The sequence below is a fragment of the Entelurus aequoreus genome, linkage group LG27 (assembly GCF_033978785.1).
Source record: "Entelurus aequoreus isolate RoL-2023_Sb linkage group LG27, RoL_Eaeq_v1.1, whole genome shotgun sequence".
Lineage (NCBI taxonomy): Eukaryota > Metazoa > Chordata > Actinopteri > Syngnathiformes > Syngnathidae > Entelurus > Entelurus aequoreus.
The window spans coordinates 22,453,201-22,597,379 of record NC_084757.1 but is presented as its reverse complement, the minus strand read 5'-3'; the positions used below and the strand labels follow the sequence as shown (position 1 = coordinate 22,597,379).

The 144,179-nt window shown below is 40.0% G+C and overlaps 6 protein-coding genes across 10 annotated transcripts in view; 4 read left to right on the top strand and 2 right to left on the bottom strand.

Annotated features, from left to right (window-relative positions):
- Positions 1 to 6,574: 6,574 nt before the first annotated feature.
- foxq2 (forkhead box Q2) lies at positions 6,575 to 8,254 on the bottom strand. Its single transcript, XM_062038698.1, has 2 exons — positions 7,760 to 8,254; positions 6,575 to 7,294 (listed from the first exon to the last, which is right to left on the bottom strand). Exons 1-2 carry the CDS (start codon positions 8,195 to 8,197, stop codon positions 6,926 to 6,928), a joined length of 807 nt encoding a protein of 268 aa, XP_061894682.1. The 5' UTR covers positions 8,198 to 8,254; the 3' UTR covers positions 6,575 to 6,925.
- A 19,719-nt stretch (positions 8,255 to 27,973) lies between these two features.
- pias4a (protein inhibitor of activated STAT, 4a) lies at positions 27,974 to 59,517 on the top strand. Its single transcript, XM_062039487.1, has 11 exons — positions 27,974 to 28,122; positions 36,473 to 36,854; positions 36,973 to 37,057; positions 37,140 to 37,181; positions 37,657 to 37,747; positions 44,913 to 45,041; positions 45,125 to 45,230; positions 45,304 to 45,377; positions 45,447 to 45,607; positions 50,218 to 50,366; positions 57,615 to 59,517. Exons 1-11 carry the CDS (start codon positions 28,096 to 28,098, stop codon positions 57,857 to 57,859), a joined length of 1,491 nt encoding a protein of 496 aa, XP_061895471.1. The 5' UTR covers positions 27,974 to 28,095; the 3' UTR covers positions 57,860 to 59,517.
- Positions 59,518 to 64,497: 4,980 nt separating this feature from the next.
- On the bottom strand, positions 64,498 to 69,126 carry LOC133644361 (uncharacterized). The gene is made up of 15 exons (XM_062038775.1): positions 68,879 to 69,126; positions 68,260 to 68,400; positions 68,019 to 68,115; positions 67,781 to 67,911; positions 67,370 to 67,473; positions 67,183 to 67,277; positions 67,024 to 67,104; positions 66,771 to 66,890; positions 66,635 to 66,682; positions 66,438 to 66,518; positions 66,279 to 66,356; positions 65,677 to 65,737; positions 65,539 to 65,589; positions 65,243 to 65,287; positions 64,498 to 65,158 (listed from the first exon to the last, which is right to left on the bottom strand). The coding sequence occupies exons 5-12, from the start codon at positions 67,467 to 67,469 to the stop codon at positions 65,699 to 65,701; spliced, it is 642 nt and encodes a 213-aa protein (XP_061894759.1). The 5' UTR covers positions 67,470 to 67,473; positions 67,781 to 67,911; positions 68,019 to 68,115; positions 68,260 to 68,400; positions 68,879 to 69,126; the 3' UTR covers positions 64,498 to 65,158; positions 65,243 to 65,287; positions 65,539 to 65,589; positions 65,677 to 65,698.
- A 304-nt stretch (positions 69,127 to 69,430) lies between these two features.
- map2k2a (mitogen-activated protein kinase kinase 2a) lies at positions 69,431 to 100,505 on the top strand. Its single transcript, XM_062038774.1, has 12 exons — positions 69,431 to 69,764; positions 70,163 to 70,251; positions 75,430 to 75,640; positions 80,632 to 80,778; positions 80,864 to 80,941; positions 81,032 to 81,083; positions 86,842 to 86,966; positions 91,753 to 91,966; positions 92,063 to 92,127; positions 92,223 to 92,284; positions 98,747 to 98,792; positions 98,874 to 100,505. Exons 2-12 carry the CDS (start codon positions 70,163 to 70,165, stop codon positions 98,982 to 98,984), a joined length of 1,200 nt encoding a protein of 399 aa, XP_061894758.1. The 5' UTR covers positions 69,431 to 69,764; the 3' UTR covers positions 98,985 to 100,505.
- A 6,499-nt stretch (positions 100,506 to 107,004) lies between these two features.
- On the top strand, positions 107,005 to 133,815 carry zbtb7a (zinc finger and BTB domain containing 7a). Its single transcript, XM_062038425.1, has 5 exons — positions 107,005 to 107,032; positions 107,081 to 107,250; positions 122,816 to 123,379; positions 127,337 to 128,214; positions 131,421 to 133,815. Exons 1-5 carry the CDS (start codon positions 107,005 to 107,007, stop codon positions 131,839 to 131,841), a joined length of 2,061 nt encoding a protein of 686 aa, XP_061894409.1. The 3' UTR covers positions 131,842 to 133,815.
- Positions 133,816 to 143,701: 9,886 nt separating this feature from the next.
- The window catches only part of tcf3b (transcription factor 3b), a 142,602-nt gene continuing 142,124 nt past the window's right edge, over positions 143,702 to 144,179 (top strand). For 4 of the 5 annotated variants that reach the window (XM_062038713.1, XM_062038706.1, XM_062038714.1 and 1 more), the window contains exon 1: positions 143,809 to 143,968. The gene's annotated coding sequence lies outside the window, so the exon portion shown is untranslated. Of the gene's footprint in view, positions 143,969 to 144,179 lie in introns of all 5 variants that reach the window. The other variant, XM_062038708.1, reaches the window with a different exon arrangement.

The following is a 144,179-nucleotide window of genomic DNA, read 5'->3' as shown; positions in this document are numbered from 1 at the left end:
CGACAACCCCCATTCTGCTCATATGAAGTGGATTAAACCAAACCGAGTAGTGAGGGTGCAGGCCTCAACCCTAATTAGAAAGTAGAAAAGATCAATTACAACAGAAATGTTTCTAAATTAAAACAAAGTAGTTCTTGATATTGTGATATAGTGAATGTACCGCAGATAACAAGACTCCAACATGTTAGTTTTTATAGGTAAAAGATGATGATTAGGCTTCAACAACACATCCCGGAAAAGAGAAAGTCAAAGTCATCAGGTGTACAGTTTGGAAAAAGGAGTAAAGAAGGGGTGGAGAAACAGGTTAAAGGCTATGTCATCACTTTATGAACATCATATTATGCAGACCTGGGCAAAATAAGGCCCGTCAAGCTTTTCAATCTGGCCCGCTGGACATTCCCAAATAATTTTTAAGATGGAAACTGTGGCTGCCATTATGATGTGCAGTGATGTTTTCAAATGACCGTAAGTCTTGAACTATGCAAAGTATTTCAATGGTTGGAATCTGCACTTTTGCATGATATACTAGTTACTATGGTAATCTAAGTCACAGCAGCTCAGATGAGGCACCAAGCAGTGTGGGTGGGGAGCGTTTCCACAGAGTGTTTCCAGAGCAGCCAGCCTGAAATGCGGGTGTCAGGGACAGATGCGGAAGGAGATTTTTACAACAAAGTTCTAAAGCAGTGGTTCTTAACCTTGCTGGAGGTACCGAACCCCACCAGCTTTATATGCGCATTCACCGAACTCTTCTTTAGTGAAAAATAAAATGTTATTTTTTTTCAAATTCAAGACAAAGTTATATGTTTTTGGTAACACTTTAGTACGGGGAACATATTCTAAGTAACAAAGACTTAATTTACTGTTATTTGGACACTAGGGGAACATACGGTATTCTAAGTAATAAAGACTTAATTTAGAGTTATTTGTTAGGTTCAGGGTTAGAGGGCTAGGGTTATAATAAGGCCATGCCGAATAAGGCATTAATAAGTACTTAATACGGACTAGTTAAGAGCCAATATGTTACTAATTTGCATGTTAATAAGCAACTAATTAATGGTGAATATGTTCCCCATATTAAAGTGTTACCATGTTTTTTTACTAGTGCATAAAATGAACCGTGCATGAACATCACATCTCTCGTTTATGTTTTACTTGGTAAACACTTGAACACACCATCCTTACTTTTGATGTACTTAATAGACATATGAACGCAACACTCCCACTATTATTTTACATGGTAAACACTTGAACACAACATTCTTACTATTGATGTACTTAATAGACATTTGAACGCAACACTCCTGTTTATGTTTTACTTGGTAAACACTTGAACACAACATTCTTACTATTGATGTACTTAATAGACATTTGAACGCAACACTCCTGTTTATGTTTTACTTGGTAAACACTTGAACACAACATTCTTACTATTGATGTACTTAATAGACATTTGAAGGCAACAATCTCGTTAATGTTTTACTTGGTAAACACTTGAACGCAACATTCTTACTATTGATCTACTTAGTAGACATTTGAATTCAACATTCTCGTTTATGTTTTACTTGGTAAACATTTGAACACAACATTCTTACTTTTAATGTACTTAGTAGACATTTGAATGCAACACTATTATTTTACTTGGTAAACACTTAAACACACCATCCTTACTATTGATGTACTTAGTAGACATTTGAACGCAACACTCCCACTATTATTTTACTTGGTAAACACTTGAACACAACATTCTTACTATTGATGTACTTAGTAGACATTTGAACGCAACACTCCTGTTTATGTTTTACTTGGTAAACACTTGAACGCAACATTTTTACTATTGATGTACTTAATAGACATTTGAACGCAACAATCTCGTTAATGTTTTACTGTTCAAACAATAAAACCAACACAGTGCATAAACTCACAACAAATTACACACCTGCAAACCAGTCAGCTGTTGCCGTATCCGTAATACGCCGATAGGGAGAAGTTTGTATTTACACGATGAGTCTGGTGTGTTTTGTTATCGGCCGAACCCTTGTGGCTGACTCACCGAACCCCTAGGGTTCGATCGAACCCAGGTTAAGAACCACTGTTCTAAAGCTTAGTGATACATCAGATAAATCAGATCCTCTGTGTTTGTTTTTTTTATCTTTGCGTTCATATTTCGGTGTGTTTGTTGCATTTTTGTTGCGTTTCGCTTGATTGTAAAATATGTTGATAGAGAGGGGGTGTGACGTTCATATGTTGTCAATATTCAGTGTTTTATCGTTCATAGTTAATATTGTAAATCTGTAATTAGTAACAGCAATAATTATTTTTAGTGCATGTAAACACTAAGTATGCATGTAAACTAAGTGGAATGGGGGGCCCTTTAGTAGTCTTGCATATGGGGGCCCAGAATTTGGTGCTATGCCCCTGCAGCTAGGTAACAGTCCTCAACGTCGACATTGTTCTGGTTGATCTGAGCAAAACTTTTCAACAAGCTGTATTCAGTAAACTGAATAGTCTGTCACTATTTTCACACAATACATTTAATCGGTCGACTGTTCCATCTTTTTTGCACTCAAATTTCCCATCGAGACAGTCAAGGCACTATTAAGTGTCTACCGTATTGACCTTCGTGGTTTTGCAGCCTATCACTGCCTGCCTGTCAATGCTCATCTGCGCATACACAAATGCCACATGACAGCCTAAAATACACCATATTGCTAAAAGTATTTGGCCACCCATCCAAATGATCAGAATCAGGTGTCCTAATGACTTGGCCCGGCCACAGGTGTATAAAATCAAGCACTTGGGCATGGAGACTGTTTCTACAAACATTTGTGAAAATATGGGCCGCTCTCAGAGCTCAGTGATTTCCAGCGTGGAACTGTCATAGGATGCCACCTGTGCAACAAATCCGGTCATGAAATTTCCTCGCTCCTAAATATTCCAAAGTCAACTGTCGGCTTTATTACAAGAAAATGGAAGAGTTTGGGAACAACAGCAACTAAGTGGTAGGCCACATAAACTGACAGAGAGGGGTCAGCGGATGCTGAAGCGCATAGTGCAAAGAGGTCGCCGACTTTCTGCAAAGTCAGTTGCTACAGAGCTCCAAACTTCATGTGACCTTCCAATTAGCCCATGTACAGTACGCAGACAGCTTCATGGAATGGGTTTCCATGGCCGAGCAGCTGCATCTAAGCCATACATCACCAAGTCCAATGCAAAGAGTGGGATGCAGTGGTGTAAAGCACGTCGCCACTGGACTCTAGAGCAGTGGAGACGCCTTCTCTGGAGTGATGAATCACGCTTTTCCATCTGGCAATCAGATGGACGAGTCTGGGTTTGGAGGTTGCCAGGAGAACGCTACATTTCGGACTGCATTGTGCCGAGTGTGAAATTTGGTGGAGGAGGAATTATGGTGTGGGGTTGTTTTTCAGGAGTTGTGCTTGGCCCCTTAGTTCCAGTGAAATGAATTTTGAATGCTCCAGGATACCAAAACATTTTGGACAATTCCATGCTCCCAACCTTGTGGGAACAGTTTGGAGTGGGCCCCTTCCTCTTCCAACATGACTGTGCACCAGTGCACAAAGCAAGGTCCATAAAGACATGGATGACAGAGTCTGGTGTGGATAAACTTGACTGGCCTGTACAGAGTCTTGACCTGAACCCGATAGGACACCTTTGGGATGAATTAGAACAGAGACTGAGAGCCAGACCTCCTCGACCAACATCAGTGTGTGAACTCACCAATGCGCTTTTGTAAGAATGGTCGAAAATTCCTATAAACACACTCCGCAACCTTGTGGACAGCCTTCCCAGAAGAGTTGAAGCTGTAATAGTTGCAAAAGGTGGACCGACATCATATTGAACCCTATGGGTTAGGAATGGGATGGCACTTCAAGTTCATATGTGAGTCAAGGCAGGTGGCCAAATACTTTTGGCAATATAGTGTATGTTGCCAGAAACGTTTTGGCAAATTTCCCTCATCATGTGCTTCAGATGGGTTAATTGCGTTAAATTTTTCAATTAAAATAATCTGCATTAATTTTGACAGCCTATTTACATTACGTCATATGGGTAAAATTCCTTTAAAAATGGAATAGGCTTCACTGAATACTATAACTGTCAACTAATGATCAAGAACACATCAATATATCATCAACATTAATCAAAAAGCCTTTTTGTGTGTCTGCTTGCTAATCAAAAAAAACTTACAGCATTTTAACCAAAAAAAAAAAACCTTTTGGGGAGCTCAGGAAACCACATTTGAGGGTATACACCAGGGATATTGAACAAAATTGTTCAGAGGGCCACATTTCCAGAAAGCTAAGGACCAGGTGCCAGATTTCTCCCTTCACTATTAGTTTTATTCTGTATATTCTGGAAAAACAGTAGACATTTGATTTTGGTCTATTTAGTTTGTCAGAGTTACAAACCTGTTTAAGGACCTTGTGCAAAAAAGCTAGTCAAATATACTCTTTAATGACACCACTCTAGTGTTTTTAAGAATATTCTGCAAAAATCTCATAAATTCATTCAACTAAAACTCACTGGCCACCAGTTGAATAGCCCAAATGATGAAAAAGAGAGGATCTAAAATGAAACCTTGAGGACCCTAAGCGTATAACAAAAGAAGTTGAACAAGTGACTACTGACTGTATCTGAAGTAAACAAGCAACACCTTAGTTCCATAAATCACATTTATTATTCAAAATTGGAGCTGGAGAGGACTTAAAGTGGTGTCTTGATGAACACCTCAGTTATGAAAATCACAAGTTTGGAACCCAGTGTTCTATGTTTGCTGGCAAGGTTAAAATGTCAAGGATCTGTAAACGTGTTTACAGTGGCCCAAGTTCCTCAACAGGAGCATGCTGCAGTTTTTAGGAATTTGCTGCAAAAAATGTTTGTCTTCCAAGTTTTTAACTGAACTATATGGTGTCATTCCCTGGCCGCCAGTTGAGTAGCCCTAGTAGTGTTGTCCCCATACCAATATTTTGGTACCGGTACCAAAATTATTTCGATACTTGTCGATACTTTTCTAAGTAAAGGGGACCACAAAAAATTGCATTATTGGCGTTATTTTAAGAAAAAAATCTTAGGGTACATTAAACATGTGTTTTTTATTGCAAGTTTGTCCTTAAATAAAATAGTGAACATACAAGACAACTTGTCTTTTATTAGTAAGTAAACAAACAAAGGCTCCTTATTTAGTCTGCTGACATATGCAGTAACATATTGTGTCATTTTCCATTCTCTTATTTTGTCAACATTATTAAGGACAAGTGGTAGAAAATGAATTATTAATCTACTTGTTCATTTACTGTTAATATCTGCTTACTTTCTCTTTTAACATGTTCTATCTACACTTCTGTTAAAATGTAATAATCACTTATTCTTCTGTTGTTTGATGCTTTACATTAGTTTTGGATGATACCACAAATTTGGATATCAATCCGATACCAAGGATCATACATTGGTCATATTCAAAGTCCTCATGTGTCCAGGGACGTATTTCCTGACTTTATAAACATAATATACATTTTTTTTAAATGAAAGAAGATTTTGTGATGCCAAAAAAATATTGACGTAATCATAGAAGTATCAACGAGATACGCTCCTGTTCTTGGTATCATTACAGTGGATGTTAGGTGTAGATCCACCAATAGCATTTGTTTACATTTTCACACCGGTGAGCTACAGTGTGTAGTGAAGCATGTTTAGCTATTCCTCGTCCTGCAGGGATGATACGATACGATATGATAGCTAGCCATGTCTTAAAGCACCTCTTCCGGTGGGCGTTTCAGTGTTATAACTTCGCCTTTATTGTTAGTTTTTTAAGCCAAAATGCGTCCGTTCTCCCTTTTCTGTCTACGCACTGTGTCTGCTTGTAAGTACTCCGCGATTGTGCGCTGCCGAACATGTTCGTCTGGTCGTAAACCAGCAATAACACGACGTGACGATGACAGGGGTGCGGGGGGTGGGGGACCGGTACTTTTCAGAGGCGGTATAGTACCGAATATGATTCATTAGTATCGCGGTACTCTACTAATACCGGTATACCGTACAACCCTAAGCCCTAGTATACTGTACACCCTTACCTTACTTCTCTTCATTATCTTTCAATTCCATCATAATTTTTTTTGCTTCTATCCTCTCTCCTCCCTCCATCCTTCCCTTTCCTCTGCCTCACCCCTTAACCCCCTCCTCTTACTGCAGCAGTGGTTACGGATTACATTGTGTGATAAGCTTCCTATTTCTTGAAACTGCTTGGGATTGGCTGGGATTATCTGGCCTCGTACACTTGAGGAGTTGGCTTTGGAAAGCCTGATTTTAGTCTCTTAGGCAGCAGATTTTTGCATCCCGACAGCTTTGACTAATTAGCATGTGACGCCGGGTGGTATTTTAGCAGCGGGCTCACTTTTAGTACAATCACGCACACACACACACACACACACACACACGGAATGACAGCAATGTGACAGTTTAATTTGATGATGACAAAACATTTGCTTTATTCCACAAACAGGCAATAAGTACAAACAAGAAGTGCAATTCATTTCGTAGAATAAAGGTATATCAATGCAAGTTTTACTTTGGTCTTTCACTATAATACTGCAATACTGTGCAAAAGTCTGTTAGCTGGCTACATCGTGGTTCATGAGGGACAATGGACAGATGGGCAGCACCATTTTGACGATTCTGGGTAATGCACCTTTTCATGTATAAATAATGAAATACTCCTATGTGATGACTGTTGTGTGACATTGTAGTGTCCTAGAATTTTTTGCACAGTACTCTATCATGCATTTTTGGTTTACCCTAAACCAGGGAAGACATGGTGACCATGACATAACCATAGACGAATATTAATACAAGTATCTACAATGACTGGACGTTGAACCACTGCCAAACTGCTCATGGATGTAGTTGTCAGTCCTTAGGGTGCAGCGACATGCAGACTGGGTGGACAGCCAACAAGCCCCTGCACACGTGACCAGGGCCAGTAGAGTCTGGGGGCCAAGCAGGGCAGGGGGAGCGAGTGGACCGGTGGACAGCACCAGCAGGCTGTCCTGTGTTGACGGGTAAAGTGATAGGGTAAGCTGAGAGGCGAGAGCTGGAGCTGTCCGGCCACCCTTCGGACCCGCCGTCGGGTCCTCCGGCAGTGATAGTCCTCGTTGGAAAAGTCCTGGTAGTTTGACGGGTGAATGGCCCAGAAGTGGCCTTTACCGTTGTCGCTGCGGCCGGCTTTGACAAAGCAGTCGTTCAGAGACAGGTTGTGTCGAACGCTGTTCCTCCAGTTTTTGTCCTGGAATGACACAGTAAGACGAAACAGCGGGAGTTAAAACAAAGGGTAAACTGACATAAGCGGGTGTTAGCTTGATCCTCCTTTCGGAATATGTCACCTTGGCAGCATGGCGTGTCAAGGCACGAGTACGATCTCGACACCCTGCGTTACTTTTTTAGCACGTCAAACAGGCGATCAAGCGTAATCCAATAGCCTATGTTCAATCTGCCACCGCACCTGCTAAAGACGGAGGTGGTTTGCAACCTAGCAACAGGATTAGTTCATTTGTGAATTTGCCAACAACGGGATCATGCGGAGTCCTTGATTGTCTCGAACTGCTCAGACAGATTACCTGTGCCAAGTAAGTTGCTTTGTTTGCGGAAAAAATGGCCAACAATGAACGTTTACCGAAATAAAAATATTGCGGACTGACCTGCTGACCGGGATAAGTAGTAGAAAATGGATAGAGGGATAATGGGAAAGTACCTTGCTCTTGAAGTAGGGGAAGTGGTCCATGATCCACTGGTAGATGTCACACAGAAGCAGCTTCTTCTGCTCAGATGCCAGGATGGCCTTAGAAATGAGCGCGATATAAGACTGGTTGGGTTTGTCCTCAGACTTGTCCAAATCCCCGCCATACGATGTGGTTGTGGTGGTACTGGTCGCCTCCTCCTCCCCCTTTTCTTGTTGCTCTTCATCCCCCTCCTGTTCGAGGACTTTCCTTTCTTCGGTCTCTGCTGACCTCTCTAGCGATTTCTGTATGGCGACCACATTGTTCGCAGTCTGCTCTTCTGCTCCTGGCACTCCTTTGACTCCTTTGTTGAAGAGAAGGTAGTCGATAGTGAAGCTCAGTCCGAGTCGCTCCCGTCCGCGTCTGTCCTCCGTCTGTGTCGTCATTTCTTCTGTTGGATATCTGGCACTCATTACAGAAATGGTACAGGTAATTAAGAGAACGGTCTTCGAAGAATCAGGTCCTGAAAAGGTAGCGTCGCAATGCCCCCGGGATCTTTCGCCGAAGTCTTACTGTTGACAAGATCACAGATAAAGATGAGCCTCTCAACTGTTGTTAACCTTGATGCGCTCATCAGCGACACAATCTCACCGCATGGAAATGACGTCAGCCCGTCAGGTTAAACGCGGTGAATTTCGGGAGCCTCGTCAGTAATGAGTAAACTTGAAATCAAAGTTGGGCTCGCGAAGGTGACTATTTATATGACTGTGAATTTAACCCTCACAGAAAGGGGCAAAGGAGGCACAGGGGAGGTCGAGGTAGGGGGTCTCAATTTAGGCGGATTATTTTTATTAACCTAAAGCAAATCTGTGTAATTACGGGAGATTAAACACTCGAGATTTAGCAAGACATGGAGCGCCCAGGGTGCATGCTGTAGAGTCAAAGGCCTTTTAAATGCCAGTGTTATCCTGTTAAAGTTGTTTTGTCAATGCAGGATGCTGTCCAAAGAATTACCTCAATTACAAAGGAGCAGTAATTAAAGGGCCACGGGTTAATATTTTTTCAAAAATCTACGTATGTGAAAAAAGATTGATTTTAATACTGCTGTTGTTGCAACTATTGGGTTCGTCCCAACGATGCATCAGCCATTTAGTCAGTGCATAGTGTATAATAAATCGGATTCAAACTGAACATTTTATTTTTCATTGACATACTTTTTCAAATGTTCTTGTAATCAGACCATATTTTCAGTATATTAGATGGAATTTTTACCTGACATGTCATCTACAGTCTGATTCCATCTAATATACCAAAAATATGGTCTGTGTCATGATCCATGGTCTGGATCATGTTTTGTTTAGTTATGCTGTTAGTTTTGGACTTCCTTAGTTCCTGGTTTCACTTCCTGGTTTTGTTTTGTTTCCATGGTTACTCATTAGTTTCACCTGTTCCACATTTGGACTCACACACACCTGTCTCACGTTTTCACATTTTGAGTCACGCACCTGCTGTCACTATTATTTAAGCTCCCAGTTGCCAGGCTGTCTTCCTGGCAACATCACCTTCTCCGCACATTTATGCTCTGCCCACTTTCTGATCACGCGTCTTCATGCCATGTTCTATGCCAAGTAAGTTTTTGTTTATTGTTCATAGTTTTGTGCCCACGTGCATTTTGTCTTTTGTTTCATAGTCTAGTTTTGTACTTCCGCCTTTGTGCGCGCCTTTTGTTTATTCCTTTTTATTGTCATTATATTAAATTATGTACTCACCTCTAAGCCAAGTCCACATCATTTGCACCACGGGAGAACAAATCACGCCATAGACCAAGTCTTGACAGTCTGATTACAAGAACATTTGAAAAAGTATGTGAATAAGAAGACATAATGAACCTTTTTGAGCAATTTCATTGACACTGATCAGGAATTATCATAGAGTAAAATCAATGGCAAAACTCCACAAACTCAAAAAAAAATGTTTCACAAACGCAAAAAAAATGTTTCACAAACTCAAAAAAAAATGTTTCACAAACTTAAAAAAAAATGTTTCACAAACTCAAAAAAAATATTTCACAAACTAAAAAAACATGTTTCACAAACAAAAAAAAACATGTTTCACAAACACATTAAAATATTCGCAAGTAGAAAAACTATTTACTTTAAGTTATTACTTTTGGCATGTTTAACCTTGCCAAACATATTAACTTGAAGAAAATTGAAGTTATTTTTGAGTTTGTGAAACATTTTCTTGAGTTTGTGGAGTTTTGGCAGTCATTTCACTCCACACAATATACTGTATTTAACACCAATTTTTGCTTATTGATATTTTTCATCACCTTCCTTTATTTTCCCATAGGAAGTGAACAAACTCAAAATGTAATGACAAAAGGTAAGCAAACCAAATATTGTACACATGTATGGTGTATACAATATAAAAAATATTAGAAATAGATATGGAGAAGGGGTAAGATTGAATTAGTTTAAATCAACAGTGTTTAAATATATACTTTTTTTTTTTTAAATCCCTTTATCTTGCTGTTTTTGCGTCTGACTAGGGGAGTTTGGGCGGCATTTGAATTTGGACGATTCCGGGTTTCGATACCGGTTTCTTTGAACTTGAATATAAATGTTATGGAGTATATTTCCATTATACTTTCTCAGAGAGTCACTTTATTTCTGAAAACCTCAGTAAAAAATTGGGTAGGTCAAATGGGGACCCCAAATATCAGGAAATGTGTATTCCTCCCTTACCTCAATTATCAGATGCATTACACCAACAAGTCACACTAAAAAGACAGGCGCCCTGTAAACTATTCATTTTCAAATGTGAATAGTAGCTCAGTGGGGTGTACCCCATGTTCAGAGGCCAATGCTTAGTCACTGCAGTGATGTGGGTTCATGTCCAGCCTAACGCGTGTTTCTTTTCTATACATCATATCTATGGTCTGCTTTTTGTCTTAAAAATCAGAGACCTACTGTATCAATCAATCAAAGTTTATTTATATAGCCCTTAATCACAAGTGTCTCAAAGGGCTGCACAAGCCACAACCAAACACTGTACCTTTGTTTGGTCCTGATCACCTATCAGGTTCTGCAGGTGTCCCCCAGAGATTGTTATGTCTGTGTGTGGGAGGTTCAACATAAAGCATGCAATTTAAACAAGGAAAGACCCATAAATGCATTATTTAAAATGTTTTTATGTCAATACGGACACACTGTCTCAATGGCTTTAGCTTACGCAACACATGCTATCATGAAAAAAAAAATGTCAGCATAAAATGTGTCATGAACATTAACATAATGTATTTTATGAACTTACCTGGGTTTACTGGAACATAATATTGAATTAAAAATGCCATGCATGTATAATCAAGTGAGCCTTTGAAGACAAATTTAACAATAAAAGTGCTTATTATTTAAAACCAGGTTTCTAACATGGGCCCTTCATGTACTTACTTTCTATTGATTGTGTCTTGATCCATGTTCCTCTGCCATGTGCTTCTGCGTCATGCTGAGGTTTCCTCCGAAGTGAACCGTGTGCAAATCAAGGTGCAGGTTAGGGGATGGGAATACGCGCAAAGGGGACCGCGAATGTCAGAAAGTGTGTATTCCTCCTTGACTCTTTGTTAGCTTGAAAGGAACCATGTCTACACACGACACTTGGAGTTATAGAGCCACCCAATTGTAGCATGTTCATCCCAGGTAGGCTTCCACAACAGCTGTGCAAAATTTGGGTTAGTTGGGGTCACACTGGGCTTCAGAATGTCTAAAAAGCAGGATTTTCTAATAAAACAAGCTTTTTTGTCACATGTCGGGCATACTTTGATCAAGCTAGCTGTTTTTTTATGTGTTTTGGGGAGTGGTCCCCTATACGTGTACTACTTTTGAATCATCTGTGTCAAACGGGGACCTTTCTATTCCTGAGAACGCTACTTTCAGGAGGCCGAAAACACATATTCTTATTTAATATCTCAACAGTTCTTTGAACTACAAGTACAATTTGCAGGCCTTAATTGGGATGTGATCATGTATATACTGTACATGTGTACCAAGTGCAAAGTTTCCACGTCAAAATAGGGCTTTAGTAGGCCTGAAAACACTGAAAATACATGATGATCTTTGAACCCAACAGGATTTACCCCTTATTAGTTAAAGTTAACTTATTTTCTGGCATAACTCAACAGTGTCGCGTTTGTGACGTGTAAGACGACAAAAGTTGTTGTGATTTCTTAATATGTAACAATGGAGGCAATGTGCATATAAAAGTATTCAATGATTAAATCAACAAACAAAAGACGAGTGCCGCTAAGAAGGGCACGGAAGCATAGAGATGGCTCTGCAAGACTAAACTAAACTAAACAGGCTACAAAGTAAACAAAAACAGAATGCTGGGCAACAGCAAAACCTCAGTGTTGTGGAGCAGACGGCGTCCACAAAGTATATTCATACATAACATCACCATGGAAAGAATACTCAAAATTTTCCTGACCAAGAAATGGTGTCTCAAGCTCAACTTAAATAGTCCTAATTATCGACCGAAAACAGGTGCAGGGAAAAGTGCTCAGGGGATAGTCGTGAAGCAGTTACAGAGAAGCACCAAAATAACAAGCTGTAAAAGAATGCCCCCCAACAAAACCGATACCAGACATTCTAGAAAAACACAAACAAAAAAAGTCCAAAGTCACGGGAGGGCAGAGGGAGGACTACGTGGTGGGTCGCCTGGCCATGTGTCCTCGCAGCCAGCTGGCGAGGTGGACAACTATGCAACGGCCACATTCATGGCCGACGGGGGGGCGTCTTGTGGGCGCCTGTCTAGCAGGCAAGCTGGAGGTTGCGGCGACTGCAGCACTGGATGCGACGACACTGGAGGCGTCTGCAGGCCCACTGGAGTTGCTGGCGGCGTCTGCAGGCCCACTGGAGTTGCTGGTGGTGTCTGCATAGCTGGAGCAGCAGGCTGCTGGGCTAGATGTAGGACAGGCAGCGGAGGCCTTGCAGGAGGATGCGGCCTTGCTGGATGGGTAGCTAGCAGCGGAGGTCTCACTGGACGAAGGACAGGAAGTGGCGATCTTGGTGCCCCCACCCTCCTCAGGAAGCAGATACCAGATGCTGTCAAAGGAGGACTCTCTAAGTACCATTGGGATCTGCGTATTTTCAATGTGTATGTGCATATGTATGTAGTATGTATGTATGTTTATATATACATCTATATGTATGCATATATTTATTTTTTGTCTCTTTCTCTACCTTCTTCCCTTCCTCTCTCGCTTAGTCTTCCTTCCTTTTTTCCTACATCACCCTGTACCTTTTTTCTGTCTGCTCTCCTCCCCTTTCCTTCTTTTCTATCATTCTCTCTGTCTACCTTCATTCCTACACTAGCTCTCCCTCTCTCCTTCTCTCACTTTATTCTGCCGTTCATCCCTCCTTCCTCCCTTCCGCTCTTTCAGTCTCTCTCTCTCTCCCTTCCATCCTTGTTTCTTTCCCACCTTCCTTCCTTTCAGTAAAAGTCACAACACTTTACTTTGACAAAGCAGACCGTGCAGATAAGTTCACTGACGTGAAATATCTATCTATACTTTCCCATTTTGCATGCGCTAAATTCAAAGATGTGAAATTGGTGTTTCTACAAAAAACCTATTTCGCTTGAATATCGACAAGTTTATGTAAATGTGTGTTCGACAGCACTTTTTTTTTGCGGAAATAATTAATCCACTTCACAAGTGTTTTATATCAAGATGCAGATTAGACAGCATAATTACGGCACAAGTGTGTGTCTAGGCTGGCCACAAAAGGCCACGCCAAAATGTGCAGTTTGACTATAAGTATGTGGGGGATTCTGTGGGGTAAGTGAACCAGTCACTCGGTATTTGGTGTGACCACCATTTGCCTCATACTGTGCATCACACCTCCTTGACATAGAGTTGATCAGGTTGTTGGTTGTGTAATGTTGGAGCAAATTCTTAAATGGTTGTGTACAGTTGCTGGTTATTAGCAGGAAGTGAAACATGCTATCAATGCGCCAATCCAGAGCATCCCAAACATGCTTGATGGGTTACATGTCCAATGTGTATGTTGGCCATGCAAGAACTGGGATGTCTTCATCTTCAAAGAATTGTGTAGCGATCCTTGCAACATGGGGTCGCGCAATATCATGCTGCAACATGAGGTGACGGTCGTGGATGAACTGCACCACAAAGGAACTCAGGATCTCATCACAGTATCTCTTTGAATTCAAAACACCATCAATAGAATGTGTTCATTGGCCAGAACCTACGTCTGTCCATACCATAGCCCCCCATTCCCTACCACCACCACCATGGACCACTTAAACCACAGCGATGACATCAGCAATCTGCTCACCAACACGACGCCATACATGCTGTATGCAATCTTTCCTGAACAGTGAAAACTAGGATTCCTCTGTAAAGAAATCACCTCTCCAAAGTTCCAGAGCCATTAACTGTGAGCATTTGTCCACTCAAGTCGAATACAATAAACTGCAGTTAGGTGGAGACCCTGATCAGAATGACAAGCATGCAGCCAATCTTCCCTGAAATGCTTTTTGACAGTTTGTGCAGAAATAATTTCTCACCCACTTCACCATTTGGCCTATCAGTTAAAAGTCTCTTGGTGAATGCCTTCCACTTTGTTCTGTCTTGAGCCATAGACTTGACTTTTTCAAAGTATTTTCTCCTCTGTTTGAGTGATTTCTTTAATTTGGTCCTCCCAACATTTCCAAGGGTGGCCAGTTGGTCTCTTTGTCTTTGGCTTCCAGTTGTGCATTCTTTTAGTGTCCATTGTGTCTGGAATTTTTCGAACATGCCCGTACCATCTTAGTTTGTCCTTTTCAATGATGGCAATTACAGACTTTACAGCTAGTGTTTTTCTGTATTTTGTCATTCTTGATCCGGTCCCTGTTGGTCACACCATAGATCAGCCACAGTACTTTCATTTCTGTGGCTTGGATTTTGATTTTGAGTTTCTGTGTCAGGGTCCAGGTTTCACTGTCATAAACAAGCTTTGGTCTCAGTATGGTTGTGTATATGCACACTCTGACATCTTTTAGATTTGTATTTTCCTTGAGAGTTGGGTATAAAGTGTTTAAATTCTTTGTAAATTTGGCAATTCTGTTTTTCACTTCCTCTTCCAATAAATTTCTGGATGAGAGCTTGCTGCCCAGATAGGTAAAACTGGTCGACCGTTTGAGGATATGTCCATTTACAGTGATGTCACTTTCTTCTGGATGTCTTCCTACTTTCATATACTCTTTTTTTCTGTGACTTAAGTTAAGGGCCGCCTCGGTAAGTTTGTTGTCCCATTGATTCATTATGGTTTGGAGCCTTGGAATACTTTCCCCTGTCAGTGCAATGTCGTCAGCATAGCCAAACCGTTCTGCCTTGTAATCTACATTTAGTATTACATGGTTAAGGTAGATGATGAAAAGAAGGGGTGAAAGGATACTTCCCTGTCTTATACGGGTGTCTATGGCACAATACTTTTTATGCCCCTTAAGACAGTCCCACTTTGACTTCTGTATGTGGTTTAGCAGTGCCTACATTGCCAACTTCATTGCCAACGTGGCCGTTCAAGTTACCCATTTGGGATGGTGTTTAAGATGTCTCGAAATAGTTCTTAGAACTGTTCTTTTTTCTCTCTTGGGTCTGCTTTGTTGGGGGCTGTAGGCTTGGATGAAAGTGCTTCTGTATCCATTCATGTTTAGTGTTGTTCCTATAGTGCTGTATTTAACAAACTATTTTTCCAACATATTTAGCAAATTTACGATAAAAAAAAATTATACTCCATGTCTGGTGTTTGCATCATTTCCTCAGTATGAAATTCATAGTCATCCTGTACCATATTTTCCGGACTATGAGGCGCACTTAAAATCCTTTTTTTTCTCAAAACTCGACAGTGCACCTTTAAACCCGGTGCGCCTCATGTACGGAATAATTCTGGTTTTGCTTAGCGACCTCGAAACAATATAATTTGGTACATGGTGTAATGATAAGTGGGGCCAGTAGATGGCAGTCAAACATAAGAGATACATGTAGACTGCACTATGATGGCAATATGACTCAAGTAAACAACACCGACATTTTTATATGTTCGATTGAAAATATAGAACATTACACACGGCGCTCAAAAATCTATCAAAATCTTTTAGTACGACTTTGGTAAGCTATGAAGCTGCACTGCTTGATGTGATTCAACATACGAGTATTATTACAGTGTATGTATAAGGTAAGACATATTATCTGGCGTTTTGTTTTGCAATATTATATAAAAGCAACTTTTCTTACCTTCTGGTACCTGCTGATCTGTATTTGGGATCTGCATAAAGCCTGAAAAATTGCGCTCGTCCGCCTTTACTGTAGTCGATAAGCTTCTTCTTTTTCTCTATCTTCTTGTTAGGTGATATTCATCCTCCGCTGTTGCCATTTCTAATATAAAGTAGTGTAAAGTTCTTACTTATATCTGTCTGTAAACTCGCCATGAAAGCGCTAAAACATACCGGTATAGTGAGTTTACATTATTCACCCAAGGAACTTTAGTTATTAAAGTTCCGGTCGGACGGTTTTTCACGGGACACATTTCCGGCCTTGTTGTTGTTTCCGGATGAGGAGATGTTGCTCCGTTATTGATTTAAGTGAAGTCTGAATGTCATTGAAACAGTTAGCTCCATCTTTTGACACTTCCACTCCGTCCTTGCACGCTACACCGCTACAACAAAGATGAGGTGGAGAAGACGCTGCCGAAGGTGAGCCACATGAATAATACCGCCCACAAAACGGCGCATCCGGAAGCGACTGTCAGAAAGCGGCTTGAAGATGATCTATAAAACATAATCTATGCAACATTTTGACCAAAGAACCACCATTAGATGTTATGTAGACCACAAGGAAGTGTTTTCAATTTAGAAAAAATAATAATAATATGACTCCTTTATGTGCCCTATAATCCGGTGCGCCTTACATATGAAAAAAGATACAAAATTTACCATTCATCGGCGGTGCGCTGTATAATCGGTTGCGTCCTATGGTCCGGAAAATACGATACTGTTTTTGTCCTATTACCTTGTAATCTTGTTTCAGCTACCCCCAGAACTTTAGAAGTTTAGTAATGTCTTCAGTTTTTCATTACATTGTTCCTACTTTTGTTTTGCGAGATGGATGGATTATCAGAGTAAATAAAAAGTGCTGACTAACAATGATTCAGATACATTTGTCAACAATTTAAAAAAAATAGGCCTATTGTATACATAAAAAGTTTTAGATCTTTGTATTCAGACAATTAAAAATGGGAGCAATACAAAAGTATTGTGTTAATATTTGTTAAGTTTATTTATCAATTTATTTCCTGACAAATCACACACTTTGTCAGAAAAAGGTCTCCATCAGGTTGTTTTCACACACTGCAATAGTGTCAGTGACCACTTAGGCATTTGTTCAGTATTGAGTCAAAACCCACACACTTTGTCAGGGAAAGGTCCCCACGAGTCCAAATTCACACTCTGCAATACTGTGTATGACAGCTAGAGAAAACACAAAAACTGCACTACACCCATCAGGAAGTCATCCTCTATTGATTGTAATGCGTGTGCCCGTGGGTACCAGGCCCCCACAGGAAAAATTGGATCCCTTGGGGTGAGTGTCATCTCAGGTCGTGGATTCCTTCAGGATATAAAAACATACGCACGCACACACAAACACACACACTTCAACCAAGTCCAAGGCTCTAAAGATTTGAAGTTTTGAAATGCGCTAATAACGCCTGACATACAAGGCAAAATGGCTTGCCATTACGTTCAACAAAAAATATAAACTCTCACACTCTGTCAAAAATGTCTTGTGTTCATTTTCATATTTTGGATTATATTCAGATTATGCTGATGAATTGTCTATTTTTGATCTTTTTTCATATATAAGGCGCACCAGATAATAGGGCACATTAAAGGGGTCATATTATGTTTGGTTTTTTTTAATTGAAAACACTTCCTTGTGATCTACATAACATGTAATGGTGGTTCTTTGGTCAAAATGTTGCATAGATTATGTTTTACAGATCATCTTCAAGCCGCTTTCTGACAGTCGCTTCTGGATGCGCCGTTTTGTGGGCGGTCTTATTTACGTGGCTCACCTTCGGCTGCCTATTCTCCCCGTCATCTTTGTTGTAGCGGTGTAGCATGCAAGGACGGGAGTGGAAGAAGTGTCAAAAGATGGAGCTAACTGTTTTAATCACATTCAGACTTTACTTCAATCAATAACAGAGCAGCATCTCCTCATCCAGAAAAAACAACAACGCCGGAAATGAGTCCTGTGAAAAACCGTCTAATAGCTAAAAGTTCCTTGGGTGAATAATGTAAACTCACTACACCGGTATGTTTTAGCGCTTTCATGGCGAGTTTACTGACAGATATAAGTTAGAACTTTACTCTACTTTATATTAGAAATGGCAACAGCGGAGGATGAATATCACATAACAATAAGCTACAGAAAAAGAAGAAGCTTATCGACTACGGTGTCGGCACTGACTACAAAGGCGGACCAGCGCAATTTTTCAGGATTCATGCAGATCCCAAATACAGATCAGCAGGTACCAGAAGGTAAGAAAAGTTGCTTTTGCATAACATCGCAAAACAAAATGCCAGCGCAATTTTTCAGGATTCATGCAGATCCCAAATACAGATCAGCAGGTACCAGAAGGTAAGAAAAGTTGCTTTTGCATAATATCGCAAAACAAAATGCCAGCTAATATGTCTTACCTTAAAAACACACCATAATAATACTCGTACATTGACGCACAGTACAATTTGGACATTTTCGGGAGGATCGGAATGTAAGACCAAGTTCGTATCGATATCCAACCCTACATTTGATTACGGCCTATGTATTAGTCAAAAATATGCATATTTAAGCACATTTTAAGTATGTTTGGCTTAAATTAAGCATCAAATGTCTGTATTAATTTAAAATAACAAAGCTAAGGTACTGTATTGCACAGCAGGTCATCATCATTGAACAAATTGCAGTATTTTCACGGGATAGTGCGCACATGCTTGTTTGTGTGTGCGAGTGTCAGTGTGGCGCATTGCGATTGGTGGCGTGACCCCAGGATGCAAAGAGAGCTAGCGACGTGCATGTGAGATGGTCCCTTTACAGGTTAAGCAGAATGTAATGTTAACTCTTATAGCCAGACCTGTGTGTTGATTTCGTACCAGGCGATTTCGTCTACAACTGTGGCCTTCCTCAGAGGCTGTCACGTAATGTTGATGTGACGTGTCTGGTCGGCTAATTTAAGCAATTTTTGGCGCCGTTTTCCTGCTCGTACTGAAAGAAAGTCCTGGATAAATTTGTGTCGAAGAGTTCCGACTCATTGAGCAGCTAGAACCGAAAGCGGGCGCGCTTACGGAATCACCCGAGAGCCAACCTACATTGCCGGGATGAAAGCATGACACCACCAAGGCTGCATCTAAAGAACCTGATCCCAACACAGAACGCAGGAAGGATCACCCGGAATGCTCGTAAATTACCGCTAGAAGAAATTATTGTTTCATGCCAAAAACTTTTTTAATCAGCCGACCAGACATGCCACATCAACATCACGTGAGAGCCTCTGAGCAAGGCAACAGTTGTAGCCGAAACCATCAGGTACAAAATCAACAAACAGGTCTGGCTATAGGAAAAATAATTACATAATTCTTAGAAGATCTAATGAACCTATTTGGACGAGGTTAAGCAGAAACTCAGGTATACAATGCATTCACTGAGGAATACAAGAAACAATGAACCAGCTACGTCAGAAGGACCCTGCTGGCCACAAAAGGCCTTCTAATTAGTCTTACCGTCAGGTGGGTCCAATCACCAAGCCGGGACAGGTGTAAATAATCAGTACTCTAACAGGAAGTTAGAAACAAGGGAAGAAAGAGCGCTGACACAGAAACAAACACAGAAAGAATATAACAAAACCAAAACAGTCATAAGGATCGTGACATTGAATACAATGATTAGCAAATCCTTTTCAACTTATATTCAATTGAATAAACTGCAAAGACAAGATATTTAATGTTCAAACTGAGAAACTTAATTTTTTTTTTTTGCAAATAATGATTAACTTTGAATTTAATTTAATTTAAGTGTGAATGAATGATGGGTTCTCACTTCTCTGTGAAGCGCTTTGAGTGTCTAGAAAAGCGCTATATAAATCTAATCCATTATTATTCCATTATTAATGGCAGCAACACATTGCAAAAAAGGTGGCACAGGGGCATTTTTACCACTGTGTTACATGGCCTTTCCTTTTAACAACACTCAGTAAACGTTTGGGAACTGAGGAGACCAATTTTTGAAGCTTTTCAGGTGGAATTCTTTCCCATTCTTGCTTGATGTACAGCTTAATTTGTTCAACAGTCCAGCGTCTCCGTTGTGGTATTTTAGGCTTCATAATGCGCCACACATTTTCAATGGGAGACAGGTCTGGACTACAGGCAGGCCTGTCTAGTACCCACACTATTTTACTACGAAGCCACACTGTTGTAACATGTGCATATTGCGGCTTGGCATTGTCTTGCTGAAATAAGCAGGGGCGTCCGTGAAAAAGACGTTGCTTGGATGGCAACATATATTGCTCTAAAACCTGTATGTACCTTTCAGCATTAATGGTGCCTTCACAGATGTGTAAGTTACCCATGCCTTGTGCAGTTATACACCTCCATACCATCACAGATGCTGGCTTTTGAACTTTGCGCCTATAACAATCCGGAGGGTTCTTTTTCTCGTTGGTCCGGAGGACACGACATCCAGTTTCCAAAAACAATTTAAAATGTGGACTCGTCAGACCACAGAACACTTTTCCACTTTGCATCAGTCCATCTTAGATGAGCTCGGGCCCAGCAAAGCCGGTGACGTTTCTGGGTGTTGTTGATAAATGGCTTTCGCTTTGCATAGTACAGTTGTAACTTGCACTTACAGATGTAGCGACGAACTGTAGTTAATGACAGAGGTGAAGCGTTCCTGAGCCCATGTGGTGATATCCTTCACATACTGATGTTGGTTTTTGATGCAGTACCGCCTGAGGGATTGAAGGTCACGGGCATTCAATGTTGGTTTTTGGCTTTGCCGCTTACTTGCAGTGATTTCTCCAGATTCTCTGAACCTTTTGATGATATTACGGATCGTAGATGGTGAAATCCCTAAATTCCTTGCAATAGCTTGTTGAGAAATGTTGTTCTTTAAAATGTCCGTCAATTTGCTCACGCATTTGTTCACAAAGTGGTGACCTTCGCCCAATTCTTGTTTGTGAGTGACTGAGCATTTCATGGAAGCAGGTTATATACCCAATCATGGGACCCACCTGTTCCCAATTAGCCTGTTCACCTGTGGGATGTTCCAAATACATGTTTAATGAGCATTCCTCAACTTTCTCAGTCTTTTTTGCCACTTGTGTCAGCTTTTATGAAATCTGTTGCTGGCATCAAATTCCAAATGAGCTAATATTTGCAAAAAATAACAACGTTTACCAGTTCGAATGTTGAATATCTTGTCTTTGCAGTCTATTCAATTGAATATAGGTTGAAAAGGATTTGCAAATCATTGTATTCTGTTTTTATTTACGATTTACACAACGTGATAACTTCACTGGTTTTGGGTTTTGTATTTTTAAGGTATTTTATGCCATACAGTATATACATCAATCGACAAATCGTCTTCATTAAATGTCTATCAAATGACCGTGTGAACAAATTACTGTTAGCTTTTGCGCCTATCCTTGCCTCTAAAAACAGTTTATCGAACAATTCTTATGCAAGTTAAACGCAAATTGACAAGTTTATGGACTACATTGTTGCGATTTGATTCGGTTGCCCCACTAACACAAACAACGAGCAACGACTGTAAACATAGATGACAAAATTGAACAGAAAAAAAATGTGTTCTACCCTTTTGTTGGAAAATCACCGGGCCTTGTAAGAGTCTTAAAAGCTACAGAAAGGCCCTTTTGTAGAGCCATAGTCACCTATGTGATTGAAAAAACAAGCACACATTTCTCTTCAACACTGTAGCCAGGTTGACAAAGTGCCATATAGTGTTGTCGGTCCATCTATGCCGGTGGTAATGTTTTCATGGCATTTATTTTTTTGTTACAATTAAACTGTCACTGTTAGAAACAAAATCAAATCTCCTTCTGTCAGTTGGCGTAATTTGTCCATCGAGTGCAGTGGCCCTGGGATGAAGTTGTAATGTCTGATGCATACTTGGATAGTCCCATCAGTTTTTTCTAATTTGGTCTCCTTTAACTCCTTCGCTTGTCTATATTAAATCTAATGGGGTCTACCACTGAGTGGCACAGCTGTACAACATGATCATTAGGCCCTCAATAACAGGCTATGTACTGCAGTCATTAAAAATGGCTCTGATCAAACATGTCCTGAAAAAAAATTATCTTATCGAGATGTTTTAGCTAACTACAAACCTATATCCAACCTTCATTTTCTGTCAAACTTCTTGTAAAAGCAATTGCCAAACTGACTACAAAACAATGATTTATTAGAGGACTTCCGATCAGGATTTAGACTGCATCAGAGCACAAGAAACAGTACTCATCAAAGTTACTAACAACCTTTTAGGTCCGTACTGGTCCTGTAAGAAGTTAGTTTGGTATTCGAGACAATTCATCATGCACCATATATTAAAGAATTCTATGGGCATTAAAGGAACTGCATTAAACTGCACTACATCGGTTTGAATCTTTGTGTTATACTTAGTCATGGTGTCCCGCAGGGATTAGTGCTTAAACCAGTACTATTCAATCTTTTCATGCATCCTTTGGGCAGTATTATTACAGAAAACACTCTATGCAGACAACACAACTTTATTAATGAATGAAACCCAATTAAACTAGTCAGCTATCCAAATATCCATACTACAGGTTCAAAGACATCAACTGTAAGACTTCTAGCATTTTACTACTAAACTCAGATCAAACTGAAATGTCAGTCCTTGGCTCCCAGCTTCTCATAGGAAATGTCCCAAATGATATAACTACTCTATGGATTGTATTCACCTGATGTCCTCATGTCCGGCTCATTAAATGTGCAAGGCGAAGCGGTGGTCTAGCGAGCGTCTGTTGTCAAAGCGTGCTGGGGGAACTTCCTTGAAATAAAATGCCCTATGCTTGCAATGTTTTAGGCTGTTGTAACCGTTCCAATCGCGAAAAGGATATACGTTTCTTCAGAGACCTCGAGAGATCATCAAGAAGAGCAAAAGAGTGTAAGATTTTACAAAAGACGACAAGAAAAGGGAGCAGAGTAAAAGAACATACAAGTTGCAGTGATCACTCAAATTTATATACTTTTAACGTTTGGTATTTCCCATTTAAGTATTATCTTGATGCTATTTGTATTTTATCTTGTTTGGGAGTTCTTAAAACGCATTTTTGCTACGAGTGTTTTGCAAAGCACCAACTCCGCGAGTCTAAATAAAAGAAAGCAAATGTGAGCAAAACAGAAAAGAGTTAAGCTTTTACCCAAGGCAGCAATCATAGTTATATTTTGATAGAGACGAAGAAAAACACATAACGGCGCGTGCAACAACCACAGGGCAACAGACATGGCTGTCGACGCAAAGTTAAATCATGAAATGCAACCTTACACGAGCAAAAACGATTCATGATTTATCCGGAAGAGTTTTAATAAAAAAATTCCTTGACCCAGCCACAAAAAGAAGTTGTAGACCTCCATGCCTTTCCAAATTTGCATCTATTTTGTCGTGGAAAATGATGTCTGGCGCACCAGATAGTTCGAGATGTCTGGGAATGCCACTGAAAGTTAATCCTTGAGATCACTCGACAATTTTTTTTGATAACATATAGGGATAGATTCCATTGCATGGCTAGATTGTTTGCTCATACATGCTTTTAGTGGTAAGATCTAGGCCCTTTGCATACTCAGATAGTGTACACTCTGTTTGCTGTACAGTAGTCATGATGGTTTGGTAGCTCACCACTACCTTTGACTGAATACAATTTATAGATGGCTTTTCACACCCAGCAGCACAGTTAGGAACTTTGGCAACATTTGATTAGGATCTTTTTTCCTTATTCCGACATACAACAAGTGTCAAGAAAAGCATTTGTTCAGCTTTTTTTTTTTAAACGATTTCCTGCAACTAGCTGATGATAAAAAAAATAGTTTATTCTTTTGTGACCTCCAGGCTAGATTACTGCAACTCCTGTCATGATCTCACATGACACTTATTAATTTATTGTATTTTGTATTATTTCCTTTAGGGCCCTCTTATTTTTTGTTCCACTTTGTCTACCAACCTTGGGTCTGATCACTGGCTCCCTCACCTGTCCCTGAATGGCAACCAGGACACAATCAGGCAGTCAGGATGCTTCTTATGCCAGCCCTCTGCTTTGGATGGGGATGGCATTGTTTGCGTTGAAGTTTGTTTGCTCTATGTGCCAAACAAATTGTTTTATATAAAAACAATTATTTCTATTATATTTCATTATAAACATGTTTTATTATATTGTTACATTTATAGTAAAATGCTTAAAAAAATGTTTAGTCATTTTATTGTACAGTATTATAAAAATGTTACATCCATCCATTTTCTACCGCTTGTCCCTGTCGGGGTGGTGGGGGCATTGGAGCCTATCGCCACCTCATCGCAGGGCCAACACAGATAGATATATTATTTTTACATTTATAGGGGCTCTTAGTAAATGCAAAGTATATATAATGATTGAGCATATTTTATCATAAATATTGTATTTTATTGTAACCTTAATTTTATATGGTATCAATAAGTAAAGGTTATCTTGTCATAATTGATTAACACTAAACCTATTATATGTTATTATATGTATATTCATAGATAAAATAGCATATTTTATGACAGATATATTTAACAACTTTATTTATAAAGCCCTTAAAAACAAACACAATTGAAAAACAAAGGGCTGTACACCACAAACAAGTAAACACACAAAAAGCACAGAAGTACAGGCAAAGGACCGACTAAAATATATCATTTAAAACAGAGGTAAAATATATATATATATATATATATATATATATATATATATATATATATATATATATAGATTAGGGCTGCGAATCTTTGGGTGTCCCACGATTCGATTCAATATCGATTCTTGGGGTCACGATTCGATTCAAAATCTTTTTTTTTTTCGATTCAACGCGATCCTTGATTCAAAAACAATATTTTCCCGATTCAAAACGATTCTCTATTCATTCAATACATAGGATTTCAGCAGGATCTACCCCAGTCTGCTGACATGCAAGCAGAGTAGTAGATTTTTGTAAAAAGCTTTTATAATTGTAAAGGACAATGTTTTATCAACTGATTGCAATAATGTAAATTTGTTTTAACTATTAAATGAACCAAAAATATGACTTATTTTATCTTTGTGAAAATATTGGACACCGTGTGTTGTCAAGCTTATGAGATGCGATGCAAGTGTAAGCCACTGTGACACTATTGTTAAATTATTTTTTTTTATAAATGTCTAATGATAATGTCAATGAGGGATTTTTAATCACTGCTATGTTGAAATTGTTACTAATATTGATACTGTTGTTGATAATATTCATTTTTGTTTCACTACTTTTGGTTTGTTCTGTGTCGTGTTTGTGTCTCCTCTCAATTGCTCTGTTTATTGCAGTTCTGAGTGTTGCTGTTGGTTTTGGAATTGGATTGCAATGTTATGGTATTGCTGTGTATTGTTTTGTTGGATTGATTAATTAAAAAATTAAAATTAAAATAATTTTTTTTTTTTTTAATGTTTTTTTTTCTAAATGAGAATCGATTTTGAATCGCACAACGTGAGAATCGCGATAAAGAGCAGATACAAATTATCTTAAGAGCAATTTGTTAGATAAAAGGCAGTTCAAAAAGTTAAAAACAGTTTGAACAGTTCAAAATCTCTTGCTGGATTGAAAGCCAGTAAGTAAAAAGGGGTTTTAAGAAGTGTCTTAAAAGTAGCCAAAGAAGGGGCCTGTCTCACATGGAGAGGGAGATCGTTCCAGAGTTTGGGACCCGCAACCCGTTTGGGTCCCCTCTGAGCTTGCATTTTGATTTCGCTACCTCCAAGATCAGCTGATCAGATGACCTGAGGGACCAGGTGGGGGCATAGAAGTGGAGCAGCTCAGAGCGGTAAGGTGGAGCAAGACCATGTAAGGATTTAAAAATGAATAAAATAATTTTAAGGCTAAAACCGGAGTAATGTGCTATCTTTTGGTTGTGCTTGTTAAAAGTCGGGCAGCTGCACTTTGGACCAGCTGCAGACGTGAGAGGGAGGATTGACTGATTCCAAAATACATAGAGCTATAGTAATCCAGCCGAGATGTGATAAAGATATAGATTACTGTCTCAAACTGTTGCCTGGAAAGGTTTTTAACCTTAGCCACTTTAAGTAAATGAATCTGACGGTCCAATTTAAAACCACTATCAATACGAAAGCCCAGGTAGGTGACTATTGGCTTAACTTGCAGAGCAAAGGGGCCAAAGTCAACGGGGGGGCACAAAGGTACCACTAGGTCCAAACACAAACACTAATACTTCAGTCTTCTCATCATTAAAATTTAAAAAATTTAGGGCCATCAAGGCCTTGATATCATCAAGACAAGTGAGTATTGGCTGCATTGAAGGGGCATGTTTTCTCTTTAACAGAATATAAATGTGTGTCATCGGCATTACAATGAAAAGAAATGTTATGCTTTCTCAAGATTGATCATCCATCCATTCATCCATCCATCCATCTTCTTCCGCTTATCTGAGGTCGGAACGCGGGGGCTTCACACTCGGCTGCGAACCGATCCAGTGAAAGCTGAAGATCCTGGCCAGATGAAGCCATCAGGACCACATCATTTGCAAAAAGCAGAGACCTAATCCTGCAGTCATCAAAAAATTATATAAATATGTTAATGTATATAAATATATATTGTGTTTCGACACTGTTACATTTTTTTTTTTTTAGATATATATTTTTGAGTATTGCTTCCTGAAATGTATTGGGAGTATATGTGTGTGTGTGTGTGTATATATATATATATATATATATATATATATATATATATATATATATATATATATATATATATATATATATATATATATATATATATATATATATATATATATATGTATATATATATATATATATAATATATATTTAATATATATTTATATATATATATATATATATATATATATATATATATATATATATATATATTTATTTATATATATATATATATATATATATATATATATATATATATATATATACACACACGTACGCACACACACACAGGCCCCCGGCCATATTGTTTTAACCCAAATGCGTTTTTGGGGACCCCTGGTTTAAACAGTAGAACATGAACTATATTTTGTGACCAGCAGAGGCCGCTAAAGCTCAAATCATTCATACGTTTGTAAAATGTTTGCGCCATATTATTTATTAGCAATAATACAGAGAATCATGTTTTTCTGGGTATCCGACGCGATTCTGTCATTTTTCATTTTTATTACAAATCATAAAACATCTTTAATATCAAGCATTCATAGTGACGTCTTCCTTTTGGAAAAAAAAACGAGCGTTGCCTTAGTGACGTCACTTTAGGCCAAAATAAAACAGACGTAACAACATGATAATGCCATTCCTTCCACAGCTTTGTCACTCCGTAGTATGGTATTTTTGACCACGCACTATGGAGCCATTGGAAAGCTGGAGTGGATCACAAAAGAAAGTTGGGGGAAATGTACGGCCTCTGCATGAATGCATTTTGTAAACAAACACGTGACTTGTTGTAATTAGGGTTTTAGGCACTACGTGACTTGTCGTTGCCTTGACGAACAAACGCGCATTGTTAATGAGTTGCATTGCCTCTAAATGTTCACGGTGTCTCAAACAAAGCATCCAGTGCCACATTTTCACAACCCGACATAGACTTTTTAGCACGGACGGGACTCCATCGCACCATGCGACCTTAGCCACTTGGCAACCGTAGCTTTACACGCACCTTGAATTAAAACACCTGCGGCGGCCCATGCTGGCAAAATTGCGACACTATAAACTTATATTAGCAATAATTAGCACATATCGTGACAGGTGGTTTTAAGAGTAAACGCCGAGGCCTAAATTCGGAAGGCGACCCGTCTCTTGGTGTTTTTTTTTTAGTTACACTGTCACTTTAAAAGCCGCTGGTCCCGCCCTTTTAGAATGGAGTCCTCGGGGCTTCGCGCAGCGCCGCGATCTGATTGGCTGGCGTGTGCTGTCACTCACCACAAGCTCCGCGTCCCATTGGTGAAAGACTAGCCCGTCGACTGGGACTCTCGCGGTACTGCTGCGTGAAGATGGCGGCCGAACTGGTGGAGGCGATGGCAAGTAGAACCCCCTCATTTGCTTCGCGATAAAGGGAAACGGGCGCCGGTGGGTCCGTCGGGCACCCGGTGTAAACGCGAAGGAACCCACGGGCTCGGCGTGGATGCGGTTTAAGAACGTGTGCGGTGACAATTAATGGCGTGAGCGGTTCGCGGCGAAATGAACTAGCCTCTGGTGCTAGCCTAGCTCCCTTAGCTTAGAACGAATGGCTAGCGAGCATCGCGCTGCCTTCCCGGGGGATAAATGAATGATTGTCACCGTCATTCACTTAGGCTGCCGTTGTTAATATACAAGCAAACATTTCTACCTGATTTGTTTATGTATAATGCCTTACAACGCATTGGTAGGTTACCAAGCTGTGCACCTGTCAAAACGTCTGGTATCCGTGATTGAGTACCGTCTAACACGGCTAGCTTTAGATGAACAACGCAGCCTGTGTTGATGATTTAATGTGTAGAATTGTTCCAACTTGTCATCAGTCTTGTTGTGATGTGCATTGTTTTTGTTTAAATAGTCAGGCTTGCATGCCCATGATGGCTAAACATATGCTGGCAGGATGTCAATTGTTCTCGGTGATATCTGTCTATGTGACGTTCATTCATTTTGTTTATCCTTTGGCAGGATATATAATCACAGCTGCCACGGCCAGCATGTTGCATTAATGCAACTGTTAATGTTCTGCAATTATCCTTATACCTTTCTCTCCCCTGGAGGCAAATAAAGTGGACTTGTTTTTTTGTTTTTTATAGATCTGTGTTGTATGAACCTTAAGGCTAACCGGACTCTCGTCAGATCCTTGGAGTTCGCTGAGCTCCACACAAGTTAAAGTTAAAGTACCAATGATTGTCACACACACACTAGGTGTGGCGAAATTATTCTCTGCATTTGACCCATCACCCTTGATCACCCCCTGGGAGGCGAGGGGAGCAGTGGGCAGCAGCGGTGGCCGCGCCCGGGAATCATTTTTGGTGATTTAACCCCCAAATCCAACCCTTGATGCTGAGTGCCAAGCAGGGAGGTAATGGGTCCCATTTTTGTAGTCTTTGGTGTGACTCGGCCGGGGTTTGAACTCACAACCTACTCTAACCACTAGGCCACTGAGTAGGTAAGGATCTGGGGCCGTATTTATCAAGCGTCTTAGAGTGCCATTTTACACTTAAGTCCTGAGAATTTGCGAAATTTAGTCCTACTCTGAAACTTTAAGAATAAAAGCTATTTATCAACTTTCTTAAGTCTAAGAATCACTCCTACTCTCCACGATATTTAAGAGACCTTCAGAGTTGTCCTAAGTGGTTAGGAGTTGCCAGCGGGGGATGGCACTGAGGCGAGAGAGACGTGCGCGAACGTTCAGGGAGCGGAAGGATGTCCTGGCTTTGTTTGATGACGAGCAGCTGATCAAACGGTATCGTTTAGACAGAGCGGGTATTATTTTTGGCACAGATTTAATAAACCAGTTTGGTTTTCTTTTCGATTCCATGTTGATTTCTGCATGTGGCTGCAGTGGGCTAGTATATATAGAGCCACCCACACCATTTGGAAATTAGTTGCCTAATTAATGAATTGGGAAGAAAAGGAAACATTTATTTTTGATTCATTGCCAATATTGTTTGTTTTTGTATTATTTTGTAGTTTATTGTCAAAATATACACTCCCATTGTCCACTTAAATATTTCTAAGATATTTCTTTATTCTTAGACAAGGGATTCCCTTCCGTGGTTAGTCATTTCTATGGACACAGAAATGACGACACCTAAAATTCCGTTTACGGCACATAGTAATGTCGTAATTCAGCTCTGAGTGTGACACTTAAGATTCAGTCCTACACTTCGCTGTAAGTGTGAGTAAGACGCTTGATAACTAACTTTTAAGTGCAGCTTTCAGCGAATAATTTCTTTACTCATAGGTCAACTCTTAGCAGACTTCTTAAGAGTAATTCTAAGAAGCTTGATAAATACAGCCCCTGGGCTCGAGGGCATTGCAAACTCTTTCAAGATAGCAAAAAAATAATGAAGCAATCAGAATCGCCGGGCGGGATTTCATAGATGAGACGTAGCGCTAGGGCTGGGCGATATATCGCGGGTTTGTCTCTGTACGATATAGAAAATGACTATATCGTGATATTCGAGTATACGTTCTCACGCAGTTGCTTTTAGCTGCTGGCATTACACTACAGGCTCTCCTCGCTCTTTCCTGTGTCTCCTTCTCACAGACAGACAAGCGCACCTTCTTACACACGTCACATACTGTCAAGACATACGTCACATACGTATACGCCCTCGCGCAGCAAAGAGGTAGCAGCATGGGTAACGTCAGCTGTGATGCTAGCGCAGCTGTGCGAGTGGTAATACGAGAGAGAGAAGGTGCGAATCTGGTAACAAATGAAGGAATAATTAATTCCCCCAAAAAACAGCACAGGGTCCATCGTCTGGCGGTGGTTTGGCTTCAAGTGGGAATATGTCGAACAGACAACCATAATTTGTCAAGTGTGGGGCAAAAGCGTTGCTGTAAAAGTAGCATTACTGCTAATATCCCGGGCGCGGCGCCGCTGCTGCCCACTGCTCCTCAAGGGGATGGGACAAATGCAGAGGACAAATTTCACCACATCTAGTGTGTGTGTGACAATCATTGGTACTTTAATCTTTAATCTTTAATATGTAGCATCATTTGAAAAGTCACCTGCTAGAGAATGAAGAGTGCTTACTCCGCATGTCAACATCTCCATTCGTTGCCACACGCCCACACCATCAAAATGCAGAGGCAAACCTTTCCAGATAAACAATGTATGAAAAAAATAGTGATTTTTTTTTAGTTGTGATTTCCCTCTCTGCATGAAAGTTTTAAAGTAGCATATATTAATGCAGTATGAACAAGAATGTTTTAATGTAGACACATAGAATCATCATACTGCTGTGATTATATGCATCAAGTGTTCATTCAAGGCTAAGGCAAAATATCGAGATATATATCGTGTATCGCGATATGGCCTTAAAATATTGCGATTTTTAAAAAAAGGCCATATCGCCCAGCCCTACGTAGCGCCGAAGCGACTTTCATTCAAACAACAATGGTGGCACGCAGCGAGCAGTAGTGTGCTGACATTGATTCTGCTATTGCAACTGTTTTGCGACATCGATCGTACACTGACATTGTTGCGTTGCTTCAGTAAAAGTTCTCTTAACTTTTCGCTCTGTCGTTATCCAATATGTCGGCTGTTCTGTTTTGGATTTCGCAGCGTCGCTCATCAGCGTCGCGGGTTGATTTCCATGTGAGTGTTTGAAGTAGCACGTCATTCAAGATAACGGACAAGTGGTTTTTCCAATCACATACAATGATCTTTTTACAAGGCCCCGCCTTCTGAAATACATCTCCTATTGAGAAGTCCAAGATCCTTGTGTGGAGCTCAGCGAACTACAAGGATCTGACGAGAGTCAGGTTACCCTAAGGCCATGTTCACACGAACACAGAGCGTTTCAAAAACACATTTGGGGTTAAAACAATCTCCATCCACACAAGTGTAGTTTCAAAAGTGTCTCTGTCTACACACAAACGCATACACCAGCTGTCAGGCACATTTTGTCCAATCAGAAGCAATATCTGACTTGGTGGCATTACACCTCCTATTATGTTTATTTTGATCAACTTTAGGTGTACAATGACATGTACATTATCCTTACATCCTGCCTGCACATACACAGAACCCTGGGAACATTATTAAAGAGCGAATTCACGCCTGTGCTGCTGAAACCCAACACTCATTGAATTATAACGTGTTCAGCAACATGGAGATGTATTACATCTGCAGTGAAGTGCACATTATTTCTAAAATCAGCACGCACTAACAAAACCCTTTTGCATGTTTAAGTGCCTATATAAAGTGCACAGATGTGCGTGTACCGCTGCAAAACTCTCGTGGAATTATAAAGCATTTAATCATCGATATGGTACATGTGTAATGAAGTGTATATTCTCTTTAACATCAGTACACACTACAAGGAGGACACTATTTTTTTAGTTGCTTGTTACGCAACTCCATCTGCAAAAATGGACGCAAGACACGTAAGTTAACTTCATGGTTTGTCGTTAAATAAGGACTAAAAACATAAAATAATGTTGCACCTTTCCTATGACACAGCAAAAAGTCTTGCTTGTCAAAATTGTCCCATCAGTTGGAGGTTCCACAGCGATCGTATCCAAAACAGCTGACTGTCATTAGCTCCGGCGGGAGTGTCTCAAAGCCCATTTTGATGTCTTTTTTAATAATGTTGAGTGAAAAGAGCAGAATGTTTATGTTCAAACATACATTAAGTCCTCTAATTGTGTGTTTAAAGGCAGTGTTGTTGGGTTTTGGAAATGACAGCGCACAACCGTGACGTCACCACAAGTCTCCGTTTGTGCCGTGTACAGGTATACGCTAAGCGGAGACTTTTGGATCTCTACACTTTGGCCAGCGTTTGTAAAAGTCTGCATTTTTAAATACACAAGTATGCGTCTGCGTGTGGACAAGAGACCTAAACGCAGAGATAAGTATGTGTTTATTAAATATCTGTGTTCGTGTGGACATGGCCTAAAACAGTTAATAATCGCTGCAATGGAAGGTCAATACAGCCGATCTCAGAACACTGGTCAAGCTTTTTGTTTATATCTTCCCTTCAATTGACAATCATTTTCCAGGGTGTACTATTTTCCATTGTTGCAAGTGTAAAAAGATCTGAACCACTGTTACCGTAAGACATTAAAACAAAAAATGGAGGCAGCAGAAAATAGCCGCACAAAAAATATGTAGCTGACTCTGGTGCACATTCAACCAATATTCTTAAGAAGAATCAGAATCAGCTTTATTGTCATTACGCAGGGTAACGAGATTGAGGCTATTCCATACAGTGCGATAAAACAAGTGTACACTCTATACAGAGGGTGAAATGAATATGTACATTAATATCTACATGAAACAGGGTGGTTGGTGGAATGGGTTATTGCACCGTAGAGAAGGCAGTTATGAGGGTCAATGGGGAAGTCTGTTCAGGGTGGTTATGGCCCTGGGGAAGAAGCTGTTTTTTAGCCTGTTCGTCTTGGTTTTAATGCACCTGTAGCGCTTCCCAGAGGGCAGCAGGTGGAACAGGTCAGAGCCAGGGTGGGTGCTGTCCTTGATGATGGCACTGGCTCTGTTAAGACTGATAACATACGTTCTCAGTGCATTGTTTATCCTTTTGTTAAAGTTAAAAGTTAAAGTACCAATGATTGTCACACACACACTAGGTGTGGTGAAATTTGTCCTCTGCATTTGACCCATCCCCTTGATCACCCCCTGGGAGGTGAGGGGAGCAGTGGGCTGCAGCGTAGCCGCGCCCGGGAATCATTTTTGGTGATTTAACCCCCAATTCCAACCCTTGATACTGAGTGCCAAGCAGGGAGGTAATGGGTCCCATTTTTATAGTCTTTGGTAGGTATGACTCGGCCGGGATTTGAACTCACAACCTACCGTTCTCAGGGCAGACACTCTAACCACTAGGCCACTGAGTAGGTTTTGGCCGTAGGTTGTGAGTTCAAACCCGGCCGAGTCATACGAGAGACTATAAACGTGGGACCCATTACCTCCCTGCTTGGCCCTCAGCATCAAGGGTTGGAATTGGGGGTTAAATCACCAAAATGATTCCCGAGCGTAGCCACCGCTGCTGCTCACTGCTCCCCTCACCTCCAAGGGGGTAGAACAAGGGGATGGGTCAAATGCAGAGTAATTTCACCACACCTAGACAATTTTATCGTAGGTGGCATTGCCTGCAGGTTACGTTACTGTCAAGGAGAGAAAAAAAATTGTATCTACATGTTGCTTTTAAATAATCTTTGTTTTTGTCTACCTGATGTGCCTGCTTCTATACACAAACTAAAGGAACATTGATAATCAGTACAGTGGAATTTCTGAAGGTTGACTCTGTTCCAGGGTCAAACAGTTGCCTTCTTAAAGCCTCTAAACCAGTGGTTCTTAAGCTTTTTTCTCCAAGTACTACCTCAGAAAACACTTGGCTCTCCAAGTACCACCTTTATTACCAACACTAAAATACAGTAGCTTAGTAGGCCTAAATAGTAATTTGAAAATAAGTAGATAATTTATTTTCATTCATCCATTTTCTACCGCTTGTCCTCATTGCAGGTCCAACACAGATAGAAAAGCATTAACATTTACACACTAGGGCCAATTTTAGTGATTTAAGAAGTATATATAATATTTTTGGCCATTGTAACATTACACACATTGAACAGTAACGCCGTTTGTATATTTAATTGATTTTTTTGGAGTACCACAAGAAGGAGCCCGCGTAGCAAAACTGTACAGTGTATCAGTATGTGTCTATGCACTACATTGGTCCGATTTCTCAAAAGGTTTGGTTCGAAATAAGCATTCTACAACCCACTGAAACGCCTTCATCCGATCATATTTGGTTTTTGTAAAGTCAGACTAACACACCTTCGTATCGTGCATGCTCCAGTCTCAACGTGCGGGATACCATTCAATAAAAACATAGCAATAATTGTAATGAAGAAGAGGCTGTGTATTTGCTTCACAAATTAAAAGAACAGAACATTTTGAAGTGCATCGACGGTAGAAAAACAGATTTATTTGAGAATGTAGCTAAGGAAATGTAAAATGCCGGCTTTATTCAGACTCCTGAACGAAAGATAATGAAGCAGGTATATTAAAGGCGAATAATAACGTGTACACAACCCTCTTCACGATGCATTTGTGCGCTCCAAACTGATTAAATTTCCGCACAACTGGCGAGATTGTCCAGAATAATAGCAACCTTCATTTGGAACAATATCAGTCGGGGCATGAATGGTCTTTTCCTTCCGATTTAAAACTCCTTCCATCAATCCACAAAGCCTTATGAATGAACTTCAACACGTTCAAAAGTTTTGTTTCCATGATTATCTGACCGAAATTTTTTCCGAATGAACTCTTTAACCGGTCTTTCTTTGCTTTGGAGCCGCATCCGCCCCCATACATTCTTGGTAGTAGCATCGTGTTCATAGTGCAATCTAAGATCATTTCTTGATGCTGTCTGCTATTTAACATCACCATAGCCATTAGCGACATAATATTTGTAATCTGTGCCAATATTACAGCAGACATCAGTTAAAACAAGTTGTAAGGTTTGGCAATGCCTAGTGTTATGTCAAATTAAAAGCCCCCCGCCCGATGCCCTGCCCCCAGTGTATGGGAGGCACATGGCGTATGACCATTTGTCGCATTAGAGAGCGTGCATGGACACTTGGATTTCACACACAGGTGTGAAAATACAAACAACTATTTAAAAAACTAATTTAGTGCATGGAAATGTGATGAATGATTTCGTTAACATTTGATGCATATTTCCTTTTCATGTGTGTAAAGAGAAGTTAACCACTGTTACTAATGAGATCAAATGTTGACTTGCCCATTTCATGTGTGTAAAGAGAAGTTAACCACTGTTACTAATGAGATCAAATGTTGACTTGCCCATATTTTTAAAGGAAGAAGCAAGTTGCTTCACGTAAAAGTGACTTATTGTGCTAAACAGCCTGGACAGAGAACATGGCTTATATGCATCTGAGACAAAGCTAACTCTGCGCTGTGTTCCTTTACTAATGCAACATGCTAGCTAGGCTCCAATTACAATAAAAAAACGGACAGGTGCCTTGTTATTGTGGCTTTGACTGTATTTTATATAGCGCAGCTGGGTCAGAGGTCGCGTGGCCTTTTTGCATCAGCGACAAAGCAAGCTGTGTACTTTGTTCCTTTACTGCTGGCGGGTGTCCGGTTCTGTCAAAAACAGGCAGTAGTGTTACTTTTGTCGCTTCAGCCGTATTGTACTTAGCAGCCAGTACATACTATACACAAGCACTCGTTCCATTGTTTATTTTTTATAAGGGACAAGGCACATTGATGGACACAATGACACATAGGACATTGTGTAAATAACACAGATTATAGCAAGGGTGCTAATTTCCATCCACAGTCCCTCTACATAAAAACAGATTGACACAACGGTGCATCATATTTTTCTTTGTGACAACAAATTTAAACACAGTTTGTTGTTAATGTTCCTTACTTTAAAACCAGTTTTCACAATTGTGACTGTTCAAAATGCAAAAGTTGTGCCTCACCATATTGAACAAATATTGAATCTTTTATGTGGTGAAGTTAATAGCTAAAAGTAATTAGTTGTTTTGTGGGCTTCAGTTGGAGCCTCTTTCTTCATTGGTTAGCTTCAAACAATTCACTCAAACTCACATTTTTTACATACACAAAAAGTTATTTTGCAGCTCTTACGAGGAGTTCTTGTTTTCATCCAGTTCTTATCCTCGATCCAGAACATGGTCAAAAGTTTCCGGGTCTCAGACCTGCAGACGCTGCTGGCCTCCATGGGTCGCAGCAAAAGCGGGCTGAAGCAAGACCTGGTGGGGCGCGCACTGAGGCTGGTGCAGACCGAATACAGCCCTGAGCTGCTAAAGAACGTCCGGCAGCTCTACGAGTCGCGGTTCCCCAAAACCACCGGCTGGCTGGCGGCGCGACGCCCAGACGGCATCCCGGTATCCTACTCGTCCATCAGCTCGTCCCCCTCTGCCACCTCTCAGGGCATTGAATACCTCAACGGCATCTCCAAACCGATGGCCACCCCCCCTCTAGAGGTCAAGCTGGTGTCCTTGCCCTTCTATCAAACATTGGAAACACTGATGCACCCGACAGAGCTAAGTGAGTGAGGACTTTGTGTCTTACAACGCAGTGCTCATGTGTATGTGTTTGTGAGATACCCTGAATGAACACAGTCCTGCTCTTTTTGTGACGTGTCGATGTTTTTGTGTCTTGACAGTTAGTCAAACTAACGGGAAACTGCAAGACAATCAGTGCATATTTGAGCTGACACCGAGTCAAGCAGACCAAATCAGAAACGCACGGTAGGAATGTTGAGCATTTTCAGCCTTGTCTGCCCTCTTTAGCAAATACAACTGCATAACTTGTGATGTTTGATTATTGCAGTGAAATTCATCCGGAAATGACGTCAATCCAAGTGGTTCTTAGGTAAGTCGTTGCTCTCATAGAATGTTGCCCACATTATTCAGCAATATTTTTTTTCATTTGTATGTACATTAACATGACAACAGCCTAGTAAGAACAGTAACTTTGTTCATTTTGCCTTCTTATGAAGCTTCCTAAACAGAAAAGATAGTACAGTAGTACTCTCAAATGAGTCATATGAATCAGAATGAAAGCGCTGCAAAATGCATGCCAGGCCAGTAGTTGGTGATACTACTTTGTAAGAAACTGCATATCTTACCAGGTCTGATCAAAAATCAAAAGGAAGAAATGCTTCAGGGGAGTCGGAATTAACCCAACTTAGAGCTGATTACAAAGCATTCCAGTTAAACAGACACAAAAATCATTATTTATTCTTTTTTGGAAGCCATTTTTACCACACTTGGCTAAGAGAATCTCTTATCATTGATGTGTGCAGATGTAGATTCATTCTCATGTAGAAATCTTTTATTTTTTGCAGAATATGTTACGCGGACTCTGTTGGTGTCCAAGAGGACCAGTATCCTCCGAACATTGCTGTCAAAGTCAACCAGACATACTGTCATGTCCCAGTAAGTATAAACCAGTAAAAATATGAATGTTCACTCGGGATGGGTGATCTGGCCCTAAATGTATATCACAATATATGTTCCAGCCTCCTGTGATTACGTTATATAGCACAATATACTATTTTGTGTGTAAATGATAATGGAGCCATTTCAAAATGGGTTAAAAAGGCAATTATTTAGATGCTAACTTTTGCGGTAATGTTTTTTCCAGTAGTATTATTTTCTCAAAACTTTATATACTTAGACTGTCGTAGGTGTTTATTATCTGTTGCAACATGGTTTTATCTACACTTCTGTTAAAATGTACCATAATATACACTTATTATGTTTGGATACTTTACATTAAGTTAGGTAGATACTACAAATTTGGGTATTGATACATACCAAGTAGTTTCATACCATTACTGACACTTGAAATTTTAAAGATCATTGATTGATCCCCGACTTCCGCCCGAATGCAGCTGAGATAGGCTCCAGCACCCCCCGCGACCCCAAAAGGGACAAGCGGTAGAAAATGGATGGATAGATGGATTGATTGATTGCATTTTTGATCACAACACAGGATGGCGGTGTAACAATATCAATTAAATATTTAGATTATTTCCAACTATGGCTCTGATTATAATACTTTGGTTTTTGCCTTTTAAAAGGGTCATATTCAAATGTTTTCTACATTTAAAACACTTCTTTGTAACATGTAATGGTGGCTCTTTGGTCAAGATTTTGCATAGATAGTTTTACAGACCATCTTCAAGCCGCTTTCTGACCGTCACATATTGGAAAAACATCAACATTTTTGTAAATTTCTAATGGCTCAGTTGGAGGAAGTATGAAGGAAGGCAATATTGTTTTATAAATGTCTCTGCCATGCGTCCATGTTTTTATTTCACATTTTTGGAACTTACGCAGATCCCAAATATACAAAAACATGGACCAATAGGTAAAAAAAGTTGGTTCTGTATGATAGTTCCCCTTTAAAGCCCTCTTGTATGCAGGGACTTATTTCCTGCGTTTGTAAAAAATAACAAAAACGGAAAAATATTTTTATGACAAATATTGGATATTATACTTTGTATCGTTACTGTCAATATTTGTATCGATCCGCCCACCTTTAGCATTCAAGAGCTCTAGCTTGCGGTCAGTATATCCCCCTACAGTGTGTTCTGTAGAATGTTTAGCCATTCCTTGTCCTCCTGGGATGATACTTGCAAGAAGTGTAGTTTATTTGCTGCCACGGAGTCGAGGACTGCTGACTTCGAAGTGGCCATGGAGGGAAGTTCGCTGCTAGCTAGAATGTTACATTGCTTGGAGGACAAGTTTGTTCCCTTGTCGCTGTCAAATTTGCATGCAAAGCGAGAATGTGTCAACATGCATTATTACGATATAATGATAGGATTAAGAACTCTATTGTCTGCTAAATGTATATAATTGTGTCTAAATGTTAGAAAATCCAGATGTCTTTCTCTGAAACTCTATGAAGTGGTATCTCAATTAAGGGGTACCTTAAATTATGAGTAGTTTGAGATACGAGCTGTCTCTTGACTTTTTGTTATGCTTTAAATTGCGGGCATAATTTTAGGTACAAGCATTTTCGCCGCCAGGTGACTTAGTGTTTGTAACAGGGTTACGCCTTGTTAAGCAAAATAGTGTTAATATATTGTTACACGTTGCTGTTCCTGCTTTATTTACACTAGAAACAAACAAGTTTTGATAAGACAGTTGATGTGCACATTTAAGCGCTGCTCAGAAATCAACAGTCCTGCCCCCCAAAAACCATAATTGAGAAAGAATGAAAACCAACTCGGAGGAACAAACTATTAAACAGTCCTACCAGTTAGCAGCCTACCCGACGAGTCATCCCAGACGCAGCACCAATCCGCATCGCAAAAGTTGCAGCCAGCATTTGGAGCATGCAGCCACAAACGTCTACATGACGAACATGTATCTATAAAAATATTAAGAAGCTGCAGATGCTGTACTTGACGTGTTTCAGTTTGTTCTGTCCAACACTGACTCAACAAATTTGACATTCGAGCATTACCTTTGCTACACAGACGTGTCTGTGTGTCTGTATGTCTCTGTGTGTGTGTGTGTGTGTGTGTGTGTGTGTGTGTGTGTGTGTGTGTGTGTGTGTGTGTGTGTGTGTGTGTGTGTGTGTGTGTGTGTGTGTGTGTGTGTGTGTGTGTGTGTGTGTGTGTGTGTGTGTGTGTGTGTGTGTGTGTGTGTGTATGTTTGTGTATATATATGTGTGTAGTAGGGCTGCAACTAACGATTAATTTGATAATCGATTAATCTGTCGATTATTACTTCGATTAATAATCGGATAGAAGAGACCAACTACATTTCTATCCTTTCCGGTATTTTATTGAAAAAAACCAGCATACTGGCACCATGTTGTGGACATTGGGGGTGCAGCATACACCAATAATAACACAGAAATGTAACTCATCAGAACTGAATCAGATATTGTACACGTTTCTGTTGTGAATAATAAAGGATTCATTTTAGGCTGCCTCTGAATAATAGCATGAAATATTCCAGCACCTTCATAACGTTTAGTTATACTAAAGCGTCACTCAAATCTAAATATATTTATATAGCTTTATCGGCCCGGCTACATTGATCCATTATGAAACCAACCTGAGATATTTCTGTCCGTTACGTTTATTTCGAAATTGGTAACCGTGCGTTTTCTCTCTCAAAACGGAGTCAAATGTGCCGGAGACACATTATCAGCCCCGCGTTGCAACTTTAACGTTACTCACAAAAAAGCTGAACTCATGAATGCTTGTTGCCACTATGGACTTAAAAAGTTACGTACTGTGAGTTCCTCCCTTCATCCATGGCTCCAACATGTTTCTTCTTCAGGTGCTCCTGAAGCAATGTTGTACTTCCGTGCCATTTTGCAGGAAACGGTCTTCTTTGAAGTCTTTAAAGTGAAGTGTTCCCACACTTTTGACGACTTAGGTCGTACACTTTTCTCCATTGGAGCAATAACCTCAAGATGTTTTTCTGCTGAACTATCGGTAATGTTTTCCTGCGCCATTTTTCGAATTTTTCCAGCAAAGGAGACGCCGTCGTCACGTGAGCTGCACATGACACATCATTGGCTAGCTTACGCCACCTCATGAGACGTAGCCTCAGTGCCGCCCTGGCACTAAATTAATCGCCAACTATTTTGGTAACCGATTTTAATCGATTCAATCGATTAGTTGTTGCAGCCCTAGTGTGTAGCAAAGGTGTGTGTGTGTGTGTGTGTGTGTGTGTGTGTGTGTGTGTGTGTGTGTGTGTGTGTGTGTGTGTGTGTGTGTGTGTGTGTGTGTGTGTGTGTGTGTGTGTGTGTGTGTGTGTGTGTGTGTGTGTGTGTACACTACCGTTCAAAAGTTTGGGGTCACCCAAACAGTTTTGTGGAATAGCCTTCATTTCTAAGAACAAGAGTAGACTGTCGAGTTTCAGATGAAAGTTCTCTTTTTCTGGCCATTTTGAGCGTTAAATTGACCCCACAAATGTGATGCTCCAGAAACTCAATCTGCTCAAAGGAAGGTCAGTTTTGTAGCTTCTGTAACGAGCTAAACTGTTTTCAGATGTGTGAACATGATTGCACAAGGGTTTTCTAATCATCAATTAGCCTTCTGAGCCAATGAGCAAACACATTGTACCATTAGAACACTGGAGTGATAGTTGCTGGAAATGGGCCTCTATACATCTATGTAGATATTGCACCAAAAACCAGACATTTGCAGCTAGAATAGTCATTTACCACATTAGCAATGTACAGAGTGTATTTCTTTAAAGTTAAGACTAGTTTAAAGTTATCTTCATTGAAAAGTACAGTGCTTTTCCTTCAAAAATAAGGACATTTCAATGTGACCCCAAACTTTTGAACGGTTGTGTGTGTGTGTATATATATATACATATACATACACACACACACACACATCACTTGTTAACTCTAAACCTCTCCAGTAGGCCACTCAAATGTCAGTCTGTCACTCAAGTATGTGCAACATAAACAGCGATTTCCTAGTTCCTATTGTTACACGATGGAAAAGCAGCCCTTAGGAGACACCTACAAAAAAGTCTGCACCCCAAGGTAAATGCTGAACAATATTATTACCATATTTTATAAAACTTTTGTAGTTGTTTGTAGTACATGTTATTGAACAATATATCCTATTTAAAAAATATATTTAATTTTAAAAGACTAGTGTTGCTTGTTAAATTTGTCGTGTTTTGATTGGGTCAAGCACAAGTTAAATTCAGTGGGCGGGGCTTATGTGAGTGCTTGGGTCAAATTCAACATATTTGGAAAATGTTAACATCATGGGACGGCGTGGCGAAGTTGGTAGAGTGGCCGTGCCAGCAATCGGAGGGTTCCTGGTTACTGGGGTTCAATCCCCACCTTCTACCATCCTAGTCACGTCCGTTGTGTCCTTGGGCAAGACACTTCACCCTTGCTCCTGATGGCTGCTGGTTAGCGCCTTGCATGGCAGCTCCCGCCATCATTGTGTGTGTGTGAATGGGTGAATGTGGAAATACTGTCAAAGCGCTTTGAGTACCTTGAAGGTAGAAAAGTGCTATACAAGTATAACCCATTTATTTATCATTTATGATGAAACTTGCAAGGAAAGACGCTAATAATTCATCTTTGTTGGCTGTAATATCGATGATGATTGTCTACTTGGTAGGTTGGAGTTCAAATCCCAGCCGAGTCATACCAAAGACTATAAAAATGGGACCCATAACCTCCCGCAACAAGGGTTGGAGTTGGGGGTTAAATCACCAAAATGATTCCCGGGCGCGGCGCCGCTGCTGCCCACTGCTCCCCAAGGGGATGGGTCAAATGCAGAGGACAAATTTCACAACATCTAGTGTGTGTGTGACAATCATTGGTACTTTAATCTTTACTGTTTAACGCCAGTAGGACATGTTTGATGCCTATGTTACATGCATGAGAGGAAGAAGGGAAGGTGTACAGCAATATATTGTATATTTGATGAACGGACACAACTACTGAAAGACCAGCGAGACCAGTGGTTCGTCATTACTATTGTTGGTTCTATGATAGATTTAGATACAAATACTATCTGCAAATTGATTTAATAAGCAGTGAATAATGTTTACTGCAAGTAGTATTTTGAGGATATTCCTCATTGATTTAAGGATTTCAACCTAACCTGATAAGCTCTTGTAATAGTTGAGATAAGCTCTTGTAATAGTTGAGGTGTGAAATAAGGACAGGATAGGATAGATCTTTATTTATCTCATAATATACCTAAGAATCTAATCCTGTAAAAAATATTTCTTCCTGAGTGTATGGGTCCATTCATCACATTCAGCAACTTTTTGATATCTTGTCTAATCCTTCATATATTCAATATCATACTCGAACGGGAGTTATTGAATGTTTGTCTCCTGAGCCAAAACCTGCAGTGCTTCTAAGTTACATGGTTGCAACCCAGCAGTTGCTGCAGTTTTACAGTGGGTATGGAAAGTATTCAGACCCCTTTAAATGTTTGAATTTTTTTGTTTCATTGCAGCCATTTGCTAAGATCAAGAAAGTTAATTTAGTTCTCATTAATGTACACTCAGCACCCCATTTTGACAGAAAAAAACAAATATACAAATGTTTGCAAATATATTAAAAAAGAAAAACTGAAATATCACATGGTCAGAAGTATACAGACCCTTGGCTCAGTTTTTAATAGAATTGTACCCTTTTAAACTAGTACAGCCATGAGTCTTCTTGAGAATGATGAAACAAGTGATTCACACCTGGATTTGGGAATACTCTGCCATTCTTTCTGGCAGATTAGGTTGGATGGTTAATGTTGGTGGACAGCCATTTCCAGGTCTCTCCAGAGATGCTCAATTGGGTTTAGGTCAGGGCTCTGGCACGGCCAGTCAAGAATGGTCACAGAGTTGTTCCAAAGCCACTCCATTGTTATTTTAGCTTTGTACTTAGGGTCATTATCTTGTTGGAAGGTGAACCTTTGGCCCAGTCTGAGGTACTGAGCACTCTGGAAGAGGCTTTCTTCCAGGATACAACTGTACTTGGCTGCATTCATCTTTCCTTCAATTGCAACCAGTCGTTCTGTCCCTGAGGCTGAAAAACACCAACATAGCATGCTGCCACCACCATGTTTCACTGTTGGGATTGTATTGGGTAGGTGATGAGCAATCCCTTGTTTTCTCCATAACTGCCTACAATTCATGCGAAAAAGTTCAATCTTGGTCTCGTCAGACCAGATAATCTTACGTCTCATAGTCTGGGAGTCCTTCATGTGTTTTTTGCCAAACTATGCAGGCTTTCACATGTCTTTCACGTCCGTCGGGCCACTTCCCCATAAAGCCCCGACTGGTGTAGGGCTGCAGTGATAGTTGACCTTGTGGAACTTTGTCCCATCTCCCCACTGCATCTCTGGAGCTCAGCCACAGGGATCTTTGGGTTCTTCTTTACCTCTCTCACCAAGGTTCTTCTCCCAGGATTGCTCAGTTTGGCAGGACGGTCAGGTCTAGAAAGTAGTGCTCGTCCCAAACTTTTTCCATTTAAGGATTATGGACGCCACTGTGCTTTTAGGAACCTTGAGTGCTGCAGAAATTATTTTGTAACCTTGGCCAGATCTGTGCCTTGCCACAATTCTCTCTCTGAGCTCCTTGGGCAGTTCGTTCGACCCCATGATTCTCATTTGTGCTGACATGCACTGTGAGCTGTAAAGTCTTATATAGACAGGTGTGTGCCTTTCCTTAACAAGTCCAATCAGTTTATTTAAACACAGCTAGACTCCAATGAAGGAGCAGAACCATCTCAAGGAGGATCAGAAGAAATGAACAGTTAGGTGTGAGTGTCACAGCAAAGGGTCTAAATACTTGCATGTGTTATTTCAGTTTTCTTTTTTAATACATTTGCAAAAAAAAAAATTTTTTTTTTTCTGTCAAGATCCGGTGCTGAGTGTACATAAAAAATAAAATTATCTTTTTTAATTTTAGCAAATGGCTGCAATGAAACAGTGTGAACATTTTTAAAGGGGTCTGAATACTTTCGGTACCCATTGTATTTTATTTTGTTCTAACTAATTATTTGAATGTCTGAGCATGTCTGAGCACTATCAATTTAATCCAGGCATCTAAATGCATACACATTAAAGGTTTATGTGTGTTTTTTTAGGGCTACTACCCCTCAAACAAGCCTGGCGTCGAACCTCGTCGTCCTTGTCGTCCCGTGAACATCACTCCTTGTTTGCATCCCTCCAGCCTCACTAACCGAGTCACCATCACCTGGGGAAATTTTGGCAAGGTCAGAGTCAATGCCGTCATAATGTCCAGTTTGTATTTTCATCAGTGTTAATCGGTATGTAATAAGTTTGAATGTGTCTTCAGCGGTACTCTGTAGCAGTGTATTTGGTAAGGATGTTTACTGCAGCAGACCTCTTCAGCCAACTCAAACTCTGCTCTGTTGAGAGCGCAGAACGCTGCCGTGAGCGTAGTAAGTACTCATTTGTTATTCTTCCATTGAAGATAATCTTTTAGAGGCTGAAGTAATGTCCTTGTCCTTGTAGTTCAAGACAAACTTCGTTTTGACCCAGAGAGTGAGATCGCTACTACAGGCCTCAGGGTTTCTCTCATTTGTCCTGTGAGTATTAGTTGTTGTTTCATTAGTATATTGTAGAGCGACCTAAAACATGACATCTTCTCTCATCAGCTGGTGAAGATGCGAATTGGAGTGCCGTGTCGAGTTTTAACCTGCGCCCACCTTCAGTGTTTCGACGCAGTCTTCTTCCTGCAGATGAACGAGAAGAGGCCTACATGGACTTGCCCTGTGTGTGACAAGCCTGCACCCTTCGAACTGCTCATTATTGATGGGTGAGCAATACCAAATGCTGTAAAAGCTTTTTGATACTGCACTAATTTGTGTTACTGATGACGTGTTTACATTGCTAACTTAAATATTTCAAGAGCAAAACTAGTTTTTAGGTAATTTTTAGTGTTTAAATAAGTTACAGACATACACATGTCGGCCATGTATGGCATTGTTCACACTTGTCACGCATTTTGACCCTTGTATGTTTCGCTGCTCTTCCGGTATGCATTCAACACAGGCTTGCTCCCCCCAGTAGTGTGATGTGCACCTCCAAAATAATTTAACGTTGTGGACCATAAAAGCTGTGATTGTTCAGTTTGTAGAACATTATTTCCTGTGTAAACCATTCCTTTAGCCCACTTCTACAAACAACTTTCCCGACTTCGAATCAACTTCTGTAATTTTAAAAAGGGCTGTTGTAACGTATTGAATAGTTTCAGCTGTAATAACACTCCCCCATTCTCTTTAATTATCATTTTTTTCGTTGTGCAATGAAGGACGCTATCAAGCTAATTAGTCAACGGGAGTTGTGGTTGCTCACGGAGTTTGAGTGAGTTTGAGTTTATTTTGAACATGGAAGCATACAACATGATACATCACAATTTTCAGTTTCTCTTTTCAACATGTTCGAAAAGGAGTAGGAAGAAGCAGAGCTTATTTAAATCCTACCCCTTTTCTTTTACATAACAGTTGCTAAAACTTTTGTTCACTTCCTGTTCTCAATTTATTCACAATATACTCCATAAGTAATCACAATAAAAATAAATAAATAATACTCGGTGAAGTAAGTTACATTTCATATGGTGAGATGAGTAAGATTATTTTGAAAAAATTAACGGCTAGATGGATGAAATAAATTCTGAATTTTTATCATGTTTCTTCTTTGCACTTAGTAAACACTTTAAGTTTGAAGAGTTTCTTGAAGAGGATCATATTAGTACATTGTTTGATTGCTTTGCTTAATCCATTCCATGATTTAATTCCCCATACTGATATACTGAAGGTCTTAAGTGTTGTACGTGCATACAAATGTTTTAAATTACATTTTTCTCTAAGATTATATATTTCTCCTCCATTTTTGAGAAAAATTGTTGTGTATTCTTGGGTAGCAGGTTATAGTTTGTTTTATGTATAATTTTAGCTGTTTGTTCATCTGTGACATTCAGTTCATACCTGGAGGTGGAGACCAACACACTCAACCGCAGACAGTGTCTGCAGGGAGACTTTTCCCCATTAACCCTTCGTGTGCATCATGATTAATTTTTCATACAAACGGGAAGATATGTGCATTCTATCAGTTGTCATCAAAGTAAGAGCAGACATTGTACATTAAGCTATAATTTTTGTAGTTTGTATTTCTGGTTAGCACTTGCCAATACTGCTACATGATGCTTGGTGTTTCACTAAAGCTGGATCTGTTTAGTAGAGCTTCTAAAACTTGTAGTTCAGCCTCCTTATATTCAGGATAAACAATATAACTTTCTGGATCATAATTTTCCCAAAGTAATTGTTGTTGGCTCTCACAAAGTCTGCATGATTTGCATTGTTTGTGATGAAGAGATCTGCGGTACCTACCTCAACGTGACGCGATAACATATCTGGCTAGCTCATTCTCTCTCAAAATGGCTTGGGAATCTCAGTGAGATTGATATTATTTTGATCATATCTATTTACTCGCAAACGTAAGTCTTGCGGTGTTATATATCAGATTTATATATTAGCTTCAATATAGAGGGAACTTTTTTCTACACTACTGGTACTTTAAATAAGTAAGAGGTCTGTGAAAGCCAGAATTATTGCTTGTTTTGTAGGTGCAAAATACTTTTTTAATACAGATAAATTATTGAAAAATCATACGGGATTTTTTTTTCACATTTAAAGTGTACCTATGATGAATATAATAGACCTCATATTTTTAAGTGGGAAAACTTGCTTAATTGGTGGCTGCCAAATTCTTGTTTACCTCACTGTATAAAGGAGTTTTAGTGTGGGACTTGAATGCTTCTATTGAGGTAGCATCTCGAACCATTGCCGGTAGGGCATTCCACGGTACTGGAGCCCGAATAAAAAACGTTCTAGAGCCTGCATTCACTAATAAAACAGCAATTTCAGAACACAGATTTTGTGACAAAATATACAGCACAATACAATCTGCAAGATAAGCTGCTGGTAGACCTTTTCATGTTTTGCACGTAAGTGACAAAACTTTAAAGTCGCACCTTAAGTGTACCGGGAGCCAATGCAGGTGGGCTATAGGTGTAAAAAGTCTAGCAGTCTCAGTTTGTACCAACTGTAAACTTGAAATGCTACAGATGAAGACCCAAAAATAATGTTACACTAAGCAAGACTAGACGTAACAAACTCATCAACCCATCTATAATGATCTCTGTGTCAATAGAGGAAAAATGGGACACATAGCAATATTACAGAGATGAAAGAAGACTGTTTGAGCAACATTCTCAATGTGCAGCTGCAACGAGAGAGTTGAGTAAAAAATAATGGCAATAATTTTTTGCAGTCGCTTCGGACTTGTTTTATTGTCGAAATTCAAAGTGGAATCCTCAAACAAGCGCTTGTGTCCAGTAGGACCAATAATCAACATCGCCGTTTCCTTACGGTTAAGACATCCATTGTTTAATTTCATTAAGACACCTCCAGTTCACTACAATCTGGCGTGTTGGCCAGCTTTTATGGGCATAAGAGTGAAAGCTAAGATCATATTTGCTAACGATATCGCCAAGAGGCAGCATATAGATGCTGAAAAGTACAGAGCCAAGAACCCAAAACTTGAAGGACTCCTCTGGTGACCTAAATGTACTCCGGAGCCACGTTATCATGTGGTACACAGCGCGTCCTCTCGAGATGGACACTAAACCAGGAAAATGCTAAGTCTGACACACAGATACATGATTTGATGCACTGTAAAAGAATGTTGTGATCAAAGGTATCGGAGCCAGTGTTGAGATCAAGCAGTACCAACACAAGATGACACATCAACCTCCATAGTTAGTAACAAATTATTGTTCTCTTTTTGCAAAGGCCGCCGTTCCAGAGGGATTTGGCCTGAAAGCTGACTAAAAGAGTCCAAAGAGATTGTTGGAAGCCAAGTGTTCATTTACCCACTGTGCAATTATTTTTTTGAGGATTTTTTAAATAAATGGGAGGTGTGACACCAGCCGGTAGCTCAGAAAGTCAGAGTCGAGATAAGGTCTTTTAAGCATAAGATAAATAACTTCTGTTATGAATGCTAAGCGAGCAGTACCAGTGGACAGTGATACGTTAATAATATTTAGCACTGACTCCTAATACTGCAAACAGCTCCTTACTGAGTTTCCAAAGAAGTGGGTCAAGTGAACATGTCTGTTTTGTCCCATTAACGAGTCGGGAGAGTTTCTCAAGCGTTACCTCCTCAAAATGAGAGTTTGTTTTGGAGAGCATTTGCCCTAATTTCCACGTTTGTATTTGCGTTAAAAGAACTTGGGTAAGGTTGAGACATGGAGTCATCAATCTCCTTTCTAATGAGCTCAATTTTCTTAGGGAAGAATTGCATAAAGTCAGTAGTTGAGTGGGTGGAGTTACTAGGGGCAGGTCCTGTTGGGTTAGCAATGCTACAATATTAAAAAAAAGTTTGGGCTAATTTTTTTGGACAGGTGAGATTGGAGTAATAATTGGTTTTCTAAGACAAGGGCGTGTTTGTAGGGCATTGAACTATCCTTTACTCCATGCCAGACGGAAAACCAAGTTTGGTTGCACACCATTTGCATTCTACATAAGTTTTCAAGAGCTCTGGTTTCTTCCATGAACCAGGGGGTGTGCCTCTTAGGGTTTTAACGGTGCCACACCATTTAGTGGTGTTGCGCAGAGCATCATTAAAGTCATCAGTAAGGCTATTGATAGAGCCCACATAATTGGAGAATGGTGCCATTACTCACGGCAATATGTCAAAAATTGTAGCAGCACTAATATTAAGATTGCTAAAGCATTGGTTATTCTTAGAACATTGGCAAAAAAGTAATTTAATATGAATCCCCGGTTTGACCAACAATGGAATTAGAAGTGATCTCTTCCAAGGTTTCACTGCTGCCCTTTACTAGTAGTATTTGATGGATTCTGTGGATCTTGCGGTTACTGACGTGTTATGACTGGCAGTAAAGTTTAAAAAGAGTTTCAGACTCTTTGTGCCTACTTGCAAGGTGTTACTTGCTCAATATCGCCGTCAAGCACTTGTTGCAGGTAGCTGAATCTACATTTACTTGCCACCAAATTAGGTACAGATAGATACTTATATTTTGGGTATATTTACTACCGTTTGTTGGCACCACTGGCATTATGGAACAGAGTTTTGGAACCATCCCTACTTAGAAGTGCAAAAAGAAGTTAGCCATTGTTTATACATTTTTTTTTTGTCATAACTTTAATGACAAAGATGCTTCTTACGTCTCACTATTTTAGCTTTCCTTGAAAGCTAAAATTAAAGAAACTAAAGATTAAAGAAATTAATCACTATTAAAAAAAAATCTATTTCCTATATACTGTATTAACGCTTTGATTTTGAATTGTTTAACCTTACTTTCTTAAAAGTGTTGGAATAATGGACCATTTTGTGTTCTAGGTTGTTGTCCGAGATTCTCAAAGAGACACATGAGGATATTGAAGAAATTGAGTACCTGACCGACGGCTCCTGGCGATCCCTCACTGACGACAAAGAGAAGGAGGAACGGGAACGCAGCAATACGCCAGAGTACTCTGTGCTTGATACAAGTATGTGGGAAAATGCTTAACATCACTTTTTGCTATTGGGTTTTGGTTACTTCCTCTAAATGTGTTTTTGCAGACTAGGCCATTCATATTCTTGGGCCCACCTAAAGCCTTACTGTAATGTGAACGCTCTACAGCAATTCCCACTGATAACCGCCATCTTTTATAATAGAAATCGAAAGTCTCAAACTAATCCATGAAGTTAAAACCAACGGCATACTTGCTCACTTGCGCATGTTAAACAGACCCTCCAAGAATTTGTAATCTTGCGATCAATGCCACCTCCCGCAAATTATGCATAGCCTCGCAACGTCCCTGCAATCGTCATTTTCGACAATAGGGTTGCACGATTAATCAGCATCTAATCAACACTGAGGTTTTAAATAGTGTGTTTATGTAACCGCAGCAATACGCCAGAGTACTCTTTTGGACATGCTGTAATGAAACCACTGGAAATATGTAATGTATTACATTGTAGTTGTATTGTATGCATGTTGGAAATAAACTGAAACTGACTAGTGTGAGTGACAGACCAGATGGCCAATCAGAATTGTTGGGCCTCTCGTTTATTAATTTCTCGCTTCAAACAGGGAGAAAGACATCTCAGTCAGAGGTACATCGCTCTGAGCACCTGAGCGTGTTCATTTAACAGTAGAATTTACTGAACGCAGTGAGCAGTCTTCACAGCCATTCACAATCTTTGTCTCAGTGGGTCTAGAGCCATACCGCACACACAGGAAGCACAAACCGAGAGCCTCGCGACTTGCCAGTGAGAAGTTCAACAAAGTAACAAAAATGAGGATGAAATAAATATGATGACTAAGCCAAATGACGCGTTGTGGGAACATTTCAACTTCAAATCGGATAGGCAATGTGAGCCCATCAGCACGGACCAATGAGCGAGAAGGCTGTGATCACGGGACGGCAACCAACAAAGTATGATCTAGTTTTTTCTATCTGGGGAAAAATGCACTTTAAGATGTTTAATATTCATTTAAGTTAATTTTTTGCTTACAGAAATGAGAGTCCATTTTGGGGGGGGGGGGGGTTGTTTATTTAGGATAACAAAGTTATTTACCTCCGAATTACAGTACAATGATAAACAATTATACAGTAATGACAAAAAAATATAATTTTTAAATGGTTACTTGCATTATTATTTATTATGATTACATTACATTATAAACACTGTATAGTTTTTATCGGTTATATTTTTTCAGTTTAAGAGCATGATGGAGACAAAAGCTCTGTCTGTTTGCATAAAGCCAAATATTTTTTAAGTAAATTAATGCATATTCTAATGCAGGGGTGGGCAATTAATTTTTACCGGGGGCCGCATGAGCAACCCGAGCACTGCTGCAGGGCCACACCGACAATATTTCAATTAAATTTTGCTCAAATTATTTTTGATATACCGTAAGATAGATAATAATAATAATAATATTTTCATTTAACCTAACTTATCTTTATACAAAAGCAGATGGCTTTTGATGGTTTTATTTTTAACACTTTCTTACACAACACTTCCTGATGTATATTACAATACAAAAATTTCAATTTCTGTCACTTTATCCTGCATCCTCTTTGTTGTGAACGTAGCACGCCTGCAAGGTGATTGGCGAAGAAGGAGGAAGCGTTGCTGTTGCGGAAATGAGGAGTGAGGATTGGTTTTCCTTTTGGAAAGAACGAGATAAGTTGAGCTGTGTTAGTATAGCATGCTCAATAAAAGTTTAAAAAGAGCATCAGACTTGGTGTGCACTTCTTCTGGACGCTACAATTGATGTCAGAAGTGGGATGAAATGCCTCCCAGTTCGCCTTGCCATCAAATCTGGGAGTCTTCATTGAGGGCGGAATTCTTCCATGCCAAACAGCGAGGCTGCACCTGTAAACGCTGTCTCTCTCTCTCTCTCTGTCTCTCTCTCTCTCTTTGCGGCGAGCTCCTCACGTGGCACGTACCTCCCGATGACGTAGCACACAAACAGTGCAGTATGCGCAAAGTTTTACTTCTGACAGCAATTGTAGCGTCCAGAAGAAGTGCACACCAAGTCTGACGCTCTTTTTAAACTTTTACTGAGCAAGCTATACTAACACAGCTCAACATATCTCGTTCCTTCCACACGCACGTCTCCTCACTCCTCATTTACGCAACTCAAGAAGACAACATCTACTTCAGCAGGTCGTTACACTATATTCTTTAAACACAGCAAGCTGTGTACCACAAATAAGCACACGGCTTTACCTTTACTTGACAGTTCATGTCTTGGTGAAAACACGCCATTCGTCATCACCTTTTCTCTTTTTAGCGTCTCGGGGATAACCGGGCATCACTTGTCGCTGTGCGCCTTCCCTCACAGGACATACGCACATGTAACACTTTTCAAAATAAAAGCAGCACAGTTGTATTGCACGCACGACAAAGATGTTTTTTTAAATTTATTTTGTAATTTGTGATTGCCGCTGCGCGCACGAGCATACATCCACACGGAAGAAATACAAATAACGCTTTTCAAAACAAAAGCAGCACCGTTGTATTGCACACTCGAAATAGATACTTTTTAAAGTTTATTTTGTAATTTATGATTGGCCTCACGCGGGCCGGACAGGGACGTACAAAGGGCCGGATGCGGCCCGCGGGCCGCAGAATGCCCAGGTCTGTTCTAATGTGTGAAACCTTGAGACAAGAATGTTGATTGACATCTAAAAGTAACATGTCTTCCTTCACTTGTTATTTTTTGCAGTTGTATGCATTTATATGTATAAAATATGAAAATCGAATCGCTATCGCAATTTTGGAGAGAAAAATCGCAATTTCTTTTTTTCTCAAAATTCTGCAACCCCATTCAACAGTTAAACTGTTTCCTGAGCAGCACTTAAACATGCGTGTCAACTGCCTGCTTAAAATGTATGTTTTTTGTGTTGACAAATCTAAAAGTATACGTGTCCAACTTTTTTTTTTAAATAAAAGTTGCCACCATAAATATGATTGCCACACCTTAAAAATCAGTGTTTTTTCACGCAAAAATAAAGTAATATAACGGAAGATTGGATATATGTAGTGTACTATATTTTGGAGGGTTCTAATCTTTTTGTAGCTGTTAAATAGAGGAGGCACGGACATCAGCGTAGATCTGCGTGAGCTTTATTTTTCATCTCACTTACAAAAAAAATGTACACAATGTACGTAACATGTAAGCAAATTTGCCACAGCGTCAATTCTGGTCCTTTTAACAATCGCTATTTCTATGGAATCAAAATATATATTCATCTATTACATATATAAACATGGGACCCAATACCTCCCTGCTTGGCACTCATTATCAAGGGTTGGAATTGGGGGTTAAATCACCAAAAATTATTCCCGGGCGCAGCCACCGCTGCTGCCCACTGCTCCCCTCACCTCCCAGGGGGTGATCAAGGGTGATGGGTCAAATGCAGAGAATAATTTCGCCACACCTAGTGTGTGTGTGTGTGTGACTATCATTGGTACTTTAACTTTAATATAGCCTATTATTTTGCACTATTGACTAGTAATGCACTGAAAATTTGCCTGACGAAAAAAGATTTTGTTTACTAAAACCTATGTTGGGATGACGTATGCACTTTCGCTGGTGGGCTGCGTCTTTCCCCGCGCACATGGATGACTTAGCTCGTCCATAGATTACAAAAAAGTCACATTCTGGTCACATTCAGGTCGCATTTCGGTTTAGACTGAAGTCACATTTGAAAAGATCCAATCGGATTTGGACTACCTTCTGATTTAGCCCAAATCTGATGTAAAAAGATCAGATTAAGCACTTTGAAGCATTTAGACTGGCAAAAAAAATCAGATCTGTATCACTTGAGGGCAAAACAATCTGATTTGGTGTGCAGTGTAAACAGGGCCATTGTCCATCACCATCCCAACCTAAAGTTAAAAATATCCCTTATGATTTTGTGTGCATATGAAATACTGTAGCTTTATATCGGTTGTCGAAAAGATTAAAGGAGGTAGTTGAACAACATTAACTTTATTAGAAAACAACCACTGCGATGAGGTGGCGACTTGTCCAGGGTAGAAGCGGTAGAGAATGGATGGATGGATGGATGGATGGAAAACAACCATTTAGTGATAATCATGTCCAGGCTGCGATTTAAAGTTTGCTTTGAATTTTGGTGAAGTCACAGTGCTTGTATTTACTGGTAGCTCAGACCCTCTCATCGCCAAGCCTTTTGGTTAATGTAGTATATAAATACACAGTCAACCAGAGGTGTGGACTCGAGTCATGAATTCGATGACTTTAGACTCGACTTACAAAATGTAAAGAGACTTGCAACTCGACTTAGACTTTAACATCAATGACTTGTGACTTCACTTGGACTTGAGGCTTTTGACTTGACATGACTTGCTACTTTCCCCAAAACCCAAAGCTTAAAAAGTTATTTGGGAGCGCTCCGTATTTTTCATTTTCTACGTCTGTGTCTATAAGCGTGTGTGCTGCTTGTCAGCTGGTGTGCTCAGTGCTGTCAGTACAATAGCCAATCAAATTAGATCTACGTTGTTTTCATCCCACAGCTCTCATCCAATCAAATTGCAGGACAACCACCGAACATGAGTTGTCAAACAACGCGGCAGTGAGAAAAAATTATGCCAAAGTTGGTTTCGTTCGGGTATAACAACTACGACTTGGTCAACAAAAAACGAATTGCCGTATGCAAATCTCCAAGTTCGAATATTACAGGCGGAGACCATAGACATCTTATAAGGGTACGCAGCATTGAGCGCTACTGCCTACTGGCGCAGACGAGACGCGGGGCCGCCATCTTGGAGTGGTGATCCGCTCCACTCAGTGCAATTCATTTGGCAGGAGCATCGAACTGTCAGCGAATTTAATTCATTTTACCTGACTGAATACCACTGATTTTCACGCGGTTTTTTTGTCATACGTGTAGCTATGATAACGGACACATGTTTTGGCGTTTTTATTATTCATAGTTTGCTAAACAGTAATATAATATTCTTATACGCTATAAGTGACCAGACGTCCGAGATCAAAACTGGGAATATAATCCCAGAGAAGGGGGAAAAAAATGGTCAGCTATTTTTAAATTGAAGAAACAATATGATTAGATAGATAGTACTTTATTGATTCCTTCAGGAGAGTTCCCTCAGGAAAATTAAAAATTAGGTTATATATACATGCGTATATCCTACATAAACAATGTATGAATACATTAGATATCTATATATCTTATAGACTGTATCTCTGTTGCTGCAGCAGCAGAGAGTTTATTCTGTCTTGACACTTTGTATTGATATTTTCTATTACATTCTTCCCTTAAATGATGTTTACAGTCATTGTTATATATGTATTTTTTATGTATGTCGCTTTGGATAAAAGCGTCTGTCAAATACTTAAAAATATATATAAACACCTGAAAGTCTTTATATCAGCTAAAACCACCAATCTGTTTCACTGGATTCGGAATAAAACCAAATGCTGTCTTACCCAACAATGTTAGTATTTGAATATTGTTACTTGAAGACTTATTCCTGGTTACAATTATACTGTTAAAAAATTATTGTCTTATACTTTGCCTAAAATGAGAATGCATCATAATCAGTGGCGGCTGGTGAATTTTGTTTTAGGTGGGGCTGAAAGTTTGTAAACCAAACCCCTGTAGGGGGGTCATCCTCCCCCGGAAGATTTCTTTGTGATTTTCACATACAAATATTGAAGATCTTTGCTCCTTCTCAACTCTGTGGTTATATTATTTTCATAAAATACAACCAATAGTATGTTAATGTTTGTTTTTGCAAATGTGTTTATTCTGTAAAGGAATGAGTTAAATGTTTAAAATTGTTTAAACTATTAAAATGACTGGTTAATAGTGCTATTATGAATTGCAATGTCAGCACTATTTTTTTTCCTGCAATTTCAAATGCACTTGTTTTAATAAATAAATACAGCGTTTTAAAAGCATACACAATCTGTGTAAAAATATTAGTCTGTGGTTAAAAGGACTTGAAAGGACTCGAAACTCAAAATGCAGGACTTGGGACTTGACTTGAGACTTTCTAGTCTTGACTTTGGACTTGACTCGGGACTTGCCTGTCTTGACTCGGGACTTGACTCGAGACTTGAGGGCAAAGACTTGAGACTTACTTGTGACTTGCAAAGCAATGTCTTGGTCCCACCTCTGCAGTCAACACACCCACGTCTTGACTTCCTTGTTTACATGACAGATGTGTACGTGTGCAAATTGTGTGCAACATGTTGACCCAGAAATGTTACTTTACTAGTATATAAAGATTTAGCAACACACTCACGCCCTTACTTGCTTGTTTAGATTGACACATGTGGACGTGTGCAAATTATGTGCAAGGTGTTGGCACAATAATGAAACTTTACAATCGACTAGTACTTTTCAATTGCAAAACATAAATGGAGAATGTCAACAACTTGTGGACTGACTGAAACTGCACATGGCTATTTAAAAAGAAAGATGAGCAATAAGGCAGCCTTTAATGGTTGTTTTTATAATACAATAATGTGACAATGGTTATAGAGGATGTGCTTTTAAGTTAGGTTTCATTACACTGTGGTAATAAAACGAGTGAAACATCAGTATTTTTAAATGTATAACTATGCTCATAGTGTTCAAATATAATTTTATTTGATTCATTGAAAGCCAGAGCTTTTGGAGTCAAGGTTACAAAAAACACTCAGGCTAATGCAATGTTGTTTGGGGGGTAAAAATTGCAACTTTTTCCACATGTTTTTTAAAAGTCTGCTACAAAATCAGCAACAATCGAAATAAAAGTGAGTAAAATCTTAGTGTAATTTTATTAATGTAATAGCTCCTCCCACACGTTTTAATGACCGCCACCACCTTAGGTTTTTTTTAAATCAATTTTTAAGGTTTATTTTGAACATGTTTTTAAATATTTACAAGCACAATCAAAATCTTAAACACAATCCAAACATGTCAATTTTACACATAATTCAAAATGGCCAAAAATGCCCGATAGAAATTAACAAAATGCTTTGAAATAAGACTGAAAATAATACATGAAATTATTTTGCAGTGTGCACATGTTGGCATGAGCAAACAGGCCAAAAAAATTATCTACTGTGAACGCAGGCCACTGGAGGCAATTTTTTTTTTTTATCCACAGGCTCTTTGTGAGACAAAAAATACACCTTTTGTCTACTTTTGAAACTGTGAAGTTGTACGCACAGTTAGCCTAATTTAGTCTGCATCTGACTGCAGGTGTTCTTGAGACAAACGGCCATTCGCCGGCCCACAGCAGTGCCAGTCTGACGGGCAAATCCGGAGGCGGTCAGGACTCAGGACAGCCCGGAGGCGTTGTGGTCGATCTAACTCTTGACTCTTCCTCTGAGGAGGAAGGAGGCGGGGCCGGGGGCGACAGCGAGGACACGGAGGACAGCTCGGAAAGCCCCGCCTCCAAGAGAGGTCGATACAACTACGACAAGGATTTGGTCACGGCTTACTGACCACCCTGTGCACCGCTACCATTACACCCTCATGGACTCTTGACACACGAGCGGAAAAAGCTATGGGGGGCTGAAAGCACGAGTAATGCGCTAGACGGCCAAACATCAGAACCTTCTAGCAACTCTGCTAAACTCCAAAAACGCACACGGTTAAGAAACTTCAATCTTGTGTCGTTATTAGGACTCCTGTTTGTACTTGACACCACTGGAAGGCACTATTTACCAGTTTTGGCCGACCGTTGTCCCTGCAGCAAATATTTAAAGTCTACTTCCTCAGTGAGAGAAATTAAAAGGATCAGTAAACCCGTCATCCCCCTTCTCCACCAACACCTATTTTCTCTCGTTCTCCTCTTGACAGACCTTTTCCTCATTGCTCTCTGACCAGGAACTACTCTCTTTAAGCCGCAGGTGTTCAGCATGCATCTGCTTTTCTTTGTTGGGGACGAATTTGTGATAAAGTGGGCGACAGAAAAATGGCAACAGACTCGAAACAAGGTGGAAACCTCTCACATAAAATTGTTTTTTTTAGGAATTTATCCTTTTTATTATGACGAAGTATATAATAACACAGGCCTCAATGTGTTGAGATTTTTATTTTATTTTGTAGTAGATCAAAAAAACCTACCTCAGTCATTATACACTTAGCAGACTGATCAGCGGGGTAAAAAGCTTAGAAGCCCATTTTTACACTGGAGATCTTCGTTGTTTTCATTATTGTATTTTTTAAACCTTCTATGCAGTTGATCTTGAGCGATGTGACACAGGATATACCAGGCTCAATATCGGCGCCAGTAGAGGACAATTGTGAAGTTTGGGAGCCATTGCTGTGTCGTCAGCGGAAGAGAACGCGCTTTGTGCTTTTTCTTGAGATTTCCTAGAGACGTGTATCTAAATTGTTCACGCATGTTTTCCTTTCACCTCGCACATTTGTCTCTGAATGGACAGCTACTATTGCAGCGGTTTGGATGTTGGGCTTCGTAATTGGTCAGGGAATTCTAGCATTATTTCACAGGACTTTGCTGCTTTTTGCCGCGCACCTCAACATTCAATCCAAACTGAGCTGGTCGATAATTCGAGCCCACCAAGTTTAAAAGAGTCACTGATTGGATTACAAGTTGTCAATCCCCGTCGGCCTCCTGGCAGTGTCGTTTAAGGCCACCTCCAAGCTTCATACTTCTGTTGTCCGTGAGGGAAGTTGTCGCTGGAACTGTTCGCACACCTTGTATCATTCAAGAGGACCAGGAAAGGTGAGGACCGCATGTCCCTCTTATGTTGCGCAAACACATTTGCTTTTCAAAATAGGGTTCAGTTAAATCTGGTCTTCCGATTTCTTTCTATGTCCATAGGTTATTCTCAATGAGGAGTACAAATAATATAATGAACCCATCATGTTTGTAAGTAAACACATCTATTAAAAAGGACACTTATTTGTTGCTATAGGTTGTAGAAGATGGTCATTCATTGCTTTGTTTGCCTCACATTGGAAGCTACACTAAGTTGTGTGGAACTGAGCCAGGTGATGTTTGGGGGGGGAGGATGATGTGGCATCTCATTGTAATGGTAAACCTGCATTAAGGTAGCATGGACAGAGGCTTACAATCCATGATGTAAATGTTTTTGGTTGTTTTTTATATGTTCATATTAAAAAGACAATAAAATTTTAATATTTTATTATTAAGCTTTGAATTGCTTCCAGTTGTCCCTACAGGCACACTTTGGGAAGACGAGCTATTGGATACCTGATGATGATGTCGCTGAGGACTTAAAAGGTGTCAATTCTGAAGCCTGATGATTGTAAAAATTAAAAAAATTGAAAATTGATCGCATTCTAACAGCTGTTATTGATGTGTGGAAATTAAAGTCAAGTTTTGTAAAATGTTTGCCTAGAGTTTTTAATTTGACGGGATGCATACGTGTATTGTATCATTGTAGTGTAAGAAGGGAACATTTATTTTGAAATATATTAGGTCAATATATTATGCTGAGCAGTTAAATATGAAACTCCCCTAATGTACAATGCAAAGTGGCAATTGTAGATAAAATATTGCATTCAAACTTTTTATATCAATAATGCTCTCATTAGGACTAACTGATTGTTTTTTTACAATATATGACTAACTTTGCCAGCAGTAAGTCGGACCTGTTTTCAGTGAAGGTTGGACCCTGCCAGGGCTGCCCTTTGTCCCCGATTCTATTCATAACTTTTATGGACAGAATTTCTAGGTGCAGTCAGTTTTGGTGGCTGCGGGATTAGGTCTCTGCTTTTTGCAGATGTGGTCCTGATGGCTTCATCTGGCCAGGATCTTCAGCTCTCACTGGATCGGTTTGCAGCCGAGTGTGAAGCGACTAGGATGAGAATCAGCACCTCCAAAGTCCGAGTCCATGGTTCTCGCCCAGAAAAGGGTGGAATGCCAGCTCCCAGTTGGAGAGGAGATCTTGCACCAAGTGGAGGAGTTCAAATACCTCGGAGTCTTGTTCATGAGTGAGGGAAGAGTGGATTATGAGATCCACAGGCGGAATGGATCGATACATTGTGGTAAAGAAGGAGCTGAGCCGGAAGGCAAAGCTCTCAATATACCGGTCGATCTATGTTCCCATCCTCACCTATGGTCATGAGCCTTGGCTTATGACTGAAAAGACAAGATCCCGGGTACAAGCGACCAAAGTGAGTTTTCTCTTGTCAGGTGGCGAGGTTCTCCCTTAGAGATAGGGTGAGAAGCTCTAAGTAACTCCGCTGCTCCTCCACATCGAGAGGAGCCAGATGAGGTGATTTGGCTCCAACCAGTAGGAGGCCACGGGGAAGACTGTCTCCCGGCTGGCCTGGGAACGCCTCGGGATCCCCCAGGAGGAGCTGGACGAAGTGGCTGGGGAGAGGGTCGTCTGGGCTTCTCTGCTTAGACTCGGGAATCATTTTGGTGATTTAACCCCCAATTCCAAACCTTTGATGCTGAGTGCCAAGCAGGGAGGTAATGGGTGCCAATTTTATAGTCTTTGGTTTGAACTCCCGACCTACCGATCTCAGGGCGGACACTCTAACCACAAGGCTACTGATGTGGTCCTGATGGCTTCATCTGGCCAGGATCTTCAGCTCTCACTGTATCTGTTTGTAGCCGAGTGTGAAGCAACTGGGATAAGTCCATGGTTCTCACCCAGAATAGGGTCAAATGCCATCTCCCGGTTGGGGAGGAGATCAAATACCTCGGAGTCTTGTTCACGAGTGACGGAAGAGTGGATCGTAAGATCCACAGGCAGATCGATGCGGCGTCTGCAGGAATGAGGACACTATCGATACGTTGTGGTAAAGAAGGAACTGAGCTGGAAGGCAAAGCTCTCAATTTACCGGTCGACCTACATTCCCATCCTCACCCATGGTCATGAGCGTTGGGTTATGAGCGAAAGGACAAGATCACGGGTACAAGCGGCTAAAATTAGTTTCCTCCGTCAGGTGGCGAAGATAGGGTGAGAAGCTCTAAGTAAAGCCGTTGCTCCTCCACATCGAGATGAGCCAGATCAATCAAAGTTTATTTATATAGCCCTTAATCACAAGTGTCTCAAAAGGCTGCACAAGTCACGACATCTTCGGCTCTGATCCCACATCAGGGCAAGAAAAAACTCAACAAAGATGAGGTGGTTCGGGCATCTTGTCAGGATACCTCCGACCGGTTGGAGGCCACGGGGAAGACCCAGGACACGTTGGAAAGACTATGTCTCCCAGCTGGCCTGGGAACGCCTCGGGATCTCCCAGGAGGAGCTGGACAAAGTGGCTGGGGAGAAGGTAGTCTGGGCTTCTCTGCTTAGGCTGTGGCCCCCGCGACCCGACCTCGGATAAGCGGAAGAAAATGGATGGATGGATGGATGAACCAAAGGCATACTTTCTTCTAGCTACTATTTTCAAATTAGGTCAAATTTACAGTGACTTTTAAGAATTATATAATACAGTTTCTGCGTTTTTTTATCCGATTAGGTCAAGTTTAAAAACTGATGGCATGGCTAAATTACTCTCTGCATTTGACCCATCCCCTTGTTCCACCCCCTGGGAGGTGAGGGGAGCAGTGAGCAACAGCGGTGGACGCGCTCAGGAATCATTTTCGTGATTTAACCCCTAATTCCAACCCTTGATGCTGAGTGCCAAGCAGGGAGGTAATGTTTACTTACATTAGTGACATTTTACCATTATAGTGAAGTGAAATAATTAACTTCTATTATGTTCTACATATGGTGAATGTTCATATTCATCAGTGAACAATGTTATTTCAGTTTGAGCACATGATAAGCTAAGGCCCCTTAGTTTGATATTCGCAGATTAATTGGATCACTTCTCGTAGGAAGGAGGCCCTAATTGGGACTTCGGAATGCAAAAGTGATAGCCCTATCCTTGAGAGGAGACTACCTGTCTAGTTCAAACGCCAACATTTAAGTTATGACTTAAAGCAGCTGTTTTCCAGACACTTACACACAAACATCTCCTTTCATGGTCAGGTGGTGCTGTTTAGACTCAGCGCACACCCAATACTTGCCAACCTTCCCGAATTTTCCGGGAGACTCCCGAATTTCAGTGCCTCTCCCGAAAATCTCCCGGGACAATCATTGTCCCGATTTCCAGCCAGACAACAATATTGTTTAAGGCACGCCCCCTCCAGGTCAATGCGGACCTGAGTGAGGACAGGCTGTCGTCACGTCCGCTTTTCCTCCATATAAACAGCGTGCCGGCCCAGTACCGTTATAACATGTAGGGCACAACTGCACACACAACAAGAAGGAGACGAAGAAGAAGAGACAGTCATGGCGACGACGAGTAAGAAGAAGAAGTACGCTTGCAAGTTCCAAAATGATCACTACTTTTCTGCAAATTAAATTTCACAGATGCTGCCCATACCTATGCTCCTTCAAAGGCTGTGCTACTGGCTGCAAAGCGTTGCACTTTCAAATACAACAATGAGTAGAGGAGTGTTATGTGTGTGTATGTGTAAATAAATGAACACTGAAATTCAAGTATTTATTTTATTTATATATATATAATAAAATGAATATATATATATAGCTAGAATTCACTGAAATTCAAGTATTTATTTCATGTACTGCATATATATATATATTTATTTATTTTTACGTGTGTGTATATATATATACATATATATATTTATAATAATAAATAACAATAAAATATATATATATAGCTAGAATTAACTGAAATTCAAGTATTTATTTTATGTATATATATATATATATATACTGTATATATATTATATACATACATATATATATATTAGGGCTGCAACTAACGATTGATTTGATAATCAGTTAATCTGACGATTATTACTTCGATTAATCGATTAATAATCGGATAAAAGAGACAAACTACATTTCTATCCTTTCCAGTATTTTATTGAAAAAAAACAGCATACTGGCACCATACTTATTTTGATTGTTTCTCAGCTGTTTGTACATTTTGCAATTTATAAATAAAGGTTTATAACAATTTAAAAAAAGGTTTAAAATAATAATAATAATTGCCTCTGCGCATGCGCATAGCATAGATCCAACGAATCGATGACTAAATTAATCGCCAACTATTTTTATAATCGATTTGAATCGATTAGTTGTTGCAGCCCTAATATATATATATATATATATATATATATATATATATATATATATATATATATATATATACAAGAAATACTTGAATTTCAGTGAATTCTAGCCATAAACATACTCCCGAATTCGGAGGTCTCAAGGTTGGCAAGTATGGCACACCCAGACAGACAAAGAAGGAATATATAAAGTGGTGATTTGGCTTCTTCCAGTTAGGAATCCTCCATTTTCGACTAAGATTCCCCTGGGTACTGCAGACCTGTTTAAATGACGCTCGCTTGTAATAAAGCAACTTTTGGTTCAGCAAAGCGTCTCTGACAGTCTCTTTTGATCCAACTACACAGCTGCGTCGTCCCTCGGCCCGGGAGGGGACGGCAAGACCAGAAATACACTTCAATAGTTTAGGTGTATCTGATATTAGGTCAAGTTTATTATACATTAGTGAAAATAAACCATTGATTATGGCAGTGTCACGCCAATTTTCTTCCCATTACAAAAACCTTCCTACCCCCCATTTACTTCCGGGGTCATTTCCGCTTACGTCATTTCCTCTTACGTCTTTGACAGCGATCGATAGCACTTCGTTTGACTCTTTTTTATAATACAGCGTTAACAAAACGTCTGTATTAATCGGACAAGTATTAATCTGACAAATTAATTTGAGGATATTCCTGACTGCACATTTGACTCGTGGACATATGCGGAAATTAATAACAGTGTACAATAAGTTAATTAATTATCAATCAACATTATTAAACTTTATTCAAACTAAATTTATTCGTTAAATTCAGTTTTTTTTTAGTTCTCTGTGTAAGTGAACTAAATTTAAATGACATTTATGTGCACATATGTACCTCAGTGAAGTCAGATGACCCGTGGTCAGACAAACGACAATATTTAGAATAAGAACATAATAATAAAGAAAAACCTTGGGTATTTCTTCAAGACTTTAAAATGAGGCAAAAAAATGCAATGTAAAATGTTTTTTTATTGTTTACAAATGTTTTGTTCCAAACATTGCGCGAGCTGCACCTAAAGAATGGGGAACACAGATAAAGGACAAAGCGTCAATTATAATCACAAGTGGTGGTCACCTCAGAAGTAGACATGTTATAGTGAAAAGCTCTTAAACCACATCAAGGTACAAACCAATAAAGGTTATTAGATTATTATTTTTGAACCAGTTATTTTTCCCCCAGCTTACATATTTCTCCAATCATTTTTTTTATGGAGCAACATAGGTATGATACAATTTATTCACTTTTGTGTCATGGCATACCAGTACTGTATTCAGTTAATCTTTGATGACGCAGTCGATGGCCTGGACTGAGTTTCTGGATACCCTAAAGACTGGCTGAAGAATGCCCTGCAATAGGCCGCTCGCCTTGTCTGTCCAATAACAGAACCTCTGGCCATGCCTTTGGGGAAATTGAAGAAAAGCTCTTCAGATTACAGTTACTAATCCATCCATCCATTTTCTACCGCTTGTCCCTTTTTGGGGTCGCGGGAGGTCGCTGTAGCCTATCTCAGCTGCATTCGGGCGGAAGGCAGGGTACACCCTGGACAAGTCGCCACCTCATCGCAGACAGTTACTAATCATGATAAACAATACATCAGATATTTCAAGAAGTTGTCCTACCCTTCAATGCCAAAGCGCACCATTAGAAGGACACACCACCAACGCCGGATTGACTGCATGTCCAGCTAGAGCAGATATAACAATGAGTTCATTATTTTTACCTCTCAGAGCCGCTTATTTTGAAATCTTTTAAATGTCTAAATACTTACCACACTGTGGTGAAAAGTAGTGTCCGTACAGAGCCAGAGGGAGTACTAAAAATAGAAAATAGTAATTTTTCTGAGCACATGTAATAATTGTGTAATGAAACAAATATTTCTCTACTTTGTAATAATCTACTAAATTGATGAAAAGAGCCGTCAACATCAATACTGGAAATGTGGTAAATAAGAATATCTCTGGAAGCAATAATTGCAACCAAATATTTTTGTAATTTGATACTGTGTTTCACATCATTGTGGGGGAAGTTTAACCTACTCTTCTTCTTTAAAAATGCTCAACTTACCATGAGCATGAAAACACCACAGTCATTCCCCGAGGTCTGGCGTGGGATCTCCTGGTAATACACATTAGCACCATGAAAATGTATACAGCCTTTGGGTTTACTACAAGACATTTATATTTTATAGAGTAAACCTATTACCTGCATGTCTTTTCCAGTGAGCTCACTCCAGCTTCCTGGGACGATGTGCTGCGCAATGCTCCTGCAGTAAAAAAGCCAAATGTGAATAAAATAAAATGCAATAAGCCACTTGGCATATTAAAACATGAAGACAAATTGTAAATAAACAAGTGAAAATTGTATTAGAACACTGCCAAAACATGAACAAAATCACGTTTCACCAGTACTGGTCCATGACTCTGTGGTCGGGGACCCCTGTTGCACACCACTGGAATATGGCTAGAATGGGAACATAGCCGAAAGAAGAACATGTCTAAAACATGAGCATAGCGGGGAAGGGAAAGATGACTAGAACAGAACCATAGCCAAAACCAGAACATGGCTGGAACAAAAAGTGGCCAAAATGGAACTGTGGCCAGGATTATTATAAAGGGACCTAAAGATGGCTCTATACACCTCATCACCAAAACCAGATGGCCAAAGGGCAAACTGAGAGTCCAGCAAGAGAATTTCTCTCTTTGCCGGCCTCAACACCTACAATGGTCAATGCAGAAAGAGGCATAAATAATGTCATTGCACAAGAATTATAAGATATCTCCAGTATTTTTCTTTTCAACACTTACACAGAGAAGGTCATGCTCTGGCCCGTTGTGCTTGCTCCACGCTGGGAAGAGGAGTGCATCCTTTAGATGTGCATCCCTCTGTAGTAAACATTTATGAATATTTTAGAAAGAAATTTCAGATTAGTGTAGATATTATCATTCAAATTTCATTGTACTCACTGGAAGGCTTGACATTGGATCAACGTCTTTGTGCTTCCACGTTGGTACAATATACATGTTGGCAATGAAGACATCTTTGCCCTGGAACAGTTTTGAATCCAAAAACATGAGGATATGCGAGGTTTTATATTAACCATTGAATCAGATTGTTTAATGACCAAAAGCAGCCTCTGTTGTGCAGCTCTAAGAAATCATACATGTCTCTGAGCAGCTTCCTGAACCAGCTGGAGGCAAGCATTTCCAATCTGTCATCACATTACAGATGTAACAAAGTTATACATATCCATGGAATAAGCAGTCAAGTGAAACAAACATAACAGTTACAGTACTGACCGTGGAGTCCATGTCTCTGGACAACCCGAGAGACCAAAACTCTTCTCGGGTTAAACACACCCCTCCCTCTTTAACGATCAGCTCCATAGCTGGACGATCGCAGGCCAAAACATACTCGAGCTGTTCATGAGAAAATTTTACATTACTCGACTTGAAGATAACCTTGGCCACTTCACAAAGCAATAAATGTATATATTTTTAATCATATACTGGCTCCAATGTCAAAATTTTACACAATTTGAAACCTGCTCACCAGTTGTTTCTGGTCGGGGTGCAGCTCCTTTTTCCAGGGTGATGTGGGGCCAGCATATGTATGGTCCGTGAAACAATGACACTGGACATGTGTCAATCATACAAATAGTTAGAAAGCTACATGTATGGACACATAAACACTTTTTTTCTGAAAAAGTACCTCAGTTTCCTCCTCCGATGATGAAGTCAGCATTTCAGCATCTCCTGGAAGCACAGGGGCTGAAGGGGAATCCTTTGGCCAGCCAGGGTGAGTCCCTAAATGAGAGAGGAGGCATATTATGATACAGGGGAGGGATATTAAGATCTCTGAACAAAAATGGCTGTAAACAGCATTCAGTTTGACATACTCGGCCGCAGAGGTTTCAGTGATGCATACGGGGTCATCATATGCTTGGGCTTTCCATCCGGGGTCTCCAGCCTAACCATATTGTTTGGAAGAACCTCCATAACTCTGTAACATCAAGGGAATGAGTTCTGGCTTGGTCATCACCAATATGACAATCATGAAACATTTTACCAGTAACGTTGTGGTTAGAATTCAATATTGCATTCAAGCATGTGAGTACATTCAGACTGAATTACAATCCTAGAGTACAATAGTCAAAGACCACCATTTAGTTACCTCTTTCTTGAATTCAGTGCCCTGGTCAGTGAGGATAACTTCTATATATATATATATATAAATTATGCACTTTAGTGGCTTTTTCCCTTTCTGATTATGGCCATGGGTAAGTGAAACACCAAAATATAAGGAATACCTCCTTCACATTGGCTGCTGTCTTTTTTGGGAATGTTCTTGCTTCAACCCACTTGGTGAAATAATCGGTCAAAGTGAGACAATATCTGTTCCCCTTAGACGACTTTTTCACAGGTCCAAAGAGGTCCACACCTAGAGCATGAATTCCAGTTCTCAGTTTAGCAAATATTTGAATGTAGACTGAGTTCTTGTATAGTTGTGCGTGAAAAGGTGAGGGATGTGTGAATAAACCCACTCACCAACCATGTACCAAGGTGATACGACCTTGACGGGCTTCAGCTCAGGCGCCTCGGTCTTTAACTTTTCAAAGCGCTGGCAGTCAGGACATGTGCGCACCTAAAAGCAGTAATAAAGGGAAACATATTGTAGATATGATTTGATTCCACAACACTTTGCGACCTACTACTAACTACTAACCTGAGTGTTTCAACTAAAAATAAAAATTAAAAGCAAATATCTTCCTTCTAGGAGCTTGCTTACCCAATCCAATGTGTCCTGTGTGATGGACCGCCAATAAAACCGGGGAGCAATCTTCGCTTGCATCCTCCGTGGTCCAAAACACAGCCACTTTCTCCTCCTCTGTCCAAATGACCATTCTGTTCCCATGGTACAGGACCTCTTCTACACACACACACACAATATTGTAGTGAAATGGTTTCAACAATAATGTTGATTTAAAGTACAGACATTTAACAGTATTATATATTAATTAATATTAGTGAATTGGTTTCAACAATAATGTTGATTTAAAGTAGTACATACATTTAACAGTATTATATATGAATTGATATTAGTGAAATGGTTTCAACAATAATGTTGATATAAAGTACAGACATTTAACAGTATTATATATTAATTAATATTAGTGAAATGGTTTCAACAATAATGTTGATTTAAAGTAGTACAGACATTTAACAGTATTATATATTAATTAATATTAGTGAAATGGTTTCAACAATAATGTTGATTTAAAGTACAGACATTTAACATTATTATATATTAATTAATATTAGTGAAATGGTTTCAACAATAATGTTGATTTAAAGTAGTACAGACATTCAACAGTATTATATATTAATTAATATTTTTTGCACGTTACCACGAAGACAGAAGTTCCCAGCAGCGGCCCTAACACTCCGCTTGAAATGTTTCGAAGCCTGCTGGTGTTTGACATAAGTCCCCTGGGAAAGATAAAGACGAATATCATTCAGTGACACCACCATTTTCAGGAGATTTGGATTCTATCGATTCTATCGATCGCTGTCAACGATGTAAGAGGAAATGACTATATTATAAAAAATAAAAAAACCCAGCGACGGGCAGTAAAATGAAATGACGTACGTAAGAGGAAATGACGTAAGCGGAAATGACCGCGGAAGTAAATGGGGTCTAGGAAGGTTTTTGTAATGGGAAGAAAATTGGCGTGTCAATGACGTAAGAGGAAATGACTATATTATAAAAAAATTTAAAAAACCCAGCGACGGGCAGTAAGATGAAATGACGTACGTAAGAGGAAATGACGTAACCGGAAATGACCCCGGAAGTAAATGGGTGCTAGGAAGGTTTTTGTAATGGGAAGAAAATTGGCGTGACAGCTGTCCCGAATGTGCATAAACCTTCAGTACTCTGACGCCACCGCTAGATGGCAGTAAGTGCCACACCGCCTTGACTAGTGCAGATAAACTAAGCGGTGGTGATATAGTTAAATGTGTGCTACACTGCGGGGTGTTATTGTTAAACTCTGTGTTTCTAAATATTTAGTGAACATTTTTTATTGGGAGTAAAAAAAACAAAAACATTTGACTTGCTTTTGGAGGAGCGAATGGCTCTCCTTGTGGGTGTCACTCAGGTCGGCTGCTTCCTGCATTGACGGAGCACCGCTCGAAGAAGCCCTAAGTGGTGCTGCTCGCCTCTCAATTGCCCCGAATCTGAAAGACGCGGGGGGGGTGTTAACTTTACGGAGGGACGCCAGACGACTCCCGGTGGTAAAAAAAAAACTAAATTACAAAATAATTTTTTTTAAAAAGTGTCGGGTCTCCTATTTCCGGTAGTTGCTACTAGCTACCAGGCTAGGTGGCTAATGCTAGTTAGCAGGAAGAAAACCTCCTAGAAGCATACAAACAGCAATGTTATCACTCCTAATTCTATAGATACCCTTTAAAAACAATATTTCTGATTAGAACACATCGTAATGTTACGTTTTAGCCCAGCATTGGACTGACATGCTCCTGGTAATCCACTCGCTTACGTTAGCCAGCTAGCCACCCTGTGTCGATCCTGTTGATTTACAACCAGGAAGAAAAAAGGAGACATTTACTCAACTGCACGACTTTTTTTGGACCCTTCTTGAGATTTAAAACATTTTTTTTATTTGATTTCGGAGATGGCTCCTAAAAGACGACCCGTTCCGCTGAACATTACGCCCATAGGAGAAGGACAGGCCACGTCTAATACCATTGGTGCTGCATCGGAGTGAGTACTATTCTTTTATTATCAGAATGCAACAAAATCGCCTCTTTTTTCTTCTGTTTTAGGGCAAAAAACATGTTTATCTTTGAAATCAATATTTCAGTATCATCCGTCCATTTTCTTTATTAGGGTGAGCTGAGGTCTACCCCAGCAGCATTTTTGTGGGGAGAGGCGGTGTACACCCTTGCCAAAAGTATTTGTCCACCTGCCTTGACTCGCATATGAACTTGAAGTGCCATCCCATTCCTAACCCACATGGTTCAATATGATGTCGGTCCACTTTTTGCAGCTATTACAGCTTCAACTCTTCTGGGAAGGCTGTCCACAAGATTGCGGAGTGTGTTTATAGGAATTTTCCACCATTCTTCCAAAAGCGCATTGTTGAGGTCACACACTGATTGTCGAGAATGCCTGGCTCTCAGTCTCCGTTCTAATTCATCCCAAAAGGCGTTCTATCGGGTTCAGGTCAGGACTCTGTGCAGGCCAGTCAAGTTCATCCACACCAGACTCAGTCATCCATGTCTTTATGGACCTTGCATTGTGCACTGGTGCACAGTCATGTTGGAAGAGGAATAGGCCCTCTCCAAACTGTTCCCACAAGGTTGGGAGCATGGAATTGTCCAAAATGTTTTGGTATCCTGGAGCATTCAAAGTTCCTTTCACTGGAACTAAGGGGCCAAGCCCAACTCCTGAAAAACAACCCCACACCATAATTCCTCCTCCACCAAATTTCACACTCCTACCACTTCGTGGCTGAGTTGCTGTTGTTCCCAAACTCTTCCATTTTCTTATAATAAAGCCGACAGTTGACTTTTGAATATTTAGGAGTGAGGACATTTCACGACTGGATATGTTGCACAGGTGGCATCCTATGACAGTTCCACGCTGAAAATCACTGAGCTCCTGAGAGCGGCCCATTCTTTCACAAAAGTTTGTAGAAACAGTCTCCATGCCTATGTGCCTGATTTTATACACCTGTGGTCGGGCCAACTGATTAGGACACCTAATTCTGATAATTTGAATGGGTGGTTAAATACTTTTGCCAATATAGTGTATAAACAAACAACTGTCCGTCCATCTATTTTATAAACCAGAATAATTTACTTTATTGTTCTATACTTTATCGCTGGAACCTATCCCAGCGAGCCAACTTTTTGGCCAAAGGTGGACTGGTTGTTAACATTAATGTTAAAGTACCACTGATAGTCACACACACACTAGGTGTGGTGAAATTACCCTCTGCATTTGACCCATCCCCTTGTTCCACCCCCTGGGAGGTGAGGGGAGCAGTGAGTAACAGCGGTGGCCGCGCTCGGGAATAATTTTTGGTGATTTAGCCCCCAATTCCAACCCTTGATGCTGAATGCCAAGCAGGGAGGTAATGGGTCCCATTTTTATAGTCTTTGGAATGACTTGGCCGGGGTTTGCCCGTACATACATACAAAACAACCCTTCGTCCATCGATTTTCTATACTGATTGTCCTCACTAAGTACATCAGTGAGCTTGAGCCTATCCCAGCTGACTTTGGGAGACAGCTGGGGTATGCCGTGGACTCGTCGCCAGCCGATCAATGGCACCTATAGACAAACAACCCATATGGGTACATAATAAGCTTGAACTATATAAATGTGGCTAATGGTGTAACCGAATGGCTGCAACAATTCATTGATTAATTCGATTAAAAAAAAGCTTTGATTTATATTGTTTCTTCGATTAATCGTTTGATACGTGTAACTGATAAAAATTGATCAAATTCGGACTGCATAAAAGAAGGTAATCAGAATCAGAAGTACTTTATTAATCTCCCAGGGGAAATAAACCACCGTAAATAGAAATTAAAATAAGGTAAGTAGATGGTAAAGTAAGGAAAAAAGAAGGTAAATAGACGGTGAAAGAAGGTAACAAAAGGTGAAAAAAGTTAAATGGAAGGTAAATACAGAGTAAAATAAGAAATATAAAAGAAGTTAAATAGAAGGTAAAAGAAGTAAAGGTTAAACCAGTAATTAAAAGGTAAAAGAAGGAATATAGAAGGTAAAATAAGTAAAGAAAAGGTAAAAGAAGATAACTTAAGGTAGAAAGAAAAAAGGTAAGTGGAAGGCAAAAGAAGGTAAATCAATGGTTAAAAAAAAAGTGAACAGAATATAAAATAAGGTAAAACAATACACACGGAAATAGAACGTAAACAAAGGACTAGAAGGTAATTAAAAGGTAAAAGAAGGAATATAGAAGGTAAAAGAAGTAAATAAAAGGTAAAAGAATATAACTTAAAGTAGAAAGAAAAAAGGCAAATCAATGGTATAAAAAAGTAAACGAATATAAAATAAGGTAAAAAACAAACAAAAGGTAAACAGAATACACACGGAAATAGAAGGTAAACAAAGGGCTAGAAGGTAAATATAAGGCAAAATAAGGAATATAGAAGGTAAAAGAAGTTAAATAGAAGGTCCAGGGCTCAAATTTAACCCCGGCGACCGCCCTCGTCACTTGCCGTAATGCCCTAAAAAATTGACCAGCATCGGTGGCAAAAACATGCCGTGTCTGCCCTCGACTTTGTACTTGTTAATGGACTGGGGATGTAACAGCAAACGATATAATGATAATTTGCGATACGGTTAGTAATACCGTCTAATTTTTTAATTACCGAAAAACCGTCATTTATCAATGCATTTTAGGCAACACAAAGTCAGGCGCATGCGCACTAGCATCATTTGGCGGACTAACAACACAGACTTTGCTCCGCAGATTTCCCATCGGAGTAAACGGAGCCAAGCGATTGGTTTAACGTCATTTTTCCCTCGCTTCCCGGCGTGCGTTTAAGAGTGCACTGCTGTTAGATGGAGACAGGTGTGGACAATATTGGAGACAGACGAACTTGTCCCCACACAAAGTATACAGCGAAGGAGAAAAACTATTTGATTTTGCTTCTATTTTCTCAACACAGCGTCCATCAGCTGTGACTGAGAGTTAATGACGTGAGGAAACATGCAGCAGGCAATGTGTTGGGAACGTTGTTACAACTTGTTTATAAAGTCTTTAGTTTATTGACTGGGATGATCACTCGTCATTTATTTAACTGCAAACTGTATTCATGTTCAAATAACAGCAGTACTAGCTTAATGTTTTGTCATCTCATCGAACTGAACGCAGGCTGTGAAGATTGCCTATTCAATGTGAGAGGTGTCACTCCGAAGATTTGGGTTTTTTTGTTGGCCAAACTGTTGTACTGAACCACTAGGAGGCGTTGAAGAACAAAGCTTGTTTGTTAGACTTCATCTTCATTAGCCAAACTGCTTTGTGTTTTATTTTGATATCAAAAAGTAAACACCATCTTTTTTTTTTACATTACTTATGTCACAAAGGTATTACTTTAAAAACCATAGAGGTGACACAGTATTTTGTTAATGTTTTATTGTGTATCCTATACGACATATTTCTGCTCCAACTTTAATGGATCTGTCCCGATACAGTATCTACATGTACATATAAATGTACATAACTTAAATATATATATATATATATATATATATATATATATTTATATATATATATATATATATATAATACAAAAAAAAACCTCCCTCTATCAAAATGTAAAAATAGAGATAAAGGCATCATGTAATGACAAAATGCTGACAAATTGATATTATTAAAAAAACTAATATTTGTCTTCAGATATATGGATAATGTTTATCTATAGCCTTTTTATTAGACATTACAAATAGGGTTGGGTATCGAGTATCGATTGGAACCGGGACTAGCTTTCCGATTCTCCCGGTATCGTTCAAAAGTTTAAATTTCGATTCCTATTTTCGATACCCAGTCCGCCGACCGGAGAAAGAAAAGAAAAAAAGTCCGCCGAACCGGAAGAAGAAGCCGCTGAGCACCAACGAAGAAGCGCCCACCCCCGGAAGTGTTAGCATAGCCGAGCGAGTCAGTCAAGCTCAAGCATGGATAGCGGGCGTCGGCAGTCGAAAGTGTGGCTTTACTTTACAAAAAAAAAAAGAAATAACCGCGAAATAACAGAGCTCCATGTCCATCAAGAAACGAGTGGAGAGAGAGCTGCAGATGTACCAGGACGTTCCACCGATACTTATGTCTGACGACCCTGCTGCATGGTGGTGGAACCAACAAAATACTTATCCTTTGCTGTCAGATCGCGCTTTCTCCTATTTATGCGTTCAAGCTTCTTCCACACCCAGCGAACGTGTATTTTCCACAGCAGGAGACACTATCTGTCCGGAACGCTCACGCATCCTGCCTGAGAAGGCGGATATGGTCATTTTCCTAAACAAGAACTGTCTCTGATTTTATACTGTACCTGCTGCTAATCTGGACTGGGTTTTGCAAGTTGTTTCTTATTGTTTATTTGCTTTTCTGCACCAGGTTAGCCCATCAGTGGGAGCACGGTAACATTTTTAAGTACCTGCAGCATCATACACTTGTGTGTGTAAAGGTGTTTTCATGAGGTTTTCAAAAATAAAGCTCTCTTGAGGAAAGTGTACCCCTGGGAAAATGTATTCATAATTTATAATATTTATATTCAAGTTCATAGATTTGATATTTATATTCTAGTTGAAAACAGCCCTGTGAGGAAATTATAGTAAAGTTCATAAAAAGTTAATAGAATTAAAATTAATGGAGAATGTCAGACTATTTCATTCAGAAAGACTGTAGGTTAGCTAGCTCATTTAAAATATCCTAAACTTTTTTTTGACCCTGTCTCCTAAAAGAATCGGAATCGAGGATCGTCAGGAATCGGAATCGAAACAAAGAACCGGAATCGGAATCGTTCGAATTCAAACGATACCCAACCCTAATTACAAATTACATGATGGTATTACGTTCACACCCCAACACTGCTTTACCTAACAATCAGTAATCATGATTTCGATATTGATAGCAATAATCTTAATTATTACTTTGGCCATAATTGGCAGCCCTAGATCTCATACATGAACACTATTTTTATCTATATGGACAAAAAGTGCAGTTATGTCTTAAGGCCATCAGGTGCCATTTTTGCCTTGGTGCCCTTTTAACTTGCCTTGGTGCCATAAGATATGAGCCCTCCTTTAAGACAACACTTAAAAAGTAAAAATTCCAGGCCTGCTTATCCGTAGTACATAACAGTGGACGGTGCACCCACCATCAAGTTCTGAGCAAAGCTATTCTCTTCACAGAGCAAACCTAGAGGCCTTACAGAAAAAGCTGGGAGAGCTGGATCTGGATGAGCAGCAGAAGAAACGACTGGAAGCCTTCCTCACCCAGAAAGCCCAAGTAGGAGAGCTCAAGGACGAGGACTTCGACCCCATTTGCGAGCTGGGTGCCGGCAATGGAGGGGTGGTTAACAAAGTCCGTCACAAGCCGTCGGGTCTGGTCATGGCTCGTAAGGTGAGAAGGAACGCTCATTTATCGTAGGTGAACATTGGACCTTGTCTTTGTGCTCAACTCAAATAGATGATCCTCTTTATTCAGTCAGAGGCTACTAATAACAAAAAAAATCATAAAGTTTGAAGAATAACATTGCAATATTCCGAGAAAAAGTAATACTATTACAGGAAAGAAATTGTGACAAGAAAATTCATTGTGAGAGTAATGTAATCTTCCTCGAAAAGCGGTGTAATAATGTAACAGGAAAATGTTGTAAAGTTATAAAAATAATGTAATGTTGCGAGAAAAATTTCAGAAAAAAGTTGCATGCCTAAAATAAAATAATTACAGTATAATGTATTTTGTGAGGAAAAAATTGGAGAAGGCAACAGACATTATAGTCTCACAGCATGAAGCAGATAGCTTATACTTAATGTCCAAATATGTACGTCTACATCATGTAGCCATTATTTTTTTTTAAAAAGATAGTAAAACACAACGGTCGAAGGCACTTTACAATGAGATCCTCACATTGTAACAATATTTATAAGTCAGAAAAGACAAAAAATCCTCATAGGTCCCCTCTAGGATATGTAGATTGCAGCGTTGTGAGAAAAATGTCGGAATGTTAATAGAAAAAAAGATATGATGTGAGAATGCCAATAAAAAAGGTAATAGTAACCGAAATAATGTAATATTGCATGGAAACTGTCGTAAGATTACAAGAAAAAAGTAATTTCCTGACTATGTAACATTGTGAGAAAACAAAATGTTACCTCACAGTTATCAGGTTATGAGGAAAAATCTATAAAATTGTAGCGTTATTCAAAAAATGTAATGTTTAGAGGAAAATGTAATGTTATGAGAGAAAAGTCGTAATGTTACTTGAAAACAAAGGTACAAGAAAAAAAGTTGTAATGTTACAATAATAAAATAACCTAAAGAATCTGTAATGTCACAACAAAACTTGTAATGATGTAACATTCCAAAAAAGGATGTAATCTTACCAGAAGAAAAAGTTCTCAAATATGCGAGAATGATGTAATACTGTGAGGAAAAAAGAAGACTTAAGAGAAGAAAGCCTAATGTCACCTAGAAACAGCTGTAACGTTATGAGAAAAGTGGCATAATCTTACGAGGAAAAAGTTGTAACTTTATGAGAAAAATGGGAGGAAAGAAGAAAAGTTGTAATGATGTGAGAGTAATGAGAAAAAAGTTGCAGAAACAGTGTAATGATGCAAGGAATTAAATGAAAAGTAATAATGCAGTATTTTGAGAAAAAAGTTGTACTGTTATGTAAGCGTTGTAATGTTATGAAGAAAAAGTTGTAACGTTATGGGAAAAATGTTGTACTGTTATCAGGAAAAATATGAAGATATGAATGAAAAGTGGGAATCTTACAATGTATCAGGTCGATCGCGAGCTAACATTTGATCGTGGAGGGTGTGTCGATCGATCGCAAGGCATTGAAAAAAAAATAGGCCTAAAAATTAGCATTCATCAATTTTCACTTGATTGGCATTCGCGGCACCCGAAGATCTTGTCAGATGACGGCTGCGAGTTCAGTATGAAGACAAAAAATGACCGGCTGGAACGCCAGAAGCACATTTTAATTTTACCAGACTCTCTCTCTGTACTGGCCATCAAAAGTCGAAAGACTGACCGCACAGATCCTGTCTTCACAATAAAATTGCTGGTCCTTCTTGCCTACGTGAACAAAATAAGGGTCTGAGAAAACGAGCACACATAAACTACAGAGCTACGGAGTTATCTCCAATGTATTTTTGTAAAGTGTATAAAAGCGAGTATGGAAGCTGGACAAATAAAAAGCTCAAAACAACCATTTCCACGTGGTATTTGAAAGAGAGAAGGAGGTTTTTTTCCTCCACAATTTAAATTTGAAGTTGTGGAACTCAGCACTACTGTAGATCCTGTCTGATTACGATGCAAGTCATCAGAATAAAGTAATACACCAACTTATATTATTGTCTTAAAGAAATAAGGAAATCTATATGCGTTAAAAATGCTTGTATTTTTATTAAACACCTTTAACATGTTAACAAAAAATCAAATATATATATATATATATATATATATATATATATATATATATATATATATATATATATATATATATATATATATATATATATATATATATATATATACATACATACATACACACACACTGTATGAGGTAGATCACCTCAACTTGGTGATTTGATAAGTAGCTTGCCTGCTGAAAAAGTGTGGGCACCCCTGCAATTAAGACAAAAGTGTAAAGAAAACACACACCAAAAAAAAGTATATTGTGATAAAAGTTATTGTGTTGCAAGAATAACGTAATACAGAAAGAAAAAGATGTATTATCACTATGAAAACGTGTTATTATGAGAATATTGTAATAGCATCGGAAAATGTCGGAATGTGATTTACAAGAACAAAGTTGCAATGTTATGAGAAAAAGGAGCTTTCTTTTACAAAGATAGTTAAAACATTACAAGAAAAATGGTGTATGCTGCTAAAAAAAGTTGCAACAATGGGAGAATAACAATAAAAAAAGTTAACTTGCATAAATAATGTACTTGTAAAATTTTAAGAAAAAAAGTAAATTTACCTGACTAAAATAAAAAGTTATGACGTGATATTGTGAGGAGAAAGTGGCAATTATACTTAAGTCCCATGAAAAGATAAAATATACTCACAGACATGAGAGGGGTCTGTGAAGAACTGGAATTGTACAGGAAAAAGGTTGAAAGATTAGATCAAAGTTGTAATGTTACTTTAAGAATAACGTGATATTACCCGAAAAAAATATTTATGAGAATAACATCAGAAGAAAGTTGTAATCAAAAATATTTAATAACAAAAATTAATAATAATTTAGTGGTTATTTTCTGTACTTTTCTTGATGCAGCAAGACTTAATAGATTTGATTACATGGTTGCAACAAGCAGGGGAAAAATCGTTTTACTAAATGGGCGGCTGAAAAATCTAAATGTAAACATAATCCATCTCTAAGTACCTCTGCAACTTTACAAGCCAGGGTTTACCCTACATGTAAACGATCGTAGCGCAACGCCACGGCAAGATTAATGCCTCCACACCTTCAAAATAGTTTTTCTTTTTTTTTTTTTTTCATGAAAACTTTTTTTTTTAAACATGAAAACAAATTTAAGTGATATATTGTAAGAATGGACATATTGTATATAGTCTATTTATGTATTATTGGCTGCAATAAGTTTGAAAAACAGCTCAAATATCATAAAAACATTCCTCATTGCTTTATTTGAAAAAAAAAACGTGCATCTAAATCACCTGTCAGAAACTGGTCGCGCACCGAAACAAAGTTGACACCCGGCAAAACTAAGGAGAGAAAATTGAAGAGAAAGGTATTTTAAACTAATAAATGCATTTCTTGTTCAAGCTCGTGTAAACTACCCTAGTTATTTTGACATTACTATCAACAATAACTTAACTTCTACTCTATGCCATGTGCGTGTTTGAACCACCGTTTGGACGTCTCCGAGTGGAGAGTGCACTCCCACATTCCAAAAATATGGATGTTAGCCTCCTTGGAGACTGCAAATTGTCCATAGATATGAATGTTACGGTTATTGACCGTTTATATACAGTACATGTGCCTGCGATTGTCCATGCTAATTTGAGTTAGCTTGTCTACGCGCTAATCCCTTGTATGTTAGTATTGAACTAGCGGCGTTAGAGTTCAACCTTCATCCTGCATTATTGTATTGCTTTTTTCAGTTGATTCCAAATTATATTATTAATCTAACGTGATTCCTACGTGTATGTGCACTTCATGTGTATATATAATGTACTTTCTTTAGTGTGGTTAGTTTTACAGTGACTTTATTGTGAAGAATATCAACAAAACACCTAAAGTTATTTTTTTCAAATCTAATTCAAAGGACTCTTTATATATTTGGCAAAACTAAATCGCAACATTCAGGGAGGGCAGAATAAAGTGTAGCCTGTGTAACTTTTACAATAAGCAACAATAGAAACTGCATTAAACAAAGAGAGCACAGTCTAGCAAGTCACATTTCTTGTGTTAAAGCTGAGATTGTGATTCTGGTGATATAAGAATTTTTTTTAAAAAATATAATTAATGGTATTATTAATAAATAACACTAATATTTGTTTTTAGATATACATAAAATATTTGTGTAGCCTTTTTAAAGAAAATATATCCATCATTGCAAATCAAAATGATGTCATATATATGAAGATGTCATATTGACCAAGCCCCGAGCCACGCCCCCTTATATTGTAAATAAAGTAATGCAGACAGTTCTAAAATGTGGCTGACTGCAGCGAGCCACCTTACCGAGCGATCTGACCATCTCTTTTATTATACGGCTATTATGTTCCAGTTCTGCACACATTTCCATTAATTTAATAAATGTGGGAATTAATTTAACTGTTTCTTATTACAAATGCACTGTTTTTTTTAAAGTTGCTGGTGATAAACACTTATTTAGTGAAACGAAAAGGAATGTAAAACTGCATCAATATACATAAATTAAAGATGACTCAATATTCGATTTTTAATTGAATCGTTATCGAATCGTGAGGTGCCCAAATATTCCTTCTAGTACAAAGTAATATTTAAAAACAAAGGCTTAGCCATGGTAACAGATAACATACTAAGACTAAAACACTATCAGTGAAGCATAAGAAACACAAAACATGCAATATAGTGAGTTTTCTATCAGTCTATTTTAGTTATTTAAAAAACTACTTGATGAAAATATTTCATTGTGTGTATAAGTGCTTTTTGAGCACATTCAACAATAACGTGATTATGATAACTGATCATTTTGGTCATGATAACCGTTATTCTGTTGTATTTTGCAAGGAATGTAAAGAGGTTCAGTGAGGGCATTCTGCTGCCTTCACAGGACTCGCAAATGCTTCTTTAGTTTTGATAATGCAGGCATGTTTAATTGTAAGCTATTTCAGTCTCCTTCATCCATCCTGCCCTGTCTCAGTTGATTCACTTGGAAATCAAGCCGGCCATCAGGAACCAGATCATCAGAGAGCTGCAAGTCCTACATGAATGCAACTCCCCGTACATTGTGGGTTTCTACGGCGCCTTCTACAGTGACGGCGAGATCAGCATCTGTATGGAGCACATGGTGAGACGCGACGATGATAGTCCTATTTTATCAACATAACATATCAACAGAATAGTATATGCAGTATGTGTCTTCTCCACAATAGGATGGTGGATCCCTGGACCAGGTTCTAAAGGAGGCCCGAAAAATTCCAGAGGAAATCCTGGGGAAAGTTAGCATAGCTGTATGTATTGCAGTCATTTTATGACGTGATATTTTACTTGCATACTAGTATGTGTCAAATATACCTCTTGTTGTTTGTTGCTTTCACCAGGTTTTAAGAGGTCTGGCATACCTGCGAGAAAAGCACCAGATCATGCACAGAGGTAACAATGATCATTAGTGTTTTTATATATTAGGGGTTATTGTGACAGTATCTTAGCAAATGAAGTGTCTCAGGTCAGTGGTACTCCAAGACAGAGTTGTTTGTGAGCTCCGGCGGTAATTACAGCCTCTCAAATGTGATTATGAACAACCTCACCCTGTGCGCCCTTCCCTCCCTCCCTTCATGCCATCTCTTTAGTCAGTCACTCCCTTACTTGTCTTGGAGAGTCACACCTCAAAGGACAAAAGCCCCCCCCCCTCCCTTCATGACATCTCTTTAGTCAGTCACTCCCTTACTTGTCTTGGAGAGTCCCACCTCAAACGACAAAAGGCAAGGCGTGATTTGGCACTGTTATGTACGTAATTATTTCTACCCTAGTGTATCTTTCTAAATGGGTAACTGGGTTGTACTTGTATAGCTTGTATACTCAGCCCCTTCTACACTAAGTTATCCAGGGTAAATCCCACCTAACCTCAACCTTGTCCACACACACACACACACAATGGTCGTTTAAGACCCCCGCCCCCACACCCACCGCCCGTCCGCCGGCGCAACGCTACCTAGTATGCATGCGCGGAAAATGCGCACGTCATAGTCGCCTCCAGTGTTGCTTTGTGTGCACGTTCTTAAACTAAATGTAACTTATCTGAACAATATCCAATGTTGTGGTATTTCAATTAACTGGAATCCAGTGTGTTGTGGGGCCCTACTGTAGTGAATCACACCTGAGCCATCATTAATTAATCAAATCTTTATTGGACACGTGAAAGTAAACAATGGGATAAAGAACATTTTACTACAGTCAATCTAGGGATCTAGATATCTGGTCAGGACACTCCTCACTCTTTTGCCTTCACCTTCATTGTCCATTCGTTTTTGGTGACTTTATATACTCTAAACCGAGACGTTGAGTCTGCGACATACATGGCGGACAATAACTGATAGTCTACTTTGCCAGTCCAAATGCATTCAATGTGTTCCGTAGTCTTCCCTCGTCGGCCATGTAATACAAAGCACACGCTACCTTTTTTTTATCACATCCACGGGAGTCCGCATTCTTATTGTCTCTCCTTCGACAAATGGACAAAGTTTTTCGATAAGTACAATCACAGCTGACCTGGACATTGGAAAGTTCTCTTACCGTCTGAGAAGTGTTGTATCCGAAATGGCTGCAGTCGCTTTCTCTTAAGGTATTCATGTGTGATTTCCACAAGCGTCTGTACATGTAGAGGAAGGAGAAACACAGGCATGTCTGAATGACTCGCCTCCATATTTCTAGTGTTTACCGTATTTTTCGGATTATAAATCGCAGTTTTTTTCATAGTTTGGCCGGGGGTGCGATTTATACTCTGGAGCGACTTATGTGTGAAATTATTGACACATTACCGTAAAATATCAAATAATATTATTTATCTCATTCACGTAAGAGACTAGGCGTATATCACACACACACGTCAACCAATAACAATTCGGCGGGGGCGGGTCATGGCAGAAGTGCATTGTGAAAAAAAAGATGCTACCTGCTACTACTTCCGTACCTATGAAAATGTATCATTTCAACATTGGCGGTAACTTATAAAAACTGAGAAGGGCTGAACAAAAATGGCACCGAAAAGGAAATCATATACTGCAGGTTACAAGCTGGAAGTAGTGAAATATGCAGCAGAAAATGGCAATCGAGCAGCAGAAAGAAAGTTTGGAGTAAGCGAGAAACTTGTAAGGGACTGGCGAAAAATGTCCCCAAAAAATGCGATTTATACTCTAGTGCGACTTATATATGTTTTTTTTCTTTCTTTGTTATGCATTTTTGGCCGGTGCGATTTATGCTCCGGAGCGACTTATAATCCAAAAAATGCGGTACATCCGAGTGGAAACAGGCTGTTATGAAGCTGGCTGTGGCGCGTTCTTTCTGACGTTACTTCCTGTGTGGGGCGCGGTCTTTCTGGCGTCACTTCCTCTCCGAACTCAGTTTGTAAACGATCGATGAGTCCATACAAAGCTAAGAGCCGGAGATTCAAGAAATACACGGCGCACTTACCCGTGTAAAAAATTATCCAAGGAGGGCAACCTTAAACGATGGTTTAGAGTGGCTGAAACGGGGCTTAGGCTAAATAATAATTCGTTTAAGGGGTTATTGGGCTTAGTATAGACATAGCCTTAGTACCTTCAAGGTACTCAAAGCGCTTTCACACTATTTCCACATTCACCCATTCACAGACACATTCTAACCACGACCCATTGGGAGTAAGGGTGACGTGTCTTACTCAAGGACACAACGGAAGTGACTGGCATTGCGGAACCAGGAACCCTCAGGTTGCTGGCACTCCAATCGAGCCACACCGTCTTCTACTGTGCAACTGTAATTATATTGAGCTAATAACGTACTATAAGTACACATTATTTAGTACCCTATTTTACGGTCCGAAATGCTGGTGACCAGAATTTCAAAACTTAATTTCCCATAAAAAAAATTTAAAAATCAATAATTCTTATAGTCAAAACTGTCATTATCATAAGACTTGTGTGTATTTTAAAATTAACATTTCATTCTTAACTGCAATACAAGTGTAAAAATAAGATAACCACTGTGAATATTCTGTAATCTTTGATACACGTTATTTTTTCCTACATTCAAAACACTTCCTTGTGGTCTACATAACATGTAATGATGGTTCTTTGATCCAAATTGTGCACAGATTTGGTTTTACAGACCATCTTCAAGCCGCTTTCTGACTGTCTCTTCAGAATGCGCCCTTTTGTGGGTGGTCTTATTTACGTGCCGAAGCCCACCACCAGGCCAAACACCCTTCAACTGTGTCTCCACCCCGTCAGCCATGTTGTAGGTTTTAGTGCTGCCATATGGAGTCTACTGACAGATATAATTTTGAACTATACAGTACGTTTTATTAGAAATGACAACAGTGGAGGGTTTTAGCATGCATGTGCATGTACAGGCCAGTCTGCCTCACAACAAGAGGATAGAGAAAAATAAGGAATATAATAAGTACAACTTTGAACTACAACTGAATAAAAACGGCACACTTGCGCAAAGCTCTTCGGATAAACCTCTACCGTATATGGAGATAGAGTATGTTGATGTAACTAAGGCAAACTGTGTCACTAAAATCTCAAATTCCAAACGGGTCATTTGGAAAGAAGAACAAGTGGTTTATTAATATCTCCGCCAGGCCTCCATGTTTGTTTTGGATTTACATTTTCAGGAGTTATGGGAACCCCAAATACAATAAAACAGGTACCAACAGATAAGAAAAAATGGTTTTGCATAATATGACCCCTTTATTGACCTAGCAGTTAGCATATTGGCCTCAAAGTCAGGAGTTTGAGGGTCAAATGCCTGTTGGAACCTATCTGTGTAGAGTTTGCATGTTCTCCCTGTGCTTACGTAGGCGTTGTGTTCTGAGTGTGAATGCTTGTTTTTCTATATCTGCCCTGGGATCAACTGGCAGCAGGTCTAAGGTCTAACTCACCTGTTGCCCGAAATTAGTTCCCCGTGACCCTAATGAGGACAATATATAAAAGTAAATGAATGAGGTTTTTTTTAATCAGTCCTGGCAAAAACCATATGCGTTTTTAATTAATAAAAAATTAAAAGTGAACCCCCTTGGAAACCAAAGCAAAAAGGTTTCACCTTTACGTTGACAACACATTACGACGCTCATGGAGATTTGTTAATTGCACATTTCTTTGAGTTGTCAAAAGGTACGATAAGAAGATGGTTCTCACGTTACATATTTTATAAACATTGTCAGTTGTCACACGAGTAAAAATAAAATAAACATTGTAAAACACACAACAAAATGATTGGACAGGCACTTCTTTTGGAATCTTTTTCCCAAAAAGCCAAAGAAAAAGAACAATTTTAGAGACATATTTTTCTAGGACCTCGGAAGTGTACGATTTTAACATTGTTCCACTTAGGGCTGGGCAATAAAAACGAAAGAATATATCTCGATATATTTTTACTTAAACTCGATATTCGATATATATCTCGATATATTTTCCAGTGTAAGTATACATATAAAGATATTCATTTTTGAGCGAGATTCACTGAAATTGAAGTGAATGACAACTGTACTGTAAACAGTCAGTGGCACTTTTATTAACTCACTTAGTCAAGAAGGGTGTTAACAGCACAGAAAATAAATTAAGAATTACATAACATAAATAAAATAGAAAAATATTCTTTCTACGTAAAATAAAGAACATAGCTGTGCAAATGATACACAATGTTTTTTTCTCAAATTTGATGCTCATAAACAGACTCTACAGACACATATTTCTGTCACTTTTGCATAAAAGAACACCTTTAAAATAATTTTTACACAATACTTGCAAATGGACTGATAGTAGAGGGAAGTTACTTTTTAAGTATTGAAACCAAATCACAACAACAAACACAACAAAAGTAATTTCAAAAGTATTTATATTGAATGAAATGCTATACAGTCGTCCCTTGTCGCATTGGACTTCAAATATTAGATTTTTTTAAATGACTAAAAGAACTAAAAATATCAATAGGACACACTAGAGACCAAATAGATCAGAGCGTGCTATTCAGTATTGTGACCACTGATTGGCTCAGCCTCAGGCAGCATTACTATAATGGATTAAAAGAGTGCCATGGTAACTAAATGGTATTATTTCATGTTTAGAGGGCTGTCATAATGTTGAACAATTTATTTGGAAGGTTGTAAACAGGTGTTGATACAAAATGTATCAAACTCAGATAAAAAAATACGTTTGCAGGCAGGCACTTTTTAATTCCCGGTCGACGATGTAATTGACTGTCACACACGCCCGGTTCTGCGACTTGAGTTAATTGTGCGGCTTTGATCTTCCTCACTTCGGCATACATTTTTGGCAGCATTTCTTGTGTGAAATATGCCCGGCTTGGCAACTCGAGAAGAGTTTTGATTTGGGCTTACATGGTAAACAACTCAAATGAATGTTTTATCCAGGCGCATACATTTTCCCAAATGTGGCCAAGTAGACGCATTGTGCGTTTCCTGGACGTGGTCTACATCGCTAAAAGAACAATCTAAAGAAGAGAATCCCTCTTCCGCTAGTTTTTTTAATATATATAAATCGCCCGCTTGAAAATTCCCTCTTCTCTTCTACGACTCTCTCGTCGTCATTTGGGATGTCTGTTGTGATTTCCCTTTCGCCTCTGATTGGCCTGTGCCTAATGTTTTGCCCTAATGTCAACCAATCGTGACTCATCATAGTAAACAGCCAACCAATCATGGATGTTCTTATACGTGCTAGCACGTCTTGGAAGGAGGAAGGGGAGGGGATTAGTAGCCCATGGAGTGTTAAGAGGGACTGAGAAGCGGGGGAGAACAAGGAACACAACAAATAAGCGGTGTTTGGTCATTTTAACGTGAAATAAATTATATCGATATTAGGATATTTTCCTAATTCATATCTTGTTTAAGAATATATCGATATATCTTACAAACTCGATATATCGCCCAGCCCTAGTTCCACTTATGACAACCTATTTGACTTTTGGTTCGTTTTTGCACCCTTTGGTATCATAAAGACTTTGTACTTTGTGCCATGACAGTAAAATTGAATCTAATCTACACAACAAAATCAGGAAGCTTTCTTAGAGCAGTGGATTTATTTGGGACATTTCCTCCTGTACAATCCAAACAAAAGTAGCTGATACTGTATACTGTATGTGAGTTAATAAGTGTCTGTTTATCAATGCCCCTCCCCACTTGCCTGCCACATAGATGTGAAGCCCTCCAACATTCTGGTCAACTCTCGCGGGGAGATCAAGCTGTGCGACTTCGGAGTGAGCGGCCAGCTCATAGATTCCATGGCCAACTCCTTTGTTGGAACGCGTTCCTACATGTCGGTGAGTCAGCTCTGCGCCCCCACCCCGTTTCCTCTGGCCCCAGCCCCACTTTCCTTCCCTTATTTTTCTCTCACATTGCCTCTGCTTGAGGGGCCCCGCCTTCCTCTACCTTCTTCTCACTCCCCTGCCAAGAGGCGAGGGCCATGCCCAGGAGAGCGTTCTTTGGCACATATGTCGGCAACTGTGTTCTTTGACTGTGTTATTTTGCTTCCCTCAGTCCCCTTCTTTATCATGGACATCTACCTGCTCAATGTAGTACACAAATATTTGAAAGGTTCCATATTATATTGTTTTCAACTATTTTAAGTCTCAAGTGTCTGTTGACCCAAATCTAGCCTTGTCCGACTTAAGTGCCATTTATCTGATACAACGTTTAATTAAGGAGTAGGGATGGGTATCGTTTACATCAGGGGTCTTCAACCTTTTCCAGGCCAGGAACCCCCAAACTGATCCACAGAAGGAGCAGGGACCCTCTACTAAAATTGTGATTCTGTTTTACATTAAACTGATCCTAAAGATACCCTGTTATTGTGCAAATAATACGGTATAGCACTGCTAACAGCTATTGGCAAATAGCGCACTAATCACTAGCTGGCCACTAGCACCCTAATTATGAGCTGACAACTGGTTTGCTAATCGCTAGCTGACAACTAGCACACTAATCACTAGCTGGCAACCGGCGCGTTAATTGCTGGCTCACACCTAGCGCCGTAAACGTTAGCTGGCAACCGTCACGCTAATCGCTAGTTGACAACTAGCACAATAATCGGTAGCTGGCAACTGCTGCGCTAATTACTATCTGACAACTAGCATCCTAATTGTTAGCTGGCAATATTAATAATAATAATAAAAAATAATGTAATTATTCATCTTTGCACAGTGAGTTGGGCGGCCATGCTACTGTCATTCTTGAATTACATTACAATCTATTGGTTAAATGTTAATGTGTATTTAAAGACATTTAAATTTGTGGAAATATAATATAAATACAAAAATATAATTAAAAAAATTGTAATCGACAAAAAAATTTAACGACCTCAATGCAGTACCTCTGGTTTACATTTTAACCAAAACTAGGACCAAATGGTTATTTAAACGATGGCAAAACCGGTACTTAAAAAATTAAAAACATGCACATTTTTCTAAAAAAAAAATTAAAAAATAAATATAAAAAAATATATATATATATATATATATATATATATATATATATATATATATATATATATATATATATATATATATATATATATATATATATATACATATATATATATATATATATATATACATACATATATATATATATATATATATATATATATATATATATATATATATATATATATATATATATATATATATATATATATATATATATATATATATATATATATATATATATATATATATATATATATATATATATATATATATATATATATATATATATATATATATATATATATATAGACCTAGTGTGTGAATGTTGTCTGTCTATCTGTGTTGGCCCTGTGATGAGGTGGCGACTTGTCCAGGGTGTACCCCGCCTTCCGCCCGAATGCAGCTGAGATAGGCTCCAGTACCCTGAACAGGACAAGCGGTAGAAAATGGATGGATGGATATATACATACCTTTAACTAAGTAATACGTTAAAAAATAGTAACATCTACAATAAAGTGTCATTATTATTGCAACAATACAGAAAGGGCAAAACATTACTTGAGTTGTAATGTTTGATTCTTAAAAATCCGGGTGTCCCTGAATGCAACCTCGCTCACTCAATGGTGCGTAATGAAGAATGGCTGTGTTGTTGTTGTGGATACTGGCTAGGCTAGCTGCCGTGCTAACAGCGTTATAAGGGCTGCTATTGGCATGTTAATGTCGGTAATAAAGCTTAAAAAAATTGTCAGACACTGTGTGCTTCTGTCGGGACGCGACATTACTTACAAAATGTTACTTGCACAATATCACCGCTGAGCACTTGTTGCAGGTGACTGAGTCTTCATTCACTTAGTACCAAAATAAGGCACCGACAGCTGCTTCTTTTTTCGGTCCAGTGACTGCCGTGTAAATCAGCACCGGTGCCATTATGGAAGCGGGTTTCGGTGCCCATCCCTATTAAGGAGTGGGAACACTAGTATAACTGTATGAGCTACAATGCTAACATTACAGTCACATTTTGACAGCAACATCGTGCTACGTTAGCGTAGTCGCTGAAGATAAGCAACATGATCAAACGTACAGTTCCCATTGTCTGTAGCTGATTGACGGATTTGTGCCTTTATTTTAAGATGTGCCCGCTTATTTACAAAACTGTCCTTTGTGAAGTGGTGGGTTTATAAACTTGGCAGGCTCACCTAGCTAGGGGAGAGTCAGAGGTAATATGTCCATGAGAGGGAAAGGTTTTTCATTTTGTCGTTCTTAAAAAAAATTTAAAAAAAACTGTACAAACACACACATACACATACTGTACATATACATTCACTGTACAAACACAGATATACACATACTGTACATATACATATACAAGTACATATGCACACATACACTCATGCACATAATCACGTTTCATCAAACATATATTAATGTTGTTGCCCTAGGGTAAACTGGGTATAACACATGGCACTCTGACAAAGCTTAACCTATTGTTACTATAACAATCTACAAGGTTAATGTAGATTGCTTCTCTTTCTTCCCCTCCATTTTTCTGCATTCTTTCGTATCTCAAGTTATCATTACTTTTATGTATTGTTAAATTTGAACAACTGTATTGTTGATAATAAAGGTAAACTATTGGTATTGTTCATTATCAATAGCGCTATTTCTATTGGTATTTGTATTGCTCCATTTTTAGTGTAATAATGCTCATTGTCATTTCTGTATTATTTTTTATTTTCGCTAACTGCTTATTTGCTATTACTTTTACCATCATATTTGTACATGTCGTATTTGCTGATGTTGTTGTTGTGTTTGCTGTTGTTGTTTTTGTCTTTCTGTCTAATCCCCCTTTTGTCCCCACATTTCCCCCCTCTGTCTTCCTTTTTTTCTCTTTCTATCCCCTCCTGCTCCGGCCCGGCTGCACCAAATGATAATATAAATACATTTAATAAAGTCAAATACAAATAAGGCAACAAGAGAAGTATCCTACACTTCTCTTTTGTAAAGTAAATCTGAACAGCCGATATGGGCATCTACATCAACTATATGATTTGCCTGAGAAGCTGGACAGGACAAAAAAAAAAAAAAGAAGAAAAAAAAAGAAGCTGCAATTCCAAAAGTGACTATTTCTAAAATAGAGCAAAGGAATGAAGGACATGACATTATTCTCAAATTTGCTGCTTATAAACAGACTCTACAGACACATATTTCTGTCACTTTTGCATAAAAGAACACCTTTAAAATGATTACCCCTCTCTGGAGTCCAAAAAGAAACAATTGCCCTATACTTATACATTACCCATTGCATTTAAAAATGTGATTTGAAAATAGCCCATTACCCTAACACCTTTTTAGCCAATTACAAGCATGGAGAAAGTTACACAATACTTGCAAATGGACTGATAGTAGAGGGAAGTTACTTTTTAAGTATTGAAACCAAATCACAATAACAAACACAACAAAAGTAATTTTTAAAGTATTTATATTGAATGAAATGCTATACAGTCGTCCCTTGCCGCATTGGACTTTAAATATTTTATATTAAATGACTAAAATAACTAAAAATATCAATACGACACACTAGAGACCAAATAGATCAGAGTGCGCTATTCAGTATTGTGACCACTGATTGGCTCAGCCTCAGGCAGCATTACTATAATGGATTAAAAGAGTGTCAAGGTAACTAAAGGGTATTATTTCATGTTTAGAGGGCTGTCATAATGTTCAACAATTTATTTGGAAGGTCGTAAACAAGTGCTCATGCTATAGCTATGAACATATTTGATTTATGATAAATGACATGCACCTGGGGATGGGTTGATTGGCCACACTAAATTGGCCCTAGTGTGTGAATGTGAATATGGATGGTTGTGTATCTGTGTTGGCCCTGTGATGGGATGGCGACTGGTCCAAGTTGTACCCTGCCTTCCTCCTAAGTGTCTCCCTCCCCCCACCCACGCCGCCGGATGGATGGTTGGATTCCTACTTTGCAGAAATGTATTTATCACAATCATGTCTGGAACTGATTTATAGCCATATATGAAGGACAACTGTAATTATGTTCATGTCCATTTGTTAAAGTTAAAGTTAAAGTACCAATGATTGTCACACACACTAGGTGTGGTGAAATTTGTCCTCTGCATTTGACCCATCCCCTTGTTCACCCCCTGGGAGGTGAGGGGAGCAGTGGGCAGCAGCGGTGCCGCGCCCGGGAATCATTTTGGTGATTTAACCCCCAATTCCAACCCTTGATGCTGAGTGCCAAGCAGGGGAATCATCTGCCAAGTGACTCAAAAAGTTATACATATATCCAAAATGTTACGTAGTTTTGTGGTTGTCACCTTTGAACCTGCTAACTATAACAATCAATAAAAACAATTAGAAACAACCGAAACAACAACGCAAGCCAAAGAAACTTTGATTTAGTTTTGGAAATTGCAGTCATTTTCCATATGGTCAGGTTTCTGCAACCTAAGTTGCAATTAGATTGAGAACAAAAGGACAAAACACAGATACATAATATTGACATATAGACTAATAATCTTAGTGTCTATCATTTTGTACACCCCACCTGTTCCTCTACATTCTCTCCCTTTGATGTATGGATCATGTGTTGCCTCAACAGCCGGAGAGACTGCAGGGCACTCACTACTCGGTTCAGTCCGACGTGTGGAGTATGGGCCTGTCCCTGGTGGAGCTGGCGATCGGCCGCTACCCCATCCCCCCGCCAGATGCCAAAGAACTGGAGGGCATCTTCGGACGGGCTGTTCTGGACGGGAGAGAGGGAGAGCCTCACAGCAACATGCAGAAGCCCAGACCACCAGGGAGGCCTGTAAGCGGTGGGGGAAAAAAACTACTTTTTTTTTCATATTTTACCGTGCTGTTCTAGCTTAGAGAGCGTTATTGGATTTCATGTGCGTATGTGCTGCATACAGGACATGGGATGGACAGTAGACCTGCTATGGCCATCTTTGAACTTTTGGACTACATAGTAAATGAGGTTTGAAAAGACACACCAGTTTTATAATGCGTGAAGTAACAATTTCATGTATTAGCATATTTGTATTTATCTTTTGATTTTTGTTTCCTTCTCAGCCTCCTCCTAAACTGCCACTTGGCGTATTCACTAACGACTTTCAAGACTTTGTCACAAAATGGTGAGTTATGGCATGGATCTTGTACGTACGCACAAATTAGGACATACATAGTGAGCTCTAAATAGGAGCTTAAGGGTGCGTTTGTCACACAAAATGTGTCACCATTAATTCATATGCAATTGCATTGTATTAATTAAATGCTCTATTTTAGTGTATCATTTGAATAGGAATATTCATTATTTATTTGACATTTATTTATTTAAGAAAATTCAAAAACAAAGCATGGCTAAATGTCTTCGGTTGATATTAGACATGGCACAACGAGGACTAACATTTTCAGAAATCTCTACACACATAATACACAAAAGTAAAGGCAAAAAATTATTTGATTACGCACCATACAACACTATCGTAAAGTATTTTTTCATGGTTCTGTTTTTAAATCGCTACTTCCGGTTTCGGTGTCGGAATATAAAAAAACATCCGTTTTGGTCCGTTTTTCTGTTTTTGTTGATATAAATAAATAAATAAATGGGTTATACTTGTATAGCGCTTTTCTACCTTTCAAGGTACTCAAAGCGCTTTGACAGTATTTCCACATTCACCCATTCACACACACATTCACACACTGATGGCGGGAGCTGCCATGCAAGGCGCTAGCCAGCAGCCATCAGGAGCAAGGGTGAAGTGTCTTGCCCAAGGACACAACGGACGTGACTAGGATGGTAGAAGGTGTGGATTGAACCCCAGTAACCAGCAACACTCCGATTGCTGGCACAGCCACTCTACCAACTTCGCCACGCCGTCCCCATATCTGCATAGAGATTTCTGTAGATGTCAGTCCTCGCTGTGCCATGTCTTACATCATTTCTGTAGGTCTTCGAAGACATGGTAGCCAGAGTCACAGGCGCTTTGGTCTGTTTTTCTTTGTTTCTGTTTGCTAGGGATTAAAATGTTTGTCATATTAAGTATAGAATGAAAATCCAAACATTTTTTTAGATGTAGTTATGCTCTTTAGCCCTGTTTACACTGCACACCAAATCTAATCTGGGTCAAATCTAATTGGTGTGCAGACACAGATCGGACATTTTTCGCCAATCTAAATGCTCCAAAGTGCTTCAAATCTGATCTTTTTGTATCATATTTGGGCAACTTTAAGAGGTAGTTCGAATCTGATTGAATCAGTTTAAAATGTAAATGCAACCTGATTGGGACTTTTATGTCATCTTTGGGCGAGCTGCGTCATTTGTGTGCCTAGGGCCGCCAGCGGTAGTGGATACATCATTGCAACATCCGGTTACAATGAGCAAAGTATTTTTTCGGTGGCCGAATGTTCAGTGCATCAAAAGAGTGCATAAACACATACACTATATACATACATACTTTGATTCTAAAGAAATAGCGATTGCTAAAGGACCGGAATTGACGTGTGTGCTGTGGCATATTTGCTTACATGTTACGTACATTGCGTAAGTTGTTTACGTACGTTAGTTAAAAAATGAAGCTAACGTTGATCCACGCTGATGTCCATGTCTCCTCTACCTAACCCCATAAAAATATTAGATCCCTTTCAAATATATTACGCTATATGTATTTATTCATACCAGAGGTGGGACCAAGTCATTGCTTTGCAAGTCACAAGTAAGTCTCAAGTCTTTGCCCTCAAGTCTCGAGTCAAGTCCCGAGTCAAGACAGGCAAGTCCCGAGTCAAGTCCAAAGTCAAGACTGGAAAGTCTCAAGTCAAGTCCCAAGTCCTGCATTTTGAATTTCGAGTCCTTTCAAGTCCTTTTAACCACAGACTAATATATTTACACAGATTGTGTATGCTTTTAAAACGCTGTATTTATTTATTAAAACAAGTGCATTTGAAATTGCAGGAAAAAAAATAGTGCTGACATTGCACTTCATAATAGCACTATTATCCAGTCATTTTAAACATTTAACTCATTCCTTTACAGAATAAACACATTTGAAAAAACAAGTGCAACTGTACTTATTTGCACAAAAGTGTTAACATTGTATTTCCTTGGCACATTGCATTGTAACTACCGGTAGTTCCACAGCAGTTTCTATCCTGTTCTTACCTTATCTCATTGATCTCATCTCATACTGTATGTGTGTTGATGTGTGCGTACATATGAAAAACATAACAAAAACATGAACAAAACAATGAACAGAGTTGTACTTTTTAGATGTCAGGGCCCTATGCAATACGTTCACATATTCTTAATATAGTATACATTTTAACTGACCTTTATTTGACTATGTTTGTGTTTTTGTAGGTGGCTAAAATATGCGGTGCTGCTGATCGCCGTCTAACGTTACGTTACTGTGTGTGATACGTTGACTAATGTAACGTTATGTATAGGTACCTCATGCAACCCTGCTTAAAAAAAATCACTTGACAAAAAGTATGAATAAGGTAGCGAACTGCAGTGGACGCAACATATTGCCGTGTTTGCAATGACGTTATAACCATAGACATCTTATAAGTAGACGCAGCATTGGCTGCTGTGACACGAGCAATTTGGCCGCCATCTTGAAGTGGTGATGAGGAGCCGGCGAGCAGCCTAAACTGACAGTTGACAGGTAGAAAACAAAGATGGTGTTCAGCGTTTTCCAACTCAAATGAGCGGACTGTTGAAAATAGAAATCGGGTGATTACTTTTCACAAGTAAGATTTAACATTAATGTACTATTGGTTGTATTTTATGAAAATAATATTACCACAGAGTTGAGAAGGAGCAAAGATCTTTAATATTTGTATGTGAAAATCACAAAGAAATCTTCTGGGGGAGGATGACCCCCCTACATGGGTTTGGTTTACAAACTTTCAGCCCCACCTAAAACAAAATTCACCAGCCGCCACTGATTATGATGCATTCTCATTTTAGGCAAAATATAAGACAATACTTTCTTAACAGTATAATTGTAACCAGGAATAAGTCTTCAAGTAACAATATTCAAATACTAACATTGTTGGGTAAGACAGAATTTGGTTTTATTCTGAATCCAGTGAAACAGATTGGTGGTTTTAGCTGATATAAAGACTTACAGGTGTTTATATATGTTTATGTTGAAGTATTTGGCAGACGCTTTTATCCAAAGCGACGTACATAAAAAATACATATAAAACAATGACTGTAAACATGATCATTTAAGGGAAGAATGTAATACAAAATATCAATACAAACTGTCAAGACAGAATAAACTCTCTGCTGCTGCAGCAACAGAGATACAGTCTATAAGATATATAGATATCTAATGTATTCATACATTGTTTATGTAGGATATACGCATGTATATATAACCTAATCATATTATTTCTTCAATTTAAAAATAGCTGACCGTTTTTTTCCCCTTTCTCTGGGATTATATTCCCGGTTTTGATCTCGGACGTCTGGTCACTTATAGCGTATAAGAATATTATATTACTGTTAAGCAAACTATGAATAATAAAACACGCCAAAACATGTGTCCTTTATCATAGCTACACATATAACAAAAAAGCGCGTGAAAATCAGTGGTATTCAGTGAGGTAAAATGAATTAAATGCGCTGACAGTTCATTGCTCCTGCCAAATGAATTGCACTAGTGGAGCGGATCACCACTCCAAGATGGCGGCCCCGCGTCTCGTCTGCGCCTGTAGACAGTAGCGCGCGATGCTGCGTACCCTTATAAGATGTCTATGGTTATAACGTTAGCAGTGAGTTTACAGCCTCACTGATTTAACTACACAGCAAATAAAAGTCACGTTACTTAGCCAATAAACGTTAGCTTACATTCAAAACTTACCCTTCTTTGTGCATCTTCAAATGTCGAACGAAATTGGAAGTTGTTACGTCTCCGTCTATAATATTCCAACTGCATGATTCGCATAGGGCTATTCGTTTTTTGTTGACCGAGTCGTAGTTTTAATACCCGAACGAAATTAACTTTGGCATAATTGTTTCTCACTGCCGCATTGTTTGACAATTCTTCTTCATTGGTTGTCCTGCAATTTGATTGGATGAGAGCTGTGGGATGAAAATAGCGTAGATCTAATTTGATTGGCTGTTGTACTGAGCGCACACCAGCTGACAGGAACAACACGCTGATAGACACAGACGAAGAAAAGGAAAAATACGGAGCGGCGCGCTCCCAAATAACTTTTTAATCTTTGGGTTTTGGGGAAAGTAGCAAGTCATGTCAAGTCAAAAGGCTCAAGTCCAAGTGAAGTCACAAGTCATTGATGTTAAAGTCTAAGTCCAGTTGCAAGTCTCTTTACATTTTGTCAAGTCGAGTCCAAAGTCATCAAATTCATGACTCGAGTCTGACTCGAGTCCAAGTCATGTGACTCGAGTCCACACCTCTGATTCATACATTATATTACATTAATTTATTTTCTAGTTTAAAAAAACATACATTTTCAAGGTGTGGCGACTTTTATTCTGCAAAGTAGTAGTCCTAGTAGTACTTCCTTGTTCAATTACGGAATCCGAGCAACCTCCTTTGTTTTCACTTTATCGAACTGCGCATGCAAGTGACGTCAAGGCCACATTGGGGTGCGTTTGCGTTTATACTGAAGTCTGATAAAGAAAATCAGCAGGAAAAAATCTTTTAGAAAAAATACGATTTGGGCCACTTTGGCCTGCAGTGTAAACATAGTCTTTCACACCAAAAAGTAACGCTTTGTTTTCAACTTTTATTTTTTGCATTTTAAAATGAAATTCAAATAAACCAATCTTATTTTTTTTTCGATTTCAATTCATGAAAAGAAAATTCAATGACCCAAATATACACTGAGCCTGCCTACTAAACCAGCATATTGTGTGCTATCAATGAAGCAAGTCATAGAAAATGTGATTCATTTCTGACAGAGGGTAATTTGTATTTGAGGTGGCACTTACTATTCACCAAGGCATTAATTGGGGCAAGGTTGTCTAATCAAATTTATTACCATATTTTCCGGACTATAAGGTGTACTTAAAATCCTTTTTTTTTCCTCAAAACTCGACAGTGCGCCTTATAACCCGGTGCGCCTAATGTATGGAATAATTCTGGTTTTGCTTACCCACCTCGAAGCAATTTTATTTGGTACATGGTGTAATGATAAGTGTGACCAGTAGATGACAGTCAAACATAGGAGATACGTGTAGACTGCACTATGATGGCAATATGACTCAAGTAAGCAACACCAACATTTTATATGTTCTATTGAAAATATAGAACATTACCCACGGCGCTCAAAAATGGATCAAAATGTTTTAGTGCGACTTTGGTAAGCTATGAAGCGATACGAGTATTATTATGGTGTGTATATAAGGTAAGACATATTATCTGGCATTTTGTTTTGCAATATTATTCAAAAGCAACTTTTCTTACCTTCTGGTACCTGCTGATCTGTATTTGGGATCTGCATAAATCCTGAAAAATTGCGCACGTCCACCTTTGTAGTCCGTGCTGACACCGTAGTCGATAAGCTTCTTCTTTTTCTCTATCTTCTTATGTGACATTCATCCTCCGCTGTTGCCATTTCTAATATAAAGTAGTGTAAAGTTCTTACTTATATCTCTCAGTAAACTTACCATGAAAGCGCTAAAACATACCGGTGTAGTGAGTTTACATTATTCACCCAAGGAACTTTTAGACGTATTTTCACGGGACACGTTTCCGGCGTTGTTGTTGTTTCCGGATGAGGAGATGCTGCTCCGTTATTGATTTAAGTAAAGAATGTCTGAATGTCATTAAAAGAGTTAGCTCCATCTTTTGACACTTCTTCCACTCCCGTCCTTGCACGCTACACCGCTACAACAAAGATGACGGGGAGAAGACGCTGCCGAAAGTGAGCCACGTAAATAAGACCGCCCACAAAACGGCGCATCCGGAAGCGACTGTCAGAAAGCGGCTTGAAGATGATCTGTAAAACAATAATCGATGCAACATTTTGACCAAAGAACCACCATTACATGTTATGTAGACCAGTGGTCCCCAACCACCGGGACCGATTGGTACCGGGCCGCACAAGAAATTTAAAAAAAAAAATAAAAAAATTTTTTTTAAAATTAAATCAACATAAAAAACACAATATATACATTATATATCAATATAGAGCAATACAGTCTGCAGGGATACAGTCCGTAAGCACACATGATTGTATTTATTTATGAAAAAAAAAAAAATTATAATAATAATATTAACCCACCCCCCCGTCCGTGGGACAAATTTTCAAGCGTTGACAGCTACAAAAAGGTTGGGGATCACTGATGTAGACCACAAGGAAGTGTTTTCCATTTAGAAAAAAAATGATAATAATATGACTCCTTTAATGCGCCTTATATATGAAAAAGGTCGAACATATTCATCGGCAGTGCGCGTTATAATCCGGTGCGCCCTATGGTGCGGAAAATACGGTACCTTAGAATGATCTTATACTCTCAACCCTCTTAATAAATAGCGGATGGTTTTGTCCATCAAACAGGGCTATTGTGCATGCAGTCACTTTATGATATTGTGGTGTTTACGCATCATGTTTGTTTGCAGCTTGATTAAAAATCCAGCCGAGAGAGCCGATCTGAAGATGCTGATAGTGAGTGCCTCAATGTTCCGATGTTTTTTTGTGGTTTATTGAATTCTACTAATCTTCAATTCCTTTACGGTTTCCCTTCAGAATCACATATTCATCAAGCGATCTGAAGTGGAAGAAGTGGACTTTGCCGGCTGGTTGTGCAAAACCATGGGTCTCAACCAGCCCAGCACTCCCACCCGCAGCACTGAGTGAAAGCCCCCCCGCGCCCTCACGTCAGCACTGCCTTACCTCTGGGTCTTTTTTGCTTGCATACACATAAGTTATGTTGTACATACTCAGGCCGTCACACACGTTTTGGCACTTTTCTCTTGTTTTTGGGCGTCAAACGATTTCTGGCTTCCTCTCATGTATTTCTTCACCAGCAGCAGGGCTCTCGAGTGGTCGTACTGTATGTAAGACCACCGCTTCACCAGGCCAGTGTCATGCTTCCATTGGGCTGCAGGGGAGTGGATGTTAGCGTTAAGAAGCTGCCAGTATGTGATTGTTTTATATTAGATGTTCTGTACGAATCTTTTCTATGGCAACAGTTAATGGCTGGTGGGTTATATTTTAATAATTCACCCACTGTGGAGATTTGACACACATTATCTTGCGTAATCTTAATACTGTAGGCTAACTGCAGCAATTTTCATTTACTCACCCATGTTGTCAAACGACCTGAAACGATTTGCCATATTGTAATTACATTTGTTGGCGATGGAGTCGAATGGGAGATGGGCACACCTATAGTCACTTTTTTTGGTGTACTCACTCTGAGGATCACTTTGTGAACAATGTCACAAACCAAAGAGGGTACTCGCACTATCAATGCCTGATAGATTTTTCTTTGGTTTCCACTTCTGCACATTAGTGAACAGTGTATCGTATGTTTCATTCAGCCGCGTTGTTTCCTCATACATTTCAATCGCCCTCTAATGGGGGGATGGAGGCACCCACTGCGGAGGCCTAGAAATACTATTGACAAAACAGTGATCAAAATGCATTCACGGGATGCTATAGCATGGTTTATCTTTCTTATTACTGTACCTGTATTTTGTTTCATGGTGCGGATGATCAGCTGGTGTGTTGACGAGAACCCTCTGTAGTATCGATATGAAACTTCAATCATTTGTTTTTTTGCTGATACTTTGTCTTCTCTGTCGTGGATCTGTACTTTCCCTACCCTTTCCTGAAGTGTATTTGGTTCCCGCCGCACTGCAAGCGTGTCTCTCTCATTCTCGGGACAAAGCCAGCAGAATTGGACTGTGCATTTGGGGGAGGACTTTGGCTTAAATGCGAACACCTTTTACCCAAGCTGCAGTATAATTACAAACTGACTTCTAGTGGAACTTAAGCTTTAAGCAAACGTTTACGTAGTACAAAAAAAAATGGGTTTAGGCGGAGAATCCTAACCCGGTTCAGTGTCGGTTACACGGTGGTGGTGTCGCTAGCCTGCTGTTACTGCTAGAGCGCTTGTATTTTTCCTTGCTTTTTGGCTGCCCTCTATTCTCCAACCTCCACCAAACAATGTGCATTCAGTTCAGAGCAAAATGGATGCATCGACACTTGTATGCGTGCAAATATACAAAAATTACAGGACTATTTTCCAGTCTTAATTTACAAATTGAGTTTGATTTATGTAAATGACAAGGAAAATAGTCATTTCTTTCGAAATATAAAAATGTGTTGGAAATGGTTATAATGTATAAAAATAAAAAATTATTTGTGAAGGTATGTCATGTTGTGGAGTGTGCATTATTTATGTCTAGCTTGAATCATGTTTTAAAATTTATGTGGAACTCTTAAGAAAAGTTTATTGTCCCATTGTAATAAATTGTATTGAATCACATATATTAACATAAAATGTGAAGATGAACTTAGTTGCGAAAGTGCCGAAAGGAAATAGCTTTAGCATGCTTAACATGGAGAACAAGTATACTGTTTATCAATTTTTGCGACCTTATTGAGATTTATAACTATTGTGGTCGAGCGTGTGTTAATACATTTATATTTTTGTGCAAAGGTACTAGTAAGTGTTTTGGTTAGTATTTAACGGCATTAGCTTCATTACACTTCCGGTTTCAATTAGATCGTAATCTTTGTCTTTATTCTCCAGTAAAGTCTTATAATTATTCACCAGTTCTCTAAATGTTTCACACTCAGCCAAAAAAAAGGTAAGCCTTGCCTAAAAAAAAAGTTTGCATTAGAATTTATTGTAATTGGATATGATGGTGTGGTGATGTATTGTGCTGCTTTGTTTTGCAGTAGTTATTTCTAGCTAGAATCATGTTTTTAAAGGAGCACATTTGATGTGGAACTTTTGAGAAAAGTTTAATGTCCCATTGTAATAAATGGTATTAAATCACGTATATTAAAATAAAATAATGTGAAGATTAACTTAGTTGCGAAAGTGCCGAAAGGAAGTAGCTTATGTTGCAATTGCTAGAAGTCTACAACCACCGTTAACCTATGACCACAACAAGACAATGTTTTTACTACGGTTCCGTTGCAAAACTAGTTTATACTGGGTTATTAGTCACTTCGGAGCTGTATATGTGTGGCCGGCTTTACAAAATATATATTTAACTGTTTATTCTGCTTAATTCTAAAACAATGGAGGACAACATCGCTTCCGTCTTCGACAGGTGGGAAAGTTACTCTTCTAGACCTTCTCTTAGGTACTATTACCCGCGTCTCTTCTCTTAAAATGCTCCCGACAATGGTGGAGTATGTTTTATAAATTAAGTTGTTAGTAGAAAATATCCAGTGAGGGTATGATAAAAAACAAAAACGTCGAGCTAGCGTGTTAGCTTTGAGGGTTTCGAGCAAAACCATGCTAACAGCTAGCTTGTTAACTGTTTCATCAATTCAATCAATCAATCAAACTTTATTTATAAAGCCCTTTTCATACATACAATAAACGCAAAGTACTTTACAAAGTTAAAAACAATACCCCGGTGACCAGAGATGTCCGAAAATGGCTTTTTTGCCGATATCTGATATTGTCCAACTCTTAATTACCGATTCCGATATCAACCGATACCGATATATACAATCATGGAATTAACACATTATTACGCTTAATTTTGTTGTGATGCCCCGCTGGATGCATTCAACAATGTAACAAGGTTTACCAAAATAAGAGAACAACTTCAACTCAAGTTATGGAAAAAAGTGCCAACATAGCAATGCCATATTTATTATTGAAGTCACAAGGGGCATTATTTTTTTAACATGCCTCAAAACAGCAGCTTGGAATTTGCACATACATTACATAGAAACTAGTAATTAATGAAAATGAGTAAAATTAACTGTTAAAGGTTAGTACTATTAGTGGACTAGCAGCACGCACAATCAAGTGTGCTTACGGACTGTATCCCTTGCACACTGTATTGATATATATTGTAGGAACCAGGGGCTGTACTTATTAAGCTTCTCAGAATTACTCCTAAGAAGTCTGCTAAGAGTTGACTTAAGAGTAAATAAATTCTTCGCTGAAAGCTGCACTTAAAAGTTAGTTATCAAGCGTCTTACTCACACTTTCAGCGAAGTGTAGGACTGAATCTTAAGTGTCACACTCAGAGCTGAATTACGACATTACTATGTGCCGTAAATGGAATTTTAGATGACGTCATTTCTGTGTCCATAGAAATGACCAATCACGGAAGGGAATCCGTTTTCTAAGAATAAAGAAATATCTTGGAAATATTTAAGTGGACAATGGGAGTGTATATTTTGACAATAAACTACAAAATAATACAAAACAAACTAGTCCCCGCCGGCACTCACGCTACCGCTCCCTCTCTTCTCTCGCCCACACACTCACTGATGTCACTCACCTCACGGCCACACACATACGCTACTGTCATAACATTTTCTTTCCAATTCATTAATTAGGCAACTAATTTGAAACTGGTGTGGGTGGCTCTATATATACTAGCCCACTGCAGCCACATGCAGAAATCAACATGGAATCGAAAAGTATTAAATCTGTGACAAAAATAATACCCGCTCTGTCTAAACGATACCGTTTGATCAGCTGCTCGTCATCAAACAAATCCAGGACATCGTTCCGCTCCCTGAATGTTCGCGCACGTCTCTCTCGCCTCAGTGCCATCCCCTGCTGGCAACTCCTAACCACTTAAGACACCTCTGAAGGTCTCTTAAATATCGTGGAGAGTAGGAGTGATTCTTAGACTTAAGAACGTTGATAAAAAGCTTTTATTCTTAAGTTTGAGAGTAGGACTAAATTTCGCAAATTCTCAGGACTTAAGTGTAAAATGGCACTCTAAGAAGCTTGATAAGTACGGCCCCAGAATATTAATAACAGAAAGAAACAACCCTTTTGTGTGAATGAGGGGAGGTTTTTTGGGTTGGTGCACTAATTGTAAGTGTATCTTGTGTTTTTTATGTTGATTTAATAAAAAAAATTTAAAAATTATACCGGTAATTTCTGATATTACATTTTAAAGCATTTATCGACCAATAATATTGGCAGGCCGATATTATCGGACATCTCTACCGGTGACCCATATCCCCCATTATCACATAAGTATGCACGGACACAGATACCAAACACAAGTACACACACATATGCAACTATATGGACCAATGATTGCATGGCTGAGTACAGAGGAGACATGTGAGTAAACACTATCACAGAAGCAGGACGCTGACACAAAAGCGCCCCTACACGCACGGCCGATAACCCCTGATGCAGATGGCTCATCTGAGGAGCTCTGGAAAATAAAAATAATAAAATATGTAAAATAGTAAGAACCATGTATAAAGATAAAGAATAAAATACAAGTAAGACATATGAAGATTAATAGAAAAAAAAAAAATATATATATATATCCATCAATTTTCTACCGCTTGTCCCGTTTGGGGTCGCGGGGGGGGGTTTGCTGGAGCCTATCAAAGCACTTTGACACTATTTCCACATTCACTCATTCATCACACTGATGGCGGGAGCTGCCATGCAAGGCCCTAACCACGACCCATCAGGAGCAAGGGTGAAGTGTGTTGCTGAAGGACACAAAGGACGTGACCAGGTCAGTAGAAGGTGGGGATCGAACCAGGAATCCTCAGGTTGCTGGCACGGCCACTCTCCCAACCGTGCCACGCCGTCCCCCCCAAATATAACTAAATTAAATCTTGCATAATTAATAGGTTAAAAAGTAAAATACAAATGACTTCAATATAATAATCAACATCAGGTAAAAGCCAAATCAAAAAGGTGGGTCTTAAGCCTGCTCTTAAAAACATGAACGTTCTCTGTTAGCAGGTACTATTACCCAAGTCTCTTCTCTTAAATACTCCCGACAATGGTGCAGTATGTTCTTTAAATTAAGTTGTTAGTAGAAAATATTATAAAAACAAAAAAGTCGAGTTAGTGTCTTTGCTTTGAGGGTTGCGAGCAAAACCATGCCAACAGCTAGCTCAGCATGCTTAACGTGGAGAACAAGTAGTTCATCAATTTTGGTGACCTTATTGATATTTTGGTAACTATTGTGGTCGAGCGTGTGTTAATACATTTATATTTTTTTGTGCAAAGGTTCTAGCAAGTGTTTTGGTTAGTATTTAACTGCATTAGCTTCATTTCACTACCAGTTTCAATTAGATTGTAATCTTTGTTTTTATTCTCCAGTAAAGTATTTGAATTATTCTGCAGTTCTTTAAATCAGTGGTCCCCAACCTTTTTTGCTCCACGAACTGGTTTAATGTAGGCATTATTTTCAGGGACCAGCTTTCCACTTGTGCCAGATAAATACAGCAAAAATAAGTGCATGAAAAATACAACTCACTATAACGCTGAATTAGTGGGAGCCCTGGGCTTGTTCCTTTGGAATGAGATGCAGATGGAAATCAGCCTTTGGCTACAATCTGTCACATTTATATTTTATATGTTTATTAATGTGCATTGTATCATGTCACAAAGCTATAACAAATGGCAACTTACTATGAGGAGTAGAGATGTCCAATAATGGCTTTTTTGCCGATATCCGATATTCTGATATTGTACAACTCTTAATTACCGATTCCGATATCAACAGATACAGATAGTATACAGTCGTGGAATTAACACATTATTATGCCTAATTTTGTTGTTATGCCCCACTGGATGCATTAAACAATGTAACAAGATTTTCAAAAATAAATCAACTCAAGTTATGGAAAAAAATGCCAACATGGCACTGCTATATTTATTATTGAAGTCACAAAGTGCATTATTTTTTTTAACATACCTCAAAACAGCAGCTTGGAATTTGGGACATGCTCTCCCTGAGAAAGCATTAGGAGGTTGAGGTGGGCGGGGTTGGGATGGGGGGGGGGGGTTTGAGGTGAGGTAGGGGGTAGCGGGGGGTATATATTGTAGCGTCCGGGAAGAGTTAGTGCTGCAAGGGGTTCTGGGTATTTGTGCTGTTGTGTTTATATTGTGTTACGGTGCAGATGTTCTCCCGAAATGTGTTTGTCATTCTTGTTTGGTGTGGGTTCACAGTGTGGCACATATTTGTAACAGTGTTAAAGTTGTTTATACGGCCACCCTCAGTGTGACCTGTATGACTGTTGACCAAGTATGCCTTGCATTCACTTGTGTGTGTGAAAAGCTGTAGATATTATGTGATTGGGCCGGCACGCAAAGGCTGTGCCTTTAAGGCACGCCCCCAATATTGTTGTCTGGGTGGAAACCGGGAGAAATTCAGGAGAATGGTTGCCCCGGGAGATTTTCGGGAGGGGCACTGAAATTCGGGAGTCTCCCGGGAAAATAGGGAGGGTTGGCAAGTATGACTGAGAGACGCAACTGCTCTGTACTTCTCCCTACGTCTGTGTACCACTCCGAACAGCTGCGTTTTAAAAAGTCATACATTTTACTTTTTGAAACCGATACCGATAATTTCCGATATTACACTTTAAAGCATTTATTGACCGATAATATCGGCAGGCCTATATTATCGAACATCTCTAATGAGGAGTGTTACTGTACATCTATAAACAAGCTTATTGGTGTGTCTAGTGGGACAGGTGAAAGTTTAGTCGGAGGAAATGCAGTCGTTTATAAATTATTTAATGTTTCTCTGCGGCCCGGTAGAAAATGCGTCATGGACCGGTACCGGTCCCCGGACCGGTGGTTGGGGACCACTGCTCTAAATGTTTCTCTCTCAGCCAAAAAAGGTAAGCATTGCCTAAAAAAAAATTTGAATTTGAATTTATTGTAATTAGATATGATGGTACTGCTTTGCTTTGCCATATTATTTTGAGGTCCCACATAGGAGCTGTGTGTAACTTTATTTTACAAATACAAGATTTTGACTGTTACTGAGACTGTGACTGTTTTATCTAATTGATCACTGTGGTTATGTATAGCAAGCTGGGACACAAAAAGTTCAATACCAAACATGTTACTAATTCCCTTCTTTGCTCAGCAAAAAAGCGCCCTCTGGGAGCAGGTGGTACTACCGCCTACCGCCGCCTTGTAACTCCTGTCAAAGCCTGCTGCATCATTGCACCCGTGGTTAGTAGGTAGGTGATCTGACCTGTGTGTCACTTCTTGTGTTCTCTTAAAAATGCATACAGGCCAGCGTCGTTTTTTTTTTTAAGTGCATCAGTGCGATCTGCTTTTCAGTTGCTCAAGTGTGTGTGTGTGGGGGGGGGGGGGGGGGGGGCGTGTTTGTACAGTATGTAGGTGGGCGGTTGGGATGTGGCGCAACATCAAGTGTATGAGCTGCGAATGTGCACAGGGGAACTTGCGATAAGACTCCTACTTACTAATGTCTTCCCTGACAAGCTCACCTGTTGGAGCTTGGCAGGTATTACGTACAAGGAGCGGGGGCCAAACCAGGGAATGCAAAGGGGCTTGCTGGCAGCCCCCACTGTGTGCTGGAATCTGCCATGGCTTGCTTTTGGGGTGGGACGCCATGACCTCAGGCAGTGGGATGGGTGGGTGCGACTGTGTTGGGAAAGGGAGAGATGAGGCGGTTAAAAAGGCAGGACAACCTAATTTAACCTTAAACCGCACATGTGATTGCCGCAGCTCCATAGAGGGGAGGTTTATAAAAATAAAAAAAAAGGCTGGTTGACATTCATTGTGAAACCAGCCTGCGGGAAGGCATGGGTTAATCATTTGTCTGATTGAGTTTATGACTTTAGCAAGTGTCCACTTTGGAGACGTGGGAGAGAAATTTCCACTTTACTTTCTGACTTGGCCGTGGGAGGGAGGAGGGGAGAGGAGATGGAGGCTGTTTCTTTAAGAGAGAGGGGTGGGTGAGGAGGAGAGAGAGAAAGGGAGGGACCTCTTTGCCCTCCAGAAACCAGGAAGGGAATTGAGTTGATCTGCTGCTGCTTGGTTAGCGCATACAGGAGCTTTAAGCTGCACAGCAGTAACAGAGGGGACAGCGAGGGAGAGAGAGTGCTCCGGAGAAGAGAAGAGTGGAGGGCTGCGCTAACCCCACAACAAGCACCACCACGGCCATCGCAGGTGAGCTAAAGGCAGCTTGCCATCCCCCTTGCTGGCTGCCCTGGGCCTGTCAAGCAGAGAGGGAGCAGGCAGGGGCAGCAGAGGAGAGTGGGAGGAGGAGGTGATGGTGGTGGGGGGTGGCCTGAGAGGAGAGGTGGGTCGCAATGTTCCTCTTTTTAATAATACTTCCTCTGCATTGTCTGTTACCTCCTGGGGAATCTTGAGATAAAGTTTACGGGATGAGTTATAGACTTTCCAGGCAGGTGGAAGCACTTACAGGACGGAGCGGTGGGGGCGAGCAGGAAGTATTATTAATTAATAATAAAAGTTTTTGTGCAGTACATGGCATGCTGTGGTGTTGGGCACAGGAGGCGTTATTTAGGTCAGGAGTTTGAAGTGTGCGTGAAATGTCACGCCACTGTGAGCGGATGGCGGGATTCACCTCTGTGTTTTGAGTGTTTTTATTTTGTGTGCCCGTGCATGCACGGCTTGTACTTAAATACCTGGCAGCCTGCTAGCAACACACTCTAGTTTATAATTCAGCCCCGGAGTGCTTACGTTAGAACAGGCTCGGGGGTAGTAGGGGCGGGTGTAGGCTGAGGGAGCTGGGTCTCGTAGTCCTCCACCGGGGCTGTAAAACAGGTCAAGCGGGCGCGCGGAACTCCACATCCCAGAGTGCCTTGCCCCTGGCAATCCAGGAAGGAGAGAAGCTGCCAGCCTATCCCAGCGAGGAGGTGTGGCGTGTCAGCGGCTGTCAGGCCAATGAGGAGAGCGTCTGCAGATCCCAGTTGTGGGCTGAAAATAGAGGGGGCGGGGTAGTGATGGTTGCTGGAGGGGAAGGGGGGGTTGTGTTTGTGTGGGATCAGGCAAGGGCTTGCCTATATGAAAAGGGCCGTTCGCAAGTTTCCTGTCTGGTAAAGCTCGAGCCCTGCCTAGAGACGGAGGCAGCAGAGCTGGCTGACAGGCAGGCAGGCAGGGGAGGAAGATAGGGGAACACTCTACTTGGTAAGCACTACAAACCCACACTCACACATTGTCTTTACAGTAGAAGGGAGTCAGGCAGGAGAGATGAAACCCACATCATGTTGCCAGTGAAGGAGCATCGGGGCTGGTGAGAGTTCAGAGTTCTTGGCCCAATTGCAGATAAATCAAGGGAAGACAAATAGGTCAATGTTGAGACGGTGTTCAGCAGCTTCTCTGCTTCTTTTCTCTTGCAGCTTTCGTTTCTGCCATCAGCTTTGCATGTACACTCATTCATTCCCTCTTCTTTTTAATGCTGTTACTGGCTATGGTTATTAGTCAAGTGGAACAGTGAAGGAAGTTGTGCGCAGGTGTCCTTTAATCTCTATTTATTTGAGAAACCCCCAATATGTTGAATGGTCCAACTAGTTAGAATATTTGTACTGTACTTGTAAAAAACATTGATTTTCTAAGTGTTTTGGACACTGGCCAATGACTCTTGCTCACTAGCATCATGCTAAAAACAGACTCCAAACACACCTGTCATGTCCCTCTCGCCTTCAGAGCATGGGAACAAGGTGCATATTTTTTTGGGCTGAGCATACTAGTTGAACTCGTTTTTTTGTTTTGTTTTGTTTAAATGTGGGCACAAAGAGGGTACAAGCAGAGCTTCCTACTCGAGGACGCCCAAATGCCTTGAAATGGTTTGGTATGCTTCTCAGAAGAAGGAAGCAAGGACAAAAAATGGTTGTGGCTTAATAATGGTCGGTGTCACAACATACAAAAGATACAACAACTTTCCCCCATTCCGCTCCTTTATGCCACTTTTTAAGGTGCCGCTTGGGACGATGCGGGTATAGTTGGCTCGAGCAAATCCCACCAAGAGGTTAAACTAGGACGCCATATGTGTTTGTGTGCGTAAGTGTGCACGCATGCATGCATGTGTGTGTGCGTCTGTGTTACCAACAATAGATTCCAAGGGAATTGCAGGGGACTTCAGTGGCTGTGGGCTGGTCCAAGACACCACCCATCAATTTGGCGGTGAGGCTGAATACAGTTTGATATTCCTGTATGTTTGTGCCTGCACCACTATAGCCAGAAACTAGCAGGTTCCGACAGACTGAGAAGACAAGTTTTGCGTGATGTCGCCGTGGCAGTTCGCAGCTTTTTGTAAAAAAAATTTAACTCAAGTGTTGGCTGGTATACAATCTAAAACTTGATGCAAATGCAAATGGCATTTGATTGAATCCTCCAGTGATTATTTTTCTTCTTCATGTAGAGCTGACTCACTTCTTGTTGTCGCTTCATGTAAATGTATGCTAAGATTAACAAGATTGGTACTGCATCTAGGATGACGTTTTAAGTTTCCAAATAATTTTCCCCATGATAAAAGGAAATTACAGCTGGTAATACTGCTGCACTTTTTTTTTACCAGTACAGCCAATGTTTTAAATAACATTGTAAAACCTTTTATAACCAAACGTGTAGAAATAAGTTAGCCACTGTCATCATGTGTAATTTTTTTAAATTTTGTTGGCACTTCTTAATGGTCACACATGTATAAAGCAAGTTAACGACTATAAAATGCAAAATACACTCCCTTTTATAACAGCTGAGTGACGTCACGTATAGCAGCTAGCCAGTCTACCCCATTGCTATCTCATCAGCCTAGTGTTGTACAAAAGCCAAATAAAAAGCAAAATGTGTTATTCCTAACCTCAAGTCACTTGTCAATATTCCCACATAAATTGTGCGACTTTTATGGCATGCCTTTCCCTACAGCTTTGCTTCAAAGTCCACATTGTACAATCATTTGGGTCTACCACTGGATGACAATACTTTTTAGCAGCTTGACTTCTTCCCTTGTGTCTGGTTCCCCTGGTCAGCTGCTCCGTATACCACAGCTTCCAGTCGGGCTATGCAGCCACACAGACCCGTCTCTGTTGTTGTTCTGTTGTTGTGCTCATGTCCAGGGGGAGTAAAGGGGCTTCTTCTGTTCTCTTCTGGGACATTTATTGCGGCGAGGGCAACGCAACCTGATCAAATTAGGGCGAGTGGGAGACGTTTGGGATGTTTTTCAGGCTGGGGGTGAAGGCTAGACATTTACGTATTGATGCAAAACCACGCATTCATTAAAGGCTTTCGTCACAGGGCCACTGCCTATTTCGATATTGCTAAAATAACCAGCGCAGAGACCACAGCCGCCTTTTAATTAAGCAGAGCGGCGACCGAGTGGTCGGGACGGCGACATGTGACCAGCGTGACTCTGTTGATGTTGATTTAGTAGTGGAGATGGGTGGGACATCACAAGAGGACGGGCGGATCTTCAGCGCTCTGGAGGAGTAGGAGGAGGGGAAGTGAGGTGATGTGACGGCTACTGTGCAGAGATGGAGCAACGATAAGGCCAAAGAGGGAGGGTCAGACAGTGGGGACATAGGCATTGAGCAAGCAGAGAGACGGTCATCTGATTACAGAGCGGGTTCTATTACATGCCTGCCACAGACTCACAGGAAGACGTCCTTCCGTGTTGGTTTGCGTGCAGACCTCGCCGGCCCCTTACATCAAGCCTGCCATCGTCGACTGTAGTGTCCTTTTCTGAAGCCATGTGTTAGATTTTGTTACACTTCCTGGTTTTGCAGCTTGGCGACGTCAGAGTTACTCAAGCTAAAAGGAAGCGAGTGCGTGTGGTCTTATTACACACACTCTTTTTTTTACACACACTCGCCTAAAAAGACAATTCCAACTTGTTTGACGATAAAAGTTGTGGGTTTTTTCATTCACCGTAATCAGTTTTGCAGTGTTTAATAACCAAACACTGACTTTAATGAAGGAACTAATTGGAAAATGTGACTGCATATTTCTTTACAGAGAGAGGACGCTCTCACATCTTGTTGGGATGTTTCATACGACGAATTAGATTCGCTTGAAACCATGAATTATTTTGTTGAGTACGGTTTCATAAGAAGGAATGTTTTGCATGTTTAGGCCATCATAAAAAAAACAACCCCCCTGCCTGCTTTCTCCAGTAAATGTTAGCCCAACCTGTGGGTGTTGATCTTTCCTCTTATGAAGCAGGTTTTACCAGCTAAACAAATGAGACCCGAGTTTATCATTGACATCTGAGCCGGATTCCCAGGCCTCCATATTCTTTGGAGTTATGAGTTGTGAGTTTAATAACCGGCCTCACCCACCACCACTATTTCACTTACTTTCTGTCTGTGCACTTCCTGGTTAGTTGCAAAGCCACCCAGACCGGCTTTCGCAACGTTAGTTTTATCAGCCGCTCACCCTCTTCCTGCTTGTCTCCCAATATAACCAATCAGATTTCCTTCCACGAGTCTCCTGTCAGCCGCCAGTCATTTACACACTTGTTCAAAATCTGCTTTTTGTAGAAACTAGCTGCCCCCTCCCCATTCTGAGTAGCTTGCAAATAATTCCTTGGTCCAACCTTCTGGCCCCGTTTACACTAAGGTTATCCAGGGTAAATCACACCTAACCTTATCCGTGTCCACACACAACAATGCCACCGTTTAAGACCCCCGCTCCCCTCCGTCCGCCGGCGCAACGCGACCTAGTACGCATGCGCGGAAAATGCACACGTCATAGTCACCTCCAGTGTTGCTTTGTGTGCAAGTTCTTAAATTAAATGTAACTTATCTGAACAATATCCAGTGTTGTGGTATTTCAGTTAACTGGAATCCAGTGTGCTGTGAGGCCCTATTGTAGTGAATCACACCTGAGCCATCATTAATTAATTTAATCTTTATTAGACACATAAACAATGTAATAAATAACATTTTACATCAATCAAACCAGGGATCTAGATATTTGGTCAGGACACTCCTCACTCTTTTGCCTTCACCTTCATTGTCCATTCATTTTTGGTGACTTTATATACTCTGGACTTAGACGTTGAGTCCGCGACATACATGGCGGACAATAACTGATCCAGTCCACTTTGCCAGTCCAAATGTGTTCGCCGTTTTCCTCAACGGCCAGGTAATACAAAGCACACGCTACCTTTTTTATCACATCCACGGGAGCTCGCATTCTCGTTGTCTATCCTTCAACAAATGGACAAAGTTTTTCGCTAAGTAGAAACACAGCTGACCCGGCTGGACATTGGAAAGTTCTCCTGCCGTCTGAGAAGTGTCGTATCCTAAATAACTGCAATCGCTTTCTCTTAAGGTATTCATGTGTGATTTCCACAAGTGTCTGTACATGTAGAAGAAGGAGAAACACGGTATGTCTGGATGACTCGCCTCCATATTTCCAGTGTTTACCTCCGAGTTAGGCTAAATAACTATTCGCTTAAGGGGTTAAACGACTTAGTGTAGACATGGCCTCAGTCTTCTTGATTTGAGTGAGGCGTTTCGCTTGCAGTGGTTGTACCCTTGGAGTGTTAAACGTATCAGTTAAATGGGGGCAGGGAAAAGGTCATCTTGAGGTGTACTTAGACTTAGACTTAGACTAACTTTAATGATCCACAAGGGAAATTGTTCAACACAGTAGCTCAGTTACAATGATGGAAAGGACAATGCAGGTATAAATAGACTATCCATCCATCCATTTCCTACCGCTTATTCCCTTCGGGGTCGCGGGGGGCGCTGGAGCCTATCTCAGCTACAATCGGGCGGAAGGCAGGGCCAACACAGATAGACAGACAACATTCACACTCACATTCACACACTAGGGCCAATTTAGTGTTGCCAATCAACCTATCCCCAGGTGCATGTCTTTGGAGGTGGGAGGAAGCCGGAGTACCCGGAGGGAACCCACGCAGTCACGGGGAGAACATGCAAACTCCACACAGAAAGATCCCGAGGCCGGGATTGAACTCACGACTACTCAGGACCTTCGTATTGTGAGGCAGACGCACTAACCCCTCTGCCACCGCGCTGCCATAAATAGACTAATATAGCTATAAAAAAATCTAACATATATACGAATATATACATAATATGTGTACAGAGTAATTTATATACAGATGTATTATATTATGTCTATAACATATATACAATATAAACCAATGACCATGTACAATATTACAGTATATACAGTCTATATCAAATCGGAGCTTTATTTGTCCATTCTTAACATGTACAAGACACATAAGAACTGAAATTACATTTTCGGCACAATCCTGCTAAGAGCAGACATACGTTACAGGGAGACAAGACGGGACCGCCAACGGATCAGCCACTTAGGGCGCTCCTTAAAAAGGTGGGAAAAAGGTGACATTGGGGAAGGGGTGGAAGAGTAAAAAAAAATATCAGTCTGAGGCTGGACCCTCAGGAATGGTCCAGACTGAGTCCGAGGAAAAAACCTCACATAGCATGGCACACATAAACATGGTACATGTAATCACAACAACTCGCAACAGAGTCATCCAACAGGACTTTGGCAGCAGCAGCAGCATAAAATAGAGAGAAGTAGCTAACATGTCAGGTGTCAGGTAATAGGCAGATGTCATCTATTGCTGTATGGCGAGTGATTATACAGCTGGATGGAGTGTGGAATGAAGGAGTTCTTGAATCGCACAGTGCGGGAAGGAAGTTGAAGGAGCCTGTTGGAGTATGAACTCCGCTGTCCCTCAATTGTCAGGTGGGGTGGATGGGCAGGATTGTCCATGATGGCCAGCAGTTTGTCCAGTGACCTCCTGTCCCTCACTGACACAAACGCCTCCAATTGCGTGCCAATAAGGACTTTTTGTCTATTAGCCACAGTTTGGGCTACTGGATTTTACTTCTGTTATGCATTTTTCAGAAAGTCCTTGAAGGTGCAAAAACACAAAGCTGAATTCAAGTATTTAAATACTTTATTTCATTAAGAAATTATATAAAAAATAATGCGCCTTAGCACCAATGGTTTTGCATTTTAATGACAAAACGCGCTAAAATTATATTTTCAAGCATTTTCTCTATCGCTCATACACTATATTGCCAAAAGTATCAGGTGTCCTAATCACTTGGCCCCGCCACAGGTGTATAAAATCAAGCACTTAGGCATGGAGACTGTTTCTACAAACATTTGTGAAAGAATGGGCCGCTCTCAGGAGCGCAGTAATTTCCAGCGTGGAACTGTCATAGGATGCCACCTGTGCAACAAATCCAGTCGTGAAATTTCCTCTCTCCTAAATATTCCAAAGTCAACTGTTGGCTTTATTATAAGAAAATGTAATAGTTTGGGAACAACAGCAACTCAGCCACGAAGTGGTAGGCCACGTAAACTGACAGAGGGCTCAGCGGAGGAATAATGGTGTGGGGTTGTTTTTCAGGAGTTGGACTTGGCCCCTTAGTTCATGTGAAAGGAACTTTGAAATGCTCCAGGATACCAAAACATTTTTGGACAATTCCATGCTCCCAACCTTGTGGGAACAGTTTGGAACGGGCTCCTTCCTCTTCCAACATGACTGTGCACCAGTGCACAAAGCAAGGTCCATAAAGACATGGATGACAGAGTAGTGTGGATGAACTTGACTGGCCTGCACAGAGTCCTGACCTGAACCCGATAGAACACCTTTGGGATGAATTTGAACGGAGACTGAGAGCCAGGCCTTCTCGACCAACATCAGTGTGTGACCTCACCAATGCGCTTTTGGAAGAATGGTCGAAAATTCCTATAAACACACTCCGCAACCTTGTGGACAGCCTTCCCAGATGTGTTGAAGCTTTAATAGCTGCAAAAGGTGGACCCACATCATATTGAACCCTATGGGTTAGGAATGGGATGGCACTTCAAGTTCATATGTGAGTCAAGGCAGGTGGCCAAATACTTTTGGCAATATAGTGTAGGATGCTTTCACACTAGAACTGTTTTTAATTCGTTTTTTAGAGCACTTTGTGCGGTTGGTGAAAGCAGTCTGGCTAAGTTAAAGTGACTGTTTGCAACTTGCTCAGTTATATTTTTAAACCACAAATACATAAACTTAGCTTATGTTACCCTAAGTTGTTTAAAAGAACACAATTTAAAAATATATTTTTTTTAACACTTGCTTTTTATTTTGAATAAAAAGTGTTTGTCGGCCCAAGAAAGGCCTGTAGTAGTAGTACTAGTACTCCCAGAGAAGCAAGTAACAATTTGCAGTCCATGTTGTTATGATAGTCTACTATTTAATGATAGCTAACGTTGGAAGGTACATTTTGCCAAATCGCTATCATTAGCTGAAAACAAAACATAACTAAAATGTGGTAACTGGGGCTCAACCAGGAACAGTGCGGGATATAGGCTTACAACACTTTGAAAAGTTAGCACCTTCCAGGCAGCCGCAAATAGATATAAAAAATTCATATAACAATTATTGTGACCAAAATTGGAGTATCTTGTTTATTAATAGGGAAATATGTTGTCTCTTGTATTTGTTAGCATTTAAGATGGCTAGCAAGCCAGCGCTAGCTTGCCTCTCAATGAAATGAGCAGTGTCACCAGTCCGTGAGTTGAGGGGGGGGGGGGGGTCCTCACATCTGCGGTCCCCTCCAAGGTTTCTCATTGTATCCCATTGGGTTGTGTTTTTCCTTGCCCTGATGTGGGATCTGAGCCGAGGATGTCGTTGTGGCTTGTGCAGCCCTTTGAGACACTCAGGAGTTAGGGCTATATAAATAAACTTTGATTGATTGATGATTGATAAATAAGAGACTTGGAATAACTATTCATTTATTTTTAACACCATTTTTTCTGTTGATCTCAGGTGCACCTGAACTTTTACAAGCTTTACACGCTGCTTCTTTGTTTTGTAGGAATGAATGTGGTTTCCGTCAGCAAGAGACAGACATACTGTCATTCACTGATGTTTGCTAATCAGGCCATCAACGTGCATATGCTGACTGAAAAGGCAGTGAGAAATGTGACAGACGTGCAAATTGGGTGTGGATACTGAATACACAAGTAACTGCCACTAATAAGACTGTTTGCAGTTTCTTGCCTAACGTGTACAGTATCTCGGTATTGTCGCTGTGTGCAAAGACAGGTTAAGTGACATGGTCGAGATAGGGAAGGGGTTGGCTCGGGTTTTTAAGCGGTTGTTTGACTTGCAAAGCAGGCAAAGGTTATTGAAGAGGCCCCTTCCCTAGAAATAGAACGCTAGGGATATGGACAGCCTCGCGTTGTGCCGGGCTTTGAGCTTCCTCACCCGCAAGCATGAATTAGTGATAAGCTATGTTTCAAGCCACAAGGAGGTGCCGGGATCAGGTTGGTTGCTGTGTTTTTCTCAGTATGCGTTAGGTCATCTGGGGACAGTTGCATGTAGAAGAATCCCTCTATGCCTCTTTGGCTTTCAGTTCAATTGTGTGTGTGTGTGTGTGTGTGTGTGTGTGTGTGTGTGTGTGTGTGTGTGTGTGTGTGTGTGTGTGTGTGTGTGTGTGTGTGTGTGTGTGTGTGTGTGTGTGTGTGTGTGTTTATCTCAGCTCAGCGTCTTTACCCCCTTAAAGCCGCGACCCGGGGTCAGCTCCTGTATGTGTGAGGGGATAACAGGTACACAAGCTTGCTAGCCAAAGCTCGGTCCCTAGCGCAGGTGTTTGTATGGCTCCTAATGAAGAAGAGCGAGTTGAGCCGGGTCTGGATGGGCTCACCGAGATCAGTTTCCACCTTCAGAGGACGTGAACCAGAGGCCATGAGGTTGCCCTCTCCCTTTCTATTTCTCTTGCTCTCTGTTCCTTGCATCTCTTTCTCTCTCTCACTTCTAAGCCAGCAACTCTCTTTTTTTGGCTTTGTCCTCTGCTTCCACCCTGTTGTCCTCTGCATATTCAGATGAGACTTTCGCTAATACAATTTGCTCATGTCATGTCAGACAGCCTGTTTTTTCATCAGTGTGGTCAGATAGAGGGGAGGTATTCAAACTTGGATGCAGTACAGTATAACCTCTACAGTTAAATGTCTGTGGAGTTATACAATCCAAATGTTTCCCAACAACTATTAGGAGGTCTTGACCAAAGATCAACATCAAAGAGTGTTGGGGGGCTTTTGGCTTAGCTTGTTATAATAGTTAAAGAGGAAGTGTTTTATTGTTTTTACGTTGCACAGTGCTTAATTTATTTTTACACCTATATGACAATTAGGATAAGATAGACTTTATCCATTCCACAATGAGGAAATTATGTGGTTGCAGTGCAGATACAAAAAATAAGGTAAAAAACGAGGGAAACGTCAAAGAACATGAAAGACATTAAAACAGCAACAAGCTGCCATTTCAGCGTAGCCATTTTTACATACAACTACAAAGTAAAACACATCGAAAAACAACAAAAAATATATATATGCAATACATACTACACAAATACGATTACACCATGCGTAGACAAACAACAAAACAAAACCAAAACACAATTTTAGCACCCACATACACCGCAGTGGCCTCTGCAGTGCTCTGCGCCATCGTCCGCCGGGGTGGGGGGCAGACCCAACAAAGCAAGAGAGCCAACTCTGTCTTAGGTTTCCCACTAGCCCACGGCCAACGTCCGGCCCGTGCGGACGAAAGAGAATCCATCTAGGGAGACCGAAGTGTCAAAAAAATGCTCATTTAGCTTTGTGAAGGTCGTCCAACCCAACGCTCAATGCTAGCTCCGCAGCTCCGTCTCTTTCTCCGCATCTCCCCCGGTCTCTCCACACGGACTTTGGTGTGGCAGAGAGCATGCAGCCGGTCTCAGGTGCTAAAATGGCCATAGCCGACAGGCTCCCCTGATGCAGATCCAAAAGTTAATGAATTAAAGCACCGCAGAAGTCACGAGAGGGCCAACCCAAAGGGCAAAAAACACATGAAAACAAGAGGGAAACATCTACAACACATGGATACACAAGAGCACAGAGCTCCTGCAACCAGCAGCCACTACAGCAGCGGCATCTTTGAAATTAAGAATCTTTCAAACATTTGATGCGCAAATCACCTTTAACGCTTTGTCATTAAAGTGTTTCGTTGTTTTTAAGTTCAACAAACTATGAATTTGGTCAACATTTTTGGCAATCATGATCCGTTTTTTTTTTTCAGATCCAAACCCATTTTGAGTCCCAGTCCGATACGTCGACAAAAGATTAGAGATCTGAAAATGTTTATTTATAGCCAATAAATAACTAAAGTTAACACAGTTACACATTTTTATAAAGCCGGTCTAATTAAATGTAGAATTTGCTAGTATTTGTGTAAAGTGCACAGTAACTAACAGAAAGCTAGAACTACTGTTGGTTTCATTTGGATTTTGCCCTCAAAGCCTTCCTGTAGTCCAGAGACTTACTCCCAGATAACAAAAAACACCCTCTCAATTAAAAAAATAAAATAATAACAGTAAAAAGAAAAACTATCCATCCATCCATTTTTCTACTGCTTGTCCCTTTTGGGGTTGTGGGGGGATCGGAATCTTAGAAAGTACAAACATTACAGTATCATCGGCAGTGTGGATAAATGACGGGTTTGAGAGGGTGTTCTAGCAGACACACGCACTCCTGGAATTCCAACACACACATGTGCATAACAGGGAATATGGAAATGTAATTGTGTCTCCTTGAGCATGAATCATTTTTGAGGGAATCTTTTACCTGAGTACAATCTTTAGCCATGTAAACACTTAGACACAGCTGCGGTAAAGATCGACTGTGCTCAGCAGCTCATCAGCCAATCACTTTTTTAACTCCGGGCCCAACGGTTTTCATTACAGAGTGGCCCCGGGGCCCACTCAAATTTTAATCTTAATCTTGATTTTAATCGTGTTCAATAATTATATCTAACCTATTTTATAGTTTACCTCCTTGTCAAATTATATTAAAGCATGTGTTAATCACAAAGATTATAATGTATTTAACACATAAACCTAAGGTTTATGTGTTAAATAAATAATAATCAACATTTTTGGCCTCCGATCCTGATCAAATTTTTATTTAACATAAATCTGATTGAAAAAAATAAGTACTAACCAAATATGCGGCATAAAAAGGGACTCATAAATAACTGACAAAAAATAAATGTACATACAATTATGTTGTGGTAAAATAAGTTAATAATTAATATGATTCTTAAGATAAAATTAAGTACAAATAAAATACAGTTTCACCACTTTATTCATATTTTTTGCACTTAAGAAACTTCTCTATGACTTTAGCTCCAGACTTCTTCTGTTTGATTGATATTGTCATTACTGCCACAAGTTGTGGAAAACTGATTACAACTGAACACTGCTGTGGCCCATACGGCCCACAGCTGAGAAACTATTATATTTTGGTGGCCCTTTAGGGAGTGTTCTCGTCCAAATGAGAATTTTAAGAAAACTGATCTAGATCACAAGGAAATGTTTAAAATGTAGATTAAAGTCATTATGGGTCCACTTTAAATTTGGGGTTTCTTTTTTTTTTCATTTTGAGTCAGTGACATAGAGCAGTTTCAAGAATGATCAAATATTACTTATATTTCCTGTGACGAAAAATAGTTTGGAAATTGTAAAAATTGTCATCCCGGGAATGTTTTAACTTCCTTGTTTTATATTTTTCATCTTGATACTTTTAATAACTGCACAGTGACCTTCTATTTTATGACATTCTTCATATTGACGAGTGTAACATTGGAAAGTTCTTCGCTCCTGCTTCCGAGTGGTATACATTCAGACACCAAATTAACATTTCAGCCAGATTTCAAGGTGTGGAGACACTGTTAGGCGTAGTTGTTTTTTACAGAGCGAAGGCAGGTGGGGAACGTGAGAGGTGAATGCAGGTGAACAGGTGTGGGGAAGGACAAGGCGGCCAGGTTAGGCAGGTTTGGTGGAGGTGGGGGGCTGCAGCGAGCGTGCAAACATACCTCCAGCTAATCTGCACCGCTCTAATTTGAATGCTTGCTCATATGGAGCACAGCGCATCCGACAACCAACCCCCCTGGTCTCACCCCCTGCTGGGTCTCCCTGGCTGATGGAGCGGGTGGTAGCGGTGATGATTGTGGATGTACGATACATGGCGTGTGTGTGTGTGTTTTGTACATTATTGATGTCCTTGTGATGCTACTGGTGTGTGTGTGTGTGTGTGCGCGCATGTGAGCGTGTTAATACAGGAATCGAGGATGGCTTGTTCTCCCGAAACCCCCCTCCCACTCCGCAGGCTTCAGTCGATCATTTTAATCTCCCCCCACACGTGAGCAAGGGGACAGCCTTTCCTGAAACTTGGCACACAGTGCAGGGTGGGGTAACCAGCTCAGACCGGATTGACAACCTCTCTTTTAATACTGTTCCCTCGCAGCTTGTTGCGTGTCCTCTTCCTCGTGGGGTTTTTTCCACAGGGTCCACTGTGGCCGACCCTCGCTCGCTACAATCCCTCCACAATTTTTTCCTATCCCTTCTCCCTTCCCTGGCTCACAGCTGACACATAGTGCAACTCCCAGCATGCATTTTGATCCCCGCTGCCCTCTGCCTATCTCTCCTCCATGACCTCCTGCACAATTGCATGCACACACACACACCTGCGGTTGTAGGTGTTTACAAGGAGACACTTACTCAGCCATCTGCACACATGCAGGAAATAGAATATGTAGTCAGCATCTCAAGGTACCACGCCGAATGTATGCAAATCTGTGTTAAAGTATAAATATGAACAGTATTTCTGAATATTTTGTATTGCATAAGCGAGACAAAAGTAGGAGGAAATGTTATTATTGTGCATCACTCGGTCCCTCCAGTATTTTGCTGGCTTTTTTGTTATTCATTGTGGCCTAAAATGAGTGAATTCGCGGCAGCTTTTTCAGAAAGTTGCATAAAAAGTTGCGATCTTTTGAGACTTTTTTTCAAAAACATTGAATTGATTTGTACTTTTATGAGTTTGTCAATGTTTTAGGTGTTCCCTGTAACCTTAACCTCAAAGTACAGGATTTCAACAACAAATAGAAAACAAATATACTGTATTGATGTTTTACTCATTTTATATCACATAGGCTTCAAAGGTCGACACTAGATGGCAGTCAAACCGCATACTTGGAGCTCATTGTCAAATCACTGTTGTATTGTTTTAGTTCATTATAAGTTAAGATTAACTAGAAATTGTGTCTAAATTCTGAAAATCCGAACGAACTGAAATGCTAACAGTTATCACGCTAGCCTGATAGCGTCAAGTAACAAAATATGACTCCTAGATGTATATCTGAAAATTAGCTTTAAAAAAGCTGGCATGCTAACGTCATGTATCAAAATTTTACCAAAATGTGGTAAAGAGCTAGCATTTCTGTTTGTAATTATCAAATTATCATCACACTTCAACATCTCTGTCATGTAATTGCTGCCAAATAAGGATATGTTCTTAATTGACTTATCTTGGATGAATAAATATTTAAATACATGCAAATTAAGAAGTAAATGTTTATACACACCATTACCCACAAGCCTTAGCGCCATAGACGAAAACCAGAAGTAGGTTTGAGATACACAGGCATCTCTACGCTGCTGACCCGTCTCCGCTCGGGATGGTTCCCGCTGGCCCCACCATGGACTGGACTTTCGCTGATGTGTTGGACTTTCACAATATTATGTCAGACCCACTCGACACCGAGGATGTCGTTGTGGCTTGTACAGCCCTTTGAGACACTTGTGATTTAGGGCTATATAAATAAACATTGATTGATTGATTGACAACAATTGTGCCGTTTTATCAATGTAAGGTTGCTGTTTGAATTTGACTGCTGTTCCAGGACAATTTTGATTGGCGAAAATGATGCTGATTGGCTAAAATGTGTGGTCATTGGACAAATTTGGAGGCCTCCCATAATTCGCAGGGGTTGGTTAAATTTGCTTCAATTTGCTTCAATTTGCGCGATCGCGAGAAGTCACAAATTCCATGCTGTGCTAAAAATTCTATATTTCTCTTTTAATTTTTAAAGGTTAAAAAAATACAATAGAACATTGAATGTTAGTCAGTGTCAACCTCTGATTTGTTCTTATTTTATAACACTTCGTTTCCAATGCAAGTTAAAATATTTTTATGTAACCTGCAAGGTTTTTAACATTTTTACCGTCCGTTAAAAAGTGAATTTTCTACCAATTACATTATATCATGCATGCAGAATTCCAGATAAAAACTTGTATCTTTATTTGCTCTGTGCTGCTGCACCGTGTCACGTTCTTAGTTTTGAAATAAATGTTGTATAAGCTTTACCACTCAGCACTTTTAGCATACACTAGTCTGTACCGTCATGGTGAGGGGCAGAGCCTTTTGTGCTGTATGACACGCTAATGATGGCATGTGTCTTTCAAGATGTAAAAAAGAGAAATTGCCTTTGAATTTCTTGTTTTAGGCAAATATTTCTATAAACAGCACATTTTGATTGCCTTTCTATTTTAACATAAAAATGCAAATTGAGGCAAGGTTTGTTTCTGTTTGTAATTCAAAGCTATGTTTGGCAACTTGCAGTTGTGCAGAACGTTTGTTGACATTTTTTCACTGCTGAAGCAGTCATATCTTCTTGTTGAGTATGTGATTGTTTTTTTTAAACTGTTTTAGACTGTTTATTTTTGTCAATGGCGTAAGAATCAGAAAATCAGCATTGATTTGTCACAGCCTATTTTGGATTGCCTGGTAATAATGCAATGATGAATATTTGACAAGTTGCATTTTTCTGTTGGAGAAATCAAAACGTTCAGAGTTGTTTCTGATGTTCTGTCTTTCCCCCTTTCAGACAGGCAGACAGACGGACGGCAGGACGGATACACGGGCGGGGGCTGTGCTAGGCGGCTCGGCGGCAGGCTGGTGGAAGATGTCGTCCGGAGCCGGCGGGAGGGGAGGGAGGCGGCTCAGGGGGACGGCAGGCGGAGGGAACAGCGGATACCGAGGAGGATCCGGAGAGGCCGAAGAGGGCCCAGTGGGGATCCCTTTCCCAGAGCACAGCGCAGACATCCTGGGCAGTCTCAACAAGCAGCGGCTCAGTGGCCTGCTCTGCGACGTTCTCCTGGTCACACAGGACCGGGAGTTCCCAGCTCACCGCTCTGTCCTGGCATCCTGCAGCTCCTACTTCCACAAGCTGTTCACCTCAGGGGCGGCCGCAGATCAACGCAATGTCTACAACATCGACTTTGTGGCGGCAGAGGCTCTGGAAGCGCTGCTGGACTTTGTCTACACGGCCACGCTGACCGTCAGCCACACCAGTGTGGCTGATATCCTCGCAGCCGCACGACTTCTGGAGATCTCACCTGTTCAGGATGTCTGTACGCACCTGCTGGACACCAAAGTGCTCTCCCCGCCGGTAGGACACCATTCTAGAACCACTAATGTTTACATTTGGGGAAGGGAATTTAATCCCTAGTACAGTTGACACATTTAAAAACAAGTCAGTGCTACTCTGGTCCAATCAAAATGGCAACTCCATAAGACTAGAAAGCATATTCAAGACATCTTTAGCACTAGAATAAAATAGGGATTCAGTTTACGCCAAACACCTGTACAATGCTTTCTTGTCATTGACTTGTCAACTGCTTCCAAACAATTGTATCTCAATATTTTTGTCCTAGTTGCGCCTTCTTATTCAACACCTAAATGTACTGGCTTTATATACATGTCTTAACAAACAACAATAACTGTTAAACATTAAGGTGTGTGGTCCTCGCGACTCGCCCCTTCATTACGTTCTGCAGTCAACCCCATCAAGCTTACATCAAGGCCCTTATCAGTCTCTCTCACGATGCCAACCACACACCCACGGCCTTGGGGTTAGTTCAACGCTTACTCATGCTGGGCCAATAGCTTGTGTGGAGGAACAGCACGCTCTTTTTTCCTTTTTTTGCAACCACATCATATCACAGCTACACGTCCACATAATCAAGCGTGGTGACGTGCGATAGGCTCCTTCTTGTATCTCATAATAAAGATGGCACCGTTTCACTCGCGATCATGTAGGACAAGACTTCAGTGGATTTTTCATTTGCTGTCATTGCAATGTACCACTCTTGCATCTTATATGTGAAAAGAAATGTATCTTTTTCAGATTGATTTTCCTAGCATTTGCCTGTATTTAGGATGTATTTTTCTTCATGGGAAACAATGGAACATAACACTTTATTAACTATGCATTCACTGGTTTTAACATTGTTAACTGTTGGAAGAGAGATGCCCGCTGAACTAAACTCTTGACAGGATGTATGGGCCATCATGTAGGGATGTAACGATAAAAGGTAGTAATAATGATAACCGCGGTAAATCTCCCAACGGTTAGTATTATCGTGTTGAATACATTTTGAATCAAAAAAACATGATTGGACAACTGCACTTTGATAAACTCACGGACTGACTGGCGCCAGCTTGCTAGTTTCAATGCTAACATGAAAACAATATATAACTGTTGCCTTACTCAGAGGTTGCCACGTTATACATTAACGTCTTTCCCCATTAAGAAAAGATATTCCCCAATCTTAATTTATATAAAAACATTGCTGTCTGAACAATTTAACTATTCAGTTGGGCACATTGAACCTAAAAGCTGTGATTCTAAGAACAGAGTGATCCATCTATAAACAGGAATACGAGACAAGATGTTTTTAGAGTGCGTTCATGAACAGCTAAACAGAGTAGCTAGATGCAATGCCTGCCAGAAAAGTCAAATAGATAATACATTTTATTTGTTACACACTTTTAATTTAAATAAATCTTAAAATGCTACAGTACAAACCAATATTTAAAACAAATATAAGCTTATCCATTAAAACAGATAAAATTCTAAGACTAAAACACAATCAGTAGCCTTTTGTACTTGGGCAAAATGTATTTAATCTGATCATAATTCAGATTGCAATGTTACTGTGTACATGGACCCTAGAATCGGAATACTTAATTTTGACATGCGTAGCACATTGCGTAAACGAAAGTAGCAGAGGAAGAAGCAGTGACTTCTGCTGTAAACAAATATGGTTCTGTGCATTTCTGTTTGTCCGACACTGTCACGTTATGCACGATTTTTCCTTCTGTTCGCTACTTTTGTTTTACCTCTCTTTTTGAAATTGAGCTGTCCCGTGGCATCCATGTTGTGATATGTACAGGTTGCCGTAGTTTCTGTAGTCGCAGTCGTGTCAGCTTCAGGGCGCATCTTCATGTTGTGTGCATTAGCACTTAGAGTAGCTGTAAGACCGTGGAAAAAAACAGCTTGTTGAGAGGACAACAGATCTCTTCTTTTATTGTTACATCGACGCATGACACTGCAGACCATACTTTTGTTTTTGCTAGTCTTGGTTTTAGAGCAACAAACTCAACAATATATAACACTACTTCTGTACATCTTGAATGGGAGGAGACAGTAACAAGACAATCGCTTCATTCCGAGACTAGTAAATTTTGTCCCCCCTCCACCAGTATATCCAGAAGTATAGCTGATGTAGGGCTGGGCGATATGACTAAAAAATGTATCACGATATAAGTGTTTCATATCAGTCGATATCGATAATTATTGATAAACATTAAAAAAAAAACTATTCTAAATAAAGACCAGGAGAAAAAAGGCTGAATTTAAATACTTTTATTTTAAATATAACCTTTAACCTTTAGAACGAGGTCAGCATTATAAAACACAGTCAAATAAATGAAAATACTGGCCGATGTGCAAATATTGACATTAAATAAATGCTTAATCCAACAAAATGTGCAAAGTATTGTAATTAAGAAATTAGTAGTGTACAACTCAGGCTTTAAAGCCATATTGGTAACAATATATGCAAATAAATAACAGTCACATTAAGCAAGCAGAAACAAACATGTCTTACAGAATATTGTAACCATCGGAATAAACTTGCGTCTGAACATCTGTGACAAAACAAACCTGTTACCCTCTTCAGTCATTTATGGAAAAATCAAACCAACTTCAGTATCTCCTTTTCCATGGATTCCCTGCACATTGTGTAAAGCTTAGGAATAGCTGTCTTGGAAAAGTGCTTTCGGCCAGGTAGAACATAACGGGGGTCGAGCACGTGTATGAGATTCTTGTACACAGACTTCTCAACTATGCTGAGCGCTAGCATGTCCTTCGCTAATTGATACACCACTGCATCCGTTATTTCTTATAACGTTTTGAATTTTTGTTGTATGGCATTGCTGCCGAGTAATACTGTCTGCGGCAACAACAGACCACCATCGACACGATGGTGGTCTGTTGTTGCCGCTTCGGTGCTGTTCCACTTGCACCGGCTGATGTAGATGGTTGTGTCTGTTTGATACTGCTGTACTCCAGCGGGTGAGAGCGGCTCAGGTGGTAAAATAAGTTTGTCGTGTTCCCAGACTTGGTCGGGACGACGACCTTGCAAAGTTTGCAGACAGTATTACTCTGATTTGTATCGGATTTTAAAAAATCCAAAATACTGCCAAAATGGTGACGTGACGTTTCCTTTTTTATTTACAATTTCCTCTCGTGCTGCCGCGCTCATATTCCCGTTTCGTTTCACTCCTCGTCGTCAGCTAGCCGTTGTTGCTTCTTTTTTTTTTTTCCCAGTTAGCATTTCCCAGAATGCCTTGCGGTTCAGGCTCGGCCGTGATAGGTCGAGAGGCCCAAGCCCTTCCTCTGCCTACACCCTCCAGAATGCCGTGCGGTTCCGGCTCCGCCTTTCTTCCTATTTTTTTCTAACAGAACTCAAGTGGAATTATCGAACGTTCTATCGACCCCATTTTCTATTGATCACATGTCTATCGCGATATATATTGTTATTGTTTTATCGCCCAGCCCTAAGCTGATGTCATAGACATGCGCCGTAAGGATAATTTCGACCCAAACTTCGGAAGAAGTGTTTTCATCGGAATAAACCACTCATCTTAATTAGAAGGAAATTTTGATCCGAACGTACGTGGTCAGGTCAGAATATTCCGAATGGCGTGTTTACATGAAGTATTTTTATTCCGGTTAAGCTTTTAATCCAAATAACTTGTCTGTATGCACATAGCTAGTGAAGCATAAGAAACACAAGACATGCAAAATAGTGGGTTTAGCTTTGTCAGAAGAATTGTGTGTGTACAACTACTTTTTGAACACATTCAACTATACCGCTGTAATAATGATAACCGTGATAATTTTTTATATCACAAATTTTCATATCGTTACATCCCTAGTGTGAAGGAAGGGCATTTCCCCCATGAAAACAGGAGCAGGTGACTTCTGTGGTTACGCGTTAGTTTCATTCCTGTCTGCCCTAAAACCTAAATCTTTTTCTCCCTCTCGATACTTCTCCAGGCGGGCATTGAGCAAAGAGAGGGTGATGAAGAGAGGGGAAGAGGAGGAGGAGAGCAGGGAAACCAGGTGCGAGCTCGGGAGTTTTTGGAGTACTTCCAGAGAGGGGCGCACTGGAGCAGCAGCTGCAGCACACCAGAGCTCAGGGACCTGCCTACACACCTGCACTTTAATCACGGCAATGGGGGGACCCCCAGCAATGGGGCGCCCGGTGGCCCTGGCGAGTACTATTCCCCCTTGGCCCTGGCTTTGGCCCAACCCCCCACACATGAACAAGAGGAGGAGGAAGAAGAGGACGATGACGACGACGTGGAAGCGGTGCAAGGCAACGGGATAAACCTTGCGTCATTTTACTACCCTCCATCCCAAAATGGGCACTTCTACCTCACCCCTGAGGTTCGATCAGGGCACGACGCAACAGAGGCAGAGGACGGGGCCAGGCAGCTGATGGCAAGGGACAGAGGCTCAGCCAGTGCCCTCCTGCAGAGGATGATGAACTCCATCGAGAGGCAGAAGGAGTGCGGGGCGGCCGGGGAAGAGCCGGGCGACGGCGATGACCCTGATATGGAATTTTACTACAATTACTTCAACAGTGCGCAGCTCGAGGACACGCCCTCTGCCGCCGTGACACAAGGAGCAGCACCGCTGTGGCTATCACGAGGCAACGCCGGCCATGACAGGGTTGGCGGAGGGGAGAGGGGAGTGGGGGCGAGGGCCAGCGGGGGAGGTGGAGGGGAGAGGAAGATGCGCTCTAAGGCCTTTCAGAAGTGCCCCATATGCTCCAAGGTCATTCAAGGAGCAGGCAAGCTACCCCGCCACATCCGAACACACACGGGAGAGAAACCCTATGAGTGCGCCATCTGCAAAGTGCGCTTTACCAGGTAAGCCCAATTAATGAAGCGTCGGCCCCATGTCACATGTATTAACAGTCTCTGGGCAAAGCACCCAGCAAGTAGGGAGTGCCGCCAAGTCAAGAGTAGAAGAATTAGGCTTTGCATTAAGATCAAGCCTGCTGTTTATTTTTGCATGGCTTAGCATGTGGAATATTTCACTGGAATATATATGGTTATAAAAGCGGATTTTATTTTGACAGTGTCTAAAGCAAAGTCCTGGTTGTTTAGCACAGGGGTCCTATAAAAAGAAGGCTTGCTGGTGTTATCGAGTGGAGGGCTGCTATAAAGTTCAATAGGGGGCGGGGGGGTACAGGATTGTGCTCTGTGTGCTTCAGTGCAGCCATTTGAACTTTTGATCTCTGCTTATGTTGATTATTGCCCACATCACTGTAGTTAAACACCCCCACTCCCCTTTTGCTTTGTCCTGCCTTTACCTCCTGAAATCTGCTTTATGCGGCTGCAACCAGTCTCAAGTCAGTTGACTTTCTCGGTAGTTAGGAGCCCCTTATTTTCCTTGATTTCCTGATTTTAATTTATCAATCAGAGAATTTATGCCTGGAAATAGATGCACAAATACCTTGCCTGCTGGCACAGCAATTAGAGAAGACAACTTGGAATTGGCCTCTCGGTTAAATTCGACCGGCAGTGGGAAGTATTTGTAATCTTAATCCTGTTTGATCAGGGTTACGAGTGCGCTGCACGCGGTAAAAAAAACAGCCCTGTCCTAAAATAATTCACTTGTGTCAGCAGGAATCTCCAGCAAGTGTTTGTGTTATTGCTTTGTGTGCTCCTGCATCTGGTCATCTAACATTTGTAATATATGACAGTTCATTCAAGTTGTTGCTCAAGAGAGTTAATCCTTTTCTATTCCTTACGTAGCTGAGGGCTCCATGGTAAAGGTGCAGGAGCATGATGAAGGCATTCTTATCAAAGTACAAAGTGCAGTGCATTATTGTGTAAATTATGCATGTTATAATAGTATAAAGTAGTAACAGTTACACCAGTAATATTTCAGGAATACAAGTTGCACAAAATTCAGACCACTGTAATAGAATAGCATGCAATATTTTTTTTCTTAATTGTGGTTAACTTCTATGTACTCTTCTAAGAAATTTAGGGGGGAAAATGCAGTATGCTTTTGCAGCTCTCTCTCTACATATACGTACTCAGAAGTGAAAATCTCCAATATGAGTTGTAGGACTTAAACTAGGAAGCTAAATTGTTTCCATGAATTGTCCCATATGTCAGTTTTTGGTTTTTGTTCAAATATATTTTATTGAATTTTACAGTTAAAATCACATTTGACAATCATACTTTGCTCACTCAGACCTTTCATACATGCACACATCCACTCATCCACACTCACATGCACACTTGAGGAGAGAGGTGCACTTGGTCTTTTAACAACTGAAGGTTTACAGTATAGACATTATTAGAAAAAGTGCCCAGATATTGCATATATCCATCCATCCTGCACTGGCTCAGGATCAGCAGACGATCCAGACCATAGCAAGATGGATGAATATTCCTCGGCATCAAGGATCCTCAGGAAGTGATCACTAGATCACCTCCCGGGGACCTCTCCACTGTTCACACTTAAAAAAGAAGAAGAAAGTCACATTTTCGTGGCTTGGTCAGATGCAAAAAAATTTAAAATACAAATACTTTTTTTTTTTAAGTCACACAAAAAAGCAAGTAAACCATGACAAAACCATATAAAAAGTGAGACAAAAAAGCAATGGTAGTGTGGGAACAATACAGAAAATAATAACAATAATAAAAAAGGAATAAAACTACAAAAAATGTTTTTATTTTTATTTATATATATGTTTTTCTCTTTCTTCTTCCCTTCTTCTTTCCTTTCTTTCCCCATTCCTTTCTTCCCCTCCCTTTCCCGAAAAAAAAAAAAAAAGTCTAGAAATTATGATTCAATATATGTCAGTAAAGTTCCCATTTATTCATATTTGTAGAGTTTATAAATCTTATTTTTTTCAAGAGTCATTACGTTCACAAGTTCATTTAACCAGTTCCTGAAGTTGGGTGCAGATGGGGTATTCCACTCTTTGAGAATGAGTCTTTTGGCCAAAACCGTCCCGAGAAGCAACACAGCTGTAATATATTTTGGAAGTTTTTGTGTTTCTGAAGACCACCCAAACAAAATGATATCCCTGTCAGGGACAGGTTTTCTCTGGTATACCCCCAAGTAAAAGAAGAATATGCTGGACCAAAATGGTTGAATAATTGGACATTCCCAAAACGAATAAGACAGTGATCCTTCAGCTGATTTACATTTATCACAAAGTGGAGATGTATCAGGATAAAATTTGTGTAATGAGACTTTGGAGTAATAGAAACGATGAATCACTTTAAACTGCATGAGCCTATGTCTGCTGTTAATTGAGCAATTGTGAATTTGAGAGAGTGTCCGTTCCCATTGCAGTTTCGGTATTGTTGTTCTTAGTTCCTGTTCCGATGCTCTTTTAACGTCTGCTTATGTAATGGGCATAATGAAGCAGCTGGCAAATTTGGCGATAAGCTTTTTACTTGTAGGCGATAGATTTAGTAATTCTAAGATAGGGTGTTTTTCATTTACCAGCTGAGAATTTGAAATGTTTTCTTTAATACATTTTCTTAAATGCAAATAGCGAAACCAACTGGATTGGAACAAATTGAATTTGATTCGCAATTGCTCCAATGACGCAACACTGTCCTCGAAATAAATGTCTTTTATGCATTTAATTCCATTTGAGTACCAGTTTAAAAATGTTCTGTCTGTTATCGATGGAATAAATGCATGATTGTGGCACATCAGGTTTTTAAAAATGATTCTGGGTTCTTTCTGTCTAGAAAATCCGTAAGCTGCTGTCAGTCACTGTGGCGTTGTCCTCATAAAAAATGCCAAGTGACACAGTGAACAACTGAACATTGAACTTTATTGCCAGTCCGCAGTTGGGCTCTTGACTGCAATTACACTGATAAAGATGTAGAGTTTATGGCTTTATTTCACACGGCCTGGCTGACCTCACGGGGAAAAGAGAGACCAGTGGATGCAAGTAAATGGTCGTGAATTTAACTCAAAATAAAACAATTTGCAGCGTATTTAGCGGACCGTGTTAGAATCAATATGTGGATTTTCTACATGACAGACATGGCTCAAGTAGGCCTGATTTGATGTCTTTTTTCTTTGCTCGCAGGCAGGACAAGCTCAAAGTCCACATGCGGAAACACACGGGAGAGAAGCCTTACCTTTGTACGCAATGCGGGGCCGCCTTCGCTCACAACTACGACCTGAAGAACCACATGCGCGTTCACACAGGCCTGCGGCCCTACCAGTGCTCCAGCTGCTTCAAGACTTTCGTGCGCTCCGACCACCTGCACCGCCACCTCAAGAAGGACGGTTGTAACGGCATCCCGTCTCGCCGGGGCCGAAAGCCTCGGGTGCAAGAGGCCGGGCTCCTGGAGGCCCCAATGGGCCTGCTGAGCCCTGGCTCAGACACTAGCCTGGAGCCTCACATCATCAAGGGACGGCTCTCTGAAGCGTTCAAGTCGGAAGTGGAGGGTGCCCACGCACACAGCCCTCAGCTGCAGGAGGTAGCGGGGGGGGTCGGACCCTGAGACATGAACTTCAGAAATGACTGCTGTCACTCTGCTCCACCTGTCCACACAGAGGAGTAGAAAGCGTACATAAAAACTATTCCTCTATAAACCAAATCAGGGTGTCTCCAACAATTTAACCTTTTCTCCTTTCACTTTGGCAAACAAAGTAGATGTGCAAGCACTTGAGTCGGTTTAAAGCGCAATGAATGCTTCTAATCGCGCTCCCAAGACGTCCACTTTCTGGGACATTTCTTTCTTATCAGTGATTGGGGTTTTATACATTGGCATAATGTATAAAGGACACTAAGACACTCTTTAGCAACTATGCAGTTGATTTTAATTTTTTTTTTTTTATTACTTTTGTCCTCACAGCCTTCGAGCTCTGAGCAGGCTGTCGTACGGGTGAAGCGAGGACAAATCTTACCCAGAGAAAACAGCTTTTTTTTCCTAAATTCTTTTGCAGGTCTATCGATGTACAGTTACCATAGAAACAACGTTGCCATAATATGGCATATGCAAGGAAAACTCACCACACTTGTGATGCAACAGCTTTCTCTGTCTCTCTATTTCTCGCTTTCTCTTTCTCACTCGCTCTCCAAATGCTCCAGAAAGAGTCAGACGAGGGTTCGATTGAAGTGTTACTTACTCGATAAAGAAAATGCATTCTAAGAAATGATAGTGGCGAGTCGAATCCACGTTGGTGGGGGCTCGAGGGTTGCAGGACCAAGCGGCCGGAGGGATAGTGTTTTTAAAATGCTCCCACTGCTCTCACAGCCCTGCGATTTCAGATCACCCTGTTGAAATTTGTCTTAATTTTTGCTTTTTGTTCCCTTTTTTGTTTTGAGTTGACTGGGTACTTGACACTTTATAATTGTATACGTGCATATACAGCATGTGGCGATATGACATCCCTGTTGACGCTAAGGTGTATTTAACATTCTGGCTTCTCCTCGCGGGCTTGATGTCGTACTTACGGGCTTGTATGAATGTTTGTTGAGAGATAACACAGAGTCACCTGTTTGTTTTTTTATGAAAAAAACAAATCTTTGACAGTTTCTGCCCTGATAGGATGAGGAGTGGGAATGAATGAATGAATGTGCTTCACTTTTTGCAGTGTGTCCTTGTGTGACAAGGCGCAGGTTTAGGTAAACGACATGAAGCCCAAATGAGAGAAATGAGCGTGATGAAGAGAAAAGATTAGCACCTTTTTTTTCTATGTTTGCACAGCTTTACTAAAGACACCCAACAAAAAAGAGGGAGGTGATATATATATCTATATATATAAAGAAAGAAGTTTGGTTTGACTTCTTTTAGCCGTAGGGTCCACCTGTGCGATGAGACCTGTCCCCAGTCTAGAGGGCAAATAGGAGTGCATCGGCAGCTGATTCATGGGGGGAGGGGGACAAAAGGAGAGGGGATCTTGCCATGTCTGTTGCATTCCAAAAAAATAATCTCCCCCAGCTCAGCCACGTTTCCATGCAGGAGGAGGGGAGGGGGAATCAGAGCAGGCCTCTCCCTCTCTGTGGTCCTTTAATGCCCTTTAGGGATATGATTATAATAGAGTATGGTGTTATCGTGGGTAGGACGCTCGGAGAGGCGGCAGTTTAATGTGCATGCGCGCGTGTCGGCGTGCGTGTGTGTGTGTGCGCGTGGCAGCCACAGGGTCCCTCTGGCCACATCATCAGTGTGTGAGTCAGCCCCGGCCTGTTCAAACATGCACCTTGAGCTGCCAGCCTCAATGTACTTCTCTCCAAACACACTCAGCCCAAGACACCAGCATGCACAAGTTTAATTTCCACCTACTTCTCGACCGGGGATAGGCTATTGTAACACTTTTTTTTTTGTATTGGGGAGAGGGTGGGCGCCAGAGTGTTGGCGTAGCTCCGCGAATGAATCGACAGAGCCTCTGCTGGTTGTAGCCAAGTCGTGCACTCCATTTACCCTCAACTGCCTTCCGCCCACGTGCAGCTGTGATAAGCTCCAGCCCCCCCCCCCCCCCCCCCCCCCCCCCCCCACTTCTCCTGTCCTTAATTGCACCTTCTTTGAAACGAGGCAGGTTCAGAATGCACTTTGTTACTCCACGCGAGGGCACTTTGTCAACAAAACGGGTACTTTTAAATAAAAAATATATATATACATACATATAGTTGCAAATGAGATCGTCCCTCTGTGGTAAATTTAAGACTCCTTTTTTTCTTTTTTTCTGATTTGACGACAAAGCTGCCAAACATACAAAATCTGGACTTTGAGCGCTCTGAAAGGGGGGCTTGGTTTTGTGACCTTATTATACGAGATGAATTAATGTAACTGATTGCACTTGAAGTCAGCCGTTGGTGAGCTGTATATGTGTCTTAACGGTAGAGAGGGGGCAGAAAGTGTGTTTCGTGTTCCGTTAGACTTTTGAGGGTCTCGGGACAAGCTAAACAAACATCGCTGCTAAGTTGGCGGTGATAACGGGCCCAATCGTTGTAAAACACCTCGTCGGACAGTCGCTTGTTTACTTCACAGCTCTCTTGGCGCACGTTTGCATGAATCTTGGTTTACCCTCGCTTGTCATTATCGGCGGCTGTTCCGGGCCTCGAGAGTGTGCTTTTTATTTATTTTTGTTGGCGCCCATGGTTGTCGTATAAAGACAAGGTTGATAATTGCACTGTTCAGAGCAATGTGAGCTGATGTCTGTACCGTCTTGAGTAGTATGGACCCTAAATAACCTGTGAGTCATCTAAACCTGTGCATTTGGACCTGCATATTCCTCCTATGGTCTTTGTGCTTTTATACTGGCACTCTTTGGTCCGTAGAACTGTAGTCAATTCTACTCCCTAATCATTGAACTCGAACCACATCAACAAGTTGCGAACAAACTCAATTGTTGTTGAAAAACTTTGATCGGAAAAGAAACGGTCACTCAAACTGGTAATTAGTTGTGACCCTAAACAAACAATACAGGTAGCCTCTGTGTGTTTAGCAGGTTGGCTGATGGCAGCACGTTTTAATTTGCTCAAAATATCCCCTAAAAAGTGCATTGTTGCGAGATTGGCCATATACAGTGGTACCTCAACTTGAGTCTTTTGAGATAAGAGCTGTCTTTCGGCTAATGGTTATGCTTCAAGTTGCATGCATTAATTTGAGATACAAGCATTCCTGTACTCTACACCCGGTCTTACCAACATTAGCTTGTAGCTAGAGAACGACATGACTGTTTTACAACCATCAGAACGAAGAAAGTGAGTGTGAAGGACGGTACTGAGAAGTAGAAGCGCTGTTGATTGCAGATACAAGTGTTTTAAGTTAAGAGCTCCGTTAAGCTTGTAAGTTGAGGTACTACTGTACTTACTAAAAACAGTTTCCACTATGTTATGTTCATCGGTTTGGAAAGAAACCGAAACCAACTTGACTTTAGCTGAGACCAGAAAGCCAAAAGTGAAAGCACCCTGATGTAAACCTGTCCCCTCATTGGCCAGTCTAAGTAGTCCAAACTGGACCTCCTCTGTTTGTTTGTTTTTTGCTGTTTCTTGTGCGAAATAGATTATTCACATGTTGTGAAGTATTTTTTGACTTTGCTTGAACACGTCTGTGTGAGTGATGAGTGCATGCGCAAAAAGGGGGTGATGTTTTGGGGGCGGGGCTCCGGAAACCGGTGCCTGGGTGGGTGTCTGTGATTTAAAGCCTGATAGCACTGGAAGTGGTGCTTTTAGCTGATCGTAGCGCAAACATTTGCACTAATTTTAAATGTTTTCATCCTGCTTTTGGGTTGTTTTTTTCATGTCCACTCGGGTCAGCCACCCCTTCCCCCGTAGAAATAGTTATCAATCAACATGAACTAATACCAAAGGAAACAAGATATGTTAGGGTAGCAATCAATGTGCGTTTTGTTTTGTAGAGGTTTCCAAGTATCCACCATTGGAGACGTAAGAATGTAGCAAGGCGTCTGACGACAAACATTCGAAATATTTGGGTGGCTGTGAAGGTCGCGGCGTGTACAATGATATCAAACCAAGACATGATTTATTTATTTATGTTCAGTTCAGCTGATAAACGCAATTTATTCATTCCATCAGGCTGTGATTGTGTTTGTGCTTATGTGCAATTTGGATCTGCATCTTACTCCCAAGAGGTGGGCCCAGTTTGACCAAACCTGTGCTTTTACCACACAGCACCCTGTTTTCTCAGGGCATTCAACCCTCCGCAACTGGACTGTTCAGTTTGTCTCTGAAGACACTTCGCCTCTTATCCGAGCAGGTTTCCTCAATTCATGTTCATAGACTTAGATTGGTCAGATCTAGACTAAATACTAGGTCTGAGCAATCGAGTGAGAGACAAACTGAACAGACCTGTTCCAACGGATCATGCTCATAGACTTGGATTGGTCAGATCTATGAGCAATCTAAGTCATGTTCGAGTGAGAGACAAACTGAACAGTCCTGTTCCAATGGATCATGCTCATAGACTTGGATTGGTCAGATCTAATAGCAATCTAAGTCATGTTCGAGTGAGAGACAAACTGAACAGTCCTGTTCCAATGGATCATGCTCATAGACTTGGATTGGTGAGATCCAGACTAAAAACTGCATCTCACCAGTCTAAGTCCTGCATGGATGAGAGGCGAAACGTCTTCCAAGACAAACGTAACAGTCCAGTAGCGATAGATAATGCTCGTAGACTTAGAATGGTCAGATCTAGACTAGGGCCGCAGCTAGCAACTAATTTGATAATCGATCAATCTGTCGTTTTTTACTTCGATTAATCGATTAATAATCGGATAAAAGAGACAAACTACATTTCTATCCTTTCCAGTATTTTATTGGGGGGAAAAAACAGCATACTGGCACCATACTTATTTTGATTATTGTTTCTCAGCTGTTTGTAAATGTTGCCGTTTATAAATGAAGGTTTATAAAAAATTACAAAAAATTACAAAAATAATAATAAAAGTAGCCTCTGCGCATGCGCATAGCATAGATCCAACGAATCGATGACTAAATTAATCGCCAACTATTTTTATAATCGAATTTAATCGATTAGTTGTTGCAGCCCTAATCTAGACTAAATATTAGATCTGAGCAATCTAAGTCCTGTTTAAGTGAGAAAGAAATTGAAAACAGTCCAGCTCTAATGGATCATGCTCATTGACTTGGATTGATCAGATCTAGACTAAATACTACATCTGACCAATTTAAGTCCTGCTTGGATGAGAGGCGAAACGCCTTCCAAGACAAACTTAACAGTCCAGTTGCGATAGATAATTCTCGTAGACTTAGTTTGGTCCGATCTAGACTAAAAACTACATCTGACCAGTCTGAGTCCTGCTTGGATGAGAGCCGAAACGTCTTTCAATAGATAATGCTCGTAGACTTGTAAATACTAGATCTGAACAATCTACGTCCTGTTCGATTGAGAGACAAACTGAACAGTCCAGTTCCAATGGATCATGGTCATAGACTTGGATTGGTCAGGTCTAGACTGAATACTAGATCTGAGCAATCTAAGTCCTGTTCGGATGAGAAGTGAAACTAAATAGTCCAGTTGCAATTGGCGTGGCGAAGTTGGTAGAGTGGCCGTGCCAGCAATCGGAGTGTTGCTGGTTAATGGGGTTCAATCCCCACCTTCTATCATCCTAGTCACGTCCGTTGTGTCCTTGGGCAAGACACTTCACCTTTGCTCCTGATGGCTGCTGGTTAGCGCCTTGCATGGCAGCTCCCGCCATCAGTGTGTGAATGTGTGTGTGAATGGATGAATGTGGAAATACTGTCAAAGCGCTTTGAGTACCTTGAAGGTAGAAAAGCGCTATACAAGTATAACCCATTTATCATTTATTATCATGTTTTTAGACTAAAGAAGAGATCTGAGCAATCTAATTCCTGCTCGGAGGAGAAGCAGAGTGTCTTCTAAGACAACCTGAACAGTCTAGTTGTGAGGGACTGAATGCCCTGAGAACACCATGACCTGGATGAATGCGAACAGCCATAGACCGACACTCTGTTTAGTTTTTCCTGCCCATGTTTTCAGACCAAACTCGACGAGCTGATCGGCTCATTAGCGACATTACCCAGCGGACATCTTAAGCTTTACTTGAATTAATTTATTATTATTGTTATTCTTACATTCTTTGTCGAGTTGCGCATCCCCGCTTTATCACGACGCCCTTTTATTCCCACCCCCCCCCCCCAGAACGAACCTTGACGTCTGTTTCTGTTCTCTTATCAAACATTTCTGCTGAATATATCTTGAGAAGCCATAAAAGCAGATGACCAACAACGACGATAAGGATTAATCATCCCAAAGAAAGGCGAGACAAGGTCACTGTTATGGGATTTGTGGCGGCAGACGCTCGGCAAGTGCACTGGGCCAGGGGTTGAGGATTACTATTACTGGGGCGTTTGTGACACTCATGCAGGTCCTGAGGACGGGGGTCTCAAACTCAAGTTTGGATGAGTGATGCTGGGCCTAAGTACTAAATTTGTTAATTTGTCGGTAGAAATGTCAAATTGAATGTAAAAATGGCATATTTTGAAAGGGTTCACCGAGAGGTGGTCAGTAAACATTCCGCTTGCTTAAAGCAAGTTGCTCCTTGTATTGACTAATGTGTGTGTTGTGTTGTCAAATATCAGGCTGCAATTTTCAGTAGAGGGCCACCAAATATGGGTCAGCGCAGTTTGAGACCCTTGCTCTAATCATAATGTAGGGGGGGGGGGCGCCTCCAGGTCCTAGTTAAAAGGAGGGCACCCCTAAGACCAGACAAAGTGCGGACCATCCTCAGTTTCTTACTAAAGTAGCCATCCCCCAAGTCCTAAGGATATTTGCACTTCATGGTTTTCCTTCCAAAGGTTCCAATACGGGTGCGAGGAGGCTGTTTGAGGCGGTTTTCAGGGATGGGGTAGCCCATGCGCGGTTCCTTCATGTCGCAAGTCTCCTTTTTGCCTCATTTGCAAGAACTTCTCAGGTGGAAAAAATAGATATAAAAAATACACTGCTATGCATTAGCTTGCTTTCTTTGTGATCATGCCTTCCTCTCAGTGACTTTCCTTGCTAGCGATCACACACACACTTGGGTGAAGGAGCCATGGGCACTTTGTTGATACGTCTTACATGATCTGGTACATTTCCCATCAACCATCGCAGGACACATTCCATATCTTCATACTGTGATCGGCCCGTTCATACTCCGCAGACGACCGTTGACTTCTCAGCTTCTGCGATTGTAAACATTAGCACTTTGTGGGAAAAAAAAGGCCATCACCTGTGTTTGTTTGTGCACTTTTTTTTTTTTTTTACTTTTCTTGTCGCTTTGTCTCCTAAATTCCCCTTTTTGAGAAATGAAACTTGAATAGTTGCAGGAATGTGGTGCAAAAAAAACCCCCAAAAAACTGCCTCACGTCTCCGAAAGATGGACGCCATATTGTGCATAGACTAATGGTGGTTGTTGGAGAAAAGTAATCTTGATTTTCAGCTTAGACATTTGTGACTTGAGTTAATGGTTTAACCTGGGAGAGACTATTTGGGTTATTGTGAGCGTCTTCTGAGGGGCTTAAAAGTGTCACAATATTTACCAACACTCAAACTGGGATGTTAAACAAACACATAGAGTCACATCGGGCACCAAACTGATGCACTTCTAGCTTTAATCATGTGACCAAATTGTCTTGCTAATATATTGGAATTCAATAATAACTGACAACGTGAAGCAAAAGTTTCTTTGCCCAATGTGACTTTTGTGTTTTTACAAAAATGTTAGCTCCACAAGCGTTGTCTTTTTGGGAGAATTTGCACTTTTTTGGTGATAAAGACAAAGAAAAAGTATATATATATGTATATATATATGTGTGTGTGTATGTACATTTATATATGTATATATATGTATGTATGTATATGTATGTATGTATATTTATATGTATGTATGCATGTATATATATGCATATATACGTATGTATATTTATATGTATACATATGTGTATATATATGTATGTATATATATATATATATATATGTATGTATATTTATATATGTATATGTATGCATGTATGTATGTATATATATATATGTACTGTATATTTATATATGTATATGTATGTATGCATGTATATATATATATGTATGTATATTTATATATGTATATGTATGTATGCATGTATATATATATATGTATGTATATTTATATATGTATATGTATGCATGTATATATATATGTATGTATATATATGTATGTATATTTATATATGTATATGTATGTATGCATGTATATATATGTATGCATATTTGTATATGTATGTATGCATGTATATATATATATATATATATATATATATATATATATAGATATATATATATATATATATATATATATATATATATGCATATATACGTATGTCTATTTATATGTATATATATATGAATGTGTATATATATATATGTATGTATATTTATATATGTATGTATGCATGTATATATACTTAGGTATATTTATATATGTATGTATGCATGTATATATATGCATATATATGTATGTATATTTATATGTATATATATTTATATATGTATGTATGCATGTATATATATGCATATATATGTATGTATATTTATATGTATATATATATATATGAATGTGTATATATATATATATATATATATATATATATATATATATATATATATATATATATACATGTGTATGTGTATATATATATATATATATATATACACACGAGACCACTACATCCATACACACACACAGTCAAAATCATGTAATTCCATGTTGTCTTTTTTTATTTTGTTTTCTTTTTGAATATATCCAAAAATGTCTGGCATCTGGTTGTCTGGTTCAAAGAATATACAAATATTTCTATTAAAAAAAACAATGGTTGCAAAAGGTTTTGTCGCTTTTATTTGAGTTTCTACATTTCAAAATGGCCCCAAAAAAATGAGATCCGCTCATATCAGAAGTCACAGGTGCACCTGATTTTGTGGTCTAAGTGTGTTTATCAGCGGGGTTTCTTTTCCTCATTCAAAATATACAAGATGTTGTCATAAATAAATGCAAAGTACAGTAGGTTAGTAAAATAGAATGTGTGTATGATGTATTCCACGTTCTTGCAAAAAAGTAAACTTAAAAAGTATATATAGTGTAGAAGTACAGTAAGTAAAAATGTGTATGATCTAATCCACGTACTTGCAAAAATGTAAACTTTTTAAAAGCATTTTTAATTAGAAAAGTACAGTAATTAAGTTAGAAAATATGTGTATGATGTATTCCACATACTTGCAAAAGCCTAAACTTAAAAAATAATCATAAAAGTAAAGTAAAAAAAAAGTGTGATGTTTTCCACAACTGTTTTTACATGTTTTAAATGATTGTAAAAGTACAGTAAATACATTTTTAAAAATAGGTCTATAACTTATTCCACATACTTGTAAAAACCTAATATTTAAACAAAAAATTACATCATTGTAAAACTACAGTAAGTACAAAAATGTGTGATGTTTTCCACAACTATTTTTTCATTTTTTTATTATTGTAAAAGTACAGTAGATTAATTTTAAGAATTGTGTATAACGTATTCCACATACTTGCAAAAACCTAAACATTAAACAAAACAAAAAAATAATTGTAAAAGTACAGTAAATAAAAAATTTTATCCACATACTTTAACATATTTTTATCTGTTTAATTATTGTTAAAGTACAATAAGTACAACGATTTAAAAAACTGAAATAGAGAGAAGACAAACATAAGGTAACTTTATTGGACTTTTATTTTGAAAGCGCTCTCCATAAACCACAGTTTGCATTTCTATACGCTGCCAACAACTACAAGGAGATAATATAAATATTGTCTTGATCTGATATTCATATTGGTCCGTTAACCAAAAAAAGTATTATTGTGATGTCATTTACAAATGGTAAACATAGGCTAGTAAGAGATAGCAGCTACACAACAGCTGAGCACACAAGCCAGCATACCTATATTAAACAATATTGCATTCTAAAACCCCACATTTGTCAATATGAATATTAAATAATTGCATGTTACTTACATACACAGACTCCTTGGCAAAATGGTATCAGAAAGTATATATAGAAAGTAACTTTAATGTAATGAATTATTGTAACCACCAGGTGTCGCCAAAAACAAACGTCCACTCCACTTCAAAATATCAACAATCTGTCATAAGGTTAGTGTTTTTCATACCTGAGTAATTTAATTGGATGAACACAATAAAATTATGGCGATATCATACCGGATTAATATCAGTATCGTCCAATGCTCAGTGCTCCAATATCTGTATCCTTAGGAAAGTAAACAAGTTGTATTATACATGTCATATTTTTCTGTTTTTTTTTTTACATGCCATCATATTTTTTTTTATTACAGTTCTGTAGAATCTTCAGTCATACAAGTTATTTACAAATATTCAAAGTTGAGATCGGTAGGTCGTGAGTTCAAACCCCGGCCGAGTCATACCAAAGACTATAAAAATGGACCCGTTACCTCCCTGCTTGGCACTCAGCATCAAGGGTTGGAATTGGGGGGTTAAATCACCAAAATGATTCTCGGAGCGTGGCCGCCGCTGCTGCTCACTGCTCCCCTCACCTCCCAGGGGGTGGAACAAGGGGATGGGTCAAATGGGAGGTGAGGGGGAGCAGTGAGCAGCAGCGGTGGCCACGCTCGGGAGTCATTTTGGTGATTTAATGCCCGAATTCCAACCCTTGATGCTGAGTGCCAAGCAGGGAGGCAATGGGTCCCATTTTTATAGTCTTTGGTACGACTCGGCCAGGGTTTGAACTCACGACCTACCGATCTCAGGGCGAACACTCTAACCACAAGGCCACTCAGCAGTACAAAAATGCAAAAAAAAAAAAAGGCAAAAAATGTGACAATCATTGGTACTTTAACTTTAACTTAACTTTAATTAATATCAGTATCGGCCAATGCTCAGTGCTCCAATACCTGTATCCTTAGGAAAGTAAACAAGTTGTATCATGTCATATTTTTCTGTTTTTTTTTTGACATGCCATCATATTTTATTTTTTATTACAGTTTTGTAGAATCTTCAGTCACACAAGTTATTTACAAATATTCAAAGTTATAAAATCTAATCCATTATTATTATTATTAGGGACCGCAATGTCCCTTTGGGACAGAGGACCCTATTGTATTTCGTCCGTTTTATTATTATTATTCCGCAGCTTTAATTTGACCCCCTTAACATGCTTCAAACTCACCAAATTGACACACACATCAGTACCGGCGAACAAAGCGATTTAATCAAAAAACCAAACTCCAAAACTCAAAATTGCGCTCTAGCGCTCCCTAGGAAGAAAACACAGACAAAACTGCCTCTAACTCCCAGTACGAATGTCGTAGAGACATGAAACAAAAATCTATGTAGGTCTCACTTAGACCTACATTTCATACATTAAAAAAAATCAACAGGAAGTTGGCAATTCCCTCTTCAAAACAAAAGTTTACTAAAAACAGTCACTTTTGCCTCTTTGAGCTGTAATTTGACTCCCTTAACATGCTTCAAAACTCACCAAACTGGACACACACATCAGGACTGGCAAAAATTGCGATCTAATAAAAAAAAAACAACCTCAAAACTCAAAATTGCGCTCTAGTTATCATTATTACACTATGGGACTGCAGACAGTCTGCCCTCCAGCCAGCAGGTGGCAGTGTTGTCTCTGTTACGTTCCATCTTCCTATGACACGGGGTCAACTCGCCAAAAACACGCACACATAAGTGGACAATAGTGGACACGCAAACATTCCTGTCAAAACCCCCACGCAACATCTCGTCGTGTTATAATTGTCTCCCTAGTGTGCGACCACCTATCTGGAGCGTCGTAAAGTCGGGAGTTGTTGTCACTCCGACTTCCTGTTTGTCTCCCGCCGTCTTTCCTCAGGCCAGACCTGGGGGGAGGGGGCGGGGCAGAGGTCACGGAGCAGCTCATTAACCACGCCCCCTCCCCACGGGCGGCCCACGCGTGGTAAGCAGGCGACACGCAAACGCACACGTCCACACTTTATAAGGCTAATAGCAGTTAAGACCACTTAAGTAAGCTGTGTGAGCTCTTTGTCTTGCGTGGACTGTTGCTAGCTAGCCAACACTCGCCGTGTTCACCGGAAACATCACGCACGTGCAGTAATGTAAGCCGGAAGTCCCTTTTCTTGTACTTAAAGTATCATTAATGCATCCCATAATGAACGTTCTTATCTCACACATGACAGTATTAATACTTCTAATATTATGACTTTTTGTAGTCACGTTATTGGATTTTTTTTTTTTTTTTTTGCAATATTACAACTTTACTTTTTGCAATATGTTGACACCATCTTGTAATATTAGGACTTGCAGTCA

What these genes read in the sequence shown, in the direction of transcription:
- foxq2 (XM_062038698.1), bottom strand. Translation starts at nt 8,197, where the DNA reads ATGAGTGCCAGATATCCAACAGAAGAAATGACGACACAGACGGAGGAC. An exon ending in TCCCCTACTTCAAGAGCAAG is followed by an intron (nt 7,295 to 7,759) that starts GTACTTTCCCAT and finishes GTGTCATTCCAG; the next exon opens with GACAAAAACTGGAGGAACAG.
- pias4a (XM_062039487.1), top strand. Translation starts at nt 28,096, where the DNA reads ATGGCGGCCGAACTGGTGGAGGCGATG. An exon ending in GACCAAATCAGAAACGCACG is followed by an intron (nt 37,058 to 37,139) that starts GTAGGAATGTTG and finishes TGATTATTGCAG; the next exon opens with TGAAATTCATCCGGAAATGA. An exon ending in TCAATCCAAGTGGTTCTTAG is followed by an intron (nt 37,182 to 37,656) that starts GTAAGTCGTTGC and finishes TATTTTTTGCAG; the next exon opens with AATATGTTACGCGGACTCTG.
- LOC133644361 (XM_062038775.1), bottom strand. Translation starts at nt 67,469, where the DNA reads ATGGAGGTTCTTCCAAACAATATGGTTAGGCTGGAGACCCCGGATGGA. An exon ending in ACTGAAACCTCTGCGGCCGA is followed by an intron (nt 67,278 to 67,369) that starts GTATGTCAAACT and finishes TCTCTCATTTAG; the next exon opens with GGACTCACCCTGGCTGGCCA. An exon ending in CCAGAGACATGGACTCCACG is followed by an intron (nt 66,683 to 66,770) that starts GTCAGTACTGTA and finishes ATGTGATGACAG; the next exon opens with ATTGGAAATGCTTGCCTCCA.
- map2k2a (XM_062038774.1), top strand. Translation starts at nt 70,163, where the DNA reads ATGGCTCCTAAAAGACGACCCGTTCCGCTGAACATTACGCCCATAGGA. An exon ending in GCATCTGTATGGAGCACATG is followed by an intron (nt 80,779 to 80,863) that starts GTGAGACGCGAC and finishes TCTCCACAATAG; the next exon opens with GATGGTGGATCCCTGGACCA. An exon ending in TGGACTACATAGTAAATGAG is followed by an intron (nt 92,128 to 92,222) that starts GTTTGAAAAGAC and finishes TTTCCTTCTCAG; the next exon opens with CCTCCTCCTAAACTGCCACT.
- zbtb7a (XM_062038425.1), top strand. Translation starts at nt 107,005, where the DNA reads ATGGAGGCTGTTTCTTTAAGAGAGAGGG. An exon ending in CACCACCACGGCCATCGCAG is followed by an intron (nt 107,251 to 122,815) that starts GTGAGCTAAAGG and finishes TCCCCCTTTCAG; the next exon opens with ACAGGCAGACAGACGGACGG. An exon ending in TGCAAAGTGCGCTTTACCAG is followed by an intron (nt 128,215 to 131,420) that starts GTAAGCCCAATT and finishes CTTTGCTCGCAG; the next exon opens with GCAGGACAAGCTCAAAGTCC.